This window comes from Drosophila suzukii, chromosome 2L (genome assembly GCF_043229965.1).
Source record: "Drosophila suzukii chromosome 2L, CBGP_Dsuzu_IsoJpt1.0, whole genome shotgun sequence".
Lineage (NCBI taxonomy): Eukaryota > Metazoa > Arthropoda > Insecta > Diptera > Drosophilidae > Drosophila > Drosophila suzukii.
In genome coordinates, this window is record NC_092080.1 from 24251542 (window position 1) to 24394367 (window position 142826).

The following is a 142826-nucleotide window of genomic DNA, read 5'->3' on the forward strand; positions in this document are numbered from 1 at the left end:
GGTATTCGGTTCTATTTTCTATTGATTGGATGTTTGCTTCAAGGTAGAGGTTATTTGTTGGCGTAGAGCAAAAGGCTCCCAATGATGTTCGCAGTGCGGAATTTAGTAGGGTTCTGATTGGTTTTATAGTAGATTTCTTTGACGTGCCGTATATAGAAAGGGCGTAATCTATCTTGGAAATGCATAGGCTTTTTACGATTTCGATTAAGGTATGTGGGTGGCTATTGTATTTTCCGCTGGATAAGCATTTTATTATGTTTAGGGACTTGTCTATTGATTTTTGTAGTTTCTTAATGTGGGGCTTAAATTTATATATAATGTATTCCTAATAATGACAGTTCCGTAACCGTTTTGATGGTCGTTTCTTGTGTTGATACCTGGCATGAGCAGGCTCTCTTCCTGCATATATGAATGTGCTTGCATTTTGAAACAGAGAGCGTTGCTCCTGATTTTTGGCACCAGGCGTTAATTTCGTTAAATAGAGTGTTCAAGTTGATCGACACATTTTTGTCTCGTTTTAAATTGATAAATATGTTAAAGTCATCGGCGTATGCTGTGTGGGAGAGGTTTTTGTGATTGTCTATAATATCGGAGAGGCTGTTGAATGCGATAAGAAAAAGTATAACCGAGAGTGGGGATCCTTGCGGTATGCCGTTGTGTAATGGTTGTACCGTTGACGTGGTATTGTTGGCTCTAACTCGGATTTTCCTATTAGACATAAAATGTGACTCGTAGGTGGTTATAATTGGACCACAGCCCCATGCCGAGAGTTGGTTAATGATTGTGTGTAGCCCTATTTTTTCAAAGGCTTTGGCAAAGTCTAGTGATATGATTGAGAGGTGTCTCTTTTCGTTGAGGGCTCTGTTGATAAGAGCGTCTGCGTAAAGCAGACAGTCCATAGCAGATTTCCCTTTTTTAAATCCGAGTCGGCTATTTAGTAGTTTGTTGGATGTTGCAAACCACCATAGCCGTTTCGATATTATTTTATATAGTGTTTTTGACAAGCAGGGGTTGAGGGAAATAGGTCTGTAGGATTCTGTTAAAGTTTTGTCCGTACCTGGTTTGTGTATTGGGATAATTATGCTAGATTTGTAGGTTTGAGGAATGTGTGACTTTAGGATGCTATTGAAGAAATTTATGATTCTCATTTTGACCGGGTTTGCGACGTGTTGGATCATTGGATAATTTATTTTGTCCTGTCCTGGTGTTTGACCTTTTAGGCTGTTCAGGGCGGTTGAGAATTCTAGAAAGTTTATATCTTGTTCCATAAATAGTGCTGTTCTGTGTGTGGTGTTTCCTTGGTTGAGTGTGAGTAATTTTTGTTTTTCTTCGATGAAGCTTGTGGAGCGAAGAGCCCAAAATTTTGCAAATGTGTCGGCAATTTGTTCCGGGCAAGTAAGCAGATTGTTACTATGGTTGTCTTTAATAGCATGGATATTTGTGGCTTTGTGGAGTCCGCAGAGCTTTCTTATTTTGTTCCAAATTGTTTCCGGCTTGGATTGTGGCGTTATTTTGGATGTGAGCTCAAAGAGGCTGTCTGCTTTTCTCGATCTTATTTCTCTTCTGTATTGGGCGTTCAGTTTTTTGTAGTTAATTAGATTATTTGTCGACATATCTCTATTGAAGGTCCTCCAGGCCTTGATTTTTTCCCTTTTTAAATTTTCCAGTTTTTTATTCCACCAGGGGACATTGTGGTGTGATCTTGGAGGTTTTGTATGCGGAATACTTTGGTATGCACTTTGAAGAATAATTTTGTTTATATTACTTGCTTCTTGGTTTATATTTGTTGACGTTGGGATGAAATTACTAAGGATGTTTGTGAGTGTTTCAAATTTGTTCCAATCTGCGTTTTTTGTCACAAAGCGTTGACTGAAGTTGTCTTTCTTTTTTCTGCTGCTTGGAAACATGTCGATAGTAATTGGGAAGTGGTCACTCCCGTGGAGAGAGTCGCTGATCTTGAAGTCACAATAAATTCTGAGGTCGGGTGAACAAAATGCTAAGTCGATGTGTGTGAGTGATCTATGGGTCGAGAAGTGAGTTGGTTGGCCGTTGTTTAGAATGATGAAGCCCTTGTTCAGGATGAATTTGCCTAGTATTCGTCCCCTACGGTTAGTTGTGGGAGAACCCCAGTAACTATTCCAGCTGTTGAAGTCTCCTGTAAATAATGTTGGAGAGTTTCCTATAGGGACTATTGATTCCAGGTCTGCTTCGGTAAATTTTCTGTTCGGTGGGATGTAGGAAGAAACGATATTAAGTTTTTTGAAAGACTTAATTTCCAGTGCAATGGTGTCGAATGAGTTTTGAAGTGGAATTATGGTGTGTTCTATTGATTTGTGTATCAAAATTGCTGCACCGCCATCTGGACTGTGCGAGGATGTGTAGTGAAATTCAAAGTTAACTGGGATAGGTAAGTTTTGGTAGTAAGTGATGTGGGTCTCCTGGAGGGAAACGATTTTGGGATTAAGGTGCTTTAGTAGAATTAGCAGTTCGTTGTAGTTGTTAAGGTAACCATTTATATTCCATTGGAGGATCTTTAGAGTCATTTTTATACCCGTTACTCGTAGAGTAAAAGGGTATACTAGATTCGTCGGAAAGTATGTAACAGGCAGAAAGAAGCGTTTCCGACCCCATAAAGTATATATATTCTTGATCAGGATCACTAGCCGAGTCGATCTAGCCATGTCCGTCTGTCCGTCTGTCTGTCCGTCCGGATGAACGCTGAGATCTCGGAAACTATGGGAGCTAGGCTATTGAGATTTGGCGTACAGATTCCTGAGCTTCTTACGCAGCGCAAGTTTGTTTCAGTAGACTGCCACGCCCACTCTAACGCCCACAAACCGCCCAAAACTGTAACTCCTACAGTTTTGATGCTAGATACTGAAATGTATTGTTCTCATCAATACCTATCGATTGACCTAAAAAAAAGTTTGCCACGCCCACTTAAACGCCCACAAACCGCGAAAACCTGTGACGCCCACAATTTGCATGCTAGATAAAAAATTTTAACTGAAATGTATTGGTGTCGTCAATACCTATCGATTGATCCAAAAATAAATTTGCCACGCCCACTCTAACGCCCATAACGCTTAAATCTGTCTACCGCCGGTAGGTGGCGCATTTTAATCTCGCTTTGCTGCTTGCATATCTTCATTTCCCTTTGAGTAACGGGTATCTGATAGTCGAGGTACTCGACTATAGCGTTCTTCCTTGTTAGATTTGGCTTGGTGTTGGATTTGTATCAGAAGAGGAAATGGCTTTAAGTTTTGCTCTAGTCTTGACAGAGTTTTGATCGTTTTTCAGCAGTCTTTTCGTCTTTGAGATGTTTAGAGGTAGGATTTTGGCTTTTCTTTTTGTTGTGAGATCCTGATTGGCGTCTTGTATTTCGGAACCAGATGACATGGGTTCATCTGGGTCAAAATTGGACGTTTTGCGCTGCATAGGTGTTATTGTAGTTTTTGGTGGTTGCATTTGGTTAGATTGAGAGGAGGAAGCTTTGGCTGCTGAGGAGTACAGGGAGCCATCGTGGTGGCGGTTTTTGTAGATGGACCAGGCTGTCCTGTTGTCTACTTTATTTAAGGTCTTAATCGCTTGAACTTCCTTGTGTGACAAGAAAACTGGGCAGTTTCTGTCGCGGGCGTGGTGATCAGTGAGTGGTAGTTTTTTCTCCGTGCAGTTGGATTTGTTTGAGCATATTATACCTTGATCTGTGTTTTCATGAGCTGCAAGGCCACAGTTTGAGCAGATTGCTGAATTTTTGCAAAACTTTGCGGTATGTCCCATTCGCGAGCAGGTGATGCAGCGCATTGGAGGAGGAATGTATGGGCGGACCTGGACTCTTTCGTATCCAATGTATATATGTTCTGGGAGGTTGGTTAGTTTGAATGTTAGTTTAATTAGACCTGTTTCATTTCTTTCAGTTTTTTGTGTTATTTGGCCAGGGGTATATTTGTAAATTTTTTCAACTTCATCAACCTTTTGAGATCTAAGGTTCTCTAATATAATTTGCTCGTCAATTCCTCGTAGATCGTTTGAGTAAATAACTCCTTTAGTGCAATTAAGGCTTCGGTGTTCTGTTATTTTAATTGGGATAGTGATGTAGGGAGTATTTGAAGGTAGTTTTTGTTTAGAATTAGAAGTTTTCCGTCTTTGGTTTTTTTACAACTTGTGACTTCTCCTTGGATTGAGTTGTCTATTGTTTTTTTGATGATGAATGGTGAGACTTCAGCTAGAGATTTGGAGTCGTCATCTGTCCTAGTCGCTATTAGGAATACTCCGTCTGGCGGGTGCCTTCTCCAGATGTCCGGAGGGTCGGGCATGATGAGGTCAACAAACTTTAAGGCTTCTTTAAAGCTGCCAAAATTGTTAGTTGCGTTGATCGGGAAGTAGATAAGCGGGGGCAATCTTTGCGTTTGTTTTGATTATGCGTTGGGATGCTGCGGTACTTTAATGATACGCGGAAGAACACGTCCGATGGCTTAGGCTGTCGAGAGTGCCTTACGGGTTGTATCTTCTTGGCTAACCAATACTTGAATTCGGACGAAGTAATGGATTACAAAAGCAGATTTTACTATATTTAAAAATCTTTTAAACCAAAAGAAATTAAAATGAGAAAGGAAGCTAGCTTCGGCAAGCCGAAGTTTCTGTACCCTAGCAGGTCGTTCCCATGGGAGCATTGTATATTCTATACAGAGCTTTCCGATTTTTAGAAAACTAAATAATGATTACACAAATGTTAAGATAATGTACCATTTCAATTTACTGGTATATGTTTTACATAATATAGCGGTTTTTGAATTATTTTGACATTAGTTTTCCGGTCTTTTCTTTGGGAGCTTTCACTGGTCGGCAGTCCACGTAGTGACGCAGCGCTCTAGGAGAGTGTGCGAAGACGACTACTATATATAGCCGCAGAATTGAAAATCCCTAATAAGATTCATGTTATGATATAGTAGTCCGATTTTTATTAAATTCGTTATTCTGAAATATTAAAAAAAAATTTATATATCGGAGTAGAAGTGAAGATAAACAAAAAAAACCGAAGCTATAATTATTTTCCCATTAATTATCCGATCCGTTCATCGCGATATAATATAATTTGTTTCATTTTATTTTCCCACCAATTTTTCGATCGTTCCTATGGCGCTATATGATATAGTCGTCCAATTTTGATAAAATTAAATTCGAAATTCAGAAATACCTCTTCAAGGTATGCAAATTAAATTCGTCACTGGTAATATTTTAAAAAAATAAGTTTTATTATTTTATTAAACTTGGTGTTAAATCTTTTTTTCTTCTTCACTTTTACAAGACACTTATTTATTATTTTCGAACCGATCGCGGTCTTGGACAAAATAGGACTGAATCTTAATTCTAAAAAACTCTCCAATGAACCTCGGCCAGAAGCTTTCCTTTTCTTAAGCTTCCAGAACTTTAATTTTTGTTTAAAATAAAAGCTTATGCTGAAACTGTCGCATCTCGTTGTGAAATGAAATTATGCTGACCGATGCAATTTGATTGAAAATCGGAACGCAATATGTTCTGAACTTAGAACGCAATACTGTGGGCTTTGAACGGAAAAGTTTGGGCTTCGAACGGAAGCTTGTGTTTACTTTACGATTGGTTTATTTATCTTAGCAGGACGGTCAAGCGCGGCCCTCGAAGTAAATGGCAAAGGCAAAGGCAGAGTCTTTAAACAAAGGCAATGTCGCTGAAGGCAAGGGTAACATAGCTGAGATTGAATTCAAAAATTTGTTTATAAATTCCATAAGTGGAACCGTTTCACGGGTTGGATAACTTGCATAGATAAATAAGATTTGCAAAGTCTCATGATCTACACTGCCCAACATTTCTATAAAAACTACCATAAAAACTTTTAAAGTTTTAAGACGTTTCTGACCCTCTAAAGTTTATACATATGTATATTCTTGACCAGCGTCACAAGACGAATACCCGTCCATAGAGCGCTTAGATCTCGGAATCTATAAGCTAGAAAGTTTTTTACGCAACGCAAGTGTGGTTTTTGGTGTTGTTTATCAACACCTATCTATAAATTTTTGAAATCGTACCATTCATTAAGAAGTCCAGGCATAGGTCATTATAAGGATATTTTTCTTTTTAATATGACCTGTGTGGCTTAGTATATTTATTAATACCTTTTAATATGACTGTATTATTCCTACGTTTGCGGCCTCCTTTCAAATAAAAAATGGGTACATACAAATATAAAAAATTACTACTTTTACGTTTCTAAATAAAAATGCCGATTTTCCTAATATTTTCCCGGCTTAACTTCTCCTCAAAACATGTATGCTCATTGACATAAAAATTTATACAAAAAAGGAAAAATAACTATCTTAAAGTAGAGTCGATAACACATGGATGCGAATTGCCTACTACGTCTTGCGAAAGCTTAGTAGGATAGGTGATATTGCCTCCAGACAGTCCATGATGTCCTTTCGCGACTTAGCGCCCGTAAAGACAACTTTCCCATTGACAAAGATCAGGAGCACGATGCGTGGCTTGACCATGCGGTAGATCAGACCGGGAAACATCTCCGGTTCGTAGGAGCTGAACTGGCCATGCACCTGGTTGAGATTCTCCAGACGGATTGGAAAGCGCAAGTCCACGGTGGCCACAATGTTCTGCAACTTGTATTCCATGAACTTCACGGGGAATCCCAGCTTCTGCAGGATGCGGGCAAACTTCCGGGAGCCAATGTCTGCCTCGATCTCGTTGCGGGCACCCGTGCAAATGATCTTGCCTGTCCGGAATATTAGGGCCGTGCACCTGGGCGAGTGCATCCGCATAATCACGCCCCTGAAGCGCTTGGGTGAGTATTCCGAGTTCCTAGTGCGCGAGTTGATTGCCTTGAGGTCCAGTTCACAGTTCACCGAGAAGGTGGCCACGATGTTCCTGCAAATGATGGATTCATCAATGGGTTTTTGTCAGTTTCGCGAGAAGTGCTGGGAATGTCATCAACCAACTGGAGTCTGATCTCATGCTGTGCATCCTTCGGCTCCACCAGTGCAACAGGTTGCTGCGGCTGCAGGGCGGCGTGCGGATTGGAGCCAACATTGCTGGGTGCCGCCACATTGTCCCTGTCTCTTTCAGCGTCCGCGATTTTGAAGTGGAACTGCATTGCTACAAATTATAAACAAATCCCGCACGCGAAGTAGCCAGTGTTGCTCTATTGAATGAAAGTGAAAATTGGAATGTGCCGGTTTGGTATTTTTACACCGCAGCCGAAAATGCTATATGCACTGGAAAAAATATCCGAAACTTTTTTTTAAATCCAAAGGAAGTGTTTTGATCGTGCCTATTTTACTTGCGGTTATACATCTGAATGTTTGTTATTTTACGAGCAACTTGTTTTGCATTTAGTCGAACATTTTCAGAATATTTTTCATTGAATTATCAGTTGTTAGAATTCATTAACAGTCCTATGGAAAATTGCTATGATTTGATTTTAACTTATTTTGTGTAAATAAATATTTGATTTACAAAAATAATTTAAATACAAATTTAGTTTACCTAAAACAAAATAATTGGTAGCCCTGGCCACTTGGTGTTTACCCGCTACTCCGATCTGGCCACACTGCTAACAGTAGGCCGAGTACTTTACGGCAAATTGACGACAATTTAAACAATAATGTCGGCCCACAGCGGCGGAACGGATTGGAATTCCGTGGTTAAAGCTCTGCTACTAAACCGTACAGGAGCCCTCAACAAGAACGAAGTAGTTAACTTGCTAAAAGCGATCACGCGATGGTAAGTAAAGCAGAGCCAGAATTTTTCTCTACGCGAATGGCGCAGTGAAAAATATTTGGGGACTACTGCAAGTGCAAAAAATGACTTGCAAAATTAAATATGGCCGCCCCAGTGACGAAACAGCCAAAAGCTTTGAAAATTCTGTATTTTCAATATCTAACGCAACGTTCTATTCCGCAATTTGTTTAGCGAACATGATTTTTTCGAGGAGGAAAGCAATTTCACCCAGTTTTACACGGCCTTTGCGGCCCTGGCGGCTGACAAACTTATGCAAATCAAGACGAGTAAGTGCACCCCTGTGATTTTTCGCCAAAGAAAACAACACAACAAAGAAATGTTTGGCCAAGAACTGAGTGATTCACTCACGATGGTATCAGTGTGCTACACAGACATTTATAATCTTTCGGTTTTGCAGTTTGCCAGACGCAGATTTGTCAGCTGCACGATGCCACCGCCGTGCTCATCCGGTTCATCCTCTACAGGCTGCCCAGGGTATCTGTGTACGAGACCAAGTGGCTCCTGGGCGCACTCAAGATGCTCTGCGAGGGCCGGGAGAATCCCCCATCTACATCGACGGCCACCTTCGACTACAACGCTGTGGCCAACGTCCTGAAGAGCTGCAAGCATCCGGAGTCCACCACCAAGAGCATAATGCCCAGCAGCAGTTCCTCGGCCAGCGGATCGAGCAACGACAAGGAGTCGCCTAAGTCGGAGATTAAGCGATCCAGATCGGACCTGTCCTCTGTTATTCTGCAGCAACTGATAGCTCCTCTGGAGCCCGGCAAAATGACATGGGTTCCCCTCAGCGAAGAGGTTACCGACTGCACTGTGAGCAAGATAAATCCAAGCATCTGCTTTTTTATGTCCCTTTCTAATAGACTGGGTTTTGTGTTTTAGTTTTTTTTGTTTACATAATTTACTTTCCATTTATGATATTTCTTAATGCTTATCACAACAGTTGTGGTATTTTCATTTGATGCATTTTTTGTTTAAACTCCTATTTCACACTTAAAACTAATTTGTTACCCTTCGGGTTTTTGTTTATGCACTCCCATTTATTAATTTGAGCATGTAAAAGAGGATGATCATCTAAACTTTGTAAGAAACCCCATATTAAATGTTTTTTCGTTGCAGGAGCAACTCCTTGCGGCCAATGTGGAGTACTTCCAGGATCAAAATGGAGTCGACACCTTGTTGGACGTGTGCGTTGGCCTACCAATACTGAATCGTTACCGATCAAAATATTTGGAGACTATCAACGGCGGCAAGCCGCTCTATTTGCCTCTGACGCAAGTGGAGGCCACCACTGTGAAATCGAGCATGAATCACATGCTCACCGATCTCACTATTTTGAGTCAGGCTCATGCCTTGATTGTGTTGCAGCCGCTGACTCCCAGTCGAATTGAACGGCTATCGATGTGCGGCATTGCTGCCTTATACAATGCAGTATTGACTTCGATAGCCACCAGTGTTCTCGGAATGAGCCAAGCGAGCAGCTCCCAAAAGCAGCAGACTGCATCCACTAGTCAAGGGAGCGGAGGAGGCGGTTCCAGCTCTGGGCAAACCAATAAAGACCACGACGACTTTGAGGAGCAGGCCTGTAACATAGTGAACAAGGCTCTAGAGATATACTCAAATATTGGCGATATGTTTAAGGCGTCGGCTCGGATTCATGTGTATCAGAACCATCTCTGCTATGGCAGCTGGCTGCTTATTAGCGGTATCCAAGGAGCAATGGGCGCCTCCGGAAGTGGTGGAACAAGCTTGGAGACAGCGTCAAAATCGGCAACCAAAGCTGCCAAGACAGGAAGTGAGGCTGGAACCGCTCCTACCACTCCTATAGCAAGAGTGAATCTATTCAAAGTCCAGCAAGGATTCGGGGAACTCAATGCAGCAATTGCCAATCACAGCATTAAACTGCTATCTGAGTTAATTGAAGATCTGAAGATTGAATCCGCCTGTGGACAGAGGCCTGAATCCCCGGAGGTGCCGGAGCCAGCACAGTTCGACATCTTGCAAAACTATAGTTCGCTGGAGAGGATTGTCAGAGTGCTTAATACGGCCACGCTCCATCAGCTATTCACATTTCTGGCCACGGTGGCTTACCGCAAGGCCTGCACCTTGAGACGCGCCTCCGCGAAGGATCGCACGGAATGCGAACCCATAAGCTACTCAGATTCTACCACCTATTTTAACGATTCTCTCTCCTGCTCTGACAATTCGGAGGAGGACGACAGCGAGAGTTATCTGGGCCACTGGTTTAAGGAAACTCTTTCCCCAGAAACACATGACGATAATGCAAATACATCCACACAAGAACGCGGAGAGCAGAAAAGCGCCCTTGTCCCCAAACTGGATGAGCCTCATGAATATTTAGATTTGGCGGCCGACATATTCTGTTTCCTGGACCAATTTCTAGCCAATCGGCACGCATACATGCAGCGCTATGTAAAGGCGGGAGTCAGTGATCAGCAAATGCTGTTAATGGCTAACATAATCAAGGATTTCGACCGGGATGTAATGCGAAATGAGTGCGAACAGGGGTCGGGAAATGCCCCAGCTACTAATGCGGGAGCAGGATCATCTGTAGTAACTTCTACCAAGTGGCAAACCTCTATGATTCGCTTTTCGGGAGCTGCTGGTCGCTATATACACAATTTAATATCCACTTCGCTGCTTTCCGAGCAACTACAGTCCAATCTGTTGCAGCACTTATCCATATCACCGTGGTCTACCGATACGAGCACCTGGCCCCTGCAGGTTTACCCAAGTACCTTGTCAGTACTCGTGCAAATCCTATTGCTGAAGCCCACACAAGAGAAGGAGGCCGCGTGTCTATCTGTGTGGCATCGCCTGATTAACACTTTGGTTGAGGGCGTCTGCTCCTGGACCGCCGCCAGTGATTCTGACTACGAAGACTTAAATATAGAGCATGCCCAACTGCTTCTTTTCCTATTTCACTCGCTCAACCTGATGCAAAAGAAGTCCATTCTGCTCTTAACAGCTGGAGGAGTTATCCGTTGTGCCGAAGTTTGCCGTGGAATCAGCGGCGATCGACCCGTAAAAAACAGCCAAATGATACTGTTATCCCGATTGCTTCTATTTTTGGAGTATCTTATGAAGCATTTGTACAATGCTCCTCCTGAGTTGTTGGACCAGGTACGCTGGAATCTGTTTAGCGTAAGCAGCATGCCGGAAAGCCAAAAGATCACGGATCTGCTTAACAGCCGTACCAAACTGAATTCCTATTGCCGCCAGGATATCGAGGAAAAGTTCCGAAAGTCAGCTGGTGAATATGGATCGGGTAAGTGAAAAATTCTCCATGAATCTCAGCTTAACTCTACAGAACTTCTACTTACTGCAGCAATTCGCCCAACTTTTTATTCTCTGGTTATGGGCGATCCCGAAAAACCCTATTGGGCACAGGAATTCAAATTGGATGGCCTGGCCTGGAACTTTATTCTCTGCACTCCAGACAAGCTCAAGTATCTGCTACTAGTAGATGCCTTGACTGACATACTCTCCATCACCGATATGTCTGTATATTCCAAAGAAAAGGAAAAAGAAGCAAGCATGCACAATTTGTGTGCAATGCAGTACTGCTTTAGCATTGCATGGAAGCTAGTTTTGGGTCTGCCGCCCTCTACTTCTCACGTAGAGTCGCTGAAGGCCGAACGCTCTCCCAACCTGCATTCTCTGATCTGGAGTATTCGCTGCCCACTGTCCAGTTCACACTACCTGGTGGTTAACAGTCTTATCAAGCAAGGAATGTATACCCAGTACGCCGAGACGCTGTGGAATCAAGTGGGCGATATAGCGGCCGATATGAAATATAGTCTGAAGCAAACCATTCTTGGTGTGGAATCGTTTAACAGTCAGATGAACGGAAACGGTAAGACCTTTTAGATGTTTTTTTACATTCTACTCTTTCAAAAAAATATTATTAAAAATATAAAAACTTGCTTAATTCAACAAAAACATGCTTTCAGCGGGCACTCCAAGGCTCTCCGATCTCATCCTCTTTGATTCTTTGGTGGCCCATATGCATGCGGTGGCCTGGGCGAACAAGGAAGGCTACAAGTGGCCCCGAAAGGAGAGCGAAGATGCTTCCAGCGATCAGTCCTCTACAACGGGTACTTCTTTAACTAGCACGCCCAACGATCCCGAAATGTATTCTTCGAACGAGTCAATTGATGAGCAAAAGTCAAAACATGAAGAGGAGGGTAAGCTGCCTAGTGATCTGCAGAAACATAACCAACTGGTAAACGAGCTTATAGTTAAGCTTATGAATTCCTACCGCCTGCTTTCGGTCATTGTACGTGGCCAGATGCTGAAGCAATTGTCAAGCTCGACACCGGAGCAAGCATTGAATCTGATTGTGCCCATTGTAAGTGACAAGCCAGCGATAATGTTGGAACTTCATGCGGCCTTTCTAAAACTCCTGCCCAATGAGGATAAACAATTGATAGCAAACGAATGGCCTAAGTGCCTAATGGTCAATGATTCCGCATTTGATGGCAAGCAACATCCTGTGGAGCCGTACACATTGAACGTGATAGATGCTCATATAATAGAGCTGACACGAGGAGCCAGTTACTCTACCCTGCACACTCTGAAGCACTGCTTAAAGTCAATCCTCCAGTTGTTTGAACTTCTGCTCCCACATTGCTCCGCCAACGCTGAGGTGGAAGCCCAGCTTAAGCTTCTGTTAATCTCCTCAATGCTGGACATGCGAACTGATTATTTGCAAGGCCAGAGTGAACAGTGCCTACGGGAGATCCTCAGCGGTTTGACCTTAGAGGCCCAGAAACTGTTGCTCTTTGAGCACATGATTGGATATTGCTATCGCATGCTGAAAGACTTTGCAGCCGAGCTTAGGCAGCCACAAACTGTGGCGCATGGCGGCGGAGCTCCTCTAGATCAAGATCGTGCCATGTTTAACGAGTCCATGCTGTTTGCCGTGCTCAAAACCATGATCAAGATGCTGGAAAAACCCGTGGCAGTGCAAGCCATGCGACAGTTTTTCAAAGATCAGAAATCTGGAAGTCTCACAACACTTCTGCTTTCATTCACCGGCACCAGTCTGCCCGTCAGCTATGCGCGTAAGATGCTGCAGTTTGTCGAACGCCTTTTCCAGCAATCCTTGCAACCAGATTCCCAGTTTCAGCATGAGGATCTGGTTGAGTGCTTTTCGGAGCTGGCCACTGTTGATGTAGCTCGTTTAAAGCTCTGGTTGGCCCACATTATCTATGGACCTAACGTGAGCACTGAAGTAAGCACCTCCGAGGCATTGGATACCACCTGCCGGATGCTCACCAGCATTTTGCAACCATCAAGCAGCTCTAGCAGCAATGCTCAGACTCCAACTAATATGGCCACCGTTTCTGCTATGCCGAGTATCTCAGACCAGTTGGACCCCATGGACATTGACTACGACAGCGCAACTGCAGCGGGAGGCGGAGAAAGCGGCACAGGAGCAGGAGGAGCTGCAGCCAATACCTCTCAGATTCTGAGCTTGTGGCAAGCGGCACAACCAAATCCGTCAGAAGACTCCTCGCAGGCTTGCGATCACAGTGGAAGCGAACGAAATGGAGCGCTTCTTTTGAGCTTTGTCAAATCCTTGGTGAAAGATCAGAGCAAGGCAGCACAGATTGCTCCTCCATTGTTCCAAGCTTTGCTGCAGCTGGGACAAACTTTAATATCCCCACCACAAGATGGCTGCGATTTTGCAGATGTACTCCAGATAATGATAACTCTGGCGGATGCCAGCCCCGCACGAGGCCATGTCGCCTTGTTTAATACCACGCTACTTTGGCTGGAACTGGCCAAGTTGCAATTACCGGACAAGCATCTAAAACATGCGGAGAACGTTAGCGCCCAGCTGCGTTATCTTAGCGAACTCCTGCAAAGTATCGGCTACCGGGGCAGTCGGCAGCACATCCCGCCGTGGGATGATGAGCTGCAGACGGACATCGATGATCTTTACGATGAGCTAGCCGAGGAGGGCGAGCAAGACTCGCTGCTGGATGACTCCGACGAAGACACTTTAAATAACAAGCTGTGTACCTTCTCGCAGACCCAAAAGGAGTTCATGAACCAACACTGGTACCACTGCCACACCTGCAACATGATCAACACAGTTGGCGTGTGCTCAGTGTGCGCGAGGGTTTGCCATAAGGGACACGATGTGAGTTACGCCAAGTACGGAAACTTCTTCTGTGACTGCGGAGCCAAGGAGGATGGATCCTGTCAGGCTTTAAGCAGGCGGCTTGGTAGTAGTGAGGTCAGAGATTCATCCGGAATGGGTAGCTACCTACCGTCCCACATGAGCTTACTGGCTGGAAAAAAGAGGAGCAGCCCACCGGTTACTCAGCCAGCACCTGCACGAAAGGATTCCTTGACTAGCGAACGAATCGCGGTGCTTAGCAAACTTTTGGAACCTTATCGAGAAACTCTTCAGCACCAGGATCAGTGGCTGTTGGTTGTTAGATGTATTCTGGAGTACTTTGACGTGTTGCTCCCATCAATAAAGGAAAATTGTACACTGTACTCCATTGTCGGCTGCCATAAGAGAGCAAGAGCGGCATTGGAGCGACTCCACCAGCTTGAGCAGAGCTTCCAAGTGACGGATCAACTTATGTTTGCGACATTGGGCTCACAAGAGGGTGCCTTCGAGAATGTGCGGATGAACTACTCTGGCGATCAGGGTCAGACCATAAAGCACTTGATATCTTCTGGAGTGGTCCGCCGTGTTGCATTCTGTTGCTTGTCCTCGCCACATGGACGTCGTCAGCAGTTGGCTGTGTCCCATGAGAAGGGAAAAGTTACCATCCTTCAACTCTCGGCACTGCTTAAGCAGGCTGATGCATCCAAGAGGAAGTTAACTTTAACGCAACTGAGTTCAGCACCCATTGCCTGTACAGTTCTCTCCCTGGCTGCCAACCCCTGCAATGAGGATTGCCTGGCCGTGTGTGGTTTGAAGGAGTGTCATGTGCTCACCTTTTCAAGCAGTGGCAGTACCAACGAACACATTGTGGTGAGTCCCCAACTAGAAAACGGAAACTACATAAAAAAAGCTGTGTGGCTACCCGGCTCACAGACTCTCTTGGCGATTGTCACCTCTGATTATGTAAAGATTTACGACTTGGCAGTGGATACATACAGCCCGAAGTACTATTACCTAGTCGCCGTAGGCAAGATTCGAGATTGCACATTTATGTACCAGGACGGCAACTACTATATGCTGAGCTTTGCCAGCAGTGGATACATTTACACTCAGCAGTTGGATCAACAAAGCTTGGCGGTTCATGGAGATTTCTATGTGACCAACACCCTGGAGCTGAGTCACCAACATATCAAGGATATTAGTGGTCAAGTTGGTGGCGGTGGAGTGTCGATCTATTACTCCCATACCCTTCAACTGCTCTTCTATAGTTACTCCTCCGGAAGAAGCTTTTTTTCACCACTCACCAATGTTAATGATGGCGTAAGGGGAATATATCACCTGGACACCAATTCAGTCACCAAGTCCGCCTCAAAGGGACCACTCCAGCCTCTGGTCCAGTGGACAGAGGTTACAGGACATCCAGGATTGGTTTACGCCAGCATGCAGACATCGAATAACCCTATTATTTTGATGATCACACCTGAACGGATTTACCTGCAAGAGATCAAGGCGCAGTCGGCCAAATCCCGGATTATGGACGTAGTTGGTATCCGTCATGCGGTCGCCGGAATAGAGAAAACCACGCTTCTGCTACTCTGCGAGGACGGAAGCTTGAGGATCTTCTCCGCACAACCAGAACACACTAGCTTTTGGCTTTCACCGCAAGTTCAGCCATTTGGTAATCAGCTGTACTCATCCACCTTAATGGCGAAGGTTGGAGTAAGTTCTACTCCAAAGTCCAAAACCAATGCGGCATCTGGAAAGTTGTCCAACAGGAAGGCAAGCCAACAGCAGAAACAACTTACGGCTGGAGGTCAGCCAGTGTTCCCAATTGACTTTTTCGAACACTGCAACATGCTGGCCGATGTAGAGTTCGGAGGCAATGATCTGCTCCAGATTTACAACAAACAGAAACTAAAGACGCGTCTGTTCTCAACGGGAATGTTTGTGGCCAGCACTCGGGCGAATGGCTTTACCCTGGAGGTGATCAACAATGATCCAAATGTGGTCATTGTGGGAATACGAGTGTTGATTGGAACTCAGGATGTACAGCGTGCTCCGCTATCGGTCAGCATTTTGGGACGCACAGTTCCCACACCAGTGAGGAGGGCACGCTGGTTCGACATTCCCCTAACCCGGGAGGAGATGTTCCAATCGGACAAGCTTTTAAAAGTCGTCTTTGCCAAATCCCAGGATCCGGAGCATGTGACACTACTAGATTGCATCGAGGTCTATGGAAAGTCAAAAGAGCTGGTGGGCTGGCCCGACGAAAGCGAGGATGCCAATGCACCTGGATCAAGTGTCCCACAAGTATCCTCTTCCCAAGCAAGTAGCGCCAACTTTGGAGAGGGATTCAACTGCATTACTCAGTTGGATCGAATGGTCAATCACCTTTTGGAGGTAATGGACTGTGCGCTGCACCTGTTGGGATCTGGAGTCCCAGCTCCCATCCGACAAAAGGCAGTAAAGACAGCGAGTGCTCTTTTGTTGCTGCCCACGCCTAATCCTGTACAGACGCAGGCCCGCTATGTGCTGGCCACGCTTTACGGAACCAGGGCAACGTACCACAGCTACAAGGATGGAGTGCTTTTACAGTTCGTTTATGGAGAACTGCAGGCTATGCAACCAAAGCTCGAGAAACTAGAATCTCTACAGGAGATCGATCCTGAGGCGTTCTACCGCCTAATTCTCCTCGTTCGTGGCATTGCCAACGCACGTCCGCAATCTCTAGCCAAGATCTGCGCGGAGAACAACTACGACATAGTACCAACCCTTATGGGATTTGTCTTGGAGTTGCACAAGGTTACGCCGGAGCTTGATGAGCCCATAAATATCGTGAAGAGAGGATTGTGCCAGGCGGAGACAATTGTTCACTGTCTCGTGGAGATTATGTACGGATTCGCCTTAGCCGATCCTGGTCAGGTTGGCCGCATGACTAAGTACTTCATCGATTTGCTCAAGCATGATGCTAGTGTGATTAGTCACAGCGCCAAGGAAGCATTAATCTTGTTGCTGAGTCCGAGAGTAAAGCGCAGAAAGGTGGCCATAGTTACACCCCCGGCCTGTTCCACACCCACTCCTTCCACCTCCACCATGCAGACTTTACAAGCAGTGGCTGCCTCGACTGCTAGTGATATCATCGAGGAAGCAGCTGCCGTTGCTGTGGATGCTGCAGTAGGAGGTGGTGGATTACCCGACCCGAATCCGGAAGCGGAAGGAGGTGTAGTGGAAGTAGGAGCAGTGGGTCAGCAGCAAATACTCAACCTGGAGGCCTTCATGGGTGGTGGTTTCCCACGTTTACTTGGTCTCCCCGAAGATGCGGACGATGAAGCCATCATGGACATTGCCATCGCTTTAAGCCTGCAACAGCATGGTGGAGATGCGAACGCCCTGCAGTCCCTTCAACAAGGCTTGGCTAATCTTCAGGGTATCCGTCAAGCTGCAGCCATGGCAGCGGCGTCGAACGCAGCGGCCAGTGTCTCCGCAGGTGGTTCGGATGACGATGAAGGTTCAAATGTAGCAACCGATGGATCAACATTGCGCACTTCCCCTGCAGAGCCTGCTGGAAGCGGGGGATCAGAGAGTGGGGGCAGCGGAGTTGAGAGTATTGGCGGTACATCCGCCAGAAGCAGTAACTTCGGAGACCACGCGAATGCTTCTCCTCCGCGTCAGGGTTCCGCTAAGGATGATCAAGAGCAACCAGGTCCTAGTGGGGCGGGTGGTTCTGGTGGTGTCGCTGGCTTCAGTGCCATGAGCAGCAGTGAGGATAACGAAATCAACGAGGACGATAAGCTCAGCAAGCTACATGATCTGAGGTAAGTGCTAAGAAAGTATTAACTTATTATATTTTATTAATTTGTTGTTATATAGGATTGCTGTGCTAGAGAGTATTATCCAACACCTAGGCACTTTTGATCTGTGCAATGGACTTCAGGCCATACCTCTAATACAGGTTATTCTTATGCTGACTACCGATCTTAACGGCAACAATGATCGAGACCAGCAGGTGCTTCAAGATCTGCTCAGTGCTTTGGTGGATTATGTGGAAATTGGCAAACGAGGAGCTGCATCAAGGGTAAGTAATAAAGTTATCCTATGAACACAAATATGTAAACCCTTTAATTTCTTTTGCAGATGGAAACGAAGTGTCCTGGCAATGAGGTGCGCCTTGCAATACTTTCCCTTTTTGGAGTTATGATGGGCAAGACTAAGTCAAAGCAGACTGGAACCACATCGCCTCCGCATCAGTTCAAGGACAACAGTTCCTTTGTGGCTAGCACCACGGCTAATGTTCTCAGCAAGAGTGGAGCATTTGTTTACGCCTTAGAGGCACTGAACACGCTTCTGGTGCACTGGAAGAACGTGCTTGGAGATCCCTATGCAGCGGGTGGAGGCGTGGGATCGTCGCAGTCTGCTCAGCCCAGTGGTGGATCTTCAGGTCCTGGAGTTCAGCTACTGAAGCCGATTAAGCATGGCCCCAAGCCTGACATATCCATACTTATCCCACACAACTATTTGAAGAACTACCCGGATATCTTTGAGTCATACGATGGTCTGCTTACTGAGATTATTGTGCGATTGCCCTACCAGATACTTCGCTTAAGTAGCGCACATCCGGATAATTACGACAGTGGATTCTGCGAAGCCATGACCTTTACGCTATGTGAGTACATGATGCTTAACCTGAACACTCTGCTGCGACGGCAAGTTAGAAAGCTACTCATGTACATCTGCGGGAGCAAGGAAAAGTTCCGCATGTATCGCGACGGTCACTCCCTCGACGCCCATTTCCGGGTTGTTAAAAGGGTGTGCAACATTGTCAGCAGCAAGGTGAGATCTGTTTGTTGTTTTAAATTATTCACGAATAGCTAATGGTTTACTTTCTTGCATGAAGACTGGCGCTCCCTACAACTCCAATCCCCCTCTGCTCACCTACGACGCACTCGTGGAGTTGACAGAACACCTGCGTACTTGTCAGGAGATCAGCCAGATGCGTACGGGCAATTGGCAGAAGTTCTGCGTCGTTCATGAAGATGCATTAGCCATGCTGATGGAAATTGCCTGTTACCAACTGGATGATGGCGTGTCCCCCATAATTATACAATTGCTTCAGGCGGCCGTGTGCAACTTACCCGCCCCTAATGGATCTAAGCAGGCACAACCGCAGCCATCGACCTCATCTTCTGGAAAGCTTCGGACCGATCGGGAGAAGAGCGAGGACACAGACGCTTACTACTCCAAGTTTGATCCTGCACAATGTGGGACATTTGTGCACCAGATCTTCAGGTATGCGTGTGATGCGCTGATCATCCGGTTTGTGAGGATCTTCCTGCTGGAAAATAACATAAGTCAGCTGAGATGGCAGGCCCACTCATTTATGACCGGACTATTTGAGCATGCCAATGAAAGGCAGCGAGAGAAACTGCTTAACATATTTTGGAACCTGTGGCCGCTGGTACCAACTTATGGAAGGAGAACAGCGCAGTTTGTAGACCTACTGGGCTATCTCACACTTAGCACCCGGAGTATAACGGAGCGATTGCCAGAGTTTGTCTCCCGGGCAGTGGATGTTCTGCGGCAGCAAAATGAACTGCTTTGCAAGCATCCCAATGCTCCAATATACACCACCCTTGAGTCCATTCTTCAAGTAAATGGCTACTACCTCGAATCTGAGCCATGTTTGGTGTGCAATAATCCAGAGGTACCGATGGCCAACATTAAATTACCGTCAGTTAAGTCTGATTCAAAGTACACCACGACCACTATGATTTACAAACTGGTGCAATGTCACACTATTTCCAAATTAATCGTGAGGATTGCTGATTTAAAGCGAACAAAGATGGTGAGGACCATTAATGTCTACTACAATAACCGAAGCGTCCAGGCGGTAGTCGAGCTAAAGAATCGGCCGGCACTATGGCACAAAGCTCGCTCTGTATCCCTGCAATCCGCACAAACCGAACTGAAGATCGATTTTCCGCTGCCGATCACAGCGTGCAATTTGATGATCGAGTTTGCAGATTTCTTCGAAACTGTGAGTGGATCCAGTGAGAATCTTCAGTGCCCAAGATGCAGTGCAGCAGTACCTGCATATCCAGGAGTCTGTGGCAATTGCGGCGAGAACGTTTTCCAGTGCCACAAATGTCGCGCTATCAACTACGATGAGAAGGATCCTTTCCTGTGTCACTCGTGTGGCTTCTGCAAGTACGCCAAGTTCGATTTCAGCATGTACGCCCGCGTTTGCTGCGCTGTTGATCCCATCGAATCGGCAGAGGATCGGGTGAAAACAGTTTCTCTAATACACAGCTCTCTGGAACGAGCGGATAGAATATACCGTCAGTTGCTAACGAACAAGCAAATGCTGGAGCTCCTTATCCAGAAGGTGGCTGAGCACCGAAGCAGCGACCGCATGGTGGAGGACAACATGGCGAGCGTCCACAGCACCTCGCAGGTGAACAAGATCATCCAGCTGCTGGCCCAGAAATACTGCGTGGAATCACGCACGAGTTTCGAGGAGCTAAGCAAGATCGTCCAGAAGGTCAAGGCATGTCGCAGGTGAGTTTTCAGACAAGTTGGAGAGGTCTTTTAGTTGGGACAGTCTTTAACTTGTGACAGTCTTATTTCTCAGACATATTCAAAATTTTTTTTACGTTTATAACTGCAAAATCTTTAGAAAAGGATTAAAAGCCAGGCTCAAGTCAAATTGAAGCGTTTCAGTCGTGTACCATTTTACTCTAATAAATCGTATTATTTTTTTTGTCAAAATTATATATAAAATCTAACCCGTGCTTAAATTAAGTTCTATTAGAGTTACAAAAATAAGTTGATCAATTCCTAACAATATCCAAGATTTTTTTAAATTTAATAGTTAGAAAAAAAATTATTTATTTTTCCTTAAACGACCGTGTGTGGACACTGTACCCGAGCCTTTTATTATAATTTGGTCAACGTACCTTAACAAAGGTCAGAAAACAAGTTAAAACTATATAAAGATGATTAAATGAACAAGAATAGTTTCTAAAAGTTTGGAATACTTTTTTGGCGAGTTTTATTGAATTTTAAAAGTGTCCCTAGTTTCAAGATAAATAAAAGTTCAACCTTTATAAAGGTACATAAGGGCAAACCAACCTGTAGACCTCTTCCTTAGGAAGATTTATATATATTTTTTACTTTGACTGGATGTCCCTACTTATATTGTATATTATTTAAATTTACTTTCCAGCGAACTCGTGGCTTACGATCGTCAACAGCAGGACCAGCCGCCAGTCAATCCAGGCTCGACGTCCGAGAATCCCACCACAAACCGCTGCTACGGATGTGCCCTGGCTTCCACCGAGCAGTGTCTAACGCTTCTCCGAGCCATGGCCTACAACTACGATTGTCGCGTTGGCTTGTATAGTCAGGGACTCGTAAGTGAACTAGCCGAGCACAACTTGCGGCGGGGCACTCCGCAGATTCAAGAAGAAGTCCGCAACCTTCTGGTTGTGCTGACAAAAGATAATGCCGAGGCATGCATGCACTTACTGCAGCTGGTCACCACAAGGGTAAAAAATGCGCTAATGGGATCAATACCTCTGATAAGTCTAGAAGCAGCTGTGCACCAGGAGATGACACTGCTGGAAGTCCTTTTGGGACAGGACGATGTCTGCTGGGAATACAAGTTGAAGGTCATCTTTGAGCTGTTTATTAGCAACTGCAGGTAAATTTGGCTTCTTTGATTTCCAAAAAAAATATTAACAAGATTAATTTAATTTACTTGTTAAATTCTGTCTTAGGTTGCCTCACGGTCCGGTGACTTCAGTGCTGCATCCATGCCTGCGCATCATGCAGAATCTCATCTGCCCGGTGCTGCCAAGCAGCAAGCCGAATCAGAAGGTAGCCACTACGGATCTGTGCAGTATGAAGCTGCTTGAAGGCAACACGGTCGACTACAGGGCTTGGCTCAACTCAGATCGCAATCATGAGTACGCTGCATGGAGCAGCCGGATGCCCAGCAATAGTCAGGGCAAGCATAAGAACACCAAGGAGCAGATTGGACCAGCCTCGGGAACAGGCGGATCAGCTACAACAGAAGCCGCTCCGAGGACCAGACGTGAAGTGCGGGTCGCCTTTCTAAGCGAAAAGTACGGGAAGCGCTGGAGGGAGCGGGTACTGGACAAGCAGCGATTGATTAAGCCTCTGGTTTTCAACGCTAAGTGGATCCAGCCATTGCTATTTAATGCAAACTCTAGATTCGGCCGCCAACTGGCGTGTTCCTTGCTAAGCAGCTTGAGCAGGACCAACGAACGGAGGCAGCAAGCCCTGAACATGCTTACGTCCTTCTTGAAGCATGTGGGTGAAGCAGGCGAGGCCAGTGCAGAGTACTTAATGTTGTATAAGAGCATGGCTACGGAGCAACCCTGGCTGCAGTATTTAGTGCTAAAAGGAGTACTTAGCCAAATTTCACAGCTTTTGGCTATTGAAATAAGCAAGGTGCATCGAATGGAGGAGCACTCGCTCTCCTCAGATTTGTCCTTGGGCTATGCTCTGCGGCAGTATGTGGAGCTGTTGTGGTTACTCCTCGAGTGTCCAAACATCCGCAGGACGTACAAGACCCGCATGCTAGGTCCCGTTTTAGAAAGCTATCTTGCCCTGAGAAGTTTAGTGGTGCAGCGAACGCGGCTTATTGACGACGCCCAGGAGAAGTTGCTCGAGATGCTAGAGGACATGACCAGCGGTACCGAGGAGGAGACTCGTGCCTTCATGGAAATTCTCATCGACACAGTAGAAAAGACGCGCATGAATGACATCAAAACACCGGTGTTCATATTCGAGCGGTTATATTCCATTATACACCCTGAGGAGCACGACGAAAGCGAGTTCTATATGACGTTGGAAAAGGATCCTCAGCAAGAGGACTTTCTGCAGGGCCGCATGCTGGGTAATCCTTATCCTTCCAGTGAAATGGGGTTGGGTCCACTAATGCGGGATGTCAAAAATAAGATCTGCACCGATTGCGAACTAATTGCCCTATTGGAAGACGATAACGGCATGGAACTGCTGGTGAATAACAAAATCATTAGTCTCGATTTGCCCGTTAAGGATGTGTACAAAAAAGTTTGGTTAGCTGAAGGAGGTGATCGAGATGCAATGAGGATCGTTTATCGCATGCGCGGTCTTCTGGGAGACGCCACCGAGGAGTTTGTGGAAACGCTGAACAATAAAAGCCAGGAGCAAGTGGACACTGAACAGCTCTATCGCATGGCCAACGTACTGGCTGATTGCAACGGACTCCGCGTAATGTTGGACAGAATTGGAAGTCTGCAGCGCATCTCGCGCAACCGAGAGCTTATCCAGGTGCTGCTTAAGCTATTCTTGATTTGCGTGAAAGTGCGCCGTTGCCAAGAAGTTCTCTGTCAGCCCGAAATTGGGGCTATCAACACGTTGCTGAAGGTGCTGCAAATGTGTCTACAGTCGGAGAACGATTCGATTCAGTCTGCGGTCACCGAGCAGTTACTAGAGATCATGGAGACCATTCTCTCGAAAGCAGCCAGCGATACTTTGGATTCGTTCCTGCAGTTTTCGCTGACATTTGGTGGACCGGAGTATGTAAGTGCCTTGATATCGTGCACTGACTGTCCGAACGTTAGAAACAATCCCTCGGTGCTGCGCCATCTTATTCGTGTCTTGGCTGCGTTGGTCTACGGCAATGAAGTAAAAATGGCTCTTCTTTGCGAGCATTTTAAGGTAAGCATTCGAAATTTTTGTTGTACATTTTCTTGTAAAGAAGATTATATACAAATATCTTAAGGGGTTATATTAAAACAATATTTCCACTTTCAGGACACTTTGAGTTTTAAACGTTTTGACAACGAGCGCACACCCGAAGAAGAGTTTAAACTGGAACTCTTCTGCGTGCTGACTAACCAAATCGAGCACAACTGCATTGGTGGAACTCTTAAGGATTACATAGTTAGTCTGGGCATCGTGGAGCGATCGCTAGCTTACATCACCGAGCATGCACCTTGTGTCAAACCCACTCTCTTGCGAACCGACTCTGATGAGCTTAAAGAGTTCATCTCGCGGCCGAGCTTAAAGTACATACTTCGCTTCCTCACCGGACTCTCAAATCATCATGAGGCCACCCAGGTCGCCATCAGCAAGGACATTATACCCATTATTCACCGCCTGGAGCAAGTATCCAGTGATGAGCACGTGGGCAGTCTGGCGGAAAACCTTTTGGAAGCGCTTTCCACAGATTCGGCGACAGCAGCGAGGGTGCAACAAGTGCGGGATTTCACACGGGCAGAGAAGAAGCGGCTGGCTATGGCCACGCGAGAAAAGCAACTTGACGCTTTGGGAATGCGCACGAATGAGAAGGGCCAGGTGACTGCCAAGGGTTCGATCCTTCAGAAGATCGAAAAACTGAGAGACGAAACGGGCCTGACGTGCTTCATCTGTCGCGAGGGCTACGCCTGCCAGCCAGACAAGGTGTTGGGCATCTACACGTTCACTAAGCGCTGCAATGTCGAGGAATTCGAGCTCAAGTCGAGGAAGACAATCGGATACACAACAGTAACCCACTTCAATGTGGTTCACGTAGACTGCCACACATCAGCCATAAGATTGACGCGAGGAAGAGATGAATGGGAGCGGGCTAGTTTGCAGAATGCTAACACTAGATGCAATGGGTTGCTGCCTCTTTGGGGTCCCGCCGTTGCAGAGGTGGCCTTCTCCGCCTGCATGACTCGCCACAGCAGCTATATGCAGGAGAGCACCCAGCGATGTGATATATCCTATACAAACAGCGTGCATGACTTGAAGCTTCTGTTGGTGCGATTTGCCTGGGAACGCAGTTTCCACGACGACGCCGGCGGAGGCGGTCCGCAGTCGAACATGCACTTTGTACCCTACCTGCTCTTTTACTCCGTCTATCTACTGCTTTCCTCCCGATCTGCCGCCAGGGACAGCAAGACTCTGCTTACATATTTACAGGCAGCACCCAGCGAGAAGTGGCTGGAATGCGGTTACGAGGTGGATGGTCCGCTGTATATGGCAACCATTTCACTGTCACTGCATAGTCGAGAGCTGTGGAACAAGCATAAGTTGGCGCATCTGAAGAGGATGCTAGCAGTGGCCCAGGCCCGGCACATCTCACCCTCGGTGTTGTGCAAGGCCTTGTTGGCACCTGCGGATCGGCAGTCGAAGGAGTACAGTGTGTATAAACCCTTCCTTATGATGTGGGCGTTGGTGGACTTGATCTACAACAACCTGTTCAAGACGGTAAACACGCCTAAGGAGGAGGATTGGCCGATTTCCCTGTTCGATTACCTTCGAAAGAACGATGAGGCTTTGCTGAAATCCACGGATAGTATCCTGCAGACCTTAACGGATGAATTCCTGCCGTGCACTTCCTTTGGAGAGTTCTGCGATGTAGCAGGTAGGTGTCACTTACAGCTTTTATTATTTTCGTTGATTAATTATATTTTTAATATTTTAGGTCTTCTGCATCTCATCGAGCAGCCGGACAGCTTTATCGAAGAAATCCTCGCAGCCCTGCCTTCTACCACAAGCTCTAGTTAAAATACAATCGTTGATTCAACCAACTAAACCGTAGAATTCGAAGCAATGGCTTGCTTATATATAAACATACAGCATAAATATATATTTATCACATTAAAATATTTAATCAATAAATTTTTCGTTTGCACAATGAATTTAAATAGCTTCAGCTTGTTTTATTGGGTCGGAATTAAATTCAAAGTCAATAGTTTATAAACTTTATATACCATAGGTTTACTTTTATTGCAAAAAACAATTACAAATAATATAAAATAAAATGTATAAATATATTGCAAAATGGGACGATTTTTTTATAATTGTTTTAAATATACATCAGTTCTAAAAATTTAGCTAATTTTGTTAACTCAAAATATACAAAAATAGTACCACATGTAAGGAGGGAATTCTAAACTAAAACGATGTAGTAAGAATTTTTACAACCTTTTGCTTTCTGCGATTAGTGTTACGTGTTAGGAAAGATTCTGTAGGATTTTGTTCTTTTGTGATGTGTAGCTGGATAATTTTCGAAATAATTTATCTTAGAAATCATTGAACTATTTCCAGCCGTGTTTGTGTCTGTGAGCTTTTGTGTAAACATAACAAGTGTGTAAAAAACTGGATTGTACATAAAAATAGTTTCTTGTTCTTAAAATAGTAGGTACACCGGTGCGTAAGAGTGCGCAGTAGAGAGCTAAAGAACTAATTGAGCAAATGCTAGCCACCAACAGGGAAGGAATATCATAATACTTCATAAATATATACTAGGTACGCGAGAATAAAAAATTATATCGTATATCTAAAAGAAACCTATTTGAGCGAAAGAGAATGACATTTACTTTAGTTCGGAATTATAAATGTCTAATTGCTATGACACTTTCAGTATTCTATAATAATACGTATATCTTGATTTCTTTGTTTTTCATATGGCTTCTACTTGTTCTTGTGCGTCATTCCGTTTTGCGAAAAAATTGACATTCTTAAAAGTACTTTACTGTGTATCAAATTCCCTCTGCTGTATGTGTACCATTAAGTTCCATTACTTTTCACTTGGTAACTTTTCAGATCGTTACGTTTTTAGTTATAATAAATTATCTTTAAACTACGTATTAGCCAAATGAAATTTCATATAAATCAGTCCGAAAATTTGTTCTGTGTTTAAAATATGTGAATGCTTTTCTGTATCCTGTTGCATATTCGAGACCCAATATTCCTTTATAATAATGCTTAAAATTTAACATTTATCCATTTCCTGTATGTTTATCTTTTCATAAGTATGAACTATAAATATAGATGCTTTGTGCGAGCACAAGATATCGTTTAACACAATTTTTGTTGCATATTTATGTACACATAGTAATAATTATTTGCGTTATCTAAACGTTATGTACAAAAATTACCTACACTAATTTCTATTCATATACACCGATATCTAAAAGAATGTCTCTATGTACTTCACACATACATACATGCACAGATAGTAAAGTGGGTTCGGCTTTTAGACATTGACTAACAACTAGTTTGTTCGTGCTGTAGAGATTCCTTTTTAAGCCGGATGATGCGCAACATTTTGACCCCTTTGAGCGCGCATAAAATGGCGACCATTCAGGGGATATTGCCGAGAATAGGAAATGAGAGTAGAACCTAGGGCAATGCTTAATGGTGCCCGAGAGCGACCTGGCAAGCTAATGAACACCGTTCCCACAGCCGCCAAGTTGTCAAAGGTTGGCTCGATGGCTACCATCATGATGCGCGAGCATTGGCGACGACTCGAGTGGTGCATAACTGGCTGGGAGTCGCCAGCGGATTGTTCCTGGAGGAGAAGCGCTTGCCGGGCACGCTGTCGCATGGCACGGGCCGAGGAGGAGGAGGAGGTCGGCTGCGGACTATCCACATCAAGGCTGCCCGATGCCAGGAAGATCTGGGCGAACGGACGCTTGGCCAGGTGCAACATCTCCACAACATGCTGTCTCCTAGCTCGTCTCAGGTCCGCCGCTTGCTTCACCTTCCACACAATCACGCAGACGGCGAGGAAGAGGAAAAAGCAGGAGAAGAACACTGAGAAGAACACAAACAGGTCAATATGCAGTTGATCCTGACGGAACACAACGGATCCGTAACTGGGTTCTGGTCCGGAGCTCGCTCGCAAAGCAATAAAGAAGCGGGTGGCACTCAGATTGTGAGCATGTTGGGGCAGGGTTAGCACCAAACGATTTTTCAGACCAAATAGACGTAACAATGTATTGCAGTGATTGAGCGTTACATGTGTACTCAAATCTTTTGCGTGCTGATCCTTCACTATAAAGTTGTGGCCCCCATGACTTTTGCAGTCCTGCAACTGGGGCACATAATAGGTGTTGGCTCCTATTCTCTCTCCTCCACCTCCTCCTAGGCCACCGCCTCCTATGCGACGCTCGGGTGAAAATAGTTTTTGGATCGTTACGTTATCGTGTCTGGGCAAAGCAACATTTAGGGGATGCTCGCGCTTTATTTTCGGCCCCCAATTGTAACGGTTGTCAAGGAAGATCTCGTGGTAGCCGGTCGTCTCATTTGTCTCAACTATAAAGGAGTCGTCCTGGGGCGACATGAACACATCCAATTCGCCTTGTGTCACGTCAATAATAATGCGAATATCCACGTTCATAAATCGAGGCTGGATCACAAAGAACACCGTCTGGCCGGGCTTTAGGGCAGCTGGCTTTGATTTGCATTCCTCTGTGGTAAAAAATAAAGGAAAAAAAAGTATAACTAATTTATATAAAATAAATAATAAATTAAAAATGTGAGGTACAGTATGTTTAACAACAATTTGCATTAATATTAACAATAATAATTTGCATGGTTCATCTTCTATACTGGCGGAAAGTTTTTGATCCCTTAAAATTAGGGAAAGCCTTTTCCTATATTATTTCTGACCAATTAAATGGTAACTGCACTTACCAATGGGTTTGGCATCAAAGCACATTCGGGACTCGACGGTTATTTGCTTGTAGCACTGGTGACCATCTGTGGGGTTGCCGGCGTACGAATCGCGGCACTTGGAGCACTGCACCATCCAGCAGAGCTGCGCAGAGTTCTTTCCTCCACCCGCGGTACAAGTGGCATCGCTTTCCGTGTTGTTGGCGCAATTGCATTTCTCGCCGGTAACGGCATCGCAAATGTTACCATGTCCATGACACTGGCAGGGCCGGCACTCCTTGCGTAGATCCTCGCTGCCGCGGAAGTAGCCAGTTAAACAGCTATCACAGCGGTCTCCATCCGTGTGATTGCCACATCTCAAGCAGGTAGCATTGTACGCGGGCCCTTCCGGTAGAATCCTTTCCAGCTCAGAACGGGTCATATTAAACACCGCCGGATCCGAATCATAGGCCACACACACGTCACTGTGCCCATGGCAATAGTCCAAGCATGGTTGACAAGCATGACCTTCTCGGGGATTGCCCACAAAGAGCGGCTGACACTTCTCGCACTGCTCTCCCATCGTGTTGTTGTGACACTTTAAGCAAATGTCCAGTCGGCTGCTGGACTCGCAGTTGGAATGACCATTGCACAAACACTGGATGCTGCAATTGGCGCCCACGTAGCCAAAGTCGCACTGACACTGATCGGGACTCACGCAATTGCCACGGACGCATCCCTGGCTGCATACGGGCATGCAGACACCTTGCTCCTCGCGATATCCCTGGGCGCAGATGCACTTGTAGCCCACCGCTGTGTCCAAGTCAATACACTGTTCAGAAACCGCGTCGCAGTTGTGATGACCATTAACACACTCATTCTCTGCCGGACACTGCACATAGTGCCAGGACACAACATCAGCATGTGTTAGGTGTGAATCATTTCGCCAGCTGGCATATATTAGGTCGCAAGTGGATCGTGAAGGATGTTCCTGCTTGTGCTCCAATGCTCCCTCCGTACAGATGCCATCTCCATTGTGTCCCTCGCGGGCACACCACCCGCAGTGGGCGTGCTCCAAGCAGCTCGAACATTGTGTGTAAACGTGACAGGGTTCTGGGCAGCGTTCTAACTCGCTAGCTTCCAGTACCAACCCACAAACACCTCCCGCGCAAAGCAGCGGCTGGGAACTGGGCGTCAGGCACAAATTCAGCTTAGTAGACCACTTGCACTCCTGGCGATCCTGAGCGGGCGTTTGGCTCAGACACAAGCTGCAGTTCTCGTGAGTGTGGCAGGGTAGGGGACAACTTTCGACCAACCTGTATTGATTCTTTTCCACCAGCTCCTTGGCTATACATTCCACAGTGCCCAGTTCATTCCTGGCCCAGTTGCATTGCGGCTGAAGCATACAACTCTCACAGCTTAATTGGTAACATTGAGGTAGGGGACATAGCCCCAGAACGCCCACACTCAGTTCCTTATTGCACCAGGCGCTCCTCCAACCGCAGTCCACCCCGGCAGGGACGCACCTTCCGCGAATGCCGCACTCATCGCACCACTGGCAGACGGGTGCCACTTCTTGATGGGTTGGCCACGCTGCCAGACATGCGCCACAGGTGGCGAAACTCGAGCAGTTCCTGCTCGCCATCCAGTCGTCATCGCATGCAGCTCCGTTATTGACCACCAAAGTTCCGTTGTGATTGGCACAAGGAGTACGTCCATGACTGAAGCAGTGACTACTGTAACTATACGTGTTCTGAATCGTACAATAGCTGCATCCCATGTAGTGCCGGCATTGATACTTTCCGTTACTCCACAGCTGGCAAATGTCATCCGGTAAAGTTATCTTGGTCACGTGGCTGTGTGTGGAACTGCCGTCCCATCCACCGATGACAAAAATGACACCCGTATCCGGATCGATGGCCATGTCCTCTGCATAACTAGAGGCTGGAACCCGTCCTATAAGCTCAACATCCTCTGTCAGCCGCACCCATTGATTACAGGCGTACACGTAGGCAATGAGGACATCTGTTCCATTAAATGGCTGCGTACGTCCACCGTAAAGGATCATGTAGTGCTCAGTGCTGACGGCCGAGTGGAAATAACGAGCCCTGGGTAGCATCGCGGCGGGCGAGTTAAGTTCCCTGAAACTGGGAAGTTCAGTCCAGCTCAGCTTCTGCAAGTCCAGCGCATAAAGATTGCTCTGTGGCTCCGTGGAATATCCTCCAAACAAGTAAACACTGTTTGTCTCGGGATGGTAGACAGAAGTATGGCCATAGAGAACTGGCATTCTGGCACCCACGGCTGCTAGCTGCTGCCATCGACCCGTGTCAAGGTTGAACTCCCACAGTTCGAGAGGCCGGGATTTGTTTAGTGTCAATCCGCCAAGCAGAATCAACGACTCGTGTTCCTGATAGCGCAGATGAGTAAGCGTATGACCGGCTAGAGGCGGCGGCAAATCCACCTGTAAATATGAATAAATACATATAATACCATGGGTGAAAGTGAAATGAGCTTCACAAAGTACACACAAACTAAATTTACTGTTTGCTCATCAAAAAAAATTACGCTATATTAAATCTGATATATCACGTATAGTATACATATTTATAGAGGGTTAATCTTATTGACTGGCAGGACTACCTTTAGATCTTATTTTCCCAATGCACTCACCTGGTAGTCCGCTCCGCTTGGTTCCACCTCCACTTTGATCTGACTCCATCGTTGGTTTTGTATCGAAAACATCCAAAAGTCATTTAGCAGCTGCGAATTTGCACCGATTCCTCCATATATGTAGATAATCTGCTTTTTCACAAAGATCTCAGAGGCATGGAAATACCGCCCAAGGGGCATGCGATCCTCTGGGGTCGACGACTCCACTGTGACCTGCAGCCAGGTGCTATTCTTTGTGTCGAACTGCCGAAAATCGTTGAGAGGTCCGTGGTTGGGTGAATACCCACCAAACATCCAAAGGGATCCCCTGCGATCCGCGTTCACCGAGTGTCCAAATCGTGGTATTGTCTTTCTAAGATGCTCCAGACTTTCGCTTAGCAATTGCGTATTGAATAGCTCCGTTATTACCAGGTGGTTCCGCTGAACTAACGTACCGCAATCCGCCCCCGCATAATTGGCGTTACTGCAGATGCACCTGCCGTACTCTGTGTCGCAGAATCCCTGCATTCTCTTGGCGTTACAGTTGCTCGGACAGATTTCAATCTCGCAACTTGCGCCCACATATCCGGCTGGACAAACGCAACGTTGTTGGGCATCGCAGATGTGAGGGGGTAGACAACTTCCGGCAACGCAATTCATAACGGAGTAGAGGGCATTGAATCCAAAGTGTCGTCTTTCACTGCCCTGTTTATAGTGAACCGTGACGTGACTGGAACGGGCTTCGATGATCCTGGCTGAACTGTAGGGTGCACAAACCACGGCCAGCAGTTGATTCTGCTGGGTGGCACCTGTCAGGTCTGGCAGACTATCGTATATATACACGGCGTTCTCATCACAATCCATGGCCAGACTCTGCCACTGAAACTCCAGCTGAAGAAGCGACTTCTCCGCCTGTAGGGTCTTCGGTTGCAGTATCCACAAGCACTCCTTTACTTCTAGGCTGGCGCCCCAGGGTGATCGATAGGACTGATACGAGCCAATGGCACTCGTTCCAATATTGGTTAGTATTCCTCTGGACTCACATTGATAGTAGCACTTTCCGCCGGCTCTAGGATCTCCGTAATACCCGGGAGCACACAAGTCACAGTTGATTCCCTGGGTGTTGTCCTTGCAGTAGCATTCTCCGTTGCTGACATTACAGATGCCAAGATCTTGGTGTCCGTGACCGTTACACTCGCACGGAAGGCATCCGTGTGGAGCGGTGGCGTTCCCATAGCTCCCCTGTCGACATCGTTCGCATTTCTCACCTTCCGACCAATCCTGGCACTGATCACATTTCCCCAGTCTCTCATTGCAAGTCGAATGATTGTTACAGCCACAACTTAGTCCACAATCGGCTCCGGTCCAGCCCAAAGCACAGCGACAGGTGTAATCGGGAGGACCCGAGCAGTTTCCATTTTGGCACAACTCATAACACGTCCTGACACAGCTAAACTTGCCGTCGCCTATATAGCCTCTTCTGCAGTGGCAATTATAGCTGCCCTGGGTGTTAGTGCACTTCGCCTCCTTGTGGCAATCATGGAGGCCCAGTCCACACTCATCGACATCCGGACACTGTGCGTACGCCCACTCCGCATCATGATGGGAAGAACTATTCAAAGCCAGAGAGCAATTGCCAGCACTGTAGCTGAAATCGCCCTGCATGCAAATACCTTCGATGGGATTGTCGCGATCGAAGCACCAACCGCAGCTCAAGGTTCGCAGACAAGAGGAACAGTTTCGATGCTGCTCGCAGGACTTGCACTGCTGCTGTAGTAGATGCGGCGGCTGGTGGTGCTTTTGATCGGCCAGCTCGTGCGGCTGGCGACTTACTACCTGGTCCATCCATTCGCGGCACATTCCAAACTGATACTCACTTGTGTACACGGAGAAACTGAAGCACTGGGAGCTGGCCTCGCACCAAACGCATCGTCCTCTCTCGCCGAGGCACTCCTGGCAGCCATGGCGTTCCCTGCAGGACCTGGGGCAATGCTCTACCGCCCGCACGCTGCTGTTGGATTTGCCGATCCTGCCGCAACGGGCGTCCTCCGTCCACCACTCGCACTCTCCACTCTGGGCGCAGGCCTCGCAGCTTACATAGTTTGTGCAGTTCGAACATTGACTAGGTTGGCTGATCAGGTAAGACCAATGGTAGGTTTTCAGATCCTCTTTCTTGCACACTTCAGTCTCGTTTACGGATCGCAGGTGGCAGACGCTGGTTAGGGGACACCAGGCACAGGAAGCATCCGTGAGACAGTGGAGGCAGTTAGAATACTGGGTGCATTTGCCGGAGTAGTACGGCTCCAAGTACTCAAATGTAAATGCGTTTAATTGGCCGTTATGCAAGTGTTGAAGTTCCATTTTGGTCTTTTGATAGGCGTTGTAAATACCGTTCCCTCCAATCCTTCGACGAGCCTGTAGACCATTTAGGGAAAATAATTAAGTTGGCATTAAAATGCTTTAAAGTTTTAACAAATAACGAAATATAGAGGACATAATAAATACTAAAAATTCGTTCAAAAATATTAGATTAATAGTTTACTGGCTAGTTCACAGAAGAGCTTTGCGGACTTAGTTAAAAAAAAAAACATAAAATATACACTACAAAAATGTTCAAAAACGTGGTCGCCAGACATTTTTTTGTTTAAGTGGGCGTGTTTCTCGGATCAAGCAAAGATAGGCTACAAGGCACAAACCTTTAAAATGGCGGGCGCTAGAGAGATTGCTTTCGATTTGGCGATCTAGCCGTAACTACCGGTCATAACATTTATTTCTCATAACTTTTCTATGAACAGATCGATTTTTGAATAGATTTCGTGGTTTTGCTCTTGTGCTGCTACTTTTACAAATTTTTATTTCGTAACAGGTGTTGCTGTTTTTGAAGAGCATGTTGCTACAGCTCCTGGAGCTTATTTAAAAAAAAATATACAAAATCCCAGTATGTGTCTTAACATAAAAATCACAAATAAGTCTAAAAAAACACTGGAGACAGTTCTCCCACTTATGCAATAACAGCTTTCTGTTATCCTACTATCGTTTTTTTTTTGATAGCTTTTCTTTTTTGATTTTAAAACGTCTACGTGATTTTGAAACGGGTTCTGTATTACCCAGATTAAATTTAAACAAAATCCCAGTATGTGTCTTAGCATAAAAATCACAAACAAGTTTAAAAAAAAACACTGGAGACAGTTCTCCCACTTATGCAATAACAGCTTTCTGTTATCCTGCTATCGTTTTTTTTTTTTTGAAAGCTTTTCTTTTTTGATTTTAAAACGTCTACGTGATTTTGAAACGGGTTCTGTAACACCCAGAATAAATTTATTCAACGCACCTGGAAATCAATGGTGAATGGTTGCTCTGTGGTGGGCAGCTGGACGTTGCTGCAGTAGCTCTGATTTGAGCTCTGCGTGGTGACATTGACAAGCTCATCAAGGTAAAGACCAAGGCCAACACGCAAAACTGCCGAAGAGTAGCTGGTGCACACCTGGATTGCCGAGTTGTTCCACTTATGTTGCGGACGCACGAATCCTACCAAACGGGCCAGCATTTCTCCCTCGAGTTTGTGCTCAAAATATGTGGTAAACGGCGGTGAGGCAAAATCCACCATAGTGGCATTCACAATACCCACGTAATCTGGCATGGTATAGTTGATCGGAAAGTGGTACTTGATGTACGTAAGTCCCGGGCGTCTGTCAGTACTTGTACATAGCGAGGGTCGCCGAATCTCCGTGCCTTTGTCACCCCACCAGCCTGAACTATCTCCGCAAATCCCGTAGTTGTCATCCCGGTGGTGGCATTTTGCATTTTGGACACACCATGTGCATTCGTTTAATCCAAGTTTGCTGGCCACCGAAAAAGCTACTTTATTTCCGGATGATTTTCCCCATTGCGAGCCATGGACTAAACAAGAGTGGCAATCGCCTAGAGAGGGACATATCCCTGGGCATCTGGTCGTCTGAAGATTGGTTGTGCAATTGGCGCCGATGGTGCGACCGTAGCAACTACTATCTGCCGAGCACCATCCACATTCCGGATTCGAAAGACAAGCGGTGTGTGAGGCATGCAATCTGCAAGAGATCTCCGGATTGTAAAGAGTATTCTCCACCCTCAGCACCTGGGGCAATTCATAGGCAAAAAGATCTGCATTAACATTTCCATGGTAGCCACCCACAATCAAAAGTGTGTGATTTCGGCGCAAAGCCGCGGCGTGGGCAAAAACGCCCTGTGGTTTCGGATACAGGCTATCCTCGGCGGACACAACCTGATTAATCCAAATGTGGCAGCTTAGATGGTACCAGTACATCTGGTTGTCGTAGCAAATCTCATCCTTGTTGTGGCGGTGCGTATAGCCCCCGAATACTACCATGTAATTGCCCGATATGGTGGCCGTGTGGAATGCTCGCTCCCTGGGTATATTGGTGTCCCTTAGCGCTGTTCTCGGGTATAAAATCTCCGTCCAATGCATCTGATCCAGCTGAAAAGCGTAAATGCGATCCGAGAGCTTCGAGAAGCGTGCTAAGCTTGTCATGATTCCACCAAACACAATTAGCGAATTTGTGGCTTTGTAGTAGACGGTGGAATGCGCTGCCAGACGAACGTCTAACGTCTTTCCTCCTCTAGGTTGCACCAGCTCCCATTGTGAATCCTCGGAGAGGGGAAGTGGAATGCGATATACGCTGGATGAGAACTCACCCGTCTCCAGACTGCCGCCAAATATATAGAGATTAGATCCTGCAGTATTTAGCGTATGCCTAGCCAAGGCCGGCGGCTTAACCTTCGATCTAATGGCCATCTGCTTCCACTTGCCACCACTCTCCGTGTTGTTGTACTGCCAGAGGTCACTGTAAAAACTACCATTGTCATGCTTGCCACCGTAGATAACGAAGCCGCCGGGCACGCGATCCGCTGCATGGCCATATCGTCCGTGTGGCTTATGATCCGTTACCTCCTCCAGTATATCCTCCAGATACTCGTTTAACTCTTCGTCCGTCGAGTTGGCGTTCACAATGGTAAGGGGAAGGGAGGACCGCGTGCGACGTTGGTGCAGATTGGATTCCGCCAAGGTGTACAGAATGTTTCTGAAAAAGCTCACGTCGCTGTTCAGACCCCAGAGCTTGGCCTCGTCCTCGTTTTTGTGCTGAAGCACAGCCTTTAGCAACGTATGATCGATTTTTTGCGGGTGATAGAAGTGACGGCGACTCTGCAGGGCAATGCCCCATTCATCCTCCCACTGGCTGGTGCTAAAGCGATAAATCTGAAAGAAATCAAAATAATTTGGTAAGATATATACCACATTTAACAATCTTAAGGGATAATATAATTGTACCGCAAAAGTAGCAATTATTCACAATTATTTATTTGATAGAAAATTTTTTATTAAACGTGTTTTTGTGTCAAGAGTAAGCAGTTTTACCTTTTTTAATTTCACAAATAAAATAATTAAAAAAAGGGCTGTGGCTAACTGCCAGACCTGTTGCATTTTTTATTGATCATTGATCAGTATAATTTTTAGTGCTAGTATTCTATTAATATTATATTTTGTTTTTTAACTAATAAAATTTTTAAATAATAAAATCAATATACTTGTTAAACGACATTACCTGAAGAGTGCTAATAACGTTGTTCAGGTCGTAACCCCCGAACACGTAAAGAGCGTCCTCGTCCTCCATGTAAACGGCGGTGTGGGCGGCACGGGGAGTCATGCCCTCGGCGTCGGTGGCCAGCCAGCGCCAACTGCTGCCCGCTGGATGATCGCTCAGATCGCAGAGGCGGCCGCTGAACCCGCGTGAGCAGTGACAGATGCTCTTCTGGCAGCGACCTCGTCCTTGACTTTCGCCACAGCGATGCGGACAGGCCTCATCCTCGCAGTCAGGTCCCACCCACTCGCCGTGGCATACGCACTGGTGGCCCACGCACTTTCCATGATTGTGGCAGTTGTTTAGACAGTTTGATATGTAGTAGGAGGCCCGAAAGCCATCTAGGACGTAGTTTGTATCGCTGTACATCAGGATAAGCATCTGAGGGAGAGGTTAAACTCTGAGTTGGGAGAACACAGAATACAGAGAGTATAGCCCTTTACGAGTGGGGTTCTAGTTTCCTATAACTCCTACTAACGCGTAGCAACAACTAGTGGCTCATTAACAATAACTGTATATGGCTAATAGAGCCGAATCTTTGTGTGACCAAATCCTTAACCCATGTTGTGATATATGCTCCTTAAACGCTATTTGTGCGTTAAAATATTTCCTACGTGATCTACTTGAAACCTTGTTTTGAAAAGGAGAAAGAAAGGGAACCGTTTCCTCCACTCCTGCAGGGCCATAAAAGGGGTGCAATACTCACGCTCCCGCTGCGGGCCACTAGTCGCTGGGGCTGCGTCCGCCCGCTGAAGCTGCCAAGCAGGGTTGAATTGAAGGAGTCCCCGTCGTAGACATAGATGTAATCGTAGGAGCACTCGGTGCCCATGCTGTGGAAGGTCAGCGTGATGAACTGGCTGTCGTTGCGCGCCTTGATGAGCCACTCGCAGTGCGAGTCCTGGGTGTAATTGAAGCCGGAGGGTCCATCGGAGATCTCGCCGTAGGGCTCTGTGAACACCTTCCGGCTGCGATCGCACGGCACTGACGGCGTCGGGTTTGCCTGTTCCGACCGCAGCATTAGCGACCAGAATGTCAAGGTTGCGAGCAACGCGTACATTTTCTGCATTTTAATCGCTCACTTTTTATGCAAATTTTTGGCCATATATCACTGGGTGCCGTTTTGGCTGTTCAGTTCACTCCAGCCAGCGTCCGCTGGCTTCTGCCATTGCACACGACTAGCCGCTGGGCCCGGGCCACCAGCGCGTCCGGTTTTGGCTGCTGTTGTCTTCGCTATTTCCAATTATTTTCGCCAGAAAATTGTTGAAAATACTTCGATTTATTTACAGTGCTAATCATCTATCGGGATTTTATCTAATCAAAAATCGATAGTCCGATTTGCCTGAAAGTCGATAGTTGGATGTTATTGTCCTACTTGCTAGGATTTTTAAGATGTTTGGTCATACTGTTTTTATTTAGGGTATTCCATAAACTGTTGAATCGTTAAATATCAGCTGTTCTCTACAAATTCAATAAGGCCCTGCCCATTATATCTACATCCTATATTACCACTTAGTATTTCCAGATTCAATGATCACTTTTTTTCGAGGGAATCAAATTAACCGGCTGCTTTTTGTCAACTACCTTATAGTCTGTTCAGACAGAAGGTATATCAGCTCCAGCGACATTTTCTTTGATAGAATTGCATATGTTAGAAAGGGACGGGAAGAGTCATTACACTCCGCATGTCAGCTGCCTAATTGTTCGGCTATAGTTAACGGACTACATTTTGCCGACGAGACGACCTTGTCTAGTTGTACCATGACACTCCGCTTCAGCGGAATGTACCGCACAATCAAATATATTTAGTATTTCACTATTTTTATTTAGTATTTTTTAAGAACTTCGGTGATTTCTGTACATTGCGTTGTTGGATTTTTTGGGAAGATGAGTTTTAGGAACAGACAGCTGTTGAAGGGAAACAATTTGAATGTTAATAACAAATGCCAATGCAATTGGGATAAAAATAAATGATCAAAGGAAAGCGCGAAAAAGGTGTCTTGGACCAGTGCGGTTTACCTTTATGTAGGGAAAAAGTCACACTCTAGGGGTCATTCAACTTCCAAAATTGTCTAAATCGTTGGTTGAAGCAGACCGATTTGATTATAATTTTCCAAACACGCCACTTTTCGTAGGAGATTGTGGTCTTGGGTTCTCAATAATTCCGATTCCATACTTTTAGCCGAACGGAACTCTCCTCCTTGATTATTTTTTCAACAGCTATGGGGAAACTCCTTGTTATTTTCAAAATTGTACTTTCAGGAATACACAATTTGCACGATATTTTCTTCTTTGGTTTCGGTTCGTTTAGGGCGATCAGAAAGGATAATAAACAATGCATATAAATGGAATGTTAAACGGATGTGTATGTTTTTATTTATACGTAGTATATGTAATTTAATAGTTTAATGCTTCCTTCTCGTCCCACAGAAGCATCGTCATCTTCTTCTCTACTTTGGCGGCATCTTCCGGACGCATGCTGTTCAGCTCCGATTTCCAATAAGCCAAAATGGGCCTCGAGAATGTGGGTGTCGGACGGGAAACGGGGTTGTTCTGCTGGTGCTGCAGAAATTTGGCTAGCATCCTACACATAGCCATGGCTGGTAATGGCTCTTCTCCTCCTCTCTATGAAAGCACACATATATTTTAATATTATAACATAATATAATCTTACATCAATAGAGCAACTTACTTCCATGTAGCTGATGGTGGAGGAGTCCAGCGATTCATCACTCGAGACCTCATCGGAGATAGCATTACTGATTGTTCTGCTAAAAAGCTACTTATATTAGGACAAAGTAAGCCACTTCTTTTGGCCAGAACTTACTCTCTGTGCGGGAGTACGTCCGGCAGGAAGTTCATATAGGGAGCGAAGTCCAACTCTGCATGCTCCTCCCCATCAAGGTTCTTCTGTGGATCTGCACTTCCCTCCATTTCTTTTAATGTTTTCGACACAGCTTCTGCACGAACACAGTGAAAGATTTAATTTTGTACTCTTTGCGCGGCCGTACTTTCTGGTACTTTTTTTGGTATTTCCTTAGCTTATACCCTCTGCACACAGCCGCTTAAATATCGTTGTTGCACTTTAAGCGAATTCCTTGTTCACATAGAGAATCGCTGAGGCGAACAGCTGATCGGCATAAGCAAACCGGTGTCAGTTCTTGACAAGGATAATATAACCTGGAGGTTGGTCATTTCCCTAAAAAAAACATAGGAAATTTATTTTCAAGATGAGATCAGTTGCTGATTTCCGAGCCTTTGAAAGGCTTCTTAGGCCTGCACTAACAACCATTTTCTTTATAACGGCGCCATTGCATTTCAAATGCATTTTCTTCCCAAAAAATTACCCGAAACGCCAATTTCAAAAATAAACTAAACTAAACTACAAAAAATACTGAATCAATTTGCATGTGCGTTCCCTTTTACCGTTGCATCGAGTTGTAGCGACTTTTTCCCTTCTCTATTCTACACGAGTATTTCTTATGAAGGAATTAGGCGGAATTTTATCGCTAAGGCGAAAACTACCTTTATCTGAGTACGGGGGCGAAAAACAGTTCTGACGAAAATCCTCTTTCAATCTACGATAGTAAGCACTATGGAAGAAAAAGTTGCTAAAGCAGAATCCTCGTCTTTCTGAATACCACATTAGCCTTCTATAGCTGGCGCAGGGATTTTGTCGATGTGAGTACTAGACGGGTTTCGCCGGTGAATTGAAATTCGGAAACACCATCTGCTGAACAGTATTATAACAATTTTATTCGATAGTCATACAAAAACGATATTTAAATTGTATATGTCGACAGTCCCAACGGTTTGACATCGAGGTGTCACCTCTAGCGAAATCATTCTTTTCAGTCTAAAAACACAGTTGGCAGCTCCCTGCCGGTCTAGGAATCAAGTTGGCATCTCTTTCTTTATGAACATCTAAAAAACAAAACAAATTGCAAGTCAAGCTATTGGACAATTAATTATTATGTGGAATATTCTTTCACTCTCGGTCAGAAAGCACTTGTAATTTATATTATGGACAAAGTGTCTCCTTTTATTTTCAAAAGTTACAACAGTGATGGAACTACTCGTTTGTGACGTACGATACTCACGACGGCAACGCGGCCACATTATTTTCTGCCCACCTCTAGCGACTCTTCTTCTTTCCTTTTCTTTTCGCTGCGTTTCCTGCGCGACGACAACACGTGCCTAGTTTCGTGATTTCGGCAATTTTGCATAGTTTTTGCATTATCAGGATTATATTTTCAAGATGGTAAGCGTTCTCCGAACTCGCCGAACGTCCGCGCTGAACATGAACGAAGTCGAGAGCGGAAATCGTAGCATGGCTGGCTCATAAAACGGAATGTGGGGGGCGCCGTGCTCCAAGTGCGTGGCCGTTCGCTGCTCGAGGAAGTACGGTTCTAATTGGTTTCCATTTCCCGCCTGCAGGTGAACGTACCAAAACAGCGTCGCACTTTCTGCAAGAAGTGCAAGGTCCACAAGCTGCACAAGGTGACGCAGTACAAGAAGTCCAAGGAGCGCAAGGGTGCTCAGGGCAGGCGTCGTTACGACAGGAAGCAGCAGGGTTTCGGAGGTCAGACCAAGCCTATCTTCAGGAAGAAGGTGAGTTCCCGCGTCCGGAAGAAGTTTACCTGCCACCAGACTGTCGTAGATCAAAAGGTTGTCAAGAAGATTGAATTAACAGGGATTTTCTGCCGGGTTACAGAACCCTGTGCTCAAATCGCCCCTGCTGAACGATTTGTCAAACCGGCCATTGTAAATAGTAAATAACCAAAATAAGGTTAGACCTTAGACCCGACAGTCTTGGTAGCAGGTGTAGAACCTAAATGGCGCTTCGTAGAACTAAATCGCTGCGCTCGTTGAGCATTATGCTTTTTGGTGGGAAAAAACTGTGCCAGATCAAAAGTGTTGTTGTACCGGTGCGGCCGAGAAGGCAGCGTTATGTGGCATCCCCGCCCATGGCGCCTCACCTGCAGCTTCAGACAACCCTATAAACCAACGACCATATCGTTATCTTTGCTAATCTATGTTTTTATACCGTTTCAGGCCAAGACCACCAAGAAGATTGTGCTGCGTATGGAGTGCACCGAGTGCAAGTACCGCAAGCAAACTCCCCTCAAGCGTTGCAAGCACTTCGAGCTGGGCGGTGACAAGAAGCGCAAGGGACAGATGATCCAGTTCTAGGCTCGTTTAAACCGAAACTCTTTTTTGCTAACGAAGTGGTTTTAACTTGTTTTCGCGCCGCTCCATTCCGGCAAATAAAACAAAACAAACTTGTAGACGTAAGCCTTAAAAAATGTTTAATTGAAGAGTGTAGCAAAAATTGCTATATCACAAAGTGGGTTTGGTCTTCTACCAGTCGTTCACTCACGCAGTCCGTCTGCCAGGATCAGATTGGGCGTACTGGAATGAAACGAACGGTTGATGTAGAACATATGGTGCACAACCTAAGCACACAACTTACTCCAAAATTCGTGGTTCCAGGCCTTCTGATGTCATTTTCTGCTTAACCGCCGGTGCGGGCACTCCCACTTGAACCATTTTGAAGAACTTCCTGTAGCGCAGATCATCGCAAGCACGCACTCCGATGCATTCAGGCGGATCTTCCGGTTCGGGTTGGCTATCCGCGGATGGCACCTTAGAGTCCAGTATTTGAGTTGGTTCGTTGGGTTCCTCGGTTGGCGCTGGGATCCTGGATGGTTCGTCCGCTACATGGTGTTCGGTGGGGATGGACGCCAGCTTGGCCTCCAGGATGATGAGGGCAGCCTCCGTCTTTTGTAGTTGCCGCTCCATCTCCACAAACTTTGTCTCACAGCCCAGGGCAAATTCATTTAGGAAGGTGCAAGTGCTGACGAGGAAGTGGTTGACGAAGGCCAGGATGCGCTTCTGATTCAGCGGCGGTATCTAGAAGAATAACTTGGTGAAAGGATACTCTATCCTAGTAAAATCCCATTTACCTGTGTTTTATCCACATCGCCCGTAATTACTGAAGTTGCATCCATATTCTTTTTTGTTTTTTTTTACCAGCCTTCTTTTTCGCAGGTTTCAGGGTTGCCAGGTTTCTACCGTTGTAATGTTAAGTATTTTTTGCTACCGTGAACTTATACATAGCTTTAGGTATTTTCCTCAAAACTCAAAACGGTTAACTGTGCGCCGAGTTTGAACTATGGTCTATGCCGTTTTCAAAATAACAAACATATGTTATGTTAAATTATAACAATTTAACTAATTACCTTAGGCACGGTACCAACGAGTATCAGCTTGCAATCTTTTTTTAAATAACATTGGGCTTAACTCTCTCGTATATAAAGCTGTCCATATATTAACTAAACATAAGTAGTTAGTTTTTCGAGGATAAACATTAATTTCTTTCACAGCCTTAATTATTTGGCTGACACATTCCCACGTGGTTTCATAATATATGGACACTGTCCATTGGACAGCCCCTAATGAATTATATTATGGGCAAAATCCGAGATATGTATATTAATAATTTGTTATAAAACTACAATTATATAAAAATGTTAAATGTTTATACTATGCAGTACATTTTTAAATTAACGTAGTTTTCTTAAAACCTCTATAGAAAATAATTCTTACTTTAATAGAAAATTTTTATTACAAACTCACCTAAATAATCTCTCACGAAACCATTTAAACAACAGTCATAGTTTGGTTTTTAATATTTTATTTATCCACTTTATTATATCTTAACATGAAATGTGTGAATGGTATTTTTTGAGTATTATGTACTTTCTCTTCAATTTGTTATAAAAGTATCGTCCAGTTAATATGCATTTTGGTTTTTTACTTTTTATATATGTATGTATAAACTTATGTGCTGGGTGTTCCTTTAGGACCTGGGACCTTTCCTATATGCTCAAATCTACAATGAACTTTTATTTCGACTTAGTTAAGTAATGCTTATCGTGCCCCTCGCGGCTGCACTTTTGCTGCTTAAGTATTAGTTGAATGCCAAATCGGAATCTAAATTTTGTATTTGTTACAACTTTCTAGTTCGTGTTTTACATGCAGGAGAATTGCAATACTTTTTGTTTGCATATACATAATATTGGAGAATATCTTTCGGATTCTCATTCTTTGTCAAACAAGACGCATGCGTGCAGCTTGTGTTTAACGGCAATTTACGGCAGTGGATTTTTAACGGTTGGAAACGAAAATGCTTTCATGTTGTGCGGCGTAATTCTCAGATTTAAGAAATCAAAATGCTGCCAGCAGCGAAAACTTTTCCAAAGTGAAAAGGCAACAGCTTCTTGGCGCTTAAATGGTCTTTTGGTGTTTCTGTTCTGTACTTTTAAGTAAAAGTTATTGATTTTTGCAACCGTTGCAAACGAGAGCCAGCTTGTCTACAACGTTCTCATCAATTCAATGGTCCTGTTGGAGGATCTTGGAAATCAAAATGCAGACGCAAATCACACGACTTCTTTTTGTAAAACTTTATTTAAAATAAAAATACATGGTAATAAAAAATCAAAAATTTACAGTTAAAATTAGAAATCAATAGATTTATGTATATGTAAATGTATAAATCTGCTATATAATTGCGAGTGATTGCTTGATGGGCAACCACTCCTATTATTATTACCATTATCATCGGCTCATCAGAGTTTCGGATCACTGAGGGATCCAAAAGGCGAATCGGGTTCTTGATTGTAACAACTAAGGAGTAAATTAAAATACGTAATTAAAATAATAGAGGATTTGCTTGGTGTACACAGATCGCAATCGTTTTTGATTCTTTTTCATCGGTTTCGAATATCAAGTTTAAGGTTTTAAAGTGTGTGGAGAGTGTCGGTGAAAGGCTTCACGTAATAATTACAATAATTGGTAATACTAAAACTAATATTGAGTTGCTCGGCTTTCACGTTCAAGTCACATATCTAAATTTGATCATTCAACGTGGATTTTCTTGATTAAATTTACGAGTACGCATCCATGGTAAGCGAATCTAATTTATATTCAACTACGAAATCCATTGGATCAGCGATTGGCGCCAACATTTTGTTTGTTTCATTCGTTTAATACTAGGCATAAATTAAATAAATAGCTTAGCATACATTTTATAGCTTGCCTGCAATTATTATTTATATCTCATCTTCACATGGTCGTGGTTTATCAAGCATTGCGTACTCCCTTGGTAATGACAATAGAAATTATAGAAGCATTCTGCATGTACTAATTTGTAAGGTTTCGTTTCACATCCAGTTTAATGTGGTTGCGTTTTCGACTCGCTACTTGACATAAACATAAACCCGCCTTCATCCTAGTCTCACCTCGACTGTCCTCTAGTTAATGTTAATTTACAATTTTCTCGCTCTTTCGCTAATATGGGGTCGGGTTATATTGTTGGTTATATGTATATGCTTTGCTTAGTCTACAGAATTTGATCGTCTACATCGTTACGTAAATGTTTCACCACACTTTCCTCCAACTGCAGGACGCACTTATTCGCTCTGCAGGGAAGGAAACGTGTCCTGGCACTTGCACAGCGAGAGTGCCTATGAATATATGAGGGCAGACGATCCATTTTCAAGTTTTGCCATGGGCGTAGAATAAGTATATGTGTTTTTTTGTATGTATATAAAATGTACAGGAAGTCCGACTGATTTATAGGCAAACTCGTGTAATCGAACAATCGCTGTGCAAGTGCTATTAAGACTAAAACCGAAGAGCGTCGATCTTGAGTTGATTCCCTACTCTGGGAGATTCACAACAAGATCAAACTCTTTCATTGCTAGGGTGTTATTTATAACAAATACATAATGTTTGTGTTGCACTTAGTTGTGGTTATATGCCGTATTATGCATTGCTTTAGAATTACGTTCCTAGATTACGCGACTCTCGTCTGTTACTTGACTCTGTTGCTCTTCTCGAAATGCCGTTTCACATTTTGAATTTATTTTTGTTACTTTATAGCATTTGTTTTTAATGTTGGTTTTTGTTTGTGGTTTCTTTTCTCTCTTATTGTTGTATGCGTAATTGGTTGTTCTTCTCGGTTGAAGTATAATTAAATTTAAATGTATAGTATATTTATAATGTATGTATAAATATTTAACTCGAACTCGCAATCGCTTAGCTGTGAGCTGCTGGCTGTGGCATCTGCTTCTGCACTCTGGATACCGAATTCTGAATTCGTTCGATCCGACGTGGCCAGGGAGGGTGTGGTCTTTCTTAGACAAACACCTTGGCGAGGCCGTCGGCCCCGGCACTAGCGATGTACGGCTTAGTGGCATGAAAAGCCACATCGAATATGCTTTCGTCGAACTTCTTACGGTGTGCCGTGATCTCCTGCACGCACGTCTTATTGTCCAGGTTCCACAGCCGTATCGAGCAGTCGTGCGAGCCAGAAAGCAAATACAGACCATGTGCATCAACGGCCAGCGAGGTGACCGGCTCTAAATGCGCCACCATCGAGTGTACCAGTGTGCCGGAGGTATTGTCCCAGAAGCGGATGTGACGGTCCTCGTGCGCGGTGATCGTGATGGGGAGCGTAGGGTGCGACACCACCTTGTTAATAAACTTCCCCGTGTTGCCGGACATCTCCTGCGCCGCCTCCAGCCGCACCACCTGCTTGCCCGTCTCCGTGTCGTACACAATGCAGTGGGCACTGTTATACGCAACCACAATGTGGTCCACCTCGTTGCGCACAAAGTCCACTGAGGAGGGCGCACCCTCAGCCTCGGAGGCCGTGTAGGTGCGCAGCAGCGGTTCTTTGTTGTAGGGCGACCACAGTTTAACCGTTCCGTCCGCCGAGCATGACACAATGTTGCTCTGCATGGTGGTAAGGCCCCACACGGCGTCCGTGTGCCCCTCGAGCGTGCCGGAGTGCACGTTCGGATCGTAGCAATCGTACGGATCGATGTTCGGCGACGGCAACTGCCAGCACTCGATGTTGCCGTCCAGGCCGCCCGAGTAGCACGTCTCCCCGCTGGAAGACATTCCCAGGCACAGAACGGGACCCGTGTGGGCCCGGAAAGTATACAACGGCTCCACATCCAAGCTGGCTGACTTCTTAGCCTGCACCGTTTTTTGCAGATTCCAAAGCTTCAATGTGTGATCCTCGGAGGCGGTAATCAGCACCGGCTCCTCAGGGTGAAAAATAAGTGAACGCACTCCGTCAAAGTGTGAGCGAAGCGTGTACTTGGCGTTCCAGGTCTTGCGGTAACCAGCACCGCCAGCACTGCCGCCCGTTCCATCCTTGGAGTTTGCATCGTAGGCTCCATCAGATTCGTTATTCACCGTTAGCTGGGCCAGCTCGCCCAGACCCAATGAGCCGTCTACCTCTGTGGGAAGATTAAAAAATATTGTAAGTACATATATCACAATGCGGGGTCCAACGCCTGAAGGAGTACCACAAAAAATAATCATACTAAACCATATATTTTTGAACGCGCCCTTTTTATCATTTTAAGAACTCTTTTAGACAAAATTGTATTGAAATGAAAAAATCATTTATTATTTACTTTTATCATCTAATGTAATCTAATCAATTTGTACAAAGTAATCCAATCGAAACAATATTTTACTTTATTTTATTTTAGAATTATCATGCTCGCGTTATACAAATTGCACTGTGTTATTTAACTACCCAAAAACAAAAAAAGGCAGTTCATAAACTAAAATAGGGTCTGTGATTTTCCTTTTACGTGGTACCCTTTGAGGGTTAGCTGGATCTTGTTTTCATTCTAGGCAGAAGCATGTAAGATCTGTTCAAAAGCACCTTCGGTCATGAGATTCATATCGTTCAATAGCTGCTCTCCCACATCGGCCTCAAGATCTACGAGCGTAGAAGACAGAGTTGCCAAAGAAACAGAAGCAGAAACAAAAAGTGTAAGACAAGAAGCCAGCCGTAAACTAGTATTGACTAGTAACCGAAACTAGGATTCTACATGGGATAAAAGGAGCTGGGAGCTAAACCGAATTTATTTCGTTATCGCTACGATTTGGCGAACATAAAGGCGAAAATGTGAGGCGGGCCCATGCGGGAAGAGGGCTGAAGGTTGCAGGCGGCGGGCAAAGTAAGGAGGATCAGGGACAGCACCTACCCTCGGTGAGCATATCCTTGCCAGACTTGGCGCGCTTGGCCAGCTTGACGTCCGTGTCATCATTGTCGGTGGCCACCATCTCCAGGTCGTCAGATATCTCGTCGTCGTCGGACATTTCGGTGGCGCCCAGGAACTCAAAGTTCGCCATCACAGCCGCCTCGGTGTCCACGATTATTTCGTCGATCGATTGTTGCACTTTTTTAGCGGGAGTATGACGGCCTGATGTGAGCAAATTATTCAAATCTCCCAACAGGGGGTCGTAACACAATCACCTACCTTCCGTCTCCGAGGCGCGCTTGTTGCTCTCGTTCCCGTTGATGTTTGGGCTAAGGTTCTCGCCGCCGGTGCCGCCGCCGAGTCCACCGCCCAGACCTCCACCGCTGCCGTCGTGCTCAGCATTGTTGTTCAGGCCCAGGATCGAACGCACCCGATTCGAGCGCACGTCAATGATGTTGTCTGTGTAGCCGATCTCGGCCAGATACTGGCGCAGCATCTGGCGACCCTGCCGCCACGTGGTGTTTGAGACACTGCTGTAGGGTACCTCCGAGTCAGTGGCCACTTCCCCGGCCAGGCCGGCGTCCTCGTTTGACGGCTTGAACTCGTTCAGCTGCGGCGGATCGGTGCCGTATTTTAACCGGTAGAACTTGGCCCGCTCCTGACGCAGCGCGTACTCCAGCATCTTGATGCGGCGCGTCAGGTCCGATTTAAGACTTTCCAAGCACTTGCGCTCTCCTAAAAGCATTGCAATGCGAGCCTACGACGAAAGAAAAGATTGTAAAGTTAACAGGATTTATATAGATTTGAAGAAAAATGTTTATTAAGCTCATCTGGTACATATAGAACTTGTCGAGTCTAAGCAACAACGGATTTTCTTTTGACCTAACAGTACTAACTTATTTAATTTAATTTACCATCTGATGTGGAGAGTCCCGAGTAATTTTAAATCACTAAGAATTAGACTATGACTCATTTAGCTTTTGGAGAATTATTTAAACATAATATTATATTCCATCTTATTTCTACTACTGGTTCACTTCTAATTCTATAAGCATACATTGCATTTCATTTTACAAAGAAATGTATTTAATTGAACTAGGGCTTCTTGGCGTTGGTTAATTATGTTTAAAAATCCTTTTAACATAAAAAATAACAATTATTGTTAATAAATAAGGGGATTATTAAATAACTGTCACATAGTCATATATTGTAAATATCTTAAAAATGAAAAGACAGCATTTTAAAATGCTAGTGACCACTGTTACAAGATTTGGATTATGTGTGTAATAAACCCCAAGTGGAAAGCAAAAAAACAATTTATTATAGAAAATGAATTATTACTGCTGGTTAAAGCTTTCCCATATGGTTTGTCCCCCTTTTTCTGCAGTTGCAATCCAATTGCGTTTGTTTGTTGCGAAGCATAATTGACGCTCCGCTGCGTCAGGCCAACGAAAAACAATTAAATTCAATTAATAGAAATACAAAGAAAAATACTACAACTGGCACAATTATCCGGAGGGGCAACAGCGGGTAAGTTGGGGTATATATCTAAGCTAGCTGTCGGTTCAATTAAACGAAATGCGTAAAAGCTGCAATGTATCCAACTTTTTCCACCCCACCCCTTCGTTCCACCCATTTCGTGTTCATTCAGCAAGCGTAGCAACAGACTGCAGTTATGATTGCGCAGTTCGCTGAGCCTTTGGAGGGAAAATCAAGGGGGTAAGGGGGGAACGGATCCGAGGGGCGAGCACTGCACCTGACATAGTTGCGGTGGGGCAAGGTGCGCAAAGGAATGAAACTTTTGCTTTGGCTGCTCCGCCATTTGCACCCATCCTCGCTTTTCCGTGCCACAACTATGACGACACCCCCTGCAAAAATAACACAATAGAGGGGAAGTGGGCGCCCACGCTCCCACATTTGAGGTCACCTGAATAGTTTTGTGCTGGTTATCGATATGTATATTAGGCAAATGTTTTTATATTCGGAGATTTCTACCAGGATTACCTATTAGGAACATGTTATAATTACGTTTCAGACAATTTCGTTTTGTAAAAACCTTAAGGGCCCTCCAGACCCGCACATTATCACGCCAAACAGTATCTATCAAATTTTTGTTTTCTACCCACTGTAGATTTTATAAAATACATGCTTTAAAAATAACATTTCTGGAATTTCTCAAAAAACTACAAGGAAAATAAGAAAAAACCCTTTGATCTACGGACTTGATTATTAGATACCCATTACTCAGCTAAACGGAGTGCGTGGGATATGGAGACAATCATGCAGCAAATCTCCTGAAATTGCACACCACACCAACACGCCACCTAGCGTCTGTTCCTCTATTAGCTTATAGCTTATTAATGAATGGTCTGATTTGAAATTTTTTTGGATGGATATTGATAATTAAACGAAAATCCTGTTTACACTTTTACAAACAGGTATTATTAGCTTCCGAATTAATACGAACAATGTTCCTATTATTTTGGCAGCAGTTGTTTAAAGAGAACGCATGTCTGTGGAATGAGGCATCGCAAAACCAGAACTAGCCACAATAACAATTTGCCCATGCTAATAGTAACAAAAACCCGGGAGTGCGAGCGGGAGCAACACTCTTCGCGTTGCTGCTGTTAATGGAAACATGTTGTGCATTTAAATTATCGCTCAATGGCATTTCGCTTGGCTCCTTAAGCTGGCTAATTAAAACCAGCGCTAACATTGCGGATATTCGGAATAGATGGGCAATGGAGCCAAAAGGGCCAGGTAACACACGCCAACGCCTTTAAGCAGAAGGCTTTTCACAAAGTGCTCTGCGACATGCAACTAGTTTTTATTCGCCGGGTATCCGCAATTAGAAATTACGAATGTCATGACAAATGCGAATTTGTAAGTTAATTGCCCAGAAAGGCCAGAAGATTTGGATTTACAATTCTCAGGAACGCATATTAACAAAAGAAGAGGGGAGCTTAGAATTATTCATTGCATAATACTGTAGGGAAATGCCTATACTGTACACATGGGCGTATAAATAGAATTATTAATATGACAAGTGCCAGCGGCGTTGGTTTTTCTAATCTGTAAATGCATTCGCACACAATTGCGATGGTAAAATGATTGAAAATATATTAGCAGCTGTCGCGTAATTTTTGCTTACAGTGCTGGCAGAATGATTTGGACCTATTGGTTTGTGAAGAGAATATAACCAAGAATATGAAAAAGGTATAGACATAAAATATCAAGTTGTTTTTGAAAGTGGAACTGAAAATAAACCAATGTAATCAAATACAACCCATACGTATTACTGAAAATTTTTTAAAACAATTTTCCAACATGGTCAAGTTGTAAACCAAGAGTAGAAGCCCGTTTTAAACTTCGCTACTCGAAATTCGGGAATGCAATTCGACAAAACTACTTCGTAGAAAAATAGGATCTGACCACTGTGCAAGTTAATTGCCTGACAGAAGCGACAGCAGGAAAAGCCGGCCGAGTAGGAAGTGGAAGTGGATGCATTCATGGGAAGACCGGGGAAACAGAGATTCATCGAGACAAGGACGTTGCATTCGCAGCAGTCGACACTGACACACAAAGAGATGTGCGGTGGGAATGGAAATATAAATAGATGCAGGCAGGGAACGATTCCACGACTGGTGTAACAGACCCAGCTAAGATGGCGTCGCCTCTGCCCACCCGAACCCGGTTCATTTTAGCCAAAACGCCAAACAAGGCGAACAGGTTCATAAATCGCGGCGACAAATGTGCGTTGTTAACCCGTTTTTTTTTTCTTTTAGCCATGCCATTTTCCATACGATGCAAAGCAGGGAGAGAGATTTGAATGTCACGTTGCATTTAGACCGTAACGGATTGTTAACAGGGGGTGGTGGAGTGCCTTGGTATCGATACCGGTCGTTATCTGGCCCGTTGACAGGTGAAAGCGATAGGGCGTGGGACGACATTGACACTGACGACGAGGGGAGGGAGCATCATCTCCGCTGATGAGACAAAATCATCCTGCCGGTTGCTACACGCTTTTTTCGGCGTTAAAGGCTTTTGGAGAATCGCTTGCCGTCTGCGACAAACAGAGCATGAATTCGATTACGGCAATTGCTCAACTCGATTCGCTTGCATGCAGACAGCCAACCCGGGGGCTCCTCCTTTTGCCGCTCCTCTTGGCCGTTTTCCTTGCATGTTCATGAATTAGCGCCTCGAAAAATCATTGAAATGGAAAGTGAGCTCTTGCTGTCGATAAACAAGGACCTTTAACCCTCTGACTGCCTTTAAAAACGGGCTTGCCAAATTGTCCTTGTACTGGCGCTATCGTATGTAGTATTTAGGTGTTATTTTTGGAAATATATTTTGTTATTTCCGATCGATTCCCTGCTTCAAGTGAGTCGTGTTCCTTACTTAGTCAATAGTGAAATACAAGCTGTTATGTTTTGGTACTGCAAATTAGAGTAACAAAGAAAACTTAATTCCATATTTAAAATAAAAAGGAAAATAGTTAAAGATAAGATTTAGCTAACAAAAAAAAAAATTACAACACTTTTGTTCGGAGTAACAAAAAAAAAATATTTAAAAAATTCGACTCACCTGCAACTCTGCCCTGTCCACGTCCCACTGTGATCGCTCCAGCTCGAAACGCGACCACTCGTGCTGGATAAAGTGCAAGATGCCCGGTATTGTGTACTGGGGCGTGGTGGCCTGCTGGTTGTTTGGTCCGCCGCCGACCATCCCGTTGCCGCCGTCGTCGCCGCCCACGTTGCCCATTCCGCCGCCGCCGACTAGGCCGCCCACATTGGCGTTCTGTCCACCAGCGTTCAGACCGCTGATGCTCAGACCGCCACTGCCGCCGCCGCCCAAGCTGTTGGACAGGACGCCGCCGATCGAGGAGTTGGCACCGCCCACTCCGCCGCCTCCGCCTAGGACGCCGGCTCCTGTCGCTCCGCCAACCGGCTTGTTGTTGATGCCAGCGGTGGCTCCCGAGTTGGTGCCCATTGGTTCACGTCGCTCTCAGTGGCTGTGCTGTCTGCCGGGTGTTGTAGCTGCTCCTGATCCTGTTCCCGCTGCTCCTGATCCCGCTAATCTTCGCTTGCCAGCTGTCTGCCCTCGGGTGCCCAGTGCAAAGTCCTTTGTTTTCCTTCGCTCTCTCGAACTTGTTTGCTCACTGGTCTTACGGTTGGTCCTGTTTCGTTTATTTTTTTTATGGTTTTGGAAAGAAAAGCAAAGTTCCGTACATGAGACAAATGAGGTCATTGAATTTTCCGAAAAAGGGGGAGGAGGGGAGGTGGCAGTCACAGGACACTCGCTGGCTGCCTTCCTCTCGCTCGCACCCTCTTTATATACTACTACTACGCTCTCTCGCACCGGAACCGCCCCCACCCCCGCCCCCGCTCTTCCTCTCGCGCTCTCACTCGCAACTCTCTTTACGGTACACGCGACTCTTCTTTACTCTCTAGTGTTGCCAACGGCGTTCGGAAAAGTGTAAGTTATAGCACAAAAAGCCGTGAAACAGCTGATGTAACGCAGGAGTTTTGAGTTTTAACAATTTTAGATGCTGTAACGGGTATATTCCACACTTTCCAATGCAAATTTTTTTACAAAAATTGAACTGACACACACGCACACTCACCCAATCGCAGGGAAATTTGAATGGAAACTCACACACGCACACGGCGGGGATTTCGATGGGGTTCTTACTTCTCTTTTTTGTTAATTATTGTAACTTTTTCTAGCTGTCCAGCTTAACCTTGTACTGCGTATTTGCTTTTCGCTTCTGGACAGCCGCTGCCAATGAACTCGAACCCTATTTGATAGCTACTGCTCGTTTACTTGACAATTTTGTTTACTATTTACAGCTTTTTCCAAGGAAACGTTGTTGCCCGTTTCACCGTATTGTGTGCGAGGAGCAAACCAATGTCGAGGTGGAAGGGGAAGAGAGCGGAAAGCGGGCAATTAGATTAGCCCGTAATTCGGTGCATAATTGCGACCGTTTGCAATTACTAATTAATTAAGGCGAAGAACGCTGGGGCGATGCACACAAAAAGTCGATTCGATTCGGCCGCACATCAGAATGTTTGGCCTGGAACTCTGAAATAACACACAGCGCCCGCACAGTATTCGCCTCGCTCGCACTCGCGCACCTGCCGTCCCGTCTGGGCCATCATGTATGGCCGTCTCGCTCTGCGAGTCTATATACAAAGAAAAACACACACACTGGCACAAACGTACGCATACGCCACAGTCGAGTTAATTTCACTTTGCTGAATTCGGCGTGTGTTGTTTTTCGCTTTTTGGCCGCGTTAGCGGTGTAAGCCTGCTTACTTTGCGCTTTATTGCACCGCTTGGCTGTATTTTGCAATTTTCGTCTTGATTTTCATTGGTATTCACGCGTAATGTAATTCTTAGAGCTGGAACTAAAATCGATGTTTATACATGGTATCGAGATTTGACAACATCGATGTGAGATATCGAGTAATCGAAAAGGCAAGGGACTAACACTGTTATCGAATACACCCTTCTGGTTAGCGAAGACACATTCGTGATTGCAAATGCACACACGTATGTACTCTGACGTAAAGCATCCTACCCACATAGACAACCGTACGTTGGCTACGCAAAGATCCGAAATTGAAGATTTTTAAGAAATATAAATTTTATATTTCATATCTTTTTCTGATAACCTTGTCATTATGCACGATATATCGAAGGGAAGCCTATTGTGTTATCGATGTGATAGAGATGGTACATTCAGTCACAAGAGATTCTAAGCAAACAGATTGTAGAACACGAAACAAAACAAAAAAGTATAAGGTAATTGTGTAGATTAGCGGCTGTAGAAAAATAAATTATCCTCGGTTGAGTTAGATTTCTTAAGAATTTACACGATGATTTGCCGGTCGGCCACGGTTTCTTGCGATCGAATTTTAGAGTTGCGGGCTTGCTACACAAATAAAGTAGGCTTTGCTTACATTTTAAAAATAACGAACATTAAAAAAAAACGAGAAACTAAATAATTGCTTTTTATGTACCTCTGGTGTGGATAGCATTTTTTCAAAAATTAACCTGTCCACGGACAACATAAGTACTTACTTATAACTTTTGAAGTTTTTGTTATACCCATTACTTGTAGAAAAAGGTATATTGTATTCGTTAGAAAAAATGTAAAAGGTATAAGGAAGCTTTTCTGTCTGGCGCCCACATAGTTACAGATTTTTGAAAAGTGTAAGTATATTTTTGTTCTGTTCATCAATACCCATCTTCATCCGAAAATTTGTTGAAATTGAACCCTTCTAAGAAGTTATGACTCTAATTGAAGCCAGTCGAAGGAAACGAAAACCGTCTGGGGTGCCATTTCCAATCCCCACAAGCACCCATAACTATGTTCTGTCTAGCACCCACAGATTTGAGTCTAGACAATAAGTTCTATTGGTAAGCTGAGTAACGGGTATATGATAGTCCAGGTTAATTGCTAAGGAATTGGCTAAGTTAAGATAAAGTTTCAAAATGGCACTAAACGGGCAAGTTTATTTTCTGAAAAAAATAGACATTTACGAGAGTTCTAGGGAGAAAACTAGATAAATCTGTCGGTGTCACAAAATAAACAATTCAAAAAGAATACAAATGATTGTTTATTTTTTATTAAAAAAAGGAAAAGTTAATATTTAATACAAACTTTATCTTATTTTCAGGTTAAAATGGGATGGTTCCTAATTAAAATGTTATTAGTAATGAGTATTTAAGCTTCCGTTCTAGAAAGTTTCGAAATATTGATATTTTTATTTGATTATTGGTATGTATTTTCCAACTTCCTTATTAAACTCGCATTCCATACCCTGCCATGTAGGCAAACAACTTTTTAACCTACTGTACTCCTTCAGCATTACACGGCCATTCGTTGGATGGTTTCCATGACTGTACATTTATTCCGGTTAGACATTAAATTACATCTTAACTACAAACTAACAGTGATACGAACATGAACACGGCAAATGTTTAGCTACGACTGGGCCAGATTGTTTGGCGGGTATTATAAATCATTTGCCAGTGCCTTTATGCCTTTTGATCGAAACATTTGAACCATGAGGGTCACATCCCTTACAAGAACTCTTCGCACCAGTCGTTGAGGCAGTTGTAGCAATCGGACGCCTGCTTGGAGCTCGCGTTGCACACCTCCTTCATCCAGTCCTTGAACAGCTCCTCGTCCTTCTTCAGTACCAGGTACTGGCCCAAAACTGTGTAGGCCTGTGTTAAAGGTATTTTATTAAAGGCGATCATTGTAAACACTCCGCATTGTTTATTTGCGCACATGGCGTCATCGTATTTACACACGCACCTTGTCGAATCCAGCTTCCGTCAAGCGTCCGCCGAGGGTTTCGCCGATTCCGGCCAATTCTGTCACCGACTTGTTGCCCATTGGCTCCGCCACAAAGTTCCTGTATTTTTGCGAAGTGCCCGACATATTTGCTGGTTGTTTCCTTTGTGCGCGTTGCGAAATTCCAGTGCAAAATTTCAATGGTAAAAATTCGCGGCGTTTCTAAAAATGACGTACTAACAGTGTGACCGCGACTAGTACCTTAAGAAATACCGCACGTACCAAGTAATTTTTTAAATATACCAAGCCACTGAAACCGCAGCAATGACTCAAACCATTAGAACAAAAAAAAAATTGTACGCATTGAATCTGTATGCCTAATCCCAACCTTTTGGCTTCTTACGGACATGGCTAGATCGACTCGACTGATGATCCTTGTCAGGGTCTGAAACTATATATATATATATATACATATATATGATCTGCGTCACTAGCCGACTCGATCTAGACATGGCCGTCTGTCCGTATGAACGCTGAGATCTCGGAAACTATAAGAGCTAGATTGTTGGGACTTGGCTTGCAGATTCTAGAGATTCCTGCGCAGCGCAGGTTTGTTTCAGGAAAGTGCCACGCCACTCTAACGCCAACAATCGCCCATAACGCTAAAACTTGTTTATTTAAAAGATATAAGCAAATAAAATGTGAAATCTTGGGAACAGACGCTTTGCTACTTGTATGCTCCCAGTGAACTTAGCTGAGTAACGGGTATATGATAGTCGATGGCATCGACTACAGCGTTCTCTGTTGTTTTAAAATGCGTTTTTGGGTTTAATGAATGATTAATCTTGATCCAAGAACGCGCAGCATCCTTTTGAATAAAAAAAGGACTTTTTTTAGTGTTCTATTGGGTTGGCAAGAAAGTCATGTCGTTTTTTTTCAATATTTTCAAAGATGATTTATTTATATCAGGACTTATAATTAATCAATTATGTATTGGCCGTTTTGTTCGACCACTAATGACCATCTCTCGGGCAGCTGCATAATTCCGCGCTCGAAGAACTTTTGGTCTTTTCCAGCAAAGAATCGAGACAAGTGGTTTTCGACAGCCTCATCTGAATCAAAGTTTTTACCATTCAAAGAGTTTTGAAGAGAGCGAAACAAATGGTAATCTGAAGGTGCTAAGTCCAGACTATAAGGTGGATGTGGTAGCACTTCCCAATTCAGCTCCGTTAATTTTTGCCGAGTGACCAAAGATGTGTGGGGCCTAGCGTTGTCATGGTGAAAGACTATACCCTTGCGATTAGCTAGTGCCGGCTCCTTTTCTTTAATTTTTTCCGCCAAATTGGATAGCTGGCGACAGTACACATCTGAATTGATGGTTTCATTCCGTCCCAGCAGCTCAAAGTGCACTACACCCTTCCAATTCCACCAAACAGACAGCATAACTTTCCTCTGATGGATATCGGCCATTGATGTGGCTTGGGCTGGCTCATCTTTCTTGCTCCATGATCTTTTTCGTTGGACATTATTGTAAACAACCCACTTTTCGTCGCCAGTAATGATCCGCTTCAAAAAAGGATCGTTTTTAATCCGTTGCAGCAGAGAATAGCAGATGTTGATACGCTTAGTTAGGTGAATTTCCTTTAAGTTATGCGGAACCCAAACATCGAGCTTGCTTACGTAGCCAAGTTTCTTCAAATGGTTTTCAACCGTTGTATGCGACACACTGAGCTTCTCTGACATCTCCCGCGTTGAATAGCGCCGGTTTTCATCCAGCAAAGCCTGAATTTGTTCGTCAAAAACGGCCGATGGTCGACCAGAACGTGGGGCGTCTTTAACTCCAAAATCTCCAAGCCTGAATTTGGCAAACCAGCGCTGACATTGGCGATCACTCATGGCATCTTTACCATACACTTCGCACAATTTTTCGCGAGCTTCGACCGCTTTTTTTCCTTTTCGGAAGTAAAAAAGCAAAATATGCCGAAAATGCTCACTTTGGTCCTCCATGTTTAATTTGCTATAGCTTCCACAAATGTTATCGAATAATTACCAAATTTTCGTCGATAGTACCTAAGACAATAAGCTTTAAAACGATACTAAAAAGTGTGACCCTGGTGCTCGATTAGTCGTAAATAAATTAGATTAAAAACGATTACTAAAAAAAACGACATGACTTTCTTGCCCACCCAATATATAGGGTAGGAATGGTCTGACTGAGATCTGACTGAAATTATAATCATGCAAAGCCTTCTTACCAAAAAACCAGCAATCAAAAATATCTGATATCCTATTTTGTGACGCAAAGTGATTTAATATTTACCAAATAAATGACTCAATCGGCAATCATTTAAAAACGAGAGTTTCCTAGAATTGTGTTACAATTCAAAAGCTGATTTGATAAATCTGAAGTTGTGAGCTAAAAAAGTTTAAGATATGCGCCGCACAATGTGTACCGCACTTAAACATTTCAAAATACTTTTTCTGAGCGAATTTTCTCTGCATATTTATATTGCCGTTTGCAGTGGCACGCTCTGCAAGGGTATAACAACATTTTATATAAGGCTGATCAAAAATCATTTCAAAACACATACATATGCTGTTCCAGTTAGCAATAATTGAGCAATATAGATATCACCTGTGATTAGTATGCACTAAACAACAAGGCTTAACCTAATTTCACAGCGCCGTGCTTAGGACATCCAACTGAGCACGAATGATAAGACCCTTCCGATCGAAGCTTCAACATGGGAAGCAGTCCGTCCAGAACTCCAGTCTTGATTGACACCTGGCCCTGTTCCAGCTTATCAACTCCCACCGGCTCATTCGCTATAAAACCCACAATTCCGAGTCTCGTGTCACAGTAAAGTCTTATTTGCCGCAAAGATGTTGCTATTTTTCTGGCTCTGTGGCTTGGCCCTTTATTGGATGGGTGAGTTAGGGGGGATCGGATATACGAGTATCTGGCTTTGTCTCCACCGACTTCTCAGCTGACCGAGATTTGCGCACACATATTGCATTGATGCTGAGTAATTAAAACGCTCCCGGCCAAGAATTAATTGCTGGGTCGGAACCGGTTTCGAGGATTACTAATGCGTCAGCCGCCTTAATGAGCTTGAAGCTGGAAGCTGGGAGCTCCGATCTGGGGCCTTGGGTCATCATTGAAGTTCGGCGTCTGAACAGTTGAAGATCGACGTTTAGCTGGTCGAGATGTCCTCGAATGCGCTGGCCTGCATCTGCAATGTGATAAATCCCTGTCGTAACGAGGTCTCCACCACATTTGTGGTTGTTCAGGTAGGGTGGCCCGACACAAGTAATAGTTTGACTCTCGTTATTTCTAATCTTCTATCTATTCCTATAACCTAATAGTGGCTTATTACCGGCTTTGCTGCCCTGGCCCAGGTGGTGCGACCCGTGCTCCTGCTCTGTAAAGCGGTATCAAATTGGTAAAGTAATTTTATTAATTGGGGAATCCCCTCTTTTCTTTTAGTTGGCATTCGTGGCGAGGTTGCTCTGAACCAGGAGGATTACAACAAGACCTGGATTTATATGCCCAATGGACAGGGTAAGCCGGAGGTGGCCTACCTGGTGGAACCTCCGCCCGAGAACCGTATCAATCTTCCCCAGCTCATCAAGTTTGAACTGTATGGGAGGTGAGTGGTAAATATTTTGAAGCGGTCAATATAATCTACATTTTTGAAAGATATTAAGAAGGGATGTTACAATCTTCTAACGTGAGGCTATATGTATGTCTCTTTTCTTATTATAACTTGGCAGAAGTTAGTTTCCTTTTTATGTATTGAACAATTGCACACGCGAATTTGACTTTTCTGACAAATTTTGTCCTTTATCCACTCTTTCAGGGATTCCAGTTCTAGCGCAGATTTCTGGATTGATGAAAACAATTTTGAGTTTCCACAACGCCACAAGCGAGACACTTGGCAGGAGATGGCCGAAAAGTTTAATCCGGACCTGGACACAAAGATCCTCGTCCACGGCTGGAAGTCCAGCACCATGAGCAACTCGATCCAATCGATTCGCGGAGCTTATATCGAACGGGGCCAGGTGAACGTTTTCGCCATCAACTGGAAGGATCAGGCGGATAATATTTACTACCTGACTCCGGCTCGATACACAGTGCAAGTGGGTAGGGCGGTTGCAAAGCTGATTGATCTCCTCGTGGAGGAGAAGGACGCGGATCCGAATAGGATACACCTCATAGGCCACAGTCTGGGTGCACACATAATGGGCTATGCGGGCTCCTACACCAAGTACAGGGTTAACCGCATCACTGGTCTGGATCCGGCGCGGCCTGCTTTCGAGGATTGCATCGGTCCGGAGAATCACCTCGACGATACGGACGCCAACTTTGTGGATGTTATTCACAGTTGTGCCGGTTATCTGGGATTCAGAAAACCAATCGGTATGGTGGATTTTTATCCAAATGGTGGGGGACCACCGCAGCCGGGTTGCAAGGAGCTTTCACAGATTTTTAGTGAGTTGTGTTTGGCTTCCAATTATCTTCAATATACCAATTGCTATAAAAAGTATTCAACTCCTTTAAAATTTTTAGCTGGTTGCAGTCATGGACGTTCGTACGAATATTATGCAGAATCCATAAATTCACCAAAAGGTTTTTATGGTGTTCCCTGCTCTGGTCTAGATGAACTTAAGGGAAAAAACTGTACAGGCGGCAAAATCTTGATGGGGGACCCTGTTCCACGCGACGCTCGTGGGATATTTTTTGTGAAAACGGCCAACAAACCGAGTTATGCCTTGGGAATCGATGATATATGGAGTAACTAACCATTAACAACATTCCATTAAATGACAAAAATTAATATTTATTTTTAATATTACTACAATGAATACAATATGCAACTAAAGTTCATTTAGGGTCGATATTTTATTGGTCCTCTGCAGATTCTACGACCGAGGTGCAACATCATAGTTTATGTAGCCATCGACATCATCTAGCTCCATGGAGTGGAACTTGACCACCATTACGCCACGCCCAGCATAGGGAGGAGTGTATTTGAATGTCGCTACAGCTTTTTCACCCACAGCTGTTTCTCCGATCTGAAAAACAAGATATTGAGTTTATTGTTCACTACCCATATAGCAAACTTTCTTTGTTCAGATTCTTTTTACTCGGAAAGAGGTTTTCGTTTTAAAAAAAAATCCTTAAAGAACTTTCTTTCTTCAAAACTCATACCGTCCTTAAAATCTATATCAACCAACCTTGAATTTCAGAGGCTGCTCGAAGCCCGGTCCATTCACGATGAACACACCGTTCTGCAATGAAATCGGCAGCGGGTTCTCTAGGATCATGGTCACTTTCATCTCCTTTTTGACCTCGATGTCACCCTCTCCAAAAAGGAGTTTAATGGCCGGTTTGCGAACGCGGAAATTGTCCTGCGTGAAGTAATCGAAATCGGTGTCCTTAACCTTGGCGGCTGCTGAAATGTGAAAAGATGCCTGGGAGGACATCTTTTCGAAATACTCCTTAAAGCTGACCTCCATGCGAACGTGGTCACTGCCTCCGGGCGGCAATTTTAGATCGAAGCACAATTCCTTGACCTCCTCTGCACCCCTTCCGGTGTACAGAACGGCATCACAACGGATAGATCCAGTAGCCACATGTGTTCGACTTTCGCTCTTATTGGTCAGCTTCAATAGCACACCGAAGTCCTTCCCGATAGTGATGTCGTGGTTTAGATCCAATTCAAACTCTACATCATTAAAATCTTCATTTTGATAGTATCTGGTAAACTCATTACTGGAATGTTTTAGGGCCTCGAGCATAGTGCTTCTCTCTTCCCTGGAACGCTCTGCATATTTGTAGCTATCGGTAACGTCTTCTCTTTCCCATTTTAGGACAGCCTTAGTGCTGATATTTTTACCTATAACATCGATGTTCCTGTTAATAAGCTTGATCGGACGGTTGGGGCCCATGTAGCGCCAATAAACAATATCAGCATTAACCTCTGCGAAAACAAATCCAACATCGAAGGGTGTTTGGATCTCACCATTTTTCACGGACGAAATGGGTGCGGGACCCAGTTGATACATTTTATCGGAAGTCTCCTGTGGAGTACCATCTACCACCTGCCAGCCATCGAATTTGCCATGTTTTCCATCTCCCAAGTCCGGTCGCTGCATCCACAACTCGTTCCATACATGAAAGTTCCAAAAGCTCTCATTTCCCACTTTCTTGTTGTTCTCATCAAAGAAATAATCCAGGGTCAAAGAGGCTTGGGTATCATGAGCAGATGAGAAGCAGGTGATGATCCTAGCCGGTATTCCCAGACACCTGGCAATGGTAGCCAGGACACCGCCGTAGACCCAGCATTGAGCGAACTTTACCGGTTTTTTGGTTTTGTAGAATTCCTGGAGGATCTCCGTTGAACCGGTCCAGTTGAATGGTGCAACACCACCCGAGAAATCGTTTGTCCAATTTCCCACCAGGATGCCGTCATCATCGAAAACGTTCACCAAAGCGGACAAGGCACGGGCAACTTTCACAGGATCACCTCTGAAGGCGGGTGGGATCTTAGCCACACTTCCCAGGACATTCAAGCTGCACTCCAGCACGTATCGTTCGAACTGTCCGATTTTCCAAGCCGATTGGTGCAGGTTGTTGTAGGATCCCCTCCAAATGAGAGTGGTATCGTTCATGACGTACTCCTTCCGTTGGTCACGGTCCTCGAGATAGACCTGATCATCTGCACACCAGGGGTTAAAAAGGACATAGATGGGCAGAGGAAGGGGATAGCTCCTCGAACCACCGCCCAGCAGTTTAGTGTCGATCTCCAGTTTCCACACCGCTACAGGACAATTTGATGGCGATTTGATCAGAAAAGTTAACATTTGACCTTCATGCGATACAATCCCCGCACCCCATTCCGTCGGATCCCCCAAGTTATCAATGGTCTCATGGAGCAACAGGGCACTGTGGGTTCCTTTTCCAGGACTCGGATTGGCGTCATCCGCCACGCTGATGATAAAATTGAGCTTATCCTTGCCGGGTCTGTAGTCTCGGTTGAAATTGATCCTTAGCCTGAAAGGCTCTCCTCTTCTCACGATCAGGGCTTCCTTTTCAGTTGCCGAGTAGAAGTGACTAGTGTGGTGATTATCATGGTTGTCGTCCAGGCAGAGATCTACTTTCTCAACGCTCAGAACCTCTGAGCTCGTGACATCTGTTCATTCAAAAACGTTATTGTATTAATCTAACTGTAAAAACATTAACATTATGCTTAATGAAAGGATGGTGGAAACTTTGTGCAGTCCTTTGTCTTGAATAACATATTTTGAGAAAAATTCGCTGAGCCAGGAGATAAGGAATCTGAATCTAAGATACCAACTATAAAGCTCTTAAAGTTTCCGAGTTCACAGCGTTCAAAGACCTAGGTCGACTCGGCTAGTGATCCTAAAATACAATATACCCTATTACTCTACGAGTAACGTGTATTTATTTAAATTCGCTGCGTTGGAAACTTCTGACTGAAATTATAACATCCTCTGCTTAAAATAAAACTTATACTCAACGGTAATCAAATTTGAATTATTCACGAACGTTTACAAGACGCTTAACTTTTCAATATGTAAAGTGGTTTATCTTTTTTTAAACTAGATATACCTTCATGATCTGATGAAGGTCGAGTGCTAAGGAAAGGATTTTCCCATCCGTTCACCCAACTGTGCATTTTAAGATACTGGTTAATAGAATTTGTTTAAAAAAAAGAACCGATCTAAAAAATGGCAAAACAAGGACACTAGTAGTAACTACGTTTTGAAAAATAATTGAACTTTTGATGCGAACACCCCGAAGCTTTGATCAGAACTGGTTTTTAAAACATTCGATTGCGTACTTATATTAAAAAACGCGAGTCTAAAAACTCTTATGAATAATGGTCAGATTATTGAAAAACACATATTATTCATTTTCGAGGAAATATTTTCTGATGATTATACCCGTTACTCGTAGAGTAAAAGGGTATACTAGATTCGTCGGAAAGTATGTAACAGGCAGAAGGAAGCGTTTCCGACCCCACAAAGTATATATATTCTTGATCAGGATCACTAGCCGAGTCGATCTAGCCATGTCCGTCTGTCCGTCTGTCCGTCTGTCCGTCTGTCCGTCTGTCCGTCTGTCCGTATGAACGCTGAGATCTCGGAAACTATGAGAGTTACAATACTGGGATTAGGCACGCAGATTCCTGAGATTCCTGCGCAGCGCAAGTTTGTTTCAGCACAGTGCCACGCCCACTCTAACGCCCACAAACCGCCCAAAACTGTGGCTCCTACAGTTTTGATGCTAGAATAAAAATTTTAACTGAAATGTGTTGTTCTCATCAATAACTATCGATTGACCCAAAAAAAAGTTTGCCACGCCCACTTTAACGCCCACAAACCGCGAAAACCTGTGACGCCCACAATTTTCATGCTAGATAAAAAATTTTAACTGAAATGTATTGGTCTCGTCGATACCTATCGATTGATCCAAAAAAAAATTTGCCACGCCCACTCTAACGCCCATAACGCTTAAATCTGTATACCGCCGGTAGGTGGCGCATTTTAATCTCGCTTTGCTGCTTGCATATCTCCATATAGCTGAGTAACGGGTATCTGATAGTCGAGGTACTCGACTATAGCGTTCTTCCTTGTTTTTTAATTACTTATCTCCTTTGAACGGGACGCTTAAGCGTCATGAAAACAACTAATTACGAATGTTTAGGGAAACTTTTCATGATCATTATTTTTAAGCTCTACTAAGAAAATTTTAAAACTAGAAAGAAAGAAGAAAGTTGACGGACTCGACTATTAGCCCCTTACTACGCTAAAGGGAGTGCGAGGGATTTGGAGATATACATGCAGCAAATCGACAGTTTTCGAGATTGCACACTTTATTTGGATAAAGCTAACTTAAAATATTAAAAAACTATGAGTTAACTTATGAATAGAGCGCTATCAATTAAGGCCTTCTCCTTGTATGAGTCCGAAAGTTTGTTTATTTTTACTTGAAGACAATGTACATTAATTTTATGGAATACAATTGTTCTTCGAAGGAAGGAGATAATTATACCCGTTACTCGTAGAGTAAAAGGGTATACTAGATTCGTCGGAAAGTATGTAACAGGCAGAAGGAAGCGTTTCCGACCCCATAAAGTATATATATTCTTGATCAGGATCACTAGCCGAGTCGATCTAGCCATGTCCGTCTGTCCGTCTGTCCGTCTGTCCGTCTGTCCGTCTGTCCGTCTGTCTGTCCGGATGAACGCTGAGATCTCGGAAACTATGAGAGCTAGGCTATTGAAATTTGGCGTACAGATTCCTGAGCTTCTTACGCAGCGCAAGTTTGTTTCAGTGGACTGCCACGCCCACTCTAACGCCCACAAACCGCCAAAAACTGTAACTCCTACAGTTTTGATGCTAGATAGAAAATTTTAACTGAAATGTATTGTTTTTATCAATACCTATCGATTGACCCAAAAAAAAGTTTGCCACGCCCACTTAAACGCCCACAAACCGCGAAAGCCTGTGACGCCCACAATTTGCATTCTAGATAAAAAATTTTAACTGAAATGTATTGGTGTCGTCAATACCTATCGATTGATCCAAAAATAAATTTGCCACGCCCACTCCAACGCCCATAACGCTTAAATCTGTCTACCGCCGGTAGGTGGCGCATTTTAATCTCGCTTTGTTGCTTGCATATCTCCATTTCCCTTTGAGTAACGGGTATCTGATAGTCGAGGTACTCGACTATAGCGTTCTTCCTTGTTTTGTTTATACTAACGTTTGTTGGGCTTGCAATGTTGTTAATAAGGTGGCTTTCAGAGTAAAAGGTGTCTCTTCTGTTTTGGGATAGTGACCGTTGGTTTGCGGGGCAGTTTGTGGAATGTTTTTGTACCAAGAAGGTATTTTGATTTGCATGTCAGTTTGTTTGAATTTTATATGACTTTTGAGAAAGTGCGATATTTTTTTGGCGTAGTTGCTTTGGGTACAGGTGTGGGAATATTTGTGGGCTTCTTTAGCTGTTTTATCATCATTTTTGTTGACTGATGTGACTAAGGATCCAAATTAGTTTGATTTTTTAGGGATAATGAGAATAGTTATTGGAGTTAGTGAGGGGCTTTAGGGGAGAGAGGGAATCGGCTTCATAGATGGCCAATAGATTTCTAGAGAGAAGAGATGAGTAGGTTGTTCAGTGTGAGACCTAGGATAGTTGTGTTGTTAGTTTCTGGGATGTTCACGGCGCAGGTTCGGTTTTTAGATTTGCAATTGTGTTTGCGACAAATGTTTAGGCTTTGGCATTTTTCTACTGATAAGGAAGAGGGAAGTGAGATCTACTGTGGGGTTTTTATGTCTTTTGTGCTGAGTGATTAGGTGAAAATCGTCAGCGTAAGAAGTGAATTTGATTTGCATCGGGTGGTCGATTATTTTTGTTAGGGAATTTTAGCAGATTAGAAAAAAAGATACGGAAATGGGAGCACCTTGTCGGATTCCGTAGCTGAGAGGAAAGCTGTTGGACATATTTCGACCGTTTTTGAAAATATTTTTCCTATTTGTCATGAAATTGATTCGAGGACCTAGCTGCCATTCTTGGAGTTGTCGGATTATAGAGTGGTTTCCTACTTTGTCAAACGCCTTGGAAAAGTCCAGGGAAATGATCGACAGGTGGTGCTTTAAGGAAAGGGATCTTGTTGTTAGGTGGTCTACATATAGTAGACTGTTTAGAACAGATTTACCCCTCTTAAGTCCGAACTGGTTGTTGTGAATAAGTTTGTTTTTGGTAACAAACCACCGCAACCGTTTGGCGTTAATTTTGTCTAAGACCTTGGCAAGACAGAGCTTAGGGAAATTGGTCTGTATGATTTAGGTTCGATTTGGGGTTTTAGAGGTTTGAGGATGGGAAGGATGAGGCTTACTTTGTAGGCTTGAGGGATATGAGAATCTAGAATACTATTAAAGTAATTGAGAACTCTGATTTTTAAGAAGGGGGTTGCGGTCCATGCCAGAGATGTATCCTGTTAGGGAGTTGAGGGCGGATAGAAATTCAATTAAAGAAATGTCTTTTTCTATTTGATTGGCTGATTGACAAGGCTGGTCATTTAGATAAGTATTTGTGAGAAGGTGTTAGCTATTTCAGATGGGCATGTAGATGTGTTTTGCGTTAGGGGTTTGTGTATAGCAAGGATATGTTTGGTAGGGAAAAGGCCGCATAATCGTTTTATGTTTGTCCACACTGGCGATGGGTCGGATTTTGGGTTAATTTCAGAAATAAAATTGTGTAAGGAGGTTTTCTTGGCTACTTTAATTGCTCTTCTGAATATAGCATATGCTTATTTAAAATCACGGATGTTTATAGCGTTAATGTTTCTTTAAAGTAATTTCCCCTTAGTTTTTTTTGTGTTTTTTAGGATTGTATGTTCCTGGTTCCACCAAGGAACAGTGCTATTTAAGGAAAGAGTTGTATTTTGAGGGATAGATGTAGAGATGAGAGCCTTTTTAATGGAAGCGGCTTCCTTGCTTAAATTGCTGTTGCAGGTTTGTGCTAGGGAACTGAGACCCGTAATTTTGTTGCAGTAAAGTTGCCAGTCTGCTTTCTTGAAGTCATATGTTGATTTGGATAAATATGAATGGATGAGGTGTTCGGGAACATAGAAATCAAAATGGAGAAGTGATCGCTACCATGAAGGTCGTCAATCACTTTCTATGTAATTTTTGGGGCTATGTCGGCAGTAGCGAGAGAGAGGTCTATGTGAGTGAAAGTGTTGTGAGTGGAGTAGTGGGTAGGAGACATGTCATTGAGGAGAATATAATCAGAGCGGTCTATGAATTTTGCCACAGTGTTACCTCTAGAGTTGGCTACTTGGGATCTGCAGTAAGGGTGGCAACTGTCGAAATCGCCTTACACGATTGTTGGCAGATCTGTTCGGGTGAGTACGTTTTGGAGTTCGTTTATGCGAAATTGTTTGTTGGGAGAGATGTAGGTGGATATTAGTGTAAGTTTAGTTTTTGAATTTATCTTAATGCCTATTGCTTCAAGGTCAGAGTTCAGTTGGTGCTGTGTGTGAGAAATGGATGGTTGGATGGTTGTACCACAAAATGCGTTTGTATAGTGGCTGCAGCATATAGAGAAGTTTATGGATATGGGGATGGATAATGTGTTGGATATGTGCGTTTCCTGTAAGGCAATTATCTGTGAGTTGAATTTCTTAATATGTTTTTGTAAATCAAGGTAATTATTTCTTTATCCTTTAATATTCCATTGCAACATGTTTAGCATTAAACAAGTTAAGTGGTTGACTTAGGTACTTTAGTTGGATTCCATATCGCAAGAGTTGCTCGAGGCGTCTCCAGGATTGTTTTCGTTTGATTTGGTTTTTTATTAGACTTTTTGTTTGCAGCTTAGAGCGATAGGAGCATGCGCTTTGAAGTAGAGTTTGGTAGAATTTGAACTGGGCTAGGGGGGAGTTTGTTGGAAGTTTGTGGCGAATTTAAGGAGTCTGTTTTAGTGACATTGGTTGTATTAAGATCAGCATATGAAGTTAGAGTTCTGGAGGTTTTGTTGAAGTGTAGCGTTGTTATGAGCTTGGGTTGTGTTTTTGGTGACTGTTGAGTATGGAAGCGGGGTGGTGTTTGTGTTACGTGACTTAAGGATTAAGAGGGCTGTTCTGTTGTCTCATTTTTTGGTAGTTTTGATGGCAATGAGTTCTTGTTGGGTCCTAAATATAGGGCATCTTCTATTGACAGAGTTGTGTGTTTCTTGGGCTTGGTCTTCGTTACAGTTACTGCATTTTGGGGGCCTTGTGCATTTTTCATGATTATTAGCTATCTCCGCAGTTGTAGCAAATTTTATTTGTTTTACATATTTTTTGAACGTGGCCATACTCGAAGCAGTTGTTGCATCTGGTTGGTAAAGGGATGTATTCTCGAACTGTGGTGCTGCGGCAGCCGATCATAATATGTTCAGGGAGTACGTGGGTACAAAATGTCAGAATAATAAGGCCTGTCTCTATTAGATTTCCCATTACTTTCTTAAGAATCTTTTTTACGACGGATATTTGGTGGTGCGCGAGCTCTTTAAGTATAATATTTTCGTCGATTTCTCGAAGGTCATTAGAGTAAATTACCCCTTTCGTATAGTTCAGAGCATTGTGGAGACTTACGACAACGTTAATGTTGGGTGCGAGAGCTTTCAGTTGCATTAGTCTGCTTGCAGGCTGGTTTTCGTTTTTATTAAGAGTGTGTCGTTTCAAAGTTTTTTGCACACGTCAACTTCACCAACGCAGGCGAAATCAATTTGTTTTTTGATTAGGAAGGTTTATGCTTTGATCTGCTCTGCTAATAATGACATACTTGGGGCCTGGGTTTTTTAGTAGTTTTATATTTTTAGAAGGGTCTAGTCGACTTCGATCGGGGGGTCCCCTATCTCGCAGTCGTTATTTTTATGGAACGTAGGTTCACTGGCGCGCTGGCTTTGCTTGCACTTGCTCTGGACGATAGGTATTGACGAGACCAATACATTTCAGTTAACATTTTTTATTTAGCATAAAAATTGTGGGCGTCACAGGTTTTCGCGGTTTGTGGGCGTTAGAGTGGGCGTGGCATATTTGCGTAACAAACTTGCGCTGCGTATAAGGCTACGGAATCTAAATCTGAAATCTCAATTCTCTATCTTTGATAGTTTCCGAGATATCCGCGTTCATATTTATTTTTTGAAGTTTGTGGGCGGTTTATGGGCGTTATGGTGGGCGTTTACATTTCAGTTAAAATTTGTATTCGAGCATCAAAACTGTAGGAGCCACAGTTTTGGGCGGTTTGTGGGCGTTAGAGTGGGCGTGGCACTCTACTGAAACAAACTTGCGCTGCGTAAGAAGCTCAGGAATCTCAATAGCCTAGCTCCCATAGTTTCCGAGATCTCAGCGTTCATCCGGACAGACAGACGGACAGACGGACATGGCTAGATCGACTCGGCTAGTGATCCTGATCAAGAATATATATACTTTTCGTGTTCGGAAACGCTTTCTTCTGCCTGTTACATACTTTCCGACGAATCTACACTCAGAAAAAAACGCATCCTAAATTTGAGCGCGATTTATACTTGATTTCGGATAGTACTTTTTGGGCTTGTTTTAAGAATGAGAATGTTTCGCGTTCTTAAATTAAGAATAAATCGTTCTTAAAACACAAATTATCCGAAAAACGTCTTGATTCAAGAACATTATTCAATAAATAGGACCAAACAAGTACGATTTCTGCTTAACCTAAGTATAATATATTCTGAAAAAAAAAAGTACTGAAGTAAAAAGTACTTAATTTCAGAAAATTTGGTTTTAGTATTCTTAAAATAGGAATGAATTATTTTCATTAGTACTACAAAACTTCAAAAATAAATAGTATATCAACAAGTACAGTTTGTGCTTAAATTAATAATATAACGCACTTCTTATTTTTGCTGATAAATATGCTGCGCGTTCTTGAATCAAGAATAAATCATTCTTAAAACCCAAACTATCCGAAAATGTTTTTGATTCAAGAAAAATCAGATTTTAGTATCCTTAAAATTGGAATGAATTATTCTCATTTATAGTACAAAACATCAAAAATATAAAGTATACCAAGTACAGTTTGTGCTTAAGTCAATAATATAACGCTTTTATTATGTTTGCTAAAAAAGAACAAATGTTGCTTAATTTAAATAGATTTTGCACTTAGTGTAGTGTAGACAAAAATCGCAAACATTAAAAAATGTTATAAAACAGATCCTCAAGCACTTTTTGTGCTTAGATCAGAGAAAGAAATAGGAAATTAATAATTGCCCGTATATACGCTGAAGCGCATATATTACCGTACGCTTATATTTTCAAAACATTAAGAATTGTACATATGAACAAAAACATAACGAATTGATTATTATTTATAATTAATAAGGAAGTTCTCCAAACAAGCACATTTTGTGCTTAGATCGGAGAAAGAAATAGAAAATTGATAATTGTCCTTATATACATATGTACTCTGAAACGGAATACGGAAATACGTCTGCATTTTTCATACAGTCTAATCTACGCCTGATCGCTTATACACATCCACAATTGTGCAATTTTGTTGCAAATAAATTGACACAAGTGTAAGTGTTTTCCTATAATGTAAGCGATGGGCTGAAAAAATATCGATAGTTCGAAGCTTACCCAAAATTAAAAGTATTCATTTGAATCAAAACATTAAAAAAAGAAAAAAGAACTCTCTAAACCATAACCTATTTAAGAAATCACCTATTATTGTTTTGCCATCTACATATATATGTCTATAAAGGGTTTAACAAATTTTCCAGCTGGTGTATTGTACAACTCAATCCCAGAAATAGAGGTTAAATTCACGAACATGTATACAAAAAGCGCAAAATTGTTATTAATATTTATATAACTAATATTTTAATAAATTTAATTCCAAAAACGTTTAACTTAATACATATAATAGGTGAAGTTTACTTTAGAACAAAAATCTCGATACCAACACGAGATGATATTTGATATATCGATACAATTGAATGGTAGCCCCAGCTCTAGAAAGGAGCCATTCACTTTTGATCTGATCGCGTGTGTCAAAGTTGAGTGAAAATGAGTGCAAAAAGGGAAGCGAAGCTGGAAGAGTTTTTACAAAAATATGAACTGGAAGATGTTCGGAACTACCTCGAAAGTAAGTAATAATAATGTGTAATAACTCTGAATTGAAGTGAAGAAATAATTGTGCACTTGGTAATCCTGCGAAAAGCGCAGCACGTGGTTTTTTTTCCTGGAAAACTACATTGTGCAAGCACACTTATACAGGCAAAATACTACAAATTAAATTCCCGCGAAAAGTGCGCGCTTTTTAAAGTTTTTTATCGCTAAATTCATATGTACTTATTTATGTGAATATTTACATATTTACACGTACATTGTACATGTGTATGTACATTTCTTAGTGCTAACCCAGTCGTAAGTTGCGGAACGTGTTTTAAAAAAACATAGTTCTGGGTCGTACCTTTTTTACGCAAAATAGCACGCATGCTAATTTTCCAAGGCAAATGTGCGTGCTGGGTGCATTCTATTGCGGTGCCTTCTAGAAGTGTTTCAGAATAATGCATCCAGAAGCATGCCCAAACACCCGTTTCGGGAACGTATTCCGAAAGAAATAGTTCTGGGTCGTATCTTTTTTACGCAAAACAGCACGTATGCAAATTTACCCAGCAAAATGTGCGTGCTGGGGGCAGACTTTTGGGTGCCATCTGGGTGTATTTCAATATAGTGCATCCTGGTGCATTTTAGTGGGAATGTAAAAAAACCAAACTCAAACCCGAAGGTTGCCGATGCCCATTTTTTTACAATCGTCTTTTTTCGGAACTGTTCTCTTGACAAACAAATAATAAAGACAAAAGGGAACATGCAAGGAAGCGAGCGGTTTTTCTTGTCTCTTGCATTTCTCGTCAGTTGCATTTTTAGTGCTGAAAAGTGAAGTTCGTGCTACGTGTTTTGAAAAAGTTTGTTGCTTTCTGCCACCAATTTTACATCAATATTTTCACAGGTAAGTAAAGTGTAGATAATTTAGTTCAATATGAACACAATAAAATAACACAGTACATGTACACTGAACATTTAAACTAAAAACATATTAAACAAATAAAATAATAACTATTTGTATGTAAATTGTACATACAAAATAAAAATAATGTATATTTGTAATGTATATACACATATTTCAAAATATATAATATTCAATTTGCTTTATATTTTTTAGAATCGCAAAAAATGAATGGGCACACCAAGGACTGAACTGCGTAAATGACAAAAGTACATAAACAAGAAGGAATTACCAAAGCACCGTACAGAAGGGGAGTTACTCCGATCAAAAATTAGTTGCGTTCTTGAATATTGAAAAAAAAAATATGAAATTGAAATCCAGTTGTATGTAATCCTGGGGAAAACTTCCAGATATTTGGTTTTTGAATGCTTCTAGGTGCATTCCTGGTTACACGTTACAGGTGCATTAAAAAAGAATACACCCAGAATGTGTTTAGTATGTTGCTTCCAGGTGCATTAAAAAAGAATACACCCAGAAGGTGTTTAGTATGTTGCTTCCAGGTGCATTAAAAAAGAGTACACCCAGAATGTGTTTAGTTTGTTACTTCCAGGTGCATTCCAGATATATGCTTCCAGAAGCATGCAACGGGTGCATTCTTTTTTGTTCCGCACCCGTGTAAAAAGAATGGACAGACTCATCACTTCCGGAACACCTTTTTGATGCCATTTCATAATGACAGAACGCATGCTGGAATGCTGTCATTTACGACTGGGTTGTAAAATTCACCAATACTCACAACCACTTTGTGTGTATGTGCTTTGGCTTCTCTTAAGACTTCTGCTGCTCTTGAGACTTCTGCGGCCACAGGCTCACTAAGAATCCTGATCTAACTGATATGCTTGACTCCACGGGTTCACTAAGATTCCCGATCTGCTTTCCTTGAATCCGCCTGCCACGTAGAACTGGAACACATCCGTAATTTGCAGTTTAAGCTGTCACATAGACCTGGGAACACATCCCATTGCAAACTTTCCACGCCGACGATTCTTGCTGCTTTTCTTAGAGTTCTTGACACAACTCTTCCGCTTCACACATATCCAACCACACTGATCCCACTACTGAACTGAGAAGGGTAGCTATTCGAGTGGTGTAGGTTTTATTTAGGATAGTTGTGTTGGATATACACCCAAAAAAAAAGCCCTTAAATCAAGAAATTCGCGTTTAAATCAAGAAAATCGCCTATGATTTTCATCCAACGGCGACTCACCTTTATTTTAAATAAATAATTTTCTTGAATTTATGGTATGCCATTTCTGAAAATAATGACAAATTTTTCTTAAATGTATGGTAAAAAACCTTAAAATTAAGGAAAAATTTATTAAAACAAGAAAAAAACAAGGAAGAACGCTATAGTCGAGTACCTCGACTATCAGATACCCGTTACTCAGATAATGGCACCAAAGGGAAATTGAGATATGCAAGCAGAAAGCGAGATTGAAATGCGCCACCTGCCGGCGGTAGACAGATTTAAGCGTTATGGGCGTTAGAGTGGGCGTGGCAAACTTTTTTTTGGGTTAATCGATAGGTATTGACGAGAACAACACATTTCAGTTAAAATTTTGTGCGCCACAGGCTTGGCCGGTTTGTGGGCGTTAGAGTGGGCGTGGCACATTGCTGAATCAAACTTGCGCTGCGTAAGAAGCAATAGAATAAGTTAGCCGCGCACTTTGCTCTCTCTGAGCGCCGGCAGTGCTTTTTTCTTTGCCGCTAAGTTCGGCTGGCAACTATTTACATACACACACATACACGCGTAAAAACATTTCGCATTGTCTGGATCTGACGTCATAGCTTCTTTACTTGGGAGGTTTGTAGGAGTTAGAGTGGGCGTAGCAAATTTTTTTTGGGTCAATCGATAGGTATTGACAAGACTAATACATTTCAGTTAAAATTTTCTATCTAGCATCAAAACTGTAGGAGTTACAGTTTTGGGCGGTTTGTGGGCGTTAGAGTGGGCGTGGCAGTCTACTGAAACAAACTTGCGCTGCGTAAGAAGCTCAGGAATCTGTACGCCAAATCTCAATAGCCTAGCTCTCATAGTTTCCGAGATCTCAGCGTTCATCCGGACAGACAGACGGACAGACGGACAGACGGACATGGCTAGATCGACTCGGCTAGTGATCCTGATCAAGAATATATATACTTTATGGGGTCGGAAACGCTTCCTTCTGCCTGTTACATACTTTCCGACGAATATAGTATACCCTTTTACTCTACGAGTAACGGGTATACAAATTTGAGCTGAGGTTTGAACCCCCATACTATGCAGCGAGAGTTAGATGTTCTAACCTCTAGGCTACTCAGGACTGTGAAAAATTCGGATAGAAAGAAACAGATTTGACACTTATTACTACGATTCGATAATTAGGACTGGACGATACAACCCTACCAACACTAGACCCATATCGATAATCGACAATCGAAGTAGTTGGCCGAGAATTATAACTTGGGAATCATAACAGAGTGGAACTTTTCCCAAAAACCCAGTAGGTGAGGTTTAAGGGAACCCCTAGACGCTCTCATCTCGGCGCCGGTGGTAGCTGAGTGAGTAAAGGGGTTACTTGTCAGCAATAACACCATATCACCACCGGCCCGAGTTCGAATCCCGGTAAGTTCTAAGCAGCTTGACACACAAACAAACAACTAAGGATACATATACAAGGATACACGTTATAGGTACACTCTTGAATTGAGCGCAATAAATAAAGTAGAATTAAGCAAAATGTGAGCCGAAAAAAAAAGAAAAAGAAAAAAAATATTAGGGAAAATTAGGCTAGATTTTTTTGGCTCAAAAATGTCACCTTTGAAGTACTATATTTTTTGTAAAGAATGTTTTTGTGGAATTGGTTTGGCATTCAGCACGGGTGGTAAAATCTGTTTCTAAATCGGAGGAAATGAAGTGAAGGAAAAAAAGCCCAGGCAAGATCAGAAATATCTTGAAATCCTATTGTAGTTTAATCCATGCTTTCAACTAGCTTAAACCACCCCCATGCGTTTTTGAGTTGGTCTGAGGACACAGAAATAGAGAAATATATAATAATCTGAAAATTTAAGTACATATGACGAGTGCTCTAATATTACAAAAAAGATAATCATGACAAAATCAAAAACCAAAGAAAAGGAAAAAAAAAATTTGAGCTGAGGTTTGAACCCTCATACTATGCAGCGAGAGTTAGATGTTCTAACCTCTAGACTACTCAGGACTGTGAAAAATTCGGATAGAAAGCCTAAACAGATTTGACACTTATTACTACGATTCGATAATTAGGACTGGACGATACAACCCTACCAACACTAGACCCATATCGATAATCGACAATCGAAGTAGTTGGCCGAGAATTATAACTTGGGAATCATAACAGAGTGGAACTTTTCCCAAAAACCCAGTAGGTGAGGTTTAAGGGAACCCCTAGACGCTCTCATCTCGGTGCCGGTGGTAGCTGAGTGAGTAAAGGGGTTACTTGTCAGCAATAACACCATATCACAACCGGCCCGAGTTCGAATCCCGGTAAGTTCTAAGCAGCTTGACACACAAACAAACAACTAAGGATACATATACAAGGATACACGTTATAGGTACACTCTTGAATTGAACGCAATAAATAAAGTAGAATTAAGCAAAATGTGAGCCGAAAAAAAAAAGAAAAAGAAAAAAAATATTAGGGAAAATTAGGCTAGATTTTTTTGGCTCAAAAATGTCACCTTTGAAGTACTATATTTTTTGTAAAGAATGTTTTTGTGGAATTGGTTTGGCATTCAGCACGGGTGGTAAAATCTGTTTCTAAATCGGAGGAAATGAAGTGAAGGAAAAAAAGCCCAGGCAAGATCAGAAATATCTTGAAATCCTATTGTAGTTTAATCCATGCTTTCAACTAGCTTAAACCACCCCCATGCGTTTTTGAGTTGGTCTGAGGACACAGAAATAGAGAAATATATAATAATCTGAAAATTTAAGTACATATGACGAGTGCTCTAATATTACAAAAAAGATAATCATGACAAAATCAAAAACCAAAGAAAAGGAAAAAAAAAATTTGAGCTGAGGTTTGAACCCTCATACTATGCAGCGAGAGTTAGATGTTCTAACCTCTAGGCTACTCAGGACTGTGAAAAATTCGGATAGAAAGCCTAAACAGATTTGACACTTATTACTACGATTCGATAATTAGGACTGGACGATACAACCCTACCAACACTAGACCCATATCGATAATCGACAATCGAAGTAGTTGGCCGAGAATTATAACTTGGGAATCATAACAGAGTGGAACTTTTCCCAAAAACCCAGTAGGTGAGGTTTAAGGGAACCCCTAGATGCTCTCATCTCGGCGCCGGTGGTAGCTGAGTGAGTAAAGGGGTTACTTGTCAGCAATAACACCATATCACCACCGGCCCGAGTTCGAATTCCGGTAAGTTCTAAGCAGCTTGACACACAAACAAACAACTAAGGATACATATACAAGTATACACGTTATAGGTACACTCTTGAATTAAACGCAATAAATAAAGTAGAATTAAGCAAAATGTGAGCCGAAAAAAAAAGAAATAGAAAAAAATATTAGGGAAAATTAGGCTAGATTTTTTTGGCTCAAAAATGTCACCTTTGAAGTACTATATTTTTTGTAAAGAATGTTTTTGTGGAATTGGTTTGGCATTCAGCACGGGTGGTAAAATCTGTTTCTAATCAAGAATAAATCATTCTTAAAACCCAAACTATCCGAAAATGTTTTTGATTCAAGAAAAATCAGATTTTAGTATCCTTAAAATTGGAATGAATTATTCTCATTTATAGTACAAAACATCAAAAATATAAAGTATACCAAGTACAGTTTGTGCTTAAGTCAATAATATAACGCTTTTATTATGTTTGCTAAAAAAGAACAAATGTTGCTTAATTTAAATAGATTTTGCACTTAGTGTAGTGTAGACAAAAATCGCAAACATTAAAAAATGTTATAAAACAGATCCTCAAGCACTTTTTGTGCTTAGATCAGAGAAAGAAATAGGAAATTAATAATTGCCCGTATATACGCTGAAGCGCATATATTACCGTACGCTTATATTTTCAAAACATTAAGAATTGTACATATGAACAAAAACATAACGAATTGATTATTATTTATAATTAATAAGGAAGTTCTCCAAACAAGCACATTTTGTGCTTAGATCGGAGAAAGAAATAGAAAATTGATAATTGTCCTTATATACATATGTACTCTGAAACGGAATACGGAAATACGTCTGCATTTTTCATACAGTCTAATCTACGCCTGATCGCTTATACACATCCACAATTGTGCAATTTTGTTGCAAATAAATTGACACAAGTGTAAGTGTTTTCCTATATTGTAAGCGATGGGCTGAAAAAATATCGATAGTTCGAAGCTTACCCAAAATTAAAAGTATTCATTTGAATCAAAACATTAAAAAAAGAAAAAAGAACTCTCTAAACCATAACCTATTTAAGAAATCACCTATTATTGTTTTGCCATCTACATATATATGTCTATAAAGGGTTTAACAAATTTTCCAGCTGGTGTATTGTACAACTCAATCCCAGAAATAGAGGTTAAATTCACGAACATGTATACAAAAAGCGCAAAATTGTTATTAATATTTATATAACTAATATTTTAATAAATTTAATTCCAAAAACGTTTAACTTAATACATATAATAGGTGAAGTTTACTTTAGAACAAAAATCTCGATACCAACACGAGATGATATTTGATATATCGATACAATTGAATGGTAGCCCCAGCTCTAGAAAGGAGCCATTCACTTTTGATCTGATCGCGTGTGTCAAAGTTGAGTGAAAATGAGTGCAAAAAGGGAAGCGAAGCTGGAAGAGTTTTTACAAAAATATGAACTGGAAGATGTTCGGAACTACCTCGAAAGTAAGTAATAATAATGTGTAATAACTCTGAATTGAAGTGAAGAAATAATTGTGCACTTGGTAATCCTGCGAAAAGCGCAGCACGTGGTTTTTTTTCCTGGAAAACTACATTGTGCAAGCACACTTATACAGGCAAAATACTACAAATTAAATTCCCGCGAAAAGTGCGCGCTTTTTAAAGTTTTTTATCGCTAAATTCATATGTACTTATTTATGTGAATATTTACATATTTACACGTACATTGTACATGTGTATGTACATTTCTTAGTGCTAACCCAGTCGTAAGTTGCGGAACGTGTTTTAAAAAAACATAGTTCTGGGTCGTACCTTTTTTACGCAAAATAGCACGCATGCTAATTTTCCAAGGCAAATGTGCGTGCTGGGTGCATTCTATTGCGGTGCCTTCTAGAAGTGTTTCAGAATAATGCATCCAGAAGCATGCCCAAACACTTGTTTCGGGAACGTATTCCGAGAGAAATAGTTCTGGGTCGTATCTTTTTTACGCAAAACAGCACGTATGCAAATTTACCCAGCAAAATGTGCGTGCTGGGGGCAGACTTTTGGGTGCCATCTGGGTGTATTTCAATATAGTGCATCCTGGTGCATTTTAGTGGGAATGTAAAAAAACCAAACTCAAACCCGAAGGTTGCCGATGCCCATTTTTTTACAATCGTCTTTTTTCGGAACTGTTCTCTTGACAAACAAATAATAAAGACAAAAGGGAACATGCAAGGAAGCGAGCGGTTTTTCTTGTCTCTTGCATTTCTCGTCAGTTGCATTTTTAGTGCTGAAAAGTTAAGTTCGTGCTACGTGTTTTGAAAAAGTTTGTTGCTTTCTGCCACCAATTTTACATCAATATTTTCACAGGTAAGTAAAGTGTAGATAATTTAGTTCAATATGAACACAATAAAATAACACAGTACATGTACACTGAACATTTAAACTAAAAACATATTAAACAAATAAAATAATAACTATTTGTATGTAAATTGTACATACAAAATAAAAATAATGTATATTTGTAATGTATATACACATATTTCAAAATATATAATATTCAATTTGCTTTATATTTTTTAGAATCGCAAAAAATGAATGGGCACACCAAGGACTGAACTGCGTAAATGACAAAAGTACATAAACAAGAAGGAAGCACCAAAGCACCGTACAGAAGGGGAGTTACTCCGATCAAAAATTAGTTGCGTTCTTGAATATTGAAAAAAAAAATATGAAATTGAAGTCCAGTTGTATGTATTCCTGGGGAAAACTTCCAGATATTTGGTTTTTGAATGCTTCTAGGTGCATTCCTGGTTACATGTTACAGGTGCATTAAAAAAGAATACACCCAGAATGTGTTTAGTATGTTGCTTCCAGGTGCATTAAAAAAGAATACACCCAGAAGGTGTTTAGTATGTTGCTTCCAGGTGCATTAAAAAAGAGTACACCCAGAATGTGTTTAGTTTGTTACTTCCAGGTGCATTCCAGATATATGCTTCCAGAAGCATGCAACGGGTGCATTCTTTTTTGTTCCGCACCCGTGTAAAAAGAATGGATAGACTCATCACTTCCGGAACACCTTTTTGATGCCATTTCATAATGACAGAACGCATGCTGGAATGCTGTCATTTACGACTGGGTTGTAAAATTCACCAATACTCACAACCACTTTGTGTGTATGTGCTTTGGCTTCTCTTAAGACTTCTGCTGCTCTTGAGACTTCTGCGGCCACAGGCTCACTAAGAATCCTGATCTAACTGATATGCTTGACTCCACGGGTTCACTAAGATTCCCGATCTGCTTTCCTTGAATCCGCCTGCCACGTAGAACTGGAACACATCCGTAATTTGCAATTTAAGCTGTCACATAGACCTGGGAACACATCCCATTGCAAACTTTCCACGCCGACGATTCTTGCTGCTTTTCTTAGAGTTCTTGACACAACTCTTCCGCTTCACACATATCCAACCACACTGATCCCACTACTGAACTGAGAAGGGTAGCTATTCGAGTGGTGTAGGTTTTATTTAGGATAGTTGTGTTGGATATACACCCAAAAAAAAAAGCCCTTAAATCAAGAAATTCGCGTTTAAATCAAGAAAATCGCCTATGATTTTCATCCAACGGCGACTCACCTTTATTTTAAATAAATAATTTTCTTGAATTTATGGTATGCCATTTCTGAAAATAATGACAAATTTTTCTTAAATGTATGGTAAAAAACCTTAAAATTAAGGAAAAATTTATTAAAACAAGAAAAAAACAAGGAAGAACGCTATAGTCGAGTACCTCGACTATCAGATACCCGTTACTCAGATAATGGCACCAAAGGGAAATTGAGATATGCAAGCAGAAAGCGAGATTGAAATGCGCCACCTGCCGGCGGTAGACAGATTTAAGCGTTATGGGCGTTAGAGTGGGCGTGGCAAACTTTTTTTTGGGTTAATCGATAGGTATTGACGAGAACAACACATTTCAGTTAAAATTTTGTGCGCCACAGGCTTGGCCGGCTTGTGGGCGTTAGAGTGGGCGTGGCACATTGCTGAATCAAACTTGCGCTGCGTAAGAAGCAATAGAATAAGTTAGCCGCGCACTTTGCTCTCTCTGAGCGCCGGCAGTGCTTTTTTCTTTGCCGCTAAGTTCGGCTGGCAACTATTTACATACACACACATACACGCGTAAAAACATTTCGCATTGTCTGGATCTGACGTCATAGCTTCTTTACTTGGGAGGTTTGTAGGAGTTAGAGTGGGCGTAGCAAATTTTTTTTGGGTCAATCGATAGGTATTGACAAGACTAATACATTTCAGTTAAAATTTTCTATCTAGCATCAAAACTGTAGGAGTTACAGTTTTGGGCGGTTTGTGGGCGTTAGAGTGGGCGTGGCAGTCTACTGAAACAAACTTGCGCTGCGTAAGAAGCTCAGGAATCTGTACGCCAAATCTCAATAGCCTAGCTCTCATAGTTTCCGAGATCTCAGCGTTCATCCGGACAGACAGACGGACAGACGGACAGACGGACATGGCTAGATCGACTCGGCTAGTGATCCTGATCAAGAATATATATACTTTATGGGGTCGGAAACGCTTCCTTCTGCCTGTTACATACTTTCCGACGAATATAGTATACCCTTTTACTCTACGAGTAACGGGTATACAAATTTGAGCTGAGGTTTGAACCCCCATACTATGCAGCGAGAGTTAGATGTTCTAACCTCTAGACTACTCAGGACTGTGAAAAATTCGGATAGAAAGCCTAAACAGATTTGACACTTATTACTACGATTCGATAATTAGGACTGGACGATACAACCCTACCAACACTAGACCCATATCGATAATCGACAATCGAAGTAGTTGGCCGAGAATTATAACTTGGGAATCATAACAGAGTGGAACTTTTCCCAAAAACCCAGTAGGTGAGGTTTAAGGGAACCCCTAGACGCTCTCATCTCGGCGCCGGTGGTAGCTGAGTGAGTAAAGGGGTTACTTGTCAGCAATAACACCATATCACCACCGGCCCGAGTTCGAATCCCGGTAAGTTCTAAGCAGCTTGACACACAAACAAACAACTAAGGATACATATACAAGGATACGACTTATAGGTACACTCTTGAATTGAACGCAATAAATAAAGTAGAATTAAGCAAAATGTGAGCCGAAAAAAAAAGAAAAAGAAAAAAAATATTAGGGAAAATTAGGCTAGATTTTTTTGGCTCAAAAATGTCACCTTTGACCAAAGAAAAGGAAAAAAAAAATTTGAGCTGAGGTTTGAACCCCCATACTATGCAGCGAGAGTTAGATGTTCTAACCTCTAGGCTACTCAGGACTGTGAAAAATTCGGATAGAAAGCCTAAACAGATTTGACACTTATTACTACGATTCGATAATTAGGACTGGACGATACAACCCTACCAACACTAGACCCATATCGATAATCGACAATCGAAGTAGTTGGCCGAGAATTATAACTTGGGAATCATAACAGAGTGGAACTTTTCCCAAAAACCCAGTAGGTGAGGTTTAAGGGAACCCCTAGACGCTCTCATCTCGGCGCCGGTGGTAGCTGAGTGAGTAAAGGGCTTACTTGTCAGCAATAACACCATATCACCACCGGCCCGAGTTCGAATCCCGGTAAGTTCTAAGCAGCTTGACACACAAACAAACAACTAAGGATACATATACAAGGATACACGTTATAGGTACACTCTTGAATTAAACGCAATAAATAAAGTAGAATTAAGCAAAATGTGAGCCGAAAAAAAAAGAAAAAGAAAAAAATATTAGGGAAAATTAGGCTAGATTTTTTTGGCTCAAAAATGTCACCTTTGAAGTACTATATTTTTTGTAAAGAATGTTTTTGTGGAATTGGTTTGGCATTCAGCACGGGTGGTAAAATCTGTTTCTAAATCGGAGAAAATGAAGTGAAGGAAAAAAAGCCCAGGCAAGATCAGAAGTATCTTGAAATCCTATTGTAGTTTAATCCATGCTTTCAACTAGCTTAAACCACCCCCATGCGTTTTTGAGTTGGTCTGAGGACACAGAAATAGAGAAATATATAATAATCTGAAAATTTAAGTACATATGACGAGTGCTCTAATATTACAAAAAAGATAATCATGACAAAATCAAAAACCAAAGAAAAGGAAAAAAAAATTTGAGCTGAGGTTTGAACCCCCATACTATGCAGCGAGAGTTAGATGTTCTAACCTCTAGGCTACTCAGGACTGTGAAAAATTCGGATAGAAAGCCTAAACAGATTTGACACTTATTACTACGATTCGATAATTAGGACTGGACGATACAACCCTACCAACACTAGACCCATATCGATAATCGACAATCGAAGTAGTTGGCCGAGAATTATAACTTGGGAATCATAACAGAGTGGAACTTTTCCCAAAAACCCAGTAGGTGAGGTTTAAGGGAACCCCTAGACGCTCTCATCTCGGCGCCGGTGGTAGCTGAGTGAGTAAAGGGGTTACTTGTCAGCAATAACACCATATCACCACCGGCCCGAGTTCGAATCCCGGTAAGTTCTAAGCAGCTTGACACACAAACAAACAACTAAGGATACATATACAAAGATACACGTTATAGGTACACTCTTGAATTGAACGCAATAAATAAAGTAGAATTAAGCAAAATGTGAGCCGAAAAAAAAAAAAGAAAAAAAATATTAGGGAAAATTAGGCTAGATTTTTTTGGCTCAAAAATGTCACCTTTGAAGTACTATATTTTTTGTAAAGAATGTTTTTGTGGAATTGGTTTGGCATTCAGCACGGGTGGTAAAATCTGTTTCTAAATCGGAGAAAATGAAGTGAAGGAAAAAAAGCCCAGGCAAGATCAGAAATATCTTGAAATCCTATTGTAGGGCCACAAGGGGCCCATTGTGGCCTAAGTGAGGGGACTAATATTTAGTCTCCAAACACTCCTACCTAACCTATTGTAGTTTAATCCATGCTTTCAACTAGCTTAAGCCACCCCCCATGCGTTTTTGAGTTGGTCTGAGGACACAGAAATAGAGAAATATATAATAATCTGAAAATTTAAGTACATATGACGAGTGCTCTAATATTACAAAAAAGATAATCATGACAAAATCAAAAACTAAAGAAAGGGAAAAAAAATTTGAGCTGAGGTTTGAACCCCCATACCATGCAGCGAGAGTTAGATGTTCTAACCTCTAGGCTACTCAGGACTGTGAAAAATTCGGATAGAAAGCCTAAACAGATTTGACACTTATTACTACGATTCGATAATTAGGACTGGACGATACAACCCTACCAACACTAGACCCATATCGATAATCGACAATCGAAGTAGTTGGCCGAGAATTATAACTTGGGAATCATAACAGAGTGGAACTTTTCCCAAAAACCCAGTAGGTGAGGCTTAAGGGAACCCCTAGACGCTCTCATCTCGGCGCCGGTGGTAGCTGAGTGACTAAGGGTTTACTTGTCAGCAATAACACCATATCACCACCGGCCCGAGTTCGAATCCCGGTAAGTTCTAAGCAGCTTGACACACAAACAAACAACTAAGGATAGATATACAAGGATACACGTTATAGGTACACTCTTGAATTGAACGCAATAAATAAAGTAGAATTAAGCAAAATGTGAGCCGAAAAAAAAGGAAAAAGAAAAAAAATATTAGGGAAAATTAGGCTAGATTTTTTTGGCTCAAAAATGTCACCTTTGAAGAAGTACTATATTTTTTGTAAAGAATGTTTTTGTGGAATTGGTTTGGCATTCAGCACGGGTGGTAAAATCTGTTTCTAAATCGGAGGAAATGAAGTGAAGGAAAAAAAGCCCAAAAAAGATCAGAAATGTCTTGAAATCCTATTGTAGTTTAATCCATGCTTTCAACTAGCTTAAACCACCCCCCATGCGTTTTTGAGTTGGTCTGAGGACACAGAAATAGAGAAATAAATAACAATCTGAAAATTTAAGTACATATGACGAGTGCTCTAATATTACAAAAAAGATAATCATGACAAAATCAAAAACCAAAGAAAAGGAAAAAAAAAATTTGAGCTGAGGTTTGAACCCCCATACTATGCAGCGAGAGTTAGATGTTCTAACCTCTAGGCTACTCAGGACTGTGAAAAATTCGGATAGAAAGCCTAAACAGATTTGACACTTATTACTACGATTCGATAATTAGGACTGGACGATACAACCCTACCAACACTAGACCCATATCGATAATCGACAATCGAAGTAGTTGGCCGAGAATTATAACTTGGGAATCATAACAGAGTGGAACTTTTCCCAAAAACCCAGTAGGTGAGGTTTAAGGGAACCCCTAGAGGCTCTCATCTCGGCGCCGGTGGTAGCTGAGTGAGTAAAGGGGTTACTTGTCAGCAATAACACCATATCACCACCGGCCCGAGTTCGAATCCCGGTAAGTTCTAAGCAGCTTGACACACAAACAAACAACTAAGGATACATATACAAGGATACACGTTATAGGTACACTCTTGAATTGAACGCAATAAATAAAGTAGAATTAAGCAAAATGTGAGCCGAAAAAAGAAGAAAAAGAAAAAAAATATTAGGGAAAATTATGCTAGATTTTTTTTGGCTCAAAAATGTCACCTTTGAAGTACTATATTTTTTGTAAAGAATGTTTTTGTGGAATTGGTTTGGCATTCAGCACGGGTGGTAAAATCTGTTTATAAATCGGAGGAAATGAAGTGAAGGAAAAAAAGCCCAGGCAAGATCAGAAATATCTTGAAATCCTATTGTAGTTTAATCCATGCTTTCAACTAGCTTAAACCACCCCCATGCGTTTTTGAGTTGGTCTGAGGACACAGAAATAGAGAAATATATAATAATCTGAAAATTTAAGTACATATAACGAGTGCTCTAATATTACAAAAAAGATAATCATGACAAAATCAAAAACTAAAGAAAAGGAAAAAAAAAATTGAGCTGAGGTTTGAACCCCCATACTATGCAGCGAGAGTTAGATGTTCTAACCTCTAGGCTACTCAGGACTGTGAAAAATTCGGATAGAAAGCCTAAACAGATTTGACACTTATTACTACGATTCGATAATTAGGACTGTACGATACAACCCTACCAACACTAGACCCATATCGATAATCGACAATCGAAGTAGTTGGCCGAGAATTATAACTTGGGAATCAACTAAGGATACATATACAAGGATACACGTTATAGGTACACTCTTGAATTGAACGCAATAAATAAAGTAGAATTAAGCAAAATGTGAGCCGAAAAAAAAAGAAAAAGAAAAAAAATATTAGGGAAAATTAGGCTAGATTTTTTTGGCTCAAAAATGTCACCTTTGAAGTACTATATTTTTTGTAAAGAATGTTTTTGTGGAATTGGTTTGGCATTCAGCACGGGTGGTAAAATCTGTTTCTAAATCGGAGGAAATGAAGTGAAGGAAAAAAAGCCCAGGCAAGATCAGAAATACCTTGAAATCCTATTGTAGTTTAATCCATGCTTTCAACTAGCTTAAACCACCCCCCATGCGTTTTTGAGTTGGTCTGAGGACACAGAAATAGAGAAATATATAATAATCTGAAAATTTAAGTACATATGACGAGTGCTCTAATATTACAAAAAAGATAATCATGACAAAATCAAAAACCAAAGAAAAGGAAAAAAAAAATTTGAGCTGAGGTTTGAACCCCCATACTATGCAGCGAGAGTTAGATGTTCTAACCTCTAGGCTACTCAGGACTGTGAAAAATTCGGATAGAAAGCCTAAACAGATTTGACACTTATTACTACGATTCGATAATTAGGACTGGACGATACAACCCTACCAACACTAGACCCATATCGATAATCGACAATCGAAGTAGTTGGCCGAGAATTATAACTTGGGAATCATAACAGAGTGGAACTTTTCCCAAAAACCCAGTAGGTGAGGTTTAAGGGAACCCCTAGACGCTCTCATCTCGGCGCCGGTGGTAGCTGAGTGAGTAAAGGGGTTACTTGTCAGCAATAACACCATATCACCACCGGCCCGAGTTCGAATCCCGGTAAGTTCTAAGCAGCTTGACACACAAACAAACAACTAAGGATACATATACAAGGATACACGTTATAGGTACACTCTTGAATTGAACGCAATAAATAAAGTAGAATTAAGCAAAATGTGAGCCGAAAAAAAAAGAAAAAGAAAAAAAATATTAGGGAAAATTAGGCTAGATTTTTTTGGCTCAAAAATGTCACCTTTGAAGTACTATATTTTTTGTAAAGAATGTTTTTGTGGAATTGGTTTGGCATTCAGCACGGGTGGTAAAATCTGTTTCTAAATCGGAGGAAATGAAGTGAAGGAAAAAAAGCCCAGGCAAGATCAGAAATATCTTGAAATCCTGTTGTAGTTTAATCCATGCTTTCAACTAGCTTAAACCACCCCCATGCGTTTTTGAGTTGGTCTGAGGACACAGAAATAAAGAAATATATAATAATCTGAAAATTTAAGTACATATGACGAGTGCTCTAATATTACAAAAAAGATAATCATGACAAAATCAAAAACCAAAGAAAAGGAAAAAAAAATTTGAGCTGAGGTTTGAGCCCCCATACTATGCAGCAAGAGTTAGATGTTCTAACCTCTAGGCTACTCAGGACTGTGAAAAATTCGGATAGGAAGCCTAAACAGATTTGACACTTATTACTACGATTCGATAATTAGGACTGTACGATACAACCCTACCAACACTAGACCCATATCGATAATCGACAATCGAAGCAGTTGGCCGAGAATTATAACTTGGGAATCATAACAGAGTGGAACTTTTCCCAAAAACCCAGTAGGTGAGGTTTAAGGGAACCCCTAGACGCTCTCATCTCGGCGCCGGTGGTAGCTGAGTGAGTAAGGGGTTACTTGTCAGCAATAACACCATATCACCACCGGCCCGAGTTCGAATCCCGGTAAGTTCTAAGCAGCTTGACACACAAACAAACAACTAAGGATACATATACAAGGATACACGTTATAGGTACACTCTTGAATTGAACGCAATAAATAAAGTAGAATTAAGCAAAATGTGAGCCGAAAAAAAAAGAAAAAGAAAAAAAATATTAGGGAAAATTAGGCTAGATTTTTTTGGCTCAAAAATGTCACCTTTGAAGTACTATATTTTTTGTAAAGAATGTTTTTGTGGAATTGGTTTGGCATTCAGCACGGGTGGTAAAATCTGTTTATAAATCGGAGGAAATGAAGTGAAGGAAAAAAAGCCCAGGCAAGATCAGAAATATCTTGAAATCCTATTGTAGTTTAATCCATGCTTTCAACTAGCTTAAACCACCCCCATGCGTTTTTGAGTTGGTCTGAGGACACAGAAATAGAGAAATATATAATAATCTGAAAATTTAAGTACATATGACGAGTGCTCTAATATTACAAAAAAGATAATCATGACAAAATCAAAAACTAAAGAAAAGGAAAAAAAAAATTGAGCTGAGGTTTGAACCCCCATACTATGCAGCGAGAGTTAGATGTTCTAACCTCTAGGCTACTCAGGACTGTGAAAAATTCGGATAGAAAGCCTAAACAGATTTGACACTTATTACTACGATTCGATAATTAGGACTGTACGATACAACCCTACCAACACTAGACCCATATCGATAATCGACAATCGAAGTAGTTGGCCGAGAATTATAACTTGGGAATCAACTAAGGATACATATACAAGGATACACGTTATAGGTACACTCTTGAATTGAACGCAATAAATAAAGTAGAATTAAGCAAAATGTGAGCCGAAAAAAAAAGAAAAAGAAAAAAAATATTAGGGAAAATTAGGCTAGATTTTTTTGGCTCAAAAATGTCACCTTTGAAGTACTATATTTTTTGTAAAGAATGTTTTTGTGGAATTGGTTTGGCATTCAGCACGGGTGGTAAAATCTGTTTCTAAATCGGAGGAAATGAAGTGAAGGAAAAAAAGCCCAGGCAAGATCAGAAATACCTTGAAATCCTATTGTAGTTTAATCCATGCTTTCAACTAGCTTAAACCACCCCCCATGCGTTTTTGAGTTGGTCTGAGGACACAGAAATAGAGAAATATATAATAATCTGAAAATTTAAGTACATATGACGAGTGCTCTAATATTACAAAAAAGATAATCATGACAAAATCAAAAACCAAAGAAAAGGAAAAAAAAATTGAGCTGAGGTTTGAACCCCCATACTATGCAGCGAGAGTTAGATGTTCTAACCTCTAGGCTACTCAGGACTGTGAAAAATTCGGATAGAAAGCCTAAACAGATTTGACACTTATTACTACGATTCGATAATTAGGACTGTACGATACAACCCTACCAACACTAGACCCATATCGATAATCGACAATCGAAGTAGTTGGCCGAGAATTATAACTTGGGAATCATAACAGAGTGGAACTTTTCCCAAAAACCCAGTAGGTGAGGTTTAAGGGAACCCCTAGACGCTCTCATCTCGGCGCCGGTGGTAGCTGAGTGAGTAAAGGGGTTACTTGTCAGCAATAACACCATATCACCACCGGCCCGAGTTCGAATCCCGGTAAGTTCTAAGCAGCTTGACACACAAACAAACAACTAAGGATACATATACAAGGATACACGTTATAGGTACACTCTTGAATTGAACGCAATAAATAAAGTAGAATTAAGCAAAATGTGAGCCGAAAAAAAAAGAAAAAGAAAAAAAATATTAGGGAAAATTAGGCTAGATTTTTTTGGCTCAAAAATGTCACCTTTGAAGTACTATATTTTTTGTAAAGAATGTTTTTGTGGAATCGGTTTGGCATTCAGCACGGGTGGTAAAATCTGTTTCTAAATCGGAGGAAATGAAGTGAAGGAAAAAAAGCCCAGGCAAGATCAGAAATATCTTGAAATCCTATTGTAGTTTAATCCATGCTTTCAACTAGCTTAAACCACCCCCATGCGTTTTTGAGTTGGTCTGAGGACACAGAAATAGAGAAATATATAATAATCTGAAAATTTAAGTACATATGACGAGTGCTCTAATATTACAAAAAAGATAATCATGACAAAATCAAAAACCAAAGAAAAGGAAAAAAAAAATTTGAGCTGAGGTTTGAACCCCCATACTATGCAGCGAGAGTTAGATGTTCTAACCTCTAGGCTACTCAGGACTGTGAAAAATTCGGATAGAAAGCCTAAACAGATTTGACACTTATTACTACGATTCGATAATTAGGACTGTACGATACAACCCTACCAACACTAGACCCATATCGATAATCGACAATCGAAGCAGTTGGCCGAGAATTATAACTTGGGAATCATAACAGAGTGGAACTTTTCCCAAAAACCCAGTAGGTGAGGTTTAAGGGAACCCCTAGACGCTCTCATCTCGGCGCCGGTGGTAGCTGAGTGAGTAAGGGGTTACTTGTCAGCAATAACACCATATCACCACCGGCCCGAGTTCGAATCCCGGTAAGTTCTAAGCAGCTTGACACACAAACAAACAACTAAGGATACATATACAAGGATACACGTTATAGGTACACTCTTGAATTGAACGCAATAAATAAAGTAGAATTAAGCAAAATGTGAGCCGAAAAAAAAAGAAAAAGAAAAAAAATATTAGGGAAAATTAGGCTAGATTTTTTTGGCTCAAAAATGTCACCTTTGAAGTACTATATTTTTTGTAAAGAATGTTTTTGTGGAATCGGTTTGGCATTCAGCACGGGTGGTAAAATCTGTTTCTAAATCGGAGGAAATGAAGTGAAGGGAAAAAAGCCCAGGCAAGATCAGAAATATCTTGAAATCCTATTGTAGTTTAATCCATGCTTTCAACTAGCTTAAACCACCCCCATGCGTTTTTGAGTTGGTCTGAGGACACAGAAATAGAGAAATATATAATAATCTGAAAATTTAAGTACATATGACGAGTGCTCTAATATTACAAAAAAGATAATCATGACAAAATCAAAAACCAAAGAAAAGGAAAAAAAAAATTTGAGCTGAGGTTTGAACCCCCATACTATGCAGCGAGAGTTAGATGTTCTAACCTCTAGGCTACTCAGGACAGTGAAAAGTTCGGATAGAAAGCCTAAACAGATTTGACACTTATTACTACGATTCGATAATTAGGACTGGACGATACAACCCTACCAACACTAGACCCATATCGATAATCGACAATCGAAGTAGTTGGCCGAGAATTATAACTTGGGAATCATAACAGAGTGGAACTTTTCCCAAAAACCCAGTAGGTGAGGCTTAAGGGAACCCCTAGACGCTCTCATCTCGGCGCCGGTGGTAGCTGAGTGACTAAGGGGTTACTTGTCAGCAATAACACCATATCACCACCGGCCCGAGTTCGAATCCCGGTAAGTTCTAAGCAGCTTGACACACAAACAAACAACTAAGGATACATATACAAGGATACACGTTATAGGTACACTCTTGAATTGAACGCAATAAATAAAGTAGAATTAAGCAAAATGTGAGCCGAAAAAAGAAGAAAAAGAAAAAAAATATTAGGGAAAATTAGGCTAGATTTTTTGGCTCAAAAATGTCACCTTTGAAGTACTATATTTTTTGTAAAGAATGTTTTTGTGGAATTGGTTTGGCATTCAGCACGGGTGGTAAAATCTGTTTCTAAATCGGAGAAAATGAAGTGAAGGAAAAAAAGCCCAGGCAAGATCAGAAGTATCTTGAAATCCTATTGTAGTTTAATCCATGCTTTCAACTAGCTTAAACCACCCCCATGCGTTTTTGAGTTGGTCTGAGGACACAGAAATAGAGAAATATATAATAATCTGAAAATTTAAGTACATATGACGAGTGCTCTAATATTACAAAAAAGATAATCATGACAAAATCAAAAACCAAAGAAAAGGAAAAAAAAATTTGAGCTGAGGTTTGAACCCCCATACTATGCAGCGAGAGTTAGATGTTCTAACCTCTAGGCTACTCAGGACTGTGAAAAATTCGGATAGAAAGCCTAAACAGATTTGACACTTATTACTACGATTCGATAATTAGGACTGGACGATACAACCCTACCAACACTAGACCCATATCGATAATCGACAATCGAAGTAGTTGGCCGAGAATTATAACTTGGGAATCATAACAGAGTGGAACTTTTCCCAAAAACCCAGTAGGTGAGGTTTAAGGGAACCCCTAGACGCTCTCATCTCGGCGCCGGTGGTAGCTGAGTGAGTAAAGGGGTTACTTGTCAGCAATAACACCATATCACCACCGGCCCGAGTTCGAATCCCGGTAAGTTCTAAGCAGCTTGACACACAAACAAACAACTAAGGATAGATATACAAGGATACACGTTATAGGTACACTCTTGAATTGAACGCAATAAATAAAGTAGAATTAAGCAAAATGTGAGCCGAAAAAAAAGGAAAAAGAAAAAAAATATTAGGGAAAATTAGGCTAGATTTTTTTGGCTCAAAAATGTCACCTTTGAAGTACTATATTTTTTGTAAAGAATGTTTTTGTGGAATTGGTTTGGCATTCAGCACGGGTGGTAAAATCTGTTTCTAAATCGGAGGAAATGAAGTGAAGGAAAAAAAGCCCAGGCAAGATCAGAAATACCTTGAAATCCTATTGTAGTTTAATCCATGCTTTCAACTAGCTTAAACCACCCCCCATGCGTTTTTGAGTTGGTCTGAGGACACAGAAATAGAGAAATATATAATAATCTGAAAATTTAAGTACATATGACGAGTGCTCTAATATTACAAAAAAGATAATCATGACAAAATCAAAAACCAAAGAAAAGGAAAAAAAAAATTTGAGCTGAGGTTTGAACCCCCATACTATGCAGCGAGAGTTAGATGTTCTAACCTCTAGGCTACTCAGGACTGTGAAAAATTCGGATAGAAAGCCTAAACAGATTTGACACTTATTACTACGATTCGATAATTAGGACTGGACGATACAACCCTACCAACACTAGACCCATATCGATAATCGACAATCGAAGTAGTTGGCCGAGAATTATAACTTGGGAATCATAACAGAGTGGAACTTTTCCCAAAAACCCAGTAGGTGAGGTTTAAGGGAACCCCTAGACGCTCTCATCTCGGCGCCGGTGGTAGCTGAGTGAGTAAAGGGGTTACTTGTCAGCAATAACACCATATCACCACCGGCCCGAGTTCGAATCCCGGTAAGTTCTAAGCAGCTTGACACACAAACAAACAACTAAGGATACATATACAAGGATACACGTTATAGGTACACTCTTGAATTGAACGCAATAAATAAAGTAGAATTAAGCAAAATGTGAGCCGAAAAAAAAGGAAAAAGAAAAAAAATATTAGGGAAAATTAGGCTAGATTTTTTTTGGCTCAAAAATGTCACCTTTGAAGTACTATATTTTTTGTAAAGAATGTTTTTGTGGAATTGGTTTGGCATTCAGCACGGGTGGTAAGATCTGTTTCTAAATCGGAGGAAATGAAGTGAAGGAAAAAAAGCCCAGGCAAGATCAGAAATATCTTGAAATCCTATTGTAGTTTAATCCATGCTTTCAACTAGCTTAAACCACCCCCATGCGTTTTTGAGTTGGTCTGAGGACACAGAAATAGAGAAATATATAATAATCTGAAAATTTAAGTACATATGACGAGTGCTCTAATATTACAAAAAAGATAATCATGACAAAATCAAAAACCAAAGAAAAGGAAAAAAAAATTTGAGCTGAGGTTTGAGCCCCCATACTATGCAGCAAGAGTTAGATGTTCTAACCTCTAGGCTACTCAGGACTGTGAAAAATTCGGATAGAAAGCCTAAACAGATTTGACACTTATTACTACGATTCGATAATTAGGACTGTACGATACAACCCTACCAACACTAGACCCATATCGATAATCGACAATCGAAGCAGTTGGCCGAGAATTATAACTTGGGAATCATAACAGAGTGGAACTTTTCCCAAAAACCCAGTAGGTGAGGTTTAAGGGAACCCCTAGACGCTCTCATCTCGGCGCCGGTGGTAGCTGAGTGAGTAAGGGGTTACTTGTCAGCAATAACACCATATCACCACCGGCCCGAGTTCGAATCCCGGTAAGTTCTAAGCAGCTTGACACACAAACAAACAACTAAGGATACATATACAAGGATACACGTTATAGGTACACTCTTGAATTGAACGCAATAAATAAAGTAGAATTAAGCAAAATGTGAGCCGAAAAAAGAAGAAAAAGAAAAAAAATATTAGGGAAAATTATGCTAGATTTTTTTTGGCTCAAAAATGTCACCTTTGAAGTACTATATTTTTTGTAAAGAATGTTTTTGTGGAATTGGTTTGGCATTCAGCACGGGTGGTAAAATCTGTTTATAAATCGGAGGAAATGAAGTGAAGGAAAAAAAGCCCAGGCAAGATCAGAAATATCTTGAAATCCTATTGTAGTTTAATCCATGCTTTCAACTAGCTTAAACCACCCCCATGCGTTTTTGAGTTGGTCTGAGGACACAGAAATAGAGAAATATATAATAATCTGAAAATTTAAGTACATATGACGAGTGCTCTAATATTACAAAAAAGATAATCATGACAAAATCAAAAACTAAAGAAAAGGAAAAAAAAAATTGAGCTGAGGTTTGAACCCCCATACTATGCAGCGAGAGTTAGATGTTCTAACCTCTAGGCTACTCAGGACTGTGAAAAATTCGGATAGAAAGCCTAAACAGATTTGACACTTATTACTACGATTCGATAATTAGGACTGTACGATACAACCCTACCAACACTAGACCCATATCGATAATCGACAATCGAAGTAGTTGGCCGAGAATTATAACTTGGGAATCAACTAAGGATACATATACAAGGATACACGTTATAGGTACACTCTTGAATTGAACGCAATAAATAAAGTAGAATTAAGCAAAATGTGAGCCGAAAAAAAAAGAAAAAGAAAAAAAATATTAGGGAAAATTAGGCTAGATTTTTTTGGCTCAAAAATGTCACCTTTGAAGTACTATATTTTTTGTAAAGAATGTTTTTGTGGAATTGGTTTGGCATTCAGCACGGGTGGTAAAATCTGTTTCTAAATCGGAGGAAATGAAGTGAAGGAAAAAAAGCCCAGGCAAGATCAGAAATATCTTGAAATCCTATTGTAGTTTAATCCATGCTTTCAACTAGCTTAAACCACCCCCATGCGTTTTTGAGTTGGTCTGAGGACACAGAAATAGAGAAATATATAATAATCTGAAAATTTAAGTACATATGACGAGTGCTCTAATATTACAAAAAAGATAATCATGACAAAATCAAAAACCAAAGAAAAGGAAAAAAAAAATTTGAGCTGAGGTTTGAACCCCCATACTATGCAGCGAGAGTTAGATGTTCTAACCTCTAGGCTACTCAGGACTGTGAAAAATTCGGATAGAAAGCCTAAACAGATTTGACACTTATTACTACGATTCGATAATTAGGACTGTACGATACAACCCTACCAACACTAGACCCATATCGATAATCGACAATCGAAGCAGTTGGCCGAGAATTATAACTTGGGAATCATAACAGAGTGGAACTTTTCCCAAAAACCCAGTAGGTGAGGCTTAAGGGAACCCCTAGACGCTCTCATCTCGGCGCCGGTGGTAGCTGAGTGACTAAGGGGTTACTTGTCAGCAATAACACCATATCACCACCGGCCCGAGTTCGAATCCCGGTAAGTTCTAAGCAGCTTGACACACAAACAAACAACTAAGGATACATATACAAGGATACACGTTATAGGTACACTCTTGAATTGAACGCAATAAATAAAGTAGAATTAAGCAAAATGTGAGCCGAAAAAAGAAGAAAAAGAAAAAAAATATTAGGGAAAATTAGGCTAGATTTTTTGGCTCAAAAATGTCACCTTTGAAGTACTATATTTTTTGTAAAGAATGTTTTTGTGGAATTGGTTTGGCATTCAGCACGGGTGGTAAAATCTGTTTCTAAATCGGAGGAAATGAAGTGAAGGAAAAAAAGCCCAGGCAAGATCAGAAATATCTTGAAATCCTATTGTAGTTTAATCCATGCTTTCAACTAGCTTAAACCACCCCCCATGCGTTTTTGAGTTGGTCTGAGGACACAGAAATAGAGAAATATATAATAATCTGAAAATTTAAGTACATATGACGAGTGCTCTAATATTACAAAAAAGATAATCATGACAAAATCAAAAACCAAAGAAAAGGAAAAAAAAAATTTGAGCTGAGGTTTGAACCCCCATACTATGCAGCGAGAGTTAGATGTTCTAACCTCTAGGCTACTCAGGACAGTGAAAAATTCGGATAGAAAGCCTAAACAGATTTGACACTTATTACTACGATTCGATAATTAGGACTGGACGATACAACCCTACCAACACTAGACCCATATCGATAATCGACAATCGAAGTAGTTGGCCGAGAATTATAACTTGGGAATCATAACAGAGTGGAACTTTTCCCAAAAACCCAGTAGGTGAGGCTTAAGGGAACCCCTAGAAGCTCTCATCTCGGCGCCGGTGGTAGCTGAGTGACTAAGGGGTTACTTGTCAGCAATAACACCATATCACCACCGGCCCGAGTTCGAATCCCGGTAAGTTCTAAGCAGCTTGACACACAAACAAACAACTAAGGATACATATACAAGGATACACGTTATAGGTACACTCTTGAATTGAACGCAATAAATAAAGTAGAATTAAGCAAAATGTGAGCCGAAAAAAGAAGAAAAAGAAAAAAAATATTAGGGAAAATTAGGCTAGATTTTTTGGCTCAAAAATGTCACCTTTGAAGTACTATATTTTTTGTAAAGAATGTTTTTGTGGAATTGGTTTGGCATTCAGCACGGGTGGTAAAATCTGTTTCTAAATCGGAGGAAATGAAGTGAAGGAAAAAAAGCCCAGGCAAGATCAGAAATATCTTGAAATCCTATTGTAGTTTAATCAATGCTTTCAACTAGCTTAAACCACCCCCATGCGTTTTTGAGTTGGTCTGAGGACACAGAAATAGAGAAATATATAATAATCTGAAAATTTAAGTACATATGACGAGTGCTCTAATATTACAAAAAAGATAATCATGACAAAATCAAAAACCAAAGAAAAGGAAAAAAAAAATTTGAGTTGAGGTTTGAACCCCCATACTATGCAGCGAGAGTTAGATGTTCTAACCTCTAGGCTACTCAGGACTGTGAAAAATTCGGATAGAAAGCCTAAACAGATTTGACACTTATTACTACGATTCGATAATTAGGACTGTACGATACAACCCTACCAACACTAGACCCATATCGATAATCGACAATCGAAGCAGTTGGCCGAGAATTATAACTTGGGAATCATAACAGAGTGGAACTTTTCCCAAAAACCCAGTAGGTGAGGTTTAAGGGAACCCCTAGACGCTCTCATCTCGGCGCCGGTGGTAGCTGAGTGAGTAAAGGGGTTACTTGTCAGCAATAACACCATATCACCACCGGCCCGAGTTCGAATCCCGGTAAGTTCTAAGCAGCTTGACACACAAACAAACAACTAAGGATACATATACAAGGATACACGTTATAGGTACACTCTTGAATTGGACGCAATAAATAAAGTAGAATTAAGCAAAATGTGAGCCGAAAAAAAAAGAAAAAGAAAAAAAATATTAGGGAAAATTATGCTAGATTTTTTTTGGCTCAAAAATGTCACCTTTGAAGTACTATATTTTTTGTAAAGAATGTTTTTGTGGAATTGGTTTGGCATTCAGCACGGGTGGTAAAATCTGTTTCTAAATCGGAGGAAATGAAGTGAAGGAAAAAAAGCCCAGGCAAGATCAGAAATATCTTGAAATCCTATTGTAGTTTAATCCATGCTTTCAACTAGCTTAAACCACCCCCATGCGTTTTTGAGTTGGTCTGAGGACACAGAAATAGAGAAATATATAATAATCTGAAAATTTAAGTACATATGACGAGTGCTCTAATATTACAAAAAAGATAATCATGACAAAATCAAAAACCAAAGAAAAGGAAAAAAAAAATTTGAGCTGAGGTTTGAACCCCCATACTATGCAGCGAGAGTTAGATGTTCTAACCTCTAGGCTACTCAGGACAGTGAAAAATTCGGATAGAAAGCCTAAACAGATTTGACACTTATTACTACGATTCGATAATTAGGACTGGACGATACAACCCTACCAACACTAGACCCATATCGATAATCGACAATCGAAGTAGTTGGCCGAGAATTATAACTTGGGAATCATAACAGAGTGGAACTTTTCCCAAAAACCCAGTAGGTGAGGCTTAAGGGAACCCCTAGACGCTCTCATCTCGGCGCCGGTGGTAGCTGAGTGACTAAGGGGTTACTTGTCAGCAATAACACCATATCACCACCGGCCCGAGTTCGAATCCCGGTAAGTTCTAAGCAGCTTGACACACAAACAAACAACTAAGGATACATATACAAGGATACACGTTATAGGTACACTCTTGAATTGAACGCAATAAATAAAGTAGAATTAAGCAAAATGTGAGCCGAAAAAAAAGGAAAAAGAAAAAAAATATTAGGGAAAATTAGGCTAGATTTTTTTTGGCTCAAAAATGTCACCTTTGAAGTACTATATTTTTTGTAAAGAATGTTTTTGTGGAATTGGTTTGGCATTCAGCACGGGTGGTAAAATCTGTTTCTAAATCGGAGGAAATGAAGTGAAGGAAAAAAAGCCCAGGCAAGATCAGAAATATCTTGAAATCCTATTGTAGTTTAATCCATGCTTTCAACTAGCTTAAACCACCCCCATGCGTTTTTGAGTTGGTCTGAGGACACAGAAATAGAGAAATATATAATAATCTGAAAATTTAAGTACATATGACGAGTGCTCTAATATTACAAAAAAGATAATCATGACAAAATCAAAAACCAAAGAAAAGGAAAAAAAAAATTTGAGCTGAGGTTTGAACCCCCATACTATGCAGCGAGAGTTAGATGTTCTAACCTCTAGGCTACTCAGGACAGTGAAAAATTCGGATAGAAAGCCTAAACAGATTTGACACTTATTACTACGATTCGATAATTAGGACTGGACGATACAACCCTACCAACACTAGACCCATATCGATAATCGACAATCGAAGTAGTTGGCCGAGAATTATAACTTGGGAATCATAACAGAGTGGAACTTTTCCCAAAAACCCAGTAGGTGAGGTTTAAGGGAACCCCTAGACGCTCTCATCTCGGCGCCGGTGGTAGCTGAGTGAGTAAAGGGGTTACTTGTCAGCAATAACACCATATCACCACCGGCCCGAGTTCGAATCCCGGTAAGTTCTAAGCAGCTTGACACACAAACAAACAACTAAGGATACATATACAAGGATACACGTTATAGGTACACTCTTGAATTGAACGCAATAAATAAAGTAGAATTAAGCAAAATGTGAACCGAAAAAAGAAGAAAAAGAAAAAAAATATTAGGGAAAATTAGGCTAGATTTTTTGGCTCAAAAATGTCACCTTTGAAGTACTATATTTTTTGTAAAGAATGTTTTTGTGGAATTGGTTTGGCATTCAGCACGGGTGGTAAAATCTGTTTATAAATCGGAGGAAATGAAGTGAAGGAAAAAAAGCCCAGGCAAGATCAGAAATATCTTGAAATCCTGTTGTATTGGGTTGGCAAGAAAGTCATGTCGTTTTTTTTCAATATTTTCAAAGATGATTTATTTATATCAGGACTTATAATTAATCAATTATGTATTGGCCGTTTTGTTTGACCACTAATGACCATCTCTCGGGCAGCTGCATAATTCCGCGCTCGAAGAACTTTTGGTCTTTTCCAGCAAAGAATCGAGACAAGTGGTTCTCGACAGCCTCATCTGAATCAAAGTTTTTTCCATTCAAAGAGTTTTGAAGAGAGCGAAACAAATGGTAATCTGAAGGTGCTAAGTCCGGACTATAAGGTGGATGTGGTAGCACTTCCCAATTCAGCTCCGTTAATTTTTGCCGAGTGACCAAAGATGTGTGGGGCCTAGCGTTGTCATGGTGAAAGACTATACCCTTGCGATTAGCTAGTGCCGGCTCCTTTTCTTTAATTTTTTCCGCCAAATTGGATAGCTGGCGACAGTACACATCTGAATTGATGGTTTCATTCCGTCCCAGCAGCTCAAAGTGCACTACACCCTTCCAATTCCACCAAACAGACAGCATAACTTTCCTCTGATGGATATCGGCCTTTGATGTGGCTTGGGCTGGCTCATCTTTCTTGCTCCATGATCTTTTTCGTTGGACATTATTGTAAACAACCCACTTTTCGTCGCCAGTAATGATCCGCTTCAAAAAAGGATCGTTTTTAATCCGTTGCAGCAGAGAATAGCAGATGTTGATACGCTTAGTTAGGTGAATTTCCTTTAAGTTATACGGAACCCAAACATCGAGCTTGCTTACGTAGCCAAGTTTCTTCAAATGGTTTTCAACCGTTGTATGCGACACACTGAGCTTCTCTGACATCTCCCGCGTTGAATGGCGCCGGTTTTCATCCAGCAAAGCCTGAATTTGTTCGTCAAAAACGGCCGATGGTCGACCAGAACGTGGGGCGTCTTTAACTCCAAAATCTCCAAGCCTGAATTTGGCAAACCAGCGCTGACATTGGCGATCACTCATGGCATCTTTACCATACACTTCGCACAATTTTTCGCGAGCTTCGACCGCTTTTTTTCCTTTTCGGAAGTAAAAAAGCAAAATATGCCGAAAATGCTCACTTTGGTCCTCCATGTTTAATTTGCTATAGCTTCCACAAATGTTATCGAATAATTACCAAATTTTCGTCGATAGTACCTAAGACAATAAGCTTTAAAACGATACTAAAAAGTGTGACCCTGGTGCTCGATTAGTCGTAAATAAATTAGATTAAAAACGATTACTAAAAAAAACGACATGACTTTCTTGCCCACCCAATAGTTTAATCCATGCTTTCAATTAGCTTAAACCACCCCCATGCGTTTTTGAGTTGGTCTGAGGACACAGAAATAGAGAAATATATAATAATCTGGAAATTTAAGTACATATGACGAGTGCTCTAATATTACAAAAAAGATAATCATGACAAAATCAAAAACCAAAGAAAAGGAAAAAAAAAATTTGAGCTGAGGTTTGAACCCCCATACTATGCAGCGAGAGTTAGATGTTCTAACCTCTAGGCTACTCAGGACTGTGAAAAATTCGGATAGAAAGCCTAAACAGATTTGACACTTATTACTACGATTCGATAATTAGGACTGGACGATACAACCCTACCAACACTAGACCCATATCGATAATCGACAATCGAAGTAGTTGGCCGAGAATTATAACTTGGGAATCATAACAGAGTGGAACTTTTCCCAAAAACCCAGTAGGTGAGGTTTAAGGGAACCCCTAGACGCTCTCATCTCGGCGCCGGTGGTAGCTGAGTGAGTAAAGGGGTTACTTGTCAGCAATTACACCATATAACAACCGGCCCGAGTTCGAATTCCGGTAAGTTCTAAGCAGCTTGACACACAAACAAACAACTAAGGATACATATACAAGGATACACGTTATAGGTACACTCTTGAATTGAACGCAACAAATAAAGTAGAATTAAGAAAAATGTGAGCCGAAAAAAAAAGAAAAAGAAAAAAAATATTAGGGAAAATTAGGCTAGATTTTTTTGGCTCAAAAATGTCACCTCTGAAGTACTTTATTTTTTGTAAAGAATATTTTTGTGGAATTGGTTTGGCATTCAGCACGGGTGGTAAAATCTGTTTCTAAATCGGAGGAAATGAAGTGAAGGAAAAAAAGCCCAGGCAAGATCAGAAATATCTTGAAATCCTATTGTAGTTTAATCCATGCTTTCAACTATCTTAAACCACCCCCATGCGTTTTTGAGTTGGTCTGAGGACACAGAAATAGAGAAATATATAATAATCTGAAAATTTAAGTACATATGACGAGTGCTCTAATATTACAAAAAAGATAATCATGACAAAATCAAAAACCAAAGAAAAGGAAAAAAAAATTTGAGCTGAGGTTTGAACCCCCATACTATGCAGCGAGAGTTAGATGTTCTAACCTCTAGGCTACTCAGGACTGTGAAAAATTCGGATAGAAAGCCTAAACAGATTTGACACTTATTACTACGATTCGATAATTAGGACTGGACGATACAACCCTACCAACACTAGACCCATATCGATAATCGACAATCGAAGTAGTTGGCCGAGAATTATAACTTGGGAATCATAACAGAGTGGAACTTTTCCCAAAAACCCAGTAGGTGAGGTTTAAGGGAACCCCTAGACGCTCTCATCTCGGCGCCGGTGGTAGCTGAGTGAGTAAAGGGGTTACTTGTCAGCAATAACACCATATCACCACCGGCCCGAGTTCGAATTCCGGTAAGTTCTAAGCAGCTTGACACACAAACAAACAACTAAGGATACATATACAAGGATACACGTTATAGGTACACTCTTGAATTGAACGCAATAAATAAAGTAGAATTAAGCAAAATGTGAGCCAAAAAGAAAAAAAAAATATATTAGGGAAAATTAGGCTAGATTTTCTTGGCTCAAAAATGTCACCTCTGAAGTACTATATTTTTTGTAAAGAATGTTTTTGTGGAATTGGTTTGGCATTCAGCACGGGTGGTAAAATCTGTTTCTAAATCGGAGGAAATGAAGTGAAGGAAAAAAAGCCCAGGCAAGATCAGAAATATCTTGAAATCCTATTGTAGTTTAATCCATGCTTTCAACTAGCTTAAACCACCCCCATGCGTTTTTGAGTTGGTCTGAGGACACAGAAATAGAGAAATATATAATAATCTGAAAATTTAAGTACATATGACGAGTGCTCTAATATTACAAAAAAGATAATCATGACAAAATCAATAACCAAAGAAAAGGAAAAAAAAAATTTGAGTTGAGGTTTGAACCCCCATACTATGCAGCGAGAGTTAGATGTTCTAACCTCTAGGCTACTCAGGACTGTGAAAAATTCGGATAGAAAGCCTAAACAGATTTGACACTTATTACTACGATTCGATAATTAGGACTGGACGATACAACCCTACCAACACTAGACCCATATCGATAATCGACAATCGAAGCAGTTGGCCGAGAATTATAACTGGGGAATCATAACAGAGTGGAACTTTTCCCAAAAACCCAGTAGGTGAGGTTTAAGGGAACCCCTAGACGCTCTCATCTCGGCGCCGGTGGTAGCTGAGTGAGTAAAGGGGTTACTTGTCAGCAATAACACCATATCACCACCGGCCCGAGTTCGAATCCCGGTAAGTTCTAAGCAGCTTGACACACAAACAAACAACTAAGGATACATATACAAGGATACACGTTATAGGTACACTCTTGAATTGAACGCAACAAATAAAGTAGAATTAAGAAAAATGTGAGCCGAAAAAAAAAGAAAAAGAAAAAAAATATTAGGGAAAATTAGGCTAGATTTTTTTGGCTCAAAAATGTCACCTCTGAAGTACTTTATTTTTTGTAAAGAATATTTTTGTGGAATTGGTTTGGCATTCAGCACGGGTGGTAAAATCTGTTTCTAAATCGGAGGAAATGAAGTGAAGGAAAAAAAGCCCAGGCAAGATCAGAAATATCTTGAAATCCTATTGTAGTTTAATCCATGCTTTCAACTATCTTAAACCACCCCCATGCGTTTTTGAGTTGGTCTGAGGACACAGAAATAGAGAAATATATAATAATCTGAAAATTTAAGTACATATGACGAGTGCTCTAATATTACAAAAAAGATAATCATGACAAAATCAAAAACCAAAGAAAAGGAAAAAAAAATTTGAGCTGAGGTTTGAACCCCCATACTATGCAGCGAGAGTTAGATGTTCTAACCTCTAGGCTACTCAGGACTGTGAAAAATTCGGATAGAAAGCCTAAACAGATTTGACACTTATTACTACGATTCGATAATTAGGACTGTACGATACAACCCTACCAACACTAGACCCATATCGATAATCGACAATCGAAGTAGTTGGCCGAGAATTATAACTTGGGAATCAACTAAGGATACATATACAAGGATACACGTTATAGGTACACTCTTGAATTGAACGCAATAAATAAAGTAGAATTAAGCAAAATGTGAGCCGAAAAAAAAAGAAAAAGAAAAAAATATTAGGGAAAATTAGGCTAGATATTTTTGGCTCAAAAATGTCACCTTTGAAGTACTATATTTTTTGTAAAGAATGTTTTTGTGGAATTGGTTTGGCATTCAGCACGGGTGGTAAAATCTGTTTCTAAATCGGAGGAAATGAAGTGAAGGAAAAAAAGCCCAGGCAAGATCAGAAATATCTTGAAATCCTATTGTAGTTTAATCCATGCTTTCAACTAGCTTAAACCACCCCCCATGCGTTTTTGAGTTGGTCTGAGGACACAGAAATAGAGAAATATATAATAATCTGAAAATTTAAGTACATATGACGAGTGCTCTAATATTACAAAAAAGATAATCATGACAAAATCAAAAACCAATGAAAAGGAAAAAAAAATTTGAGCTGAGGTTTGAACCCCCATACTATGCAGCGAGAGTTAGATGTTCTAACCTCTAGGCTACTCAGGACTGTGAAAAATTCGGATAGAAAGCCTAAACAGATTTGACACTTATTACTACGATTCGATAATTAGGACTGGACGATACAACCCTACCAACACCTGACCCATATCGATAATCGACAATCGAAGTAGTTGGCCGAGAATCATAACAGAGTGGAACTTTTCCCAAAAATCCAGTAGGTGAGGTTTAAGGGAACCCCTAGACGCTCTCATCTCGGCGCCGGTGGTAGCTGAGTGAGTAAAGGGGTTACTTGTCAGCAATAACACCATATCACCACCGGCCCGAGTTCGAATCCCGGTAAGTTCTAAGCAGCTTGAGACACAAACAAACAACTAAGGATACATATACAAGGATACACGTTATAGGTACACTCTTGAATTGAACGCAATAAATAAAGTAGAATTAAGCAAAATGTGAGCCGAAAAAAAAAGAAAAAGAAAAAAAATATTAGGGAAAATTAGGCTAGATTTTTTTGGCTCAAAAATGTCACATTTGAAGTACTATATTTTTTTTAAAGAATGTTTTTGTGGAATTGGTTTGGCATTCAGCACGTTTGGTAAAATCTGTTTATAAATCGGAGGAAATGAAGTGAAGGAAAAAAAGCCCAGGCAAGATCAGAAATATCTTGAAATCCTATTGTAGTTTAATCCATGCTTTCAACTAGCTTAAACCACCCCCATGCGTTTTTGAGTTGGTCTGAGGACACAGAAATAGAGAAATATATAATAATCTGAAAATTTAAGTACATATGACGAGTGCTCTTATATTACAAAAAAGATAATCATGACAAAATCAAAAACCAAAAAAAAGGAAAAATAAATTTGAGCTGAGGTTTGAACCCCCATACTATGCAGCGAAAGTTAGATGTTCTAACCTCTAGGCTACTCAGTACTGTGAAAAATTCGGAAAGAAAGCCTAAACAGATTTGACACTTATTACTACGATTCGATAATTAGGACTGTACGATACAACCCTACCAACACTAGACCCATATCGATAATCGACAATCGAAGTAGTTGGCCGAGAATTATAACTTGGGAATCATAACAGAGTGGAACTTTTCCCAAAAACCCAGTAGGTGAGGTTTAAGGGAACCCCTAGACGCTCTCATCTCGGCGCCGGTGGTAGCTGAGTGAGTAAAGGGGTTACTTGTCAGCAATAGCACCATATCACCACCGGCCCGAGTTCGAATCCCGGTAAGTTCTAAGCAGCTTGACACACAAACAAACAACTAAGGATACATATACAAGGATACACGTTATAGGTACACTCTTGAATTGAACGCAATAAATAAAGTAGAATTAAGCAAAATGTGAGCCGAAAAAAAAAGAAAAAGAAAAAAAATATTAGGGAAAATTAGGCTAGATTTTTTTGGCTCAAAAATGTCACCTTTGAAGTACTATATTTTTTGTAAAGAATGTTTTTGTGGAATTGGTTTGGCATTCAGCACGGGTGGTAAAATCTGTTTCTAAATCGGAGGAAATGAAGTGAAGGAAAAAAAGCCCAGGCAAGATCAGAAATATCTTGAAATCCTATTGTAGTTTAATCCTAGCTTAAACCACCCCCATGCGTTTTTGAGTTGGTTTGAGGACACAGAAATAGAGAAATATATAATAATCTGAAAATTTAAGTACATATGACGAGTGCTCTAATATTACAAAAAAGATAATCATGACAAAATCAAAAACTAAAGAAAAGGAAAAAAAAAATTGAGCTGAGGTTTGAACCCCCATACTATGCAGCGAGAGTTAGATGTTCTAACCTCTAGGCTACTCAGGACTGTGAAAAATTCGGATAGAAAGCCTAAACAGATTTGACACTTATTACTACGATTCGATAATTAGGACTGTACGATACAACCCTACCAACACTAGACCCATATCGATAATCGACAATCGAAGTAGTTGGCCGAGAATTATAACTTGGGAATCAACTAAGGATACATATACAAGGATACACGTTATAGGTACACTCTTGAATTGAACGCAATAAATAAAGTAGAATTAAGCAAAATGTGAGCCGAAAAAAAAAAAAAAGAAAAAAATATTAGGGAAAATTAGGCTAGATATTTTTGGCTCAAAAATGTCACCTTTGAAGTACTATATTTTTTGTAAAGAATGTTTTTGTGGAATTGGTTTGGCATTCAGCACGGGTGGTAAAATCTGTTTAGGCTAGATTTTTTTGGCTCAAAAATGTCACATTTGAAGTACTATATTTTTTTTAAAGAATGTTTTTGTGGAATTGGTTTGGCATTCAGCACGTTTGGTAAAATCTGTTTATAAATCGAAGGAAATGAAGTGAAGGAAAAAAAGCCCAGGCAAGATCAGAAATATCTTGAAATCCTATTGTAGTTTAATCCATGCTTTCAACTAGCTTAAACCACCCCCATGCGTTTTTGAGTTGGTCTGAGGACACAGAAATAGAGAAATATATAATAATCTGAAAATTTAAGTACATATGACGAGTGCTCTAATATTACAAAAAAGATAATCATGACAAAATCAAAAACCAAAAAAAAGGAAAAATAAATTTGAGCTGAGGTTTGAACCCCCATACTATGCAGCGAAAGTTAGATGTTCTAACCTCTAGGCTACTCAGGACTGTGAAAAATTCGGAAAGAAAGCCTAAACAGATTTGACACTTATTACTACGATTCGATAATTAGGACTGTACGATACAACCCTACCAAAACTAGACCCATATCGATAATCGACAATCGAAGTAGTTGGCCGAGAATTATAACTTGGGAATCATAACAGAGTGGAACTTTTCCCAAAAACCCAGTAGGTGAGGTTTAAGGGAACCCCTAGACGCTCTCATCTCGGCGCCGGTGGTAGCTGAGTGAGTAAAGGGGTTACTTGTCAGCAATAACACCATATCACCACCGGCCCGAGTTCGAATCCCGGTAAGTTCTAAGCAGCTTGACACACAAACAAACAACTAAGGATACATATACAAGGATACACGTTATAGGTACACTCTTGAATTGAACGCAATAAATAAAGTAGAATTAAGCAAAATGTGAGCCGAAAAAAAAAGAAAAAGAAAAAAAATATTAGGGAAAATTAGGCTAGATTTTTTTGGCTCAAAAATGTCACCTTTGAAGTACTATATTTTTTGTAAAGAATGTTTTTGTGGAATTGGTTTGGCATTCAGCACGGGTGGTAAAATCTGTTTCTAAATCGGAGGAAATGAAGTGAAGGAAAAAAAGCCCAGGCAAGATCAGAAATATCTTGAAATCCTATTGTAGTTTAATCCATGCTTTCAACTAGCTTAAACCACCCCCCATGCGTTTTTGAGTTGGTCTGAGGACACAGAAATAGAGAAATATATAATAATCTGAAAATTTAAGTACATATGACGAGTGCTCTAATATTACAAAAAAGATAATCATGACAAAATCAAAAACCAAAGAAAAGGAAAAAAAAATTTGAGCTGAGGTTTGAACCCCCATACTATGCAGCGAGAGTTAGATGTTCTAACCTCTAGGCTACTCAGGACTGTGAAAAATTCGGATAGAAAGCCTAAACAGATTTGACACTTATTACTACGATTCGATAATTAGGACTGGACGATACAACCCTACCAACACCTGACCCATATCGATAATCGACAATCGAAGTAGTTGGCCGAGAATTATAACTTGGGAATCATAACAGAGTGGAACTTTTCCCAAAAACCCAGTAGGTGAGGTTTAAGGGAACCCCTAGAGGCTCTCATCTCGGCGCCGGTGGTAGCTGAGTGAGTAAAGGGGTTACTTGTCAGCAATAACACCATATCACCACCGGCCCGAGTTCGAATCCCGGTAAGTTCTAAGCAGCTTGACACACAAACAAACAACTAAGGATACATATACAAGGATACACGTTATAGGTACACTCTTGAATTGAACGCAATAAATAAAGTAGAATTAAGCAAAATGTGAGCCGAAAAAAAAAGAAAAAGAAAAAAAATATTAGAGAAAATTAGGCTAGATTTTTTTGGCTCAAAAATGTCACCTTTGAAGTACTATATTTTTTGTAAAGAATGTTTTTGTGGAATTGGTTTGGCATTCAGCACGGGTGGTAAAATCTGTTTATAAATCGGAGGAAATGAAGTGAAGGAAAAAAAGCCCAGGCAAGATCAGAAATATCTTGAAATCCTATTGTAGTTTAATCCATGCTTTCAACTAGCTTAAACCACCCCCCATGCGTTTTTGAGTTGGTCTGAGGACACAGAAATAGAGAAATATATAATAATCTGAAAATTTAAGTACATATGACGAGTGCTCTAATATTACAAAAAAGATAATCATGACAAAATCAAAAACCAATGAAAAGGAAAAAAAAATTTGAGCTGAGGTTTGAACCCCCATACTATGCAGCGAGAGTTAGATGTTCTAACCTCTAGGCTACTCAGGACTGTGAAAAATTCGGATAGAAAGCCTAAACAGATTTGACACTTATTACTACGATTCGATAATTAGGACTGGACGATACAACCCTACCAACACTAGACCCATATCGATAATCGACAATCGAAGCAGTTGGCCGAGAATTATAACTTGGGAATCATAACAGAGTGGAACTTTTCCCAAAAACCCAGTAGGTGAGGTTTAAGGGAACCCCTAGACGCTCTCATCTCGGCGCCGGTGGTAGCTGAGTGAGTAAAGGGGTTACTTGTCAGCAATAACACCATATCACCACCGGCCCGAGTTCGAATCCCGGTAAGTTCTAAGCAGCTTGACACACAAACAAACAACTAAGGATACATATACAAGAATACACGTTATGGGTACACTCTTGAATTGAACGCAATAAATAAAGTAGAATTAAGCAAAATGTGAGCCGAAAAAAAAAGAAAAAGAAAAAAAATATTAGGGAAAATTAGGCTAGATTTTTTTGGCTCAAAAATGTCACCTTTGAAGTACTATATTTTTTGTAAAGAATGTTTTTGTGGAATTGGTTTGGCATTCAGCACGGGTGGTAAAATCTGTTCCTAAATCGGAGGAAATGAAGTGAAGGAAAAAAATCCCAGGCAAGATCAGAAATATCTTGAAATCCTATTGTAGTTTAATCCATGTTTTCAACTAGCTTAAACCACCCCCCATGCGTTTTTGAGTTGGTCTGAGGACACAGAAATAGAGAAATATATAATAATCTGAAAATTTAAGTACATATGACGAGTGCTCTAATATTACAAAAAAGATAATCATGACAAAATCAATAACCAAAGAAAAGGAAAAAAAAAATTTGAGTTGAGGTTTGAACCCCCATACTATGCAGCGAGAGTTAGATGTTCTAACCTCTAGGCTACTCAGGACTGTGAAAAATTCGGATAGAAAGCCTAAACAGATTTGACACTTATTACTACGATTCGATAATTAGGACTGGACGATACAACCCTACCAACACTAGACCCATATCGATAATCGACAATCGAAGCAGTTGGCCGAGAATTATAACTGGGGAATCATAACAGAGTGGAACTTTTCCCAAAAACCCAGTAGGTGAGGTTTAAGGGAACCCCTAGACGCTCTCATCTCGGCGCCGGTGGTAGCTGAGTGAGTAAAGGGGTTACTTGTCAGCAATAACACCATATCACCACCGGCCCGAGTTCGAATCCCGGTAAGTTCTAAGCAGCTTGACACACAAACAAACAACTAAGGATACATATACAAGGATACACGTTATAGGTACACTCTTGAATTGAACGCAATAAATAAAGTAGAATTAAGCAAAATGTGAGCCGAAAAAAAAAGAAAAAGAAAAAAAATATTAGGGAAAATTAGGCTAGATTTTTTTGGCTCAAAAATGTCACCTTTGAAGTACTATATTTTTTGTAAAGAATGTTTTTGTGGAATTGGTTTGGCATTCAGCACGGGTGGTAAAATCTGTTTCTAAATCGGAGGAAATGAAGTGAAGGAAAAAAAGCCCAGGCAAGATCAGAAATATCTTGAAATCCTGTTGTAGTTTAATCCATGCTTTCAACTAGCTTAAACCACCCCCATGCGTTTTTGAGTTGGTCTGAGGACACAGAAATAGAGAAATATATAATAATCTGAAAATTTAAGTACATATGACGAGTGCTCTAATATTACAAAAAAGATAATCATGACAAAATCAATAACCAAAGAAAAGGAAAAAAAAAATTTGAGCTGAGGTTTGAACCCCCATACTATGCAGCGAGAGTTAGATGTTCTAACCTCTAGGCTACTCAGGACTGTGAAAAATTCGGATAGAAAGCCTAAACAGATTTGACACTTATTACTACGATTCGATAATTAGGACTGGACGATACAACCCTACCAACACTAGACCCATATCGATAATCGACAATCGAAGCAGTTGGCCGAGAATTATAACTTGGGAATCATAACAGAGTGGAACTTTTCCCAAAAACCCAGTAGGTGAGGTTTAAGGGAACCCCTAGACGCTCTCATCTCGGCGCCGGTGGTAGCTGAGTGAGTAAAGGGGTTACTTGTCAGCAATAACACCATATCACCACCGGCCCGAGTTCGAATCCCGGTAAGTTCTAAGCAGCTTGACACACAAACAAACAACTAAGGATACATATACAAGAATACACGTTATGGGTACACTCTTGAATTGAACGCAATAAATAAAGTAGAATTAAGCAAAATGTGAGCCGAAAAAAAAAGAAAAAGAAAAAAAATATTAGGGAAAATTAGGCTAGATTTTTTTGGCTCAAAAATGTCACCTTTGAAGTACTATATTTTTTGTAAAGAATGTTTTTGTGGAATTGGTTTGGCATTCAGCACGGGTGGTAAAATCTGTTTCTAAATCGGAGGAAATGAAGTGAAGGAAAAAAAGCCCAGGCAAGATCAGAAATATCTTGAAATCCTGTTGTAGTTTAATCCATGCTTTCAACTAGCTTAAACCACCCCCATGCGTTTTTGAGTTGGTCTGAGGACACAGAAATAGAGAAATATATAATAATCTGAAAATTTAAGTACATATGACGAGTGCTCTAATATTACAAAAAAGATAATCATGACAAAATCAATAACCAAAGAAAAGGAAAAAAAAAATTTGAGTTGAGGTTTGAACCCCCATACTATGCAGCGAGAGTTAGATGTTCTAACCTCTAGGCTACTCAGGACTGTGAAAAATTCGGATAGAAAGCCTAAACAGATTTGACACTTATTACTACGATTCGATAATTAGGACTGGACGATACAACCCTACCAACACTAGACCCATATCGATAATCGACAATCGAAGCAGTTGGCCGAGAATTATAACTGGGGAATCATAACAGAGTGGAACTTTTCCCAAAAACCCAGTAGGTGAGGTTTAAGGGAACCCCTAGACGCTCTCATCTCGGCGCCGGTGGTAGCTGAGTGAGTAAAGGGGTTACTTGTCAGCAATAACACCATATCACCACCGGCCCGAGTTCGAATCCCGGTAAGTTCTAAGCAGCTTGACACACAAACAAACAACTAAGGATACATATACAAGGATACACGTTATAGGTACACTCTTGAATTGAACGCAATAAATAAAGTAGAATTAAGCAAAATGTGAGCCGAAAAAAAAAGAAAAAGAAAAAAAATATTAGGGAAAATTAGGCTAGATTTTTTTGGCTCAAAAATGTCACCTTTGAAGTACTATATTTTTTGTAAAGAATGTTTTTGTGGAATTGGTTTGGCATTCAGCACGGGTGGTAAAATCTGTTTCTAAATCGGAGGAAATGAAGTGAAGGAAAAAAAGCCCAGGCAAGATCAGAAATATCTTGAAATCCTGTTGTAGTTTAATCCATGCTTTCAACTAGCTTAAACCACCCCCATGCGTTTTTGAGTTGGTCTGAGGACACAGAAATAGAGAAATATATAATAATCTGAAAATTTAAGTACATATGACGAGTGCTCTAATATTACAAAAAAGATAATCATGACAAAATCAATAACCAAAGAAAAGGAAAAAAAAAATTTGAGCTGAGGTTTGAACCCCCATACTATGCAGCGAGAGTTAGATGTTCTAACCTCTAGGCTACTCAGGACTGTGAAAAATTCGGATAGAAAGCCTAAACAGATTTGACACTTATTACTACGATTCGATAATTAGGACTGGACGATACAACCCTACCAACACTAGACCCATATCGATAATCGACAATCGAAGCAGTTGGCCGAGAATTATAACTGGGGAATCATAACAGAGTGGAACTTTTCCCAAAAACCCAGTAGGTGAGGTTTAAGGGAACCCCTAGACGCTCTCATCTCGGCGCCGGTGGTAGCTGAGTGAGTAAAGGGGTTACTTGTCAGCAATAACACCATATCACCACCGGCCCGAGTTCGAATCCCGGTAAGTTCTAAGCAGCTTGACACACAAACAAACAACTAAGGATACATATACAAGAATACACGTTATGGGTACACTCTTGAATTGAACGCAATAAATAAAGTAGAATTAAGCAAAATGTGAGCCGAAAAAAAAAGAAAAAGAAAAAAAATATTAGGGAAAATTAGGCTAGATTTTTTTGGCTCAAAAATGTCACCTTTGAAGTACTATATTTTTTGTAAAGAATGTTTTTGTGGAATTGGTTTGGCATTCAGCACGGGTGGTAAAATCTGTTTCTAAATCGGAGGAAATGAAGTGAAGGAAAAAAAGCCCAGGCAAGATCAGAAATATCTTGAAATCCTGTTGTAGTTTAATCCATGCTTTCAACTAGCTTAAACCACCCCCATGCGTTTTTGAGTTGGTCTGAGGACACAGAAATAGAGAAATATATAATAATCTGAAAATTTAAGTACATATGACGAGTGCTCTAATATTACAAAAAAGATAATCATGACAAAATCAATAACCAAAGAAAAGGAAAAAAAAAATTTGAGTTGAGGTTTGAACCCCCATACTATGCAGCGAGAGTTAGATGTTCTAACCTCTAGGCTACTCAGGACTGTGAAAAATTCGGATAGAAAGCCTAAACAGATTTGACACTTATTACTACGATTCGATAATTAGGACTGGACGATACAACCCTACCAACACTAGACCCATATCGATAATCGACAATCGAAGCAGTTGGCCGAGAATTATAACTGGGGAATCATAACAGAGTGGAACTTTTCCCAAAAACCCAGTAGGTGAGGTTTAAGGGAACCCCTAGACGCTCTCATCTCGGCGCCGGTGGTAGCTGAGTGAGTAAAGGGGTTACTTGTCAGCAATAACACCATATCACCACCGGCCCGAGTTCGAATCCCGGTAAGTTCTAAGCAGCTTGACACACAAACAAACAACTAAGGATACATATACAAGGATACACGTTATAGGTACACTCTTGAATTGAACGCAATAAATAAAGTAGAATTAAGCAAAATGTGAGCCGAAAAAAAAAGAAAAAGAAAAAAAATATTAGGGAAAATTAGGCTAGATTTTTTTGGCTCAAAAATGTCACCTTTGAAGTACTATATTTTTTGTAAAGAATGTTTTTGTGGAATTGGTTTGGCATTCAGCACGGGTGGTAAAATCTGTTTCTAAATCGGAGGAAATGAAGTGAAGGAAAAAAAGCCCAGGCAAGATCAGAAATATCTTGAAATCCTGTTGTAGTTTAATCCATGCTTTCAACTAGCTTAAACCACCCCCATGCGTTTTTGAGTTGGTCTGAGGACACAGAAATAGAGAAATATATAATAATCTGAAAATTTAAGTACATATGACGAGTGCTCTAATATTACAAAAAAGATAATCATGACAAAATCAATAACCAAAGAAAAGGAAAAAAAAAATTTGAGCTGAGGTTTGAACCCCCATACTATGCAGCGAGAGTTAGATGTTCTAACCTCTAGGCTACTCAGGACTGTGAAAAATTCGGATAGAAAGCCTAAACAGATTTGACACTTATTACTACGATTCGATAATTAGGACTGGACGATACAACCCTACCAACACTAGACCCATATCGATAATCGACAATCGAAGCAGTTGGCCGAGAATTATAACTTGGGAATCATAACAGAGTGGAACTTTTCCCAAAAACCCAGTAGGTGAGGTTTAAGGGAACCCCTAGACGCTCTCATCTCGGCGCCGGTGGTAGCTGAGTGAGTAAAGGGGTTACTTGTCAGCAATAACACCATATCACCACCGGCCCGAGTTCGAATCCCGGTAAGTTCTAAGCAGCTTGACACACAAACAAACAACTAAGGATACATATACAAGGATACACGTTATAGGTACACTCTTGAATTGAACGCAATAAATAAAGTAGAATTAAGCAAAATGTGAGCCGAAAAAAAAGAAAAAGAAAAAAAATATTAGGGAAAATTAGGCTAGATTTTTTTTGCTCAAAAATGTCACCTTTGAAGTACTATATTTTTTGTAAAGAATGTTTTTGTGGAATTGGTTTGGCATTCAGCACGGGTGGTAAAATCTGTTTATAAATCGTAGGAAATGAAGTGAAGGAAAAAAAGCCCAGGCAAGATCAGAAATATCTTGAAATCCTATTGTAGTTTAATCCATGCTTTCAACTAGCTTAAACCACCCCCATGCGTTTTTGAGTTGATCTGAGGACACAGAAATAGAGAAATATATAATAATCTGAAATTTAAAAATATTACAAAAAAGATAATCATGACAAAATCAAAAACCAAAGAAAAGGAAAAAAAAAATTTGAGCTGAGGTTTGAACCCCCATACTATGCAGCGAGAGTTAGATGTTCTAACCTCTAGGCTACTCAGGACTGTGAAAAATTCGGATAGAAAGCCTAAACAGATTTGACACTTATTACTACGATTCGATAATTAGGACTGGACGATACAACCCTACCAACACTAGACCCATATCGATAATCGACAATCGAAGTAGTTGGCCGAGAATTATAACTTGGGAATCATAACAGAGTGGAACTTTTCCCAAAAACCCAGTAGGTGAGGTTTAAGGGAACCCCTAGACGCTCTCATCTCGGCGCCGGTGGTAGCTGAGTGAGTAAAGGGGTTACTTGTCAGCAATAACACCATATCACCACCGGCCCGAGTTCGAATCCCGGTAAGTTCTAAGCAGCTTGACACACAAACAAACAACTAAGGATACATATACAAGGATACACGTTATAGGTACACTCTTGAATTGAACGCAATAAATAAAGTAGAATTAAGCAAAATGTGAGCCGAACAAAAAAAAAAGAAAAAGAAAAAAAATATTAGGGAAAATTAGGCTAGATTTTTTTGGCTCAAAAATGTCACCTTTGAAGTACTATATTTTTTGTAAAGAATGTTTTTGTGGAATTGATTTGGCATTCAGCACGGGTGGTAAAATCTGTTTCTAAATCGGAGGAATTGAAGTGAAGGAAAAAAAGCCCAGGCAAGATCAGAAATATCTTGAAATCCTATTGTAGTTTAATCCATGCTTTCAACTAGCTTAAACCACCCCCATGCGTTTTTGAGTTGGTCTGAGGACACAGAAATAGAGAAATATATAATAATCTGAAAATTTAAGTACATATGACGAGTGCTCTAATATTACAAAAAAGATAATCATGACAAAATCAAAAACCAAAGAAAAGGAAAAAAAAAATTTGAGCTGAGGTTTGAACCCCCATACTATGCAGCGAGAGTTAGATGTTCTAACCTCTAGGCTACTCAGGACTGTGAAAAATTCGGATAGAAAGCCTAAACAGATTTGACACTTATTACTACGATTCGATAATTAGGACTGTACGATACAACCCTACCAACACTAGACCCATATCGATAATCGACAATCGAAGTAGTTGGCCGAGAATTATAACTTGGGAATCATAACAGAGTGGAACTTTTCCCAAAAACCCAGTAGGTGAGGTTTAAGGGAACCCCTAGACGCTCTCATCTCGGCGCCGGTGGTAGCTGAGTGAGTAAAGGGGTTACTTGTCAGCAATAACACCATATCACCACCGGCCCGAGTTCGAATCCCGGTAAGTTCTAAGCAGCTTGACACACAAACAAACAACTAAGGATACACGTTATAGGTACACTCTTGAATTGAACGCAATAAATAAAGTAGAATTAAGCAAAATGTGAGCCGAAAAAAAAGAAAAAGAAAAAAAATATTAGGGAAAATTAGGCTAGATTTTTTTTGCTCAAAAATGTCACCTTTGAAGTACTATATTTTTTGTAAAGAATGTTTTTGTGGAATTGGTTTGGCATTCAGCACGGGTGGTAAAATCTGTTTATAAATCGGAGGAAATGAAGTGAAGGAAAAAAAGCCCAGGCAAGATCAGAAATATCTTGAAATCCTATTGTAGTTTAATCCATGCTTTCAACTAGCTTAAACCACCCCCATGCGTTTTTGAGTTGATCTGAGGACACAGAAATAGAGAAATATATAATAATCTGAAATTTAAAAATATTACAAAAAAGATAATCATGACAAAATCAAAAACCAAAGAAAAGGAAAAAAAAAATTTGAGCTGAGGTTTGAACCCCCATACTATGCAGCGAGAGTTAGATGTTCTAACCTCTAGGCTACTCAGGACTGTGAAAAATTCGGATAGAAAGCCTAAACAGATTTGACACTTATTACTACGATTCGATAATTAGGACTGGACGATACAACCCTACCAACACTAGACCCATATCGATAATCGACAATCGAAGTAGTTGGCCGAGAATTATAACTTGGGAATCATAACAGAGTGGAACTTTTCCCAAAAACCCAGTAGGTGAGGTTTAAGGGAACCCCTAGACGCTCTCATCTCGGCGCCGGTGGTAGCTGAGTGAGTAAAGGGGTTACTTGTCAGCAATAACACCATATCACCACCGGCCCGAGTTCGAATCCCGGTAAGTTCTACGCAGCTTGACACACAAACAAACAACTAAGGATACATATACAAGGATACACGTTATAGGTACACTCTTGAATTGAACGCAATAAATAAAGTAGAATTAAGCAAAATGTGAGCCGAACAAAAAAAAAAGAAAAAGAAAAAAAATATTAGGGAAAATTAGGCTAGATTTTTTTGGCTCAAAAATGTCACCTTTGAAGTACTATATTTTTTGTAAAGAATGTTTTTGTGGAATTGATTTGGCATTCAGCACGGGTGGTAAAATCTGTTTCTAAATCGGAGGAATTGAAGTGAAGGAAAAAAAGCCCAGGCAAGATCAGAAATATCTTGAAATCCTATTGTAGTTTAATCCATGCTTTCAACTAGCTTAAACCACCCCCATGCGTTTTTGAGTTGGTCTGAGGACACAGAAATAGAGAAATATATAATAATCTGAAAATTTAAGTACATATGACGAGTGCTCTAATATTACAAAAAAGATAATCATGACAAAATCAAAAACCAAAGAAAAGGAAAAAAAAAATTTGAGCTGAGGTTTGAACCCCCATACTATGCAGCGAGAGTTAGATGTTCTAACCTCTAGGCTACTCAGGACTGTGAAAAATTCGGATAGAAAGCCTAAACAGATTTGACACTTATTACTACGATTCGATAATTAGGACTGTACGATACAACCCTACCAACACTAGACCCATATCGATAATCGACAATCGAAGTAGTTGGCCGAGAATTATAACTTGGGAATCATAACAGAGTGGAACTTTTCCCAAAAACCCAGTAGGTGAGGTTTAAGGGAACCCCTAGACGCTCTCATCTCGGCGCCGGTGGTAGCTGAGTGAGTAAAGGGGTTACTTGTCAGCAATAACACCATATCACCACCGGCCCGAGTTCGAATACCGGTAAGTTCTAAGCAGCTTGACACACAAACAAACAACTAAGGATACATATACAAGGATACACGTTATAGGTACACTCTTGAATTGAACGCAATAAATAAAGTAGAATTAAGCAAAATGTGAGCCTATATTGTGAGTACTATATTTTTTGTAAAGAATGTTTTTGTGGAATTGGTTTGGCATTCAGCACGGGTGGTAAAATCTGTTTCTAAATCGGAGGAAATGAAGTGAAGGAAAAAAAGCCCAGGCAAGATCAGAAATATCTTGAAATCCTATTGTAGTTTAATCCATGCTTTCAACTAGCTTAAACCACCCCCCATGCGTTTTTGAGTTGGTCTGAGGACACAGAAATAGAGAAATATATAATAATCTGAAAATTTAAGTACATATGACGAGTGCTCTAATATTACAAAAAAGATAATCATGACAAAATCAATAACCAAAGAAAAGGAAAAAAAAAATTTGAGCTGAGGTTTGAACCCCCATACTATGCAGCGAGAGCTAGATGTTCTAACCTCTAGGCTACTCAGGACTGTGAAAAATTCGGATAGAAAGCCTAAACAGATTTGACACTTATTACTACGATTCGATAATTAGGACTGGACGATACAACCCTACCAACACTAGACCCATATCGATAATCGACAATCGAAGCAGTTGGCCGAGAATTATAACTTGGGAATCATAACAGAGTGGAACTTTTCCCAAAAACCCAGTAGGTGAGGTTTAAGGGAACCCCTAGACGCTCTCATCTCGGCGCCGGTGGTAGCTGAGTGAGTAAAGGGGTTACTTGTCAGCAATAACACCATATCACCACCGGCCCGAGTTCGAATCCCGGTAAGTTCTAAGCAGCTTGACACACAAACAAACAACTAAGGATACATATACAAGGATACACGTTATAGGTACACTCTTGAATTGAACGCAATAAATAAAGTAGAATTAAGCAAAATGTGAGCCGAAAAAAAAAGAAAAAGAAAAAAAATATTAGGGAAAATTAGGCTAGATTTTTTTGGCTCAAAAATGTCACCTTTGAAGTACTATATTTTTTGTAAAGAATGTTTTTGTGGAATTGGTTTGGCATTCAGCACGGGTGGTAAAATCTGTTTCTAAATCGGAGGAAATGAAGTGAAGGAAAAAAAGCCCAGGCAAGATCAGAAATATCTTGAAATCCTGTTGTAGTTTAATCCATGCTTTCAACTAGCTTAAACCACCCCCATGCGTTTTTGAGTTGGTCTGAGGACACAGAAATAGAGAAATATATAATAATCTGAAAATTTAAGTACATATGACGAGTGCTCTAATATTACAAAAAAGATAATCATGACAAAATCAATAACCAAAGAAAAGGAAAAAAAAAATTTGAGCTGAGGTTTGAACCCCCATACTATGCAGCGAGAGTTAGATGTTCTAACCTCTAGGCTACTCAGGACTATGAAAAATTCGGATAGAAAGCCTAAACAGATTTGACACTTATTACTACGATTCGATAATTAGGACTGGACGATACAACCCTACCAACACTAGACCCATATCGATAATCGACAATCGAAGCAGTTGGCCGAGAATTATAACTTGGGAATCATAACAGAGTGGAACTTTTCCCAAAAACCCAGTAGGTGAGGTTTAAGGGAACCCCTAGACGCTCTCATCTCGGCGCCGGTGGTAGCTGAGTGAGTAAAGGGGTTACTTGTCAGCAATAACACCATATCACCACCGGCCCGAGTTCGAATCCCGGTAAGTTCTAAGCAGCTTGACACACAAACAAACAACTAAGGATACATATACAAGAATACACGTTATGGGTACACTCTTGAATTGAACGCAATAAATAAAGTAGAATTAAGCAAAATGTGAGCCGAAAAAAAAAGAAAAAGAAAAAAAATATTAGGGAAAATTAGGCTAGATTTTTTTGGCTCAAAAATGTCACCTTTGAAGTACTATATTTTTTGTAAAGAATGTTTTTGTGGAATTGGTTTGGCATTCAGCACGGGTGGTAAAATCTGTTCCTAAATCGGAGGAAATGAAGTGAAGGAAAAAAATCCCAGGCAAGATCAGAAATATCTTGAAATCCTATTGTAGTTTAATCCATGTTTTCAACTAGCTTAAACCACCCCCCATGCGTTTTTGAGTTGGTCTGAGGACACAGAAATAGAGAAATATATAATAATCTGAAAATTTAAGTACATATGACGAGTGCTCTAATATTACAAAAAAGATAATCATGACAAAATCAATAACCAAAGAAAAGGAAAAAAAAAATTTGAGTTGAGGTTTGAACCCCCATACTATGCAGCGAGAGTTAGATGTTCTAACCTCTAGGCTACTCAGGACTGTGAAAAATTCGGATAGAAAGCCTAAACAGATTTGACACTTATTACTACGATTCGATAATTAGGACTGGACGATACAACCCTACCAACACTAGACCCATATCGATAATCGACAATCGAAGCAGTTGGCCGAGAATTATAACTGGGGAATCATAACAGAGTGGAACTTTTCCCAAAAACCCAGTAGGTGAGGTTTAAGGGAACCCCTAGACGCTCTCATCTCGGCGCCGGTGGTAGCTGAGTGAGTAAAGGGGTTACTTGTCAGCAATAACACCATATCACCACCGGCCCGAGTTCGAATCCCGGTAAGTTCTAAGCAGCTTGACACACAAACAAACAACTAAGGATACATATACAAGGATACACGTTATAGGTACACTCTTGAATTGAACGCAATAAATAAAGTAGAATTAAGCAAAATGTGAGCCGAAAAAAAAAAGAAAAAGAAAAAAATATTAGGGAAAATTAGGCTAGATTTTTTTGGCTCAAAAATGTCACCTTTGAAGTACTATATTTTTTGTAAAGAATGTTTTTGTGGAATTGGTTTGGCATTCAGCACGGGTGGTAAAATCTGTTCCTAAATCGGAGGAAATGAAGTGAAGGAAAAAAATCCCAGGCAAGATCAGAAATATCTTGAAATCCTATTGTAGTTTAATCCATGTTTTCAACTAGCTTAAACCACCCCCCATGCGTTTTTGAGTTGGTCTGAGGACACAGAAATAGAGAAATATATAATAATCTGAAAATTTAAGTACATATGACGAGTGCTCTAATATTACAAAAAAGATAATCATGACAAAATCAATAACCAAAGAAAAGGAAAAAAAAAATTTGAGTTGAGGTTTGAACCCCCATACTATGCAGCGAGAGTTAGATGTTCTAACCTCTAGGCTACTCAGGACTGTGAAAAATTCGGATAGAAAGCCTAAACAGATTTGACACTTATTACTACGATTCGATAATTAGGACTGGACGATACAACCCTACCAACACTAGACCCATATCGATAATCGACAATCGAAGCAGTTGGCCGAGAATTATAACTGGGGAATCATAACAGAGTGGAACTTTTCCCAAAAACCCAGTAGGTGAGGTTTAAGGGAACCCCTAGACGCTCTCATCTCGGCGCCGGTGGTAGCTGAGTGAGTAAAGGGTTTACTTGTCAGCAATAACACCATATCACCACCGGCCCGAGTTCGAATCCCGGTAAGTTCTAAGCAGCTTGACACACAAACAAACAACTAAGGATACATATACAAGGATACACGTTATAGGTACACTCTTGAATTGAACGCAATAAATAAAGTAGAATTAAGCAAAATGTGAGCCGAACAAAAAAAAAAGAAAAAGAAAAAAAATATTAGGGAAAATTAGGCTAGATTTTTTTGGCTCAAAAATGTCACCTTTGAAGTACTATATTTTTTGTAAAGAATGTTTTTGTGGAATTGATTTGGCATTCAGCACGGGTGGTAAAATCTGTTTCTAAATCGGAGGAATTGAAGTGAAGGAAAAAAAGCCCAGGCAAGATCAGAAATATCTTGAAATCCTATTGTAGTTTAATCCATGCTTTCAACTAGCTTAAACCACCCCCATGCGTTTTTGAGTTGGTCTGAGGACACAGAAATAGAGAAATATATAATAATCTGAAAATTTAAGTACATATGACGAGTGCTCTAATATTACAAAAAAGATAATCATGACAAAATCAAAAACCAAAGAAAAGGAAAAAAAAAATTTGAGCTGAGGTTTGAACCCCCATACTATGCAGCGAGAGTTAGATGTTCTAACCTCTAGGCTACTCAGGACTGTGAAAAATTCGGATAGAAAGCCTAAACAGATTTGACACTTATTACTACGATTCGATAATTAGGACTGTACGATACAACCCTACCAACACTAGACCCATATCGATAATCGACAATCGAAGTAGTTGGCCGAGAATTATAACTTGGGAATCATAACAGAGTGGAACTTTTCCCAAAAACCCAGTAGGTGAGGTTTAAGGGAACCCCTAGACGCTCTCATCTCGGCGCCGGTGGTAGCTGAGTGAGTAAAGGGGTTACTTGTCAGCAATAACACCATATCACCACCGGCCCGAGTTCGAATACCGGTAAGTTCTAAGCAGCTTGACACACAAACAAACAACTAAGGATACATATACAAGGATACACGTTATAGGTACACTCTTGAATTGAACGCAATAAATAAAGTAGAATTAAGCAAAATGTGAGCCTATATTGTGAGTACTATATTTTTTGTAAAGAATGTTTTTGTGGAATTGGTTTGGCATTCAGCACGGGTGGTAAAATCTGTTTCTAAATCGGAGGAAATGAAGTGAAGGAAAAAAAGCCCAGGCAAGATCAGAAATATCTTGAAATCCTATTGTAGTTTAATCCATGCTTTCAACTAGCTTAAACCACCCCCCATGCGTTTTTGAGTTGGTCTGAGGACACAGAAATAGAGAAATATATAATAATCTGAAAATTTAAGTACATATGACGAGTGCTCTAATATTACAAAAAAGATAATCATGACAAAATCAATAACCAAAGAAAAGGAAAAAAAAAATTTGAGCTGAGGTTTGAACCCCCATACTATGCAGCGAGAGTTAGATGTTCTAACCTCTAGGCTACTCAGGACTGTGAAAAATTCGGATAGAAAGCCTAAACAGATTTGACACTTATTACTACGATTCGATAATTAGGACTGGACGATACAACCCTACCAACACTAGACCCATATCGATAATCGACAATCGAAGCAGTTGGCCGAGAATTATAACTTGGGAATCATAACAGAGTGGAACTTTTCCCAAAAACCCAGTAGGTGAGGTTTAAGGGAACCCCTAGACGCTCTCATCTCGGCGCCGGTGGTAGCTGAGTGAGTAAAGGGGTTACTTGTCAGCAATAACACCATATCACCACCGGCCCGAGTTCGAATCCCGGTAAGTTCTAAGCAGCTTGACACACAAACAAACAACTAAGGATACATATACAAGGATACACGTTATAGGTACACTCTTGAATTGAACGCAATAAATAAAGTAGAATTAAGCAAAATGTGAGCCGAAAAAAAAAGAAAAAGAAAAAAAATATTAGGGAAAATTAGGCTAGATTTTTTTGGCTCAAAAATGTCACCTTTGAAGTACTATATTTTTTGTAAAGAATGTTTTTGTGGAATTGGTTTGGCATTCAGCACGGGTGGTAAAATCTGTTTCTAAATCGGAGGAAATGAAGTGAAGGAAAAAAAGCCCAGGCAAGATCAGAAATATCTTGAAATCCTGTTGTAGTTTAATCCATGCTTTCAACTAGCTTAAACCACCCCCATGCGTTTTTGAGTTGGTCTGAGGACACAGAAATAGAGAAATATATAATAATCTGAAAATTTAAGTACATATGACGAGTGCTCTAATATTACAAAAAAGATAATCATGACAAAATCAATAACCAAAGAAAAGGAAAAAAAAAATTTGAGCTGAGGTTTGAACCCCCATACTATGCAGCGAGAGTTAGATGTTCTAACCTCTAGGCTACTCAGGACTATGAAAAATTCGGATAGAAAGCCTAAACAGATTTGACACTTATTACTACGATTCGATAATTAGGACTGGACGATACAACCCTACCAACACTAGACCCATATCGATAATCGACAATCGAAGCAGTTGGCCGAGAATTATAACTTGGGAATCATAACAGAGTGGAACTTTTCCCAAAAACCCAGTAGGTGAGGTTTAAGGGAACCCCTAGACGCTCTCATCTCGGCGCCGGTGGTAGCTGAGTGAGTAAAGGGGTTACTTGTCAGCAATAACACCATATCACCACCGGCCCGAGTTCGAATCCCGGTAAGTTCTAAGCAGCTTGACACACAAACAAACAACTAAGGATACATATACAAGAATACACGTTATGGGTACACTCTTGAATTGAACGCAATAAATAAAGTAGAATTAAGCAAAATGTGAGCCGAAAAAAAAAGAAAAAGAAAAAAAATATTAGGGAAAATTAGGCTAGATTTTTTTGGCTCAAAAATGTCACCTTTGAAGTACTATATTTTTTGTAAAGAATGTTTTTGTGGAATTGGTTTGGCATTCAGCACGGGTGGTAAAATCTGTTCCTAAATCGGAGGAAATGAAGTGAAGGAAAAAAATCCCAGGCAAGATCAGAAATATCTTGAAATCCTATTGTAGTTTAATCCATGTTTTCAACTAGCTTAAACCACCCCCCATGCGTTTTTGAGTTGGTCTGAGGACACAGAAATAGAGAAATATATAATAATCTGAAAATTTAAGTACATATGACGAGTGCTCTAATATTACAAAAAAGATAATCATGACAAAATCAATAACCAAAGAAAAGGAAAAAAAAAATTTGAGTTGAGGTTTGAACCCCCATACTATGCAGCGAGAGTTAGATGTTCTAACCTCTAGGCTACTCAGGACTGTGAAAAATTCGGATAGAAAGCCTAAACAGATTTGACACTTATTACTACGATTCGATAATTAGGACTGGACGATACAACCCTACCAACACTAGACCCATATCGATAATCGACAATCGAAGCAGTTGGCCGAGAATTATAACTGGGGAATCATAACAGAGTGGAACTTTTCCCAAAAACCCAGTAGGTGAGGTTTAAGGGAACCCCTAGACGCTCTCATCTCGGCGCCGGTGGTAGCTGAGTGAGTAAAGGGGTTACTTGTCAGCAATAACACCATATCACCACCGGCCCGAGTTCGAATCCCGGTAAGTTCTAAGCAGCTTGACACACAAACAAACAACTAAGGATACATATACAAGGATACACGTTATAGGTACACTCTTGAATTGAACGCAATAAATAAAGTAGAATTAAGCAAAATGTGAGCCGAAAAAAAAAGAAAAAGAAAAAAAATATTAGGGAAAATTAGGCTAGATTTTTTTGGCTCAAAAATGTCACCTTTGAAGTACTATATTTTTTGTAAAGAATGTTTTTGTGGAATTGGTTTGGCATTCAGCACGGGTGGTAAAATCTGTTTCTAAATCGGAGGAAATGAAGTGAAGGAAAAAAAGCCCAGGCAAGATCAGAAATATCTTGAAATCCTGTTGTAGTTTAATCCATGCTTTCAACTAGCTTAAACCACCCCCATGCGTTTTTGAGTTGGTCTGAGGACACAGAAATAGAGAAATATATAATAATCTGAAAATTTAAGTACATATGACGAGTGCTCTAATATTACAAAAAAGATAATCATGACAAAATCAATAACCAAAGAAAAGGAAAAAAAAAATTTGAGCTGAGGTTTGAACCCCCATACTATGCAGCGAGAGTTAGATGTTCTAACCTCTAGGCTACTCAGGACTATGAAAAATTCGGATAGAAAGCCTAAACAGATTTGACACTTATTACTACGATTCGATAATTAGGACTGGACGATACAACCCTACCAACACTAGACCCATATCGATAATCGACAATCGAAGCAGTTGGCCGAGAATTATAACTTGGGAATCATAACAGAGTGGAACTTTTCCCAAAAACCCAGTAGGTGAGGTTTAAGGGAACCCCTAGACGCTCTCATCTCGGCGCCGGTGGTAGCTGAGTGAGTAAAGGGGTTACTTGTCAGCAATAACACCATATCACCACCGGCCCGAGTTCGAATCCCGGTAAGTTCTAAGCAGCTTGACACACAAACAAACAACTAAGGATACATATACAAGAATACACGTTATGGGTACACTCTTGAATTGAACGCAATAAATAAAGTAGAATTAAGCAAAATGTGAGCCGAAAAAAAAAGAAAAAGAAAAAAAATATTAGGGAAAATTAGGCTAGATTTTTTTGGCTCAAAAATGTCACCTTTGAAGTACTATATTTTTTGTAAAGAATGTTTTTGTGGAATTGGTTTGGCATTCAGCACGGGTGGTAAAATCTGTTCCTAAATCGGAGGAAATGAAGTGAAGGAAAAAAATCCCAGGCAAGATCAGAAATATCTTGAAATCCTATTGTAGTTTAATCCATGTTTTCAACTAGCTTAAACCACCCCCCATGCGTTTTTGAGTTGGTCTGAGGACACAGAAATAGAGAAATATATAATAATCTGAAAATTTAAGTACATATGACGAGTGCTCTAATATTACAAAAAAGATAATCATGACAAAATCAATAACCAAAGAAAAGGAAAAAAAAAATTTGAGTTGAGGTTTGAACCCCCATACTATGCAGCGAGAGTTAGATGTTCTAACCTCTAGGCTACTCAGGACTGTGAAAAATTCGGATAGAAAGCCTAAACAGATTTGACACTTATTACTACGATTCGATAATTAGGACTGGACGATACAACCCTACCAACACTAGACCCATATCGATAATCGACAATCGAAGCAGTTGGCCGAGAATTATAACTGGGGAATCATAACAGAGTGGAACTTTTCCCAAAAACCCAGTAGGTGAGGTTTAAGGGAACCCCTAGACGCTCTCATCTCGGCGCCGGTGGTAGCTGAGTGAGTAAAGGGGTTACTTGTCAGCAATAACACCATATCACCACCGGCCCGAGTTCGAATCCCGGTAAGTTCTAAGCAGCTTGACACACAAACAAACAACTAAGGATACATATACAAGGATACACGTTATAGGTACACTCTTGAATTGAACGCAATAAATAAAGTAGAATTAAGCAAAATGTGAGCCGAAAAAAAAAGAAAAAGAAAAAAAATATTAGGGAAAATTAGGCTAGATTTTTTTGGCTCAAAAATGTCACCTTTGAAGTACTATATTTTTTGTAAAGAATGTTTTTGTGGAATTGGTTTGGCATTCAGCACGGGTGGTAAAATCTGTTTCTAAATCGGAGGAAATGAAGTGAAGGAAAAAAAGCCCAGGCAAGATCAGAAATATCTTGAAATCCTGTTGTAGTTTAATCCATGCTTTCAACTAGCTTAAACCACCCCCATGCGTTTTTGAGTTGGTCTGAGGACACAGAAATAGAGAAATATATAATAATCTGAAAATTTAAGTACATATGACGAGTGCTCTAATATTACAAAAAAGATAATCATGACAAAATCAATAACCAAAGAAAAGGAAAAAAAAAATTTGAGCTGAGGTTTGAACCCCCATACTATGCAGCGAGAGTTAGATGTTCTAACCTCTAGGCTACTCAGGACTGTGAAAAATTCGGATAGAAAGCCTAAACAGATTTGACACTTATTACTACGATTCGATAATTAGGACTGGACGATACAACCCTACCAACACTAGACCCATATCGATAATCGACAATCGAAGCAGTTGGCCGAGAATTATAACTTGGGAATCATAACAGAGTGGAACTTTTCCCAAAAACCCAGTAGGTGAGGTTTAAGGGAACCCCTAGACGCTCTCATCTCGGCGCCGGTGGTAGCTGAGTGAGTAAAGGGGTTACTTGTCAGCAATAACACCATATCACCACCGGCCCGAGTTCGAATCCCGGTAAGTTCTAAGCAGCTTGACACACAAACAAACAACTAAGGATACATATACAAGGATACACGTTATAGGTACACTCTTGAATTGAACGCAATAAATAAAGTAGAATTAAGCAAAATGTGAGCCGAAAAAAAAGAAAAAGAAAAAAAATATTAGGGAAAATTAGGCTAGATTTTTTTTGCTCAAAAATGTCACCTTTGAAGTACTATATTTTTTGTAAAGAATGTTTTTGTGGAATTGGTTTGGCATTCAGCACGGGTGGTAAAATCTGTTTATAAATCGGAGGAAATGAAGTGAAGGAAAAAAAGCCCAGGCAAGATCAGAAATATCTTGAAATCCTATTGTAGTTTAATCCATGCTTTCAACTAGCTTAAACCACCCCCATGCGTTTTTGAGTTGATCTGAGGACACAGAAATAGAGAAATATATAATAATCTGAAATTAAAAAATATTACAAAAAAGATAATCATGACAAAATCAAAAACCAAAGAAAAGGAAAAAAAAAATTTGAGCTGAGGTTTGAACCCCCATACTATGCAGCGAGAGTTAGATGTTCTAACCTCTAGGCTACTCAGGACTGTGAAAAATTCGGATAGAAAGCCTAAACAGATTTGACACTTATTACTACGATTCGATAATTAGGACTGGACGATACAACCCTACCAACACTAGACCCATATCGATAATCGACAATCGAAGTAGTTGGCCGAGAATTATAACTTGGGAATCATAACAGAGTGGAACTTTTCCCAAAAACCCAGTAGGTGAGGTTTAAGGGAACCCCTAGACGCTCTCATCTCGGCGCCGGTGGTAGCTGAGTGAGTAAAGGGGTTACTTGTCAGCAATAACACCATATCACCACCGGCCCGAGTTCGAATCCCGGTAAGTTCTAAGCAGCTTGACACACAAACAAACAACTAAGGATACATATACAAGGATACACGTTATAGGTACACTCTTGAATTGAACGCAATAAATAAAGTAGAATTAAGCAAAATGTGAGCCGAACAAAAAAAAAAGAAAAAGAAAAAAAATATTAGGGAAAATTAGGCTAGATTTTTTTGGCTCAAAAATGTCACCTTTGAAGTACTATATTTTTTGTAAAGAATGTTTTTGTGGAATTGGTTTGGCATTCAGCACGGGTGGTAAAATCTGTTTATAAATCGGAGGAAATGAAGTGAAGGAAAAAAAGCCCAGGCAAGATCAGAAATATCTTGAAATCCTATTGTAGTTTAATCCATGCTTTCAACTAGCTTAAACCACCCCCATGCGTTTTTGAGTTGGTCTGAGGACACAGAAATAGAGAAATATATAATAATCTGAAATTTAAAAATATTACAAAAAAGATAATCATGACAAAATCAAAAACCAAAGAAAAGGAAAAAAAAATTTGAGCTGAGGTTTGAACCCCCATACTATGCAGCGAGAGTTAGATGTTCTAACCTCTAGGCTACTCAGGACTGTGAAAAATTCGGATAGAAAGCCTAAACAGATTTGACACTTATTACTACGATTCGATAATTAGGACTGTACGATACAACCCTACCAACACTAGACCCATATCGATAATCGACAATCGAAGTAGTTGGCCGACAATTATAACTTGGGAATCATAACAGAGTGGAACTTTTCCCAAAAACCCAGTAGGTGAGGTTTAAGGGAACCCCTAGGCTACTCAGGACTGTGAAAAATTCGGATAGAAAGCCTAAACAGATTTGACACTTATTACTACGATTCGATAATTAGCACTGGACGATACAACCCTACCAACACTAGACCAATATCGATAATCGACAATCGAAGCAGTTGGCCGAGAATTATAGCTTGGGAATCATAACAGAGTGGAACTTTTCCCAAAAACCCAGTAGGTGAGGTTTAAGGGAACCCCTAGACGCTCTCATCTCGGCGCCGGTGGTAGCTGAGTGAGTAAAGGGGTTACTTGTCAGCAATAACACCATATCACCACCGGCCCGAGTTCGAATCCCGGTAAGTTCTAAGCAGCTTGACACACAAACAAACAACTAAGGATACATATACAAGGATACACGTTATGGGTACACTCTTGAATTGAACGCAATAAATAAAGTAGAATTAAGCAAAATGTGAGCCGAAAAAAAAAGAAAAAGAAAAAAAATATTAGGGAAAATTAGGCTAGATTTTTTTGGCTCAAAAATGTCACCTTTGAAGTACTATATTTTTTGTAAAGAATGTTTTTGTGGAATTGGTTTGGCATTCAGCACGGGTGGTAAAATCTGTTTTTAAATCGGAGGAAATGAAGTGAAGGAAAAAAAGCCCAGGCAAGATCAGAAATATCTTGAAATCCTATTGTAGTTTAATCCATGCTTTCAACTAGCTTAAACCACCCCCCATGCGTTTTTGAGTTGGTCTGAGGACACAGAAATAGAGAAATATATAATAATCTGAAAAGTTAAGTACATATGACGAGTGCTCTAATATTACAAAAAAGATAATCATGACAAAATCAAAAACCAAAGAAAAGGAAAAAAAAAAATTTGAGCTGAGGTTTGAACCCCCATACTATGCAGCGAGAGTTAGATGTTCTAACCTCTAGGCTACTCAGGACTGTGAAAAATTCGGATAGAAAGCCTAAACAGATTTGACACTTATTACTACGATTCGATAATTAGGACTGTACGATACAACCCTACCAACACTAGACCCATATCGATAATCGACAATCGAAGTAGTTGGCCGAGAATTATAACTTGGGAATCATAACAGAGTGGAACTTTTCCCAAAAACCCAGTAGGTGAGGTTTAAGGGAACCCCTAGACGCTCTCATCTCGGCGCCGGTGGTAGCTGAGTGAGTAAAGGGGTTACTTGTCAGCAATAACACCATATCACCACCGGCCCGAGTTCGAATCCCGGTAAGTTCTAAGCAGCTTGACACACAAAAAAACAACTAAGGATACATATACAAGGATACACGTTATAGGTACACTCTTGAATTGAACGCAATAAACAAAGTAGAATTAAGCAAAATGTGAGCCGAAAAAAAAGAAAAAGAAAAAAAATATTAGGGAAAATTAGGCTAGATTTTTTTGGCTCAAAAATGTCACCTTTGAAGTACTATATTTTTTGTAAAGAATGTTTTTGTGGAATTGGTTTGGCATTCAGCACGGGTGGTAAAATCTGTTTATAAATCGGAGGAAATGAAGTGAAGGAAAAAAAGCCCAGGCAAGATCAGAAATATCTTGAAATCCTATTGTAGTTTAATCCATGCTTTCAACTAGCTTAAACCACCCCCATGCGTTTTTGAGTTGATCTGAGGACACAGAAATAGAGAAATATATAATAATCTGAAATTTAAAAATATTACAAAAAAGATAATCATGACAAAATCAAAAACCAAAGAAAAGGAAAAAAAAAATTTGAGCTGAGGTTTGAACCCCCATACTATGCAGCGAGAGTTAGATGTTCTAACCTGTAGGCTACTCAGGACTGTGAAAAATTCGGATAGAAAGCCTAAACAGATTTGACACTTATTACTACGATTCGATAATTAGGACTGTACGATACAACCCTACCAACACTAGACCCATATCGATAATCGACAATCGAAGTAGTTGGCCGAGAATTATAACTTGGGAATCATAACAGAGTGGAACTGTTCCCAAAAACCCAGTAGGTGAGGTTTAAGGGAACCCCTAGACGCTCTCATCTCGGCGCCGGTGGTAGCTGAGTGAGTAAAGGGGTTACTTGTCAGCAATAACACCATATCACCACCGGCCCGAGTTCGAATCCCGGTAAGTTCTAAGCAGCTTGACACACAAACAAACAACTAAGGATACATATACAAGGATACACGTTATAGGTACACTCTTGAATTGAACGCAATAAATAAAGTAGAATTAAGCAAAATGTGAGCCGAAAAAAAAAGAAAAAGAAAAAAAAAATTAGGGAAAATTAGGCTAGATTTTTTTGGCTCAAAAATGTCACCTTTGAAGTACTATATTTTTTGTAAAGAATGTTTTTGTGGAATTGGTTTGGCATTCAGCACGGGTGGTAAAATCTGTTTCTAAATCGGAGGAAATGAAGTGAAGGAAAAAAAGCCCAGGCAAGATCAGAAATATCTTGAAATCCTGTTGTAGTTTAATCCATGCTTTCAACTAGCTTAAACCACCCCCATGCGTTTTTGAGTTGGTCTGAGGACACAGAAATAGAGAAATATATAATAATCTGAAAATTTAAGTACATATGACGAGTGCTCTAATATTACAAAAAAGATAATCATGACAAAATCAAAAACCAAAGAAAAGGAAAAAAAAATTTGAGCTGAGGTTTGAGCCCCCATACTATGCAGCAAGAGTTAGATTTTCTAACCTCTAGGCTACTCAGGACTGTGAAAAATTCGGATAGAAAGCCTAAACAGATTTGACACTTATTACTACGATTCGATAATTAGGACTGGACGATACAACCCTACCAACACTAGACCCATATCGATAATCGACAATCGAAGTAGTTGGCCGAGAATTATAACTTGGGAATCATAACAGAGTGGAACTTTTCCCAAAAACCCAGTAGGTGAGGTTTAAGGGAACCCCTAGACGCTCTCATCTCGGCGCCGGTGGTAGCTGAGTGAGTAAAGGGGTTACTTGTCAGCAATAACACCATATCACCACCGGCCCGAGTTCGAATCCCGGTAAGTTCTAAGCAGCTTGACACACAAACAAACAACTAAGGATACATATACAAGGATACACGTTATAGGTACACTCTTGAATTGAACGCAATAAATAAAGTAGAATTAAGCAAAATGTGAGCCGAACAAAAAAAAAAGAAAAAGAAAAAAAATATTAGGGAAAATTAGGCTAGATTTTTTTGGCTCAAAAATGTCACCTTTGAAGTACTATATTTTTTGTAAAGAATGTTTTTGTGGAATTGGTTTGGCATTCAGCACGGGTGGTAAAATCTGTTTATAAATCGGAGGAAATGAAGTGAAGGAAAAAAAGCCCAGGCAAGATCAGAAATATCTTGAAATCCTATTGTAGTTTAATCCATGCTTTCAACTAGCTTAAACCACCCCCATGCGTTTTTGAGTTGGTCTGAGGACACAGAAATAGAGAAATATATAATAATCTGAAATTTAAAAATATTACAAAAAAGATAATCATGACAAAATCAAAAACCAAAGAAAAGGAAAAAAAAATTTGAGCTGAGGTTTGAACCCCCATACTATGCAGCGAGAGTTAGATGTTCTAACCTCTAGGCTACTCAGGACTGTGAAAAATTCGGATAGAAAGCCTAAACAGATTTGACACTTATTACTACGATTCGATAATTAGGACTGTACGATACAACCCTACCAACACTAGACCCATATCGATAATCGACAATCGAAGTAGTTGGCCGACAATTATAACTTGGGAATCATAACAGAGTGGAACTTTTCCCAAAAACCCAGTAGGTGAGGTTTAAGGGAACCCCTAGGCTACTCAGGACTGTGAAAAATTCGGATAGAAAGCCTAAACAGATTTGACACTTATTACTACGATTCGATAATTAGCACTGGACGATACAACCCTACCAACACTAGACCAATATCGATAATCGACAATCGAAGCAGTTGGCCGAGAATTATAGCTTGGGAATCATAACAGAGTGGAACTTTTCCCAAAAACCCAGTAGGTGAGGTTTAAGGGAACCCCTAGACGCTCTCATCTCGGCGCCGGTGGTAGCTGAGTGAGTAAAGGGGTTACTTGTCAGCAATAACACCATATCACCACCGGCCCGAGTTCGAATCCCGGTAAGTTCTAAGCAGCTTGACACACAAACAAACAACTAAGGATACATATACAAGGATACACGTTATGGGTACACTCTTGAATTGAACGCAATAAATAAAGTAGAATTAAGCAAAATGTGAGCCGAAAAAAAAGAAAAAGAAAAAAAATATTAGGGAAAATTAGGCTAGATTTTTTTGGCTCAAAAATGTCACCTTTGAAGTACTATATTTTTTGTAAAGAATGTTTTTGTGGAATTGGTTTGGCATTCAGCACGGGTGGTAAAATCTGTTTTTAAATCGGAGGAAATGAAGTGAAGGAAAAAAAGCCCAGGCAAGATCAGAAATATCTTGAAATCCTATTGTAGTTTAATCCATGCTTTCAACTAGCTTAAACCACCCCCCATGCGTTTTTGAGTTGGTCTGAGGACACAGAAATAGAGAAATATATAATAATCTGAAAAGTTAAGTACATATGACGAGTGCTCTAATATTACAAAAAAGATAATCATGACAAAATCAAAAACCAAAGAAAAGGAAAAAAAAAAATTTGAGCTGAGGTTTGAACCCCCATACTATGCAGCGAGAGTTAGATGTTCTAACCTCTAGGCTACTCAGGACTGTGAAAAATTCGGATAGAAAGCCTAAACAGATTTGACACTTATTACTACGATTCGATAATTAGGACTGTACGATACAACCCTACCAACACTAGACCCATATCGATAATCGACAATCGAAGTAGTTGGCCGAGAATTATAACTTGGGAATCATAACAGAGTGGAACTTTTCCCAAAAACCCAGTAGGTGAGGTTTAAGGGAACCCCTAGACGCTCTCATCTCGGCGCCGGTGGTAGCTGAGTGAGTAAAGGGGTTACTTGTCAGCAATAACACCATATCACCACCGGCCCGAGTTCGAATCCCGGTAAGTTCTAAGCAGCTTGACACACAAAAAAACAACTAAGGATACATATACAAGGATACACGTTATAGGTACACTCTTGAATTGAACGCAATAAACAAAGTAGAATTAAGCAAAATGTGAGCCGAAAAAAAAGAAAAAGAAAAAAAATATTAGGGAAAATTAGGCTAGATTTTTTTGGCTCAAAAATGTCACCTTTGAAGTACTATATTTTTTGTAAAGAATGTTTTTGTGGAATTGGTTTGGCATTCAGCACGGGTGGTAAAATCTGTTTATAAATCGGAGGAAATGAAGTGAAGGAAAAAAAGCCCAGGCAAGATCAGAAATATCTTGAAATCCTATTGTAGTTTAATCCATGCTTTCAACTAGCTTAAACCACCCCCATGCGTTTTTGAGTTGATCTGAGGACACAGAAATAGAGAAATATATAATAATCTGAAATTTAAAAATATTACAAAAAAGATAATCATGACAAAATCAAAAACCAAAGAAAAGGAAAAAAAAAATTTGAGCTGAGGTTTGAACCCCCATAATATGCAGCGAGAGTTAGATGTTCTAACCTGTAGGCTACTCAGGACTGTGAAAAATTCGGATAGAAAGCCTAAACAGATTTGACACTTATTACTACGATTCGATAATTAGGACTGTACGATACAACCCTACCAACACTAGACCCATATCGATAATCGACAATCGAAGTAGTTGGCCGAGAATTATAACTTGGGAATCATAACAGAGTGGAACTGTTCCCAAAAACCCAGTAGGTGAGGTTTAAGGGAACCCCTAGACGCTCTCATCTCGGCGGCGGTGGTAGCTGAGTGAGTAAAGGGGTTACTTGTCAGCAATAACACCATATCACCACCGGCCCGAGTTCGAATCCCGGTAAGTTCTAAGCAGCTTGACACACAAACAAACAACTAAGGATACATATACAAGGATACACGTTATAGGTACACTCTTGAATTGAACGCAATAAATAAAGTAGAATTAAGCAAAATGTGAGCCGAAAAAAAAAGAAAAAGAAAAAAAAAATTAGGGAAAATTAGGCTAGATTTTTTTGGCTCAAAAATGTCACCTTTGAAGTACTATATTTTTTGTAAAGAATGTTTTTGTGGAATTGGTTTGGCATTCAGCACGGGTGGTAAAATCTGTTTCTAAATCGGAGGAAATGAAGTGAAGGAAAAAAAGCCCAGGCAAGATCAGAAATATCTTGAAATCCTGTTGTAGTTTAATCCATGCTTTCAACTAGCTTAAACCACCCCCATGCGTTTTTGAGTTGGTCTGAGGACACAGAAATAGAGAAATATATAATAATCTGAAAATTTAAGTACATATGACGAGTGCTCTAATATTACAAAAAAGATAATCATGACAAAATCAAAAACCAAAGAAAAGGAAAAAAAAATTTGAGCTGAGGTTTGAGCCCCCATACTATGCAGCAAGAGTTAGATTTTCTAACCTCTAGGCTACTCAGGACTGTGAAAAATTCGGATAGAAAGCCTAAACAGATTTGACACTTATTACTACGATTCGATAATTAGGACTGGACGATACAACCCTACCAACACTAGACCCATATCGATAATCGACAATCGAAGTAGTTGGCCGAGAATTATAACTTGGGAATCATAACAGAGTGGAACTTTTCCCAAAAACCCAGTAGGTGAGGTTTAAGGGAACCCCTAGACGCTCTCATCTCGGCGCCGGTGGTAGCTGAGTGAGTAAAGGGGTTACTTGTCAGCAATAACACCATATCACCACCGGCCCGAGTTCGAATCCCGGTAAGTTCTAAGCAGCTTGACACACAAACAAACAACTAAGGATACATATACAAGGATACACGTTATAGGTACACTCTTGAATTGAACGCAATAAGTAAAGTAGAATTAAGCAAAATGTGAGCCGAAAAAAAAAGAAAAAGAAAAAAAATATTAGGGAAAATTAGGCTAGATTTTTTTGGCTCAAAAATGTCACCTTTGAAGTACTATATTTTTTGTAAAGAATGTTTTTGTGGAATTGGTTTGGCATTCAGCACGGGTGGTAAAATCTGTTTCTAAATCGGAGGAAATGAAGTGAAGGAAAAAAAGCCCAGGCAAGATCAGAAATATCTTGAAATCCTATTGTAGTTTAATCCATGCTTTCAACTAGCTTTGAGCTAGCTAGAGTTGGTCTGAGGACACAGAAATAGAGAAATATATAATAATCTGAAAAGTTAAGTACATATGACGAGTGCTCTAATATTACAAAAAAGATAATCATGACAAAATCAAAAACCAAAGAAAAGGAAAAAAAAAATTTGAGCTGAGGTTTGAACCCCCATACTATGCAGCGAGAGTTAGATGTTCTAACCTCTAGGCTACTCAGGACTGTGAAAAATTCGGATAGAAAGCCTAAACAGATTTGACACTTATTACTACGATTCGATAATTAGGACTGTACGATACAACCCTACCAACACTAGACCCATATCGATAATCGACAATCGAAGTAGTTGGCCGAGAATTATAACTTGGGAATCATAACAGAGTGGAACTTTTCCCAAAAACCCAGTAGGTGAGGTTTAAGGGAACCCCTAGACGCTCTAATCTCGGCGCCGGTGGTAGCTGAGTGAGTAAAGGGGTTACTTGTCAGCAATAACACCATATCACCACCGGCCCGAGTTCGAATCCCGGTAAGTTCTAAGCAGCTTGACACACAAACAAACAACTAAGGATACATATACAAGGATACACGTTATAGGTACACTCTTGAATTGAACGCAATAAATAAAGTAGAATTAAGCAAAATGTGAGCCGAAAAAAAAAGAAAAAGAAAAAAAATATTAGGGAAAATTAGGCTAGATTTTTTTGGCTCAAAAATTTCACCTTTGAAGTACTATATTTTTTGAAAAGAATGTTTTTGTGGAATTGGTTTGGCATTCAGCACGGGTGGTAAAATCTGTTTCTAAATCGGAGGAAATGAAGTGAAGGAAAAAAAGCCCAGGCAAGATCAGAAATATCTTGAAATCCTATTGTAGTTTAATCCATGCTTTCAACTAGCTTAAACCACCCCCCATGCGTTTTTGAGTTGGTCTGAGGACACAGAAATAGAGAAATATATAATAATCTGAAAAGTTAAGTACATATGACGAGTGCTCTAATATTACAAAAAAGATAATCATGACAAAATCAAAAACCAAAGAAAAGGAAAAAAAAATTTGAGCTGAGGTTTGAACCCCCATACTATGCAGCGAGAGTTAGATGTTCTAACCTCTAGGCTACTCAGGACTGTGAAAAATTCGGATAGAAAGCCTAAACAGATTTGACACTTATTACTACGATTCGATAATTAGGACTGTACGATACAACCCTACCAACACTAGACCCATATCGATAATCGACAATCGAAGTAGTTTGCCGAGAATTATAACTTGGGAATCATAACAGAGTGGAACTTTTTCCAAAAACCCAGTAGGTGAGGTTTAAGGGAACCCCTAGACGCTCTCATCTCGGCGGCGGTGGTAGCTGAGTGAGTAAAGGGGTTACTTGTCAGCAATAACACCATATCACCACCGGCCCGAGTTCGAATCCCGGTAAGTTCTAAGCAGCTTGACACACAAACAAACAACTAAGGATACATATACAAGGATACACGTTATAGGTACACTCTTGAATTGAACGCAATAAGTAAAGTAGAATTAAGCAAAATGTGAGCCGAAAAAAAAGAAAAAGAAAAAAAATATTAGGGAAAATTAGGCTAGATTTTTTTGGCTCAAAAATGTCACCTTTGAAGTACTATATTTTTTGTAAAGAATGTTTTTGTGGAATTGTTTTGGCATTCAGCACGGGTGGTAAAATCTGTTTCTAAATCGGAGGAAATGAAGTGAAGGAAAAAAAGCCCAGGCAAGATCAGAAATATCTTGAAATCCTATTGTAGTTTAATCCATGCTTTCAACTAGCTTAAACCACCCCCCATGCGTTTTTGAGTTGGTCTGAGGACACAGAAATAGAGAAATATATAATAATCTGAAAAGTTAAGTACATATGACGAGTGCTCTAATATTACAAAAAAGATAATCATGACAAAATCAAAAACCAAAGAAAAGGAAAAAAAAATTTGAGCTGAGGTTTGAACCCCCATACTATGCAGCGAGAGTTAGATGTTCTAACCTCTAGGCTACTCAGGACTGTGAAAAATTCGGATAGAAAGCCTAAACAGATTTGACACTTATTACTACGATTCGATAATTAGGACTGGACGATACAACCCTACCAACACTAGACCCATATCGATAATCGACAATCGAAGTAGTTGGCCGAGAATTATAACTTGGGAATCATAACAGAGTGGAACTTTTCCCAAAAACCCAGTAGGTGAGGTTTAAGGGAACCCCTAGACGCTCTCATCTCGGCGCCGGTGGTAGCTGAGTGAGTAAAGGGGTTACTTGTCAGCAATAACACCATATCACCACCGGCCCGAGTTCGAATCCCGGTAAGTTCTAAGCAGCTTGACACACAAACAAACAACTAAGGATACATATACAAGGATACACGTTATAGGTACACTCTTGAATTGAAAGCAATAAATAAAGTAGAATTAAGCAAAATGTGAGCAGAAAAAAAAAGAAAAAGAAAAAAAATATTAGGGAAAATTAGGCTAGATTTTTTTGGCTCAAAAATGTCACCTTTGAAGTACTATATTTTTTGTAAAGAATGTTTTTGTGGAATTGGTTTGGCATTCAGCACGGGTGGTAAAATCTGTTTATAAATCGGAGGAAATGAAGTGAAGGAAAAAAAGCCCAGGCAAGATCAGAAATATCTTGAAATCCTATTGTAGTTTAATCCATGCTTTCAACTAGCTTAAACCACCCCCATGCGTTTTTGAGTTGGTCTGAGGACACAGAAAAAGAGAAATATATAATAATCTGAAAATTTAAGTACATATGACGAGTGCTCTAATATTACAAAAAAGATAATCATGACAAAATCAAAAACCAAAGAAAAGGAAAAAAAAAAATTGAGCTAAGGTTTGAACCCCCATACTATGCAGCGAGAGTTAGATGTTCTAACCTCTAGGCTACTCAGGACTGTGAAAAATTCGGATAGAAAGCCTAACGATTCGATAATTAGGACTGTACGATACAACCCTACCAACACTAGACCCATATCGATAATCGACAATCGAAGTAGTTGGCCGAGAATTATAACTTGGGAATCATAACAGAGTGGAACTTTTCCCAAAAACCCAGTAGGTGAGGTTTAAGGGAACCCCTAGACGCTCTCATCTCGGCGCCGGTGGTAGCTGAGTGAGTAAAGGGGTTACTTGTCAGCAATAACACCATATCACCACCGGCCCGAGTTCGAATCCCGGTAAGTTCTAAGCAGCTTGACACACAAACAAACAACTAAGGATACATATACAAGGATACACGTTATAGGTACACTCTTGAATTGAACGCAATAAGTAAAGTAGAATTAAGCAAAATGTGAGCCGAAAAAAAAGAAAAAGAAAAAAAATATTAGGGAAAATTAGGCTAAATTTTTTTGGCTCAAAAATGTCACCTTTGAAGTACTATATTTTTTGTAAAGAATGTTTTTGTGGAATTGTTTTGGCATTCAGCACGGGTGGTAAAATCTGTTTCTAAATCGGAGGAAATGAAGTGAAGGAAAAAAAGCCCAGGCAAGATCAGAAATATCTTGAAATCCTATTGTAGTTTAATCCATGCTTTCAACTAGCTTAAACCACCCCCCATGCGTTTTTGAGTTGGTCTGAGGACACAGAAATAGAGAAATATATAATAATCTGAAAAGTTAAGTACATATGACGAGTGCTCTAATATTACAAAAAAGATAATCATGACAAAATCAAAAACCAAAGAAAAGGAAAAAAAAAATTTGAGCTGAGGTTTGAACCCCCATACTATGCAGCGAGAGTTAGATGTTCTAACCTCTAGGCTACTCAGGACTGTGAAAAATTCGGATAGAAAGCCTAAACAGATTTGACACTTATTACTACGATTCGATAATTAGGACTGGACGATACAACCCTACCAACACTAGACCCATATCGATAATCGACAATCGAAGTAGTTGGCCGAGAATTATAACTTGGGAATCATAACAGAGTGGAACTTTTCCCAAAAACCCAGTAGGTGAGGTTTAAGGGAACCCCTAGACGCTCTCATCTCGGCGCCGGTGGTAGCTGAGTGAGTAAAGGGGTTACTTGTCAGCAATAACACCATATCACCACCGGCCCGAGTTCGAATCCCGGTAAGTTCTAAGCAGCTTGACACACAAACAAACAACTAAGGATACATATACAAGGATACACGTTATAGGTACACTCTTGAATTGAAAGCAATAAATAAAGTAGAATTAAGCAAAATGTGAGCAGAAAAAAAAAGAAAAAGAAAAAAAATATTAGGGAAAATTAGGCTAGATTTTTTTGGCTCAAAAATGTCACCTTTGAAGTACTATATTTTTTGTAAAGAATGTTTTTGTGGAATTGGTTTGGCATTCAGCACGGGTGGTAAAATCTGTTTATAAATCGGAGGAAATTAAGTGAAGGAAAAAAAGCCCAGGCAAGATCAGAAATATCTTGAAATCCTATTGTAGTTTAATCCATGCTTTCAACTAGCTTAAACCACCCCCATGCGTTTTTGAGTTGGTCTGAGGACACAGAAAAAGAGAAATATATAATAATCTGAAAAGTTAAGTACATATGACGAGTGCTCTAATATTACAAAAAAGATAATCATGACAAAATCAAAAACCAAAGAAAAGAAAAAAAAAATTTGAGCTGAGGTTTGAACCCCCATATTATGCAGCGAGAGTTAGATGTTCTAACCTCTAGGCTACTCAGGACTGTGAAAAATTCGGATAGAAAGCCTAAACAGATTTGACACTTATTACTACGATTCGATAATTAGGACTGGACGATACAACCCTACCAACACTAGACCCATATCGATAATCGACAATCGAAGTAGTTGGCCGAGAATTATAACTTGGGAATCATAACAGAGTGGAACTTTTCCCAAAAACCCAGTAGGTGAGGTTTAAGGGAACCCCTAGACGCTCTCATCTCGGCGCCGGTGGTAGCTGAGTGAGTAAAGGGGTTACTTGTCAGCAATAACACCATATCACCACCGGCCCGAGTTCGAATCCCGGTAAGTTCTAAGCAGCTTGACACACAAACAAACAACTAAGGATACATATACAAGGATACACGTTATAGGTACACTCTTGAATTGAAAGCAATAAATAAAGTAGAATTAAGCAAAATGTGAGCCGAAAAAAAAAGAAAAAGAAAAAAAATATTAGGGAAAATTAGGCTAGATTTTTTTGGCTCAAAAATGTCACCTTTGAAGTACTATATTTTTTGTAAAGAATGTTTTTGTGGAATTGGTTTGGCATTCAGCACGGGTGGTAAAATCTGTTTATAAATCGGAGGAAATGAAGTGAAGGAAAAAAAGCCCAGGCAAGATCAGAAATATCTTGAAATCCTATTGTAGTTTAATCCATGCTTTCAACTAGCTTTGAGCTAGCTAGAGTTGGTCTGAGGACACAGAAATAGAGAAATAAATAACAATCTGAAAATTTAAGTACATATGACGAGTGCTCTAATATTACAAAAAAGATAATCATGACAAAATCAAAAACCAAAGAAAAGGAAAAAAAAAATTTGAGCTGAGGTTTGAACCCCCATACTATGCAGCGAGAGTTAGATGTTCTAACCTCTAGGCTACTCAGGACTGTGAAAAATTCGGATAGAAAGCCTAAACAGATTTGACACTTATTACTACGATTCGATAATTAGGACTGGACGATACAACCCTACCAACACTAGACCCATATCGATAATCGACAATCGAAGTAGTTGGCCGAGAATTATAACTTGGGAATCATAACAGAGTGGAACTTTTCCCAAAAACCCAGTAGGTGAGGTTTAAGGGAACCCCTAGACGCTCTTATCTCGGCGCCGGTGGTAGCTGAGTGAGTAAAGGGGTTACTTGTCAGCAATAACACCATATCACCACCGGCCCGAGTTCGAATCCCGGTAAGTTCTAAGCAGCTTGACACACAAACAAACAACTAAGGATACATATACAAGGATACACGTTATAGGTACACTCTTGAATTGAACGCAATAAATAAAGTAGAATTAAGCAAAATGTGAGCC

General features: G+C 40.6%; 10 protein-coding genes across 25 annotated transcripts; 3 read left to right on the plus strand and 7 right to left on the minus strand.

The window, feature by feature from the left end:
• Nucleotides 1-6087: 6087 nt before the first annotated feature.
• On the minus strand, nucleotides 6088-7200 carry Trf (TBP-related factor). Its single transcript, XM_017077186.4, has 2 exons — nucleotides 6984-7200; nucleotides 6088-6912 (listed from the first exon to the last, which is right to left on the minus strand). Exons 1-2 carry the CDS (start codon nucleotides 7136-7138, stop codon nucleotides 6393-6395), a joined length of 675 nt encoding a protein of 224 aa, XP_016932675.2. The 5' UTR covers nucleotides 7139-7200; the 3' UTR covers nucleotides 6088-6392.
• A 405-nt stretch (nucleotides 7201-7605) lies between these two features.
• poe (E3 ubiquitin-protein ligase-like protein poe) lies at nucleotides 7606-25635 on the plus strand. Its single transcript, XM_017077190.4, has 13 exons — nucleotides 7606-7767; nucleotides 7957-8051; nucleotides 8183-8595; nucleotides 8902-11071; nucleotides 11132-11659; nucleotides 11757-17748; nucleotides 17804-18008; nucleotides 18068-18763; nucleotides 18828-20488; nucleotides 21156-21632; nucleotides 21709-23659; nucleotides 23756-25352; nucleotides 25413-25635. Exons 1-13 carry the CDS (start codon nucleotides 7649-7651, stop codon nucleotides 25493-25495), a joined length of 15987 nt encoding a protein of 5328 aa, XP_016932679.3. The 5' UTR covers nucleotides 7606-7648; the 3' UTR covers nucleotides 25496-25635.
• A 48-nt stretch (nucleotides 25636-25683) lies between these two features.
• On the minus strand, nucleotides 25684-37955 carry Megf8 (multiple EGF like domains 8). Its single transcript, XM_017077191.4, has 6 exons — nucleotides 37361-37955; nucleotides 36619-37035; nucleotides 34350-36272; nucleotides 31040-33433; nucleotides 28412-30830; nucleotides 25684-28186 (listed from the first exon to the last, which is right to left on the minus strand). The coding sequence occupies exons 1-6, from the start codon at nucleotides 37718-37720 to the stop codon at nucleotides 27018-27020; spliced, it is 8682 nt and encodes a 2893-aa protein (XP_016932680.3). The 5' UTR covers nucleotides 37721-37955; the 3' UTR covers nucleotides 25684-27017.
• Nucleotides 37956-38997: 1042 nt separating this feature from the next.
• LOC108011950 (uncharacterized) lies at nucleotides 38998-39746 on the minus strand. 7 transcript variants are annotated; one of them, XM_070999517.1, is made up of 3 exons: nucleotides 39479-39746; nucleotides 39344-39430; nucleotides 38998-39274 (listed from the first exon to the last, which is right to left on the minus strand). In XM_070999517.1, exons 1-3 carry the CDS (start codon nucleotides 39583-39585, stop codon nucleotides 39049-39051), a joined length of 420 nt encoding a protein of 139 aa, XP_070855618.1. In that variant the 5' UTR covers nucleotides 39586-39746; the 3' UTR covers nucleotides 38998-39048. The 7 variants fall into 7 exon arrangements, with proteins under 7 accessions (XP_070855618.1, XP_070855617.1, XP_070855616.1 ...); XM_070999516.1 differs by having other exon boundaries at nucleotides 38998-39276; nucleotides 39326-39419; nucleotides 39479-39744; XM_070999515.1 differs by having other exon boundaries at nucleotides 38998-39276; nucleotides 39326-39422; nucleotides 39479-39742.
• A 1009-nt stretch (nucleotides 39747-40755) lies between these two features.
• RpL36A (ribosomal protein L36A) lies at nucleotides 40756-41946 on the plus strand. Its single transcript, XM_017077182.4, has 3 exons — nucleotides 40756-40912; nucleotides 41089-41262; nucleotides 41707-41946. Exons 1-3 carry the CDS (start codon nucleotides 40910-40912, stop codon nucleotides 41842-41844), a joined length of 315 nt encoding a protein of 104 aa, XP_016932671.1. The 5' UTR covers nucleotides 40756-40909; the 3' UTR covers nucleotides 41845-41946.
• CCDC53 (Coiled-coil domain containing 53) lies at nucleotides 41935-42763 on the minus strand. The gene is made up of 3 exons (XM_017077181.4): nucleotides 42618-42763; nucleotides 42125-42564; nucleotides 41935-42063 (listed from the first exon to the last, which is right to left on the minus strand). The coding sequence occupies exons 1-3, from the start codon at nucleotides 42660-42662 to the stop codon at nucleotides 42024-42026; spliced, it is 525 nt and encodes a 174-aa protein (XP_016932670.3). The 5' UTR covers nucleotides 42663-42763; the 3' UTR covers nucleotides 41935-42023.
• Nucleotides 42764-44102: 1339 nt separating this feature from the next.
• Cka (Connector of kinase to AP-1) lies at nucleotides 44103-54197 on the minus strand. 8 transcript variants are annotated; one of them, XM_036813132.3, is made up of 6 exons: nucleotides 54039-54197; nucleotides 52308-52899; nucleotides 48003-48480; nucleotides 47727-47921; nucleotides 47402-47458; nucleotides 44103-46964 (listed from the first exon to the last, which is right to left on the minus strand). In XM_036813132.3, the coding sequence occupies exons 2-6, from the start codon at nucleotides 52710-52712 to the stop codon at nucleotides 45853-45855; spliced, it is 2247 nt and encodes a 748-aa protein (XP_036669027.1). In that variant the 5' UTR covers nucleotides 52713-52899; nucleotides 54039-54197; the 3' UTR covers nucleotides 44103-45852. The 8 variants fall into 8 exon arrangements, with proteins under 8 accessions (XP_036669027.1, XP_016932720.2, XP_036669006.1 ...); XM_017077231.4 differs by having other exon boundaries at nucleotides 47727-47945; XM_036813111.3 differs by lacking the exon at nucleotides 54039-54197 and adding an exon at nucleotides 53718-53828 and having other exon boundaries at nucleotides 47727-47945.
• Nucleotides 51376-60916, plus strand: LOC108011946 (inactive pancreatic lipase-related protein 1). Of its 3 annotated transcripts, XM_017077194.4 has the most exons (5): nucleotides 59069-59319; nucleotides 59395-59452; nucleotides 59516-59678; nucleotides 59889-60520; nucleotides 60599-60916. In XM_017077194.4, the coding sequence occupies exons 1-5, from the start codon at nucleotides 59236-59238 to the stop codon at nucleotides 60829-60831; spliced, it is 1170 nt and encodes a 389-aa protein (XP_016932683.3). In that variant the 5' UTR covers nucleotides 59069-59235; the 3' UTR covers nucleotides 60832-60916. The 3 variants fall into 3 exon arrangements, with proteins under 3 accessions (XP_065718994.2, XP_016932684.3, XP_016932683.3); XM_065862922.2 differs by lacking the exons at nucleotides 59069-59319; nucleotides 59395-59452 and adding an exon at nucleotides 51376-51475; XM_017077195.4 differs by lacking the exons at nucleotides 59069-59319; nucleotides 59395-59452 and adding an exon at nucleotides 58883-58957.
• Nucleotides 55612-56283, minus strand: baf (barrier to autointegration factor). Its single transcript, XM_017077188.4, has 2 exons — nucleotides 56050-56283; nucleotides 55612-55958 (listed from the first exon to the last, which is right to left on the minus strand). Exons 1-2 carry the CDS (start codon nucleotides 56173-56175, stop codon nucleotides 55812-55814), a joined length of 273 nt encoding a protein of 90 aa, XP_016932677.1. The 5' UTR covers nucleotides 56176-56283; the 3' UTR covers nucleotides 55612-55811.
• On the minus strand, nucleotides 60849-63985 carry LOC108011931 (annulin-like). The gene is made up of 3 exons (XM_036822725.3): nucleotides 63665-63985; nucleotides 61267-63224; nucleotides 60849-61104 (listed from the first exon to the last, which is right to left on the minus strand). Exons 1-3 carry the CDS (start codon nucleotides 63729-63731, stop codon nucleotides 60952-60954), a joined length of 2178 nt encoding a protein of 725 aa, XP_036678620.3. The 5' UTR covers nucleotides 63732-63985; the 3' UTR covers nucleotides 60849-60951.
• Nucleotides 63986-142826: the final 78841 nt, after the last annotated feature.

Coding starts and splice junctions, on each gene's coding strand:
- poe (XM_017077190.4), top strand. CDS start 7,649: ATGTCGGCCCACAGCGGCGGAACGGATTGGAATTCCGTGGTTAAAGCT. Junction 11,072..11,131: donor AGCTGGTGAATATGGATCGG/GTAAGTGAAAAA, acceptor TACTTACTGCAG/CAATTCGCCCAACTTTTTAT. Junction 17,749..17,803: donor AGCAAGCTACATGATCTGAG/GTAAGTGCTAAG, acceptor GTTGTTATATAG/GATTGCTGTGCTAGAGAGTA.
- Megf8 (XM_017077191.4), bottom strand. CDS start 37,720: ATGCAGAAAATGTACGCGTTGCTCGCAACCTTGACATTCTGGTCGCTA. Junction 37,036..37,360: donor TAGTGGCCCGCAGCGGGAGC/GTGAGTATTGCA, acceptor CCTCTCCCTCAG/ATGCTTATCCTGATGTACAG. Junction 36,273..36,618: donor ACGTTATTAGCACTCTTCAG/GTAATGTCGTTT, acceptor GATTTCTTTCAG/ATTTATCGCTTTAGCACCAG.
- Cka (XM_017077231.4), bottom strand. CDS start 52,712: ATGGGCACCAACTCGGGAGCCACCGCTGGCATCAACAACAAGCCGGTT. Junction 47,946..48,002: donor GCGCGCCTCGGAGACGGAAG/GTAGGTGATTGT, acceptor TGCTCACATCAG/GCCGTCATACTCCCGCTAAA. Junction 47,459..47,726: donor CAAGGATATGCTCACCGAGG/GTAGGTGCTGTC, acceptor CTACGCTCGTAG/ATCTTGAGGCCGATGTGGGA.
- baf (XM_017077188.4), bottom strand. CDS start 56,175: ATGTCGGGCACTTCGCAAAAATACAGGAACTTTGTGGCGGAGCCAATG. Junction 55,959..56,049: donor CGGAAGCTGGATTCGACAAG/GTGCGTGTGTAA, acceptor CCTTTAACACAG/GCCTACACAGTTTTGGGCCA.
- Trf (XM_017077186.4), bottom strand. CDS start 7,138: ATGCAGTTCCACTTCAAAATCGCGGACGCTGAAAGAGACAGGGACAAT. Junction 6,913..6,983: donor CAGCATGAGATCAGACTCCA/GTTGGTTGATGA, acceptor CATCATTTGCAG/GAACATCGTGGCCACCTTCT.
- RpL36A (XM_017077182.4), top strand. Junction 41,263..41,706: donor AGCCTATCTTCAGGAAGAAG/GTGAGTTCCCGC, acceptor ATACCGTTTCAG/GCCAAGACCACCAAGAAGAT.
- LOC108011946 (XM_017077194.4), top strand. CDS start 59,236: ATGTCCTCGAATGCGCTGGCCTGCATCTGCAATGTGATAAATCCCTGT. Junction 59,320..59,394: donor CCACATTTGTGGTTGTTCAG/GTAGGGTGGCCC, acceptor ATAACCTAATAG/TGGCTTATTACCGGCTTTGC. Junction 59,679..59,888: donor AAGTTTGAACTGTATGGGAG/GTGAGTGGTAAA, acceptor CCACTCTTTCAG/GGATTCCAGTTCTAGCGCAG.
- LOC108011950 (XM_070999515.1), bottom strand. CDS start 39,585: ATGGAGGGAAGTGCAGATCCACAGAAGAACCTTGATGGGGAGGAGCAT. Junction 39,423..39,478: donor GACGTACTCCCGCACAGAGA/GTAAGTTCTGGC, acceptor GTAGCTTTTTAG/CAGAACAATCAGTAATGCTA. Junction 39,277..39,325: donor AAGTAAGTTGCTCTATTGAT/GTAAGATTATAT, acceptor GTGCTTTCATAG/AGAGGAGGAGAAGAGCCATT.
- CCDC53 (XM_017077181.4), bottom strand. CDS start 42,662: ATGGATGCAACTTCAGTAATTACGGGCGATGTGGATAAAACACAG. Junction 42,565..42,617: donor GCGATGTGGATAAAACACAG/GTAAATGGGATT, acceptor TTATTCTTCTAG/ATACCGCCGCTGAATCAGAA. Junction 42,064..42,124: donor CTGGAACCACGAATTTTGGA/GTAAGTTGTGTG, acceptor GTTTCATTCCAG/TACGCCCAATCTGATCCTGG.
- LOC108011931 (XM_036822725.3), bottom strand. CDS start 63,731: ATGCACAGTTGGGTGAACGGATGGGAAAATCCTTTCCTTAGCACTCGA. Junction 63,225..63,664: donor ACCTTCATCAGATCATGAAG/GTATATCTAGTT, acceptor TTGAATGAACAG/ATGTCACGAGCTCAGAGGTT. Junction 61,105..61,266: donor AGCAGCCTCTGAAATTCAAG/GTTGGTTGATAT, acceptor CTTGTTTTTCAG/ATCGGAGAAACAGCTGTGGG.